General features: G+C 36.9%; 2 protein-coding genes and 1 long non-coding RNA gene across 5 annotated transcripts; 1 reads left to right on the top strand and 2 right to left on the bottom strand.

Annotated features, from left to right (window-relative positions):
• Positions 1 to 18,707: 18,707 nt before the first annotated feature.
• Positions 18,708 to 138,692, bottom strand: LOC129751859 (probable methylthioribulose-1-phosphate dehydratase). Of its 3 annotated transcripts, XM_055747607.1 has the most exons (8): positions 138,558 to 138,679; positions 137,760 to 137,783; positions 137,503 to 137,597; positions 137,332 to 137,445; positions 136,059 to 136,166; positions 73,396 to 73,441; positions 19,145 to 19,347; positions 18,708 to 19,072 (listed from the first exon to the last, which is right to left on the bottom strand). In XM_055747607.1, the coding sequence occupies exons 1-8, from the start codon at positions 138,597 to 138,599 to the stop codon at positions 18,973 to 18,975; spliced, it is 732 nt and encodes a 243-aa protein (XP_055603582.1). In that variant the 5' UTR covers positions 138,600 to 138,679; the 3' UTR covers positions 18,708 to 18,972. The 3 variants fall into 3 exon arrangements, with proteins under 3 accessions (XP_055603582.1, XP_055603591.1, XP_055603597.1); XM_055747616.1 differs by lacking the exon at positions 137,760 to 137,783 and having other exon boundaries at positions 138,558 to 138,692; XM_055747622.1 differs by lacking the exons at positions 18,708 to 19,072; positions 19,145 to 19,347 and adding an exon at positions 53,186 to 53,437 and having other exon boundaries at positions 138,558 to 138,681.
• LOC129751884 (uncharacterized) lies at positions 56,380 to 57,187 on the bottom strand. The gene is made up of 3 exons (XR_008738817.1): positions 56,941 to 57,187; positions 56,599 to 56,821; positions 56,380 to 56,484 (listed from the first exon to the last, which is right to left on the bottom strand). It is a non-coding gene; the product is annotated as an uncharacterized LOC129751884 (long non-coding RNA).
• On the top strand, positions 71,539 to 72,659 carry LOC129751875 (uncharacterized). The gene is made up of 2 exons (XM_055747634.1): positions 71,539 to 72,307; positions 72,369 to 72,659. The coding sequence occupies exons 1-2, from the start codon at positions 71,887 to 71,889 to the stop codon at positions 72,566 to 72,568; spliced, it is 621 nt and encodes a 206-aa protein (XP_055603609.1). The 5' UTR covers positions 71,539 to 71,886; the 3' UTR covers positions 72,569 to 72,659.
• Positions 138,693 to 140,040: the final 1,348 nt, after the last annotated feature.

Below are 140,040 nucleotides of genomic sequence, written 5' to 3'. Positions count from 1 at the left end.
TACAAATATTTTCAACTAAAAATAAATTTCAACTCAAACTTACCATTTAGAAGAATAAAATCACATAAAAGTATTCAGTAAAAGCAGTAACTTTACAAATGGTCGAGTGATTCTGACGACTACGAAATGCATGACTGATGGAATGAATGTGTTCATCATTTTTTCACAATGCCGTTTCTTCTATTGTTCATAAGAACTTCGTATGAGAATTGAAAGAATTTCATAAGACTCTTATGAAAAACAATTTTACACTCTAAATAGCGGTTCATAAGATGCATCTTATGAAAATTGTAATAAGAATTTGCCTGAGTGTGGAAGCCTGGACAAAAAAACTCCCTTTTCCGACTTAGAGTGTCATTTTGACACTCGTCGTTTGAATTGTTATGAACTTCATATAAAACTTATATCAATAGAAGCCTTGTAATGTCAGTAAAATATGTTTAAAACATTATATAAAGCTAAACCCAAGCAACCAAAAGTTCGAATAACATTCCTCTATTAGGTTTGATCAGCTTATTCAAGTATGTTAATACCACTTCTTTTCAGCTCAATTTTTAAGTAGTTAAACGAACTTTAAAGTTCGCATAAATCGGCAAAAAACTTCTAAGCAGCTTCAATTTTCCACTTTATAAGCAGCATAAAAAATCAAAAAAAATACTATTTCGCTCCTTCAATTGCCTTCTCAAGTCTGCTAATTTGATTCATATTATATTAATCATCCATATTTGTTACTAACTCACATTACATTTAAAAACATGTTCTTACCAAACCTCGAACCCGAGCTCACAGCTTGAAAGTCGAGATCCATACTTGCTGCTCTATATGAACATCGTGAGTAGGCAACGATTTTACTCGATATAATGATTTTCTTTAAAACGACTTTGAGGTTCGCAATTTCTACTTAATTCCCACTTTCAAGTTTTTAAAAAGTTCTCCCGGAACTAAATGTGTACTTCACATTGTTGTTTCCCGAGTAACGATGTATTTATTTATGCAATTCACGTGTTAAAGTTCGAAAAAAAGTAGATTTATGTATGTATGTAGATAATCCACCATGGGTGCACGGATTCACCGCAGTTTCGCCAACGTATGCGCTAACTTGCATCCTTTAGATTTTTTGTTCGGCCAATCTTCAATGCAAATCAGCACATACCCGACACCATGGCTTCGTGTGAACTGTCATGAAATGAAAATGTTTCGTGTAGGTGTATGTCTTATTTGTAGAACGAGCAAATAGTTTCGCAACCGTATAAAATTCATAACATATTTATAGTTAAGAATCTACGACAGGTATTCCGCATACGTGTAGATACCTGCCCAGCTGGCAACTGTTTGTACGTTCTTATATATTGTCAATTGCATGAATTTTTAGACTATTGAGAGATCTGATTTGACAGATAACAATTCCGCACTCACTAACACCATCACATTCTTTATATAAACTATCATGTGCTTAAAGTTGAAAAGGAACTATATTAAAAAAGGACCAACATCATAGTTCTGTTACTTCAAATTATTTCTACCAAAATATCAACTTTCATACGCACCGTTGCCATCTTTAACAAACTGCGCAGATTGCACCTATTTAGACTCCCGTGCAAATAATTTGCGCGCAGTAAAATCTGCTCACAGACCTATACATAGACAATGACACATATCGATATTCTTTACATCTTTGGATAAAATTGAATTAAAAACAATTGCGGCTGGTGTGTCAGTAAAACTTGTCAGTGAATCCATATTTTTTTGGCTAATTTTTCAGTCATTCGAAAAACGCCCGAAATGCATGATTTATGTGTTCCACTTACATTCTTGTACCCGAATGTACAGAATGCATTCTGTTTTCTGTTCTTTTCTTTTCATTTGTTGATCGGTCAATTTTCGTTATTAAACTCCTTGCTTCGCATTTCATAATAATTTTCGCCAAAACAATAACGATTATGCCGTTTGGAAATGTGATTCGAAAATCAGAAGCGAGCAACGGCTGATTTGAAAAACTGACACAGGTTGTCTATGTGTGCGTCAGTGCGAAAATATTTCTGCGTGGAAATTATTTGCACAGGAGTCTAAATAGGTGCAATTTCCGCAATAATATATTCTATAAATGCAATAATTGAACATATGGTGAAATAATCGTACCTTCTTACCAATCTTACCTCAAGACACTTCAAGCTTACCTATATCCATACTGATTTCCACCTGATCTAAAATAAATAATTTTTATATTATTACAAATCATCACCGAACCATGCAAAAAAATCTAGAACTACAAAAAATAATGATTTCAATTTTTTTAAGAGATGAAATTGAAACCTTACATTCACATATTTCACACAAATACTTGTTCCTTTACCCTAAACGTGAATAATTAGTTTAAAAAACCCTTTTCCGGTCAATTTTATGTAATTCATAAACTAGTTCAAAGAAGATTCATGTAAAAGAAACAATTTTTTTGATAAAAATTTCACACACATTAAAAATCGGCTTAACAGCTGTTTTTGAAGCATTTGAAAATTAAACTATGTTAATTTATTTATCGTTTTACTACTTTAAAGCTCCATTTTCAAAATTATCTACTATGTTTTTTAACTGTACCGAACCCATCGAATAATATTCATTATGTGCCTCTGTTTTGCTGAAAGATCAGATGTGATTCCCGTACATTGTTTAACAGAAAGATATTAATTTTTTTTTCAACCATTTCAATTCTTGAGTTCAAGTAGGACAACCTAGTTTTGTACAATTATCAATTATCTGGTGTCGCTTAAAACAAGGAATAAATACTACATAAAAAAAACTTTTTTTTTATACAAAATATGTGTTTCAAAAAGTTTCAGTTCAAATTTATGATCATGAATCTCTGGACTTGATTGGATGAGTACTGCGCTTAATTTGGACTACTTTATATCAGACACGAGTAATCATTGCTGCAACATTCTTTAAAATTGACTGAACTGTGCAATAAAAATAATCCAACAAAGTGAAGTACAAACAAAGGTATGATAAATATACTCATGTCTATGACAGCGGTTACGGAATATACTTCTGAAAACCTACATTTGAAGATATGTACATTTTAATACTATCATCATCAAAATCATTCACTTTATTTTACCAATATAAGAAAATAATGGAATTAATCAATTGGAATTTACAATTAAATATCATCATTTCTACTCGTAATACATAGGACAAAAAACTAGCTGACAACACACCCGCACCTCGCACCTCGCACCTGTAGGTTCACGAAAACGCATTTAGTTCGAAAAAAAGTAGATTTAAGCCTTTAAATCTACACAGAAAAAAAATCTGAATCCTTAACAACACTGAAATTGAAAACCTGTATCATTACAAGACGTGGAACGCGATTTATTAATGTAAATTTACAAATTAAAAAAAAGTTGAATCCTTAACAGCACTGAATTCGTATGACACAAATATCACTTGACACGGAACGCAATTATTTGATGTAAATTTACATCACATATGATGTAAATAAAAAGAAGCATCACATACGACGGAATTCTCAGTGCAAATTAAATATTACACGTCTTTAATATTTTACATGTCTTTGAATTTTACACGTCTTTTGAAGTTTACAGAAGAGGAATATTCAACTCGCACTGAAAATCCCATCATATGTGATGCTTCCTTTTTGTTACATCATATGTGATGTAATAGAGATGGAAATTTCTTAAAATTACACGACATGGAATGTGATGAGGACATTGAATTTCAATTTAATAGGATCAGACAAATTTAAACGAAGTGTCAAGTCAAAGTCGTGCACCAAAAAGTATTTTTCAAGCAGTTTTCCCGCGATTAAAGTTTCCAGAGATCTTCGTGAAGCAGGATGGAAGCGGCTCCAAGATATTCAACTTTGGATCCGGTCTTCGAGAAAAAATAAAAGTGTGAATGTGACTCCTAATAAAAAAAAATTGTGAGATTAAAAAATCATTGTCACCAAATGAAATAAATTAAATTAATTACAAAAAGGTTTTATTTTAATTATGACATGAGATAATTCCATTATTGAATCATAAAACCAATAAATAAAACAAAACAGATTCCAATTGGAAAGTTTTCCTTCCAATATTCAGTGGTTTTATAATTTACATCATTTTTATTTTACATGTTACCAAATTTTACATCATTTTTTATTTTACACGTTGCAATATTTCACTGGCGTGTAATTTCCAACTAGCACTGAAAACTCCGTCATATATGATGCTTCTTTTTATTTACATCACATGTGATGTGATTTTACAGATTTTTTTCGTTGTGTGTACTTCAAAGTTTGTATAATGAGAAGTTGCTTTTGAACGCACGTTGGAACTAATTAATAACTTTCAAGTTCACAAAATAGTATAACAGAGATTTTTTACGAACTATTGAGCTGTACAAAAAGACTTGCAACCCTTTGATAGCTACTTGATTTTGAAAAAAATGAGAAGTACGTAACAAGTAGATTGTTTTTCTTCATACAAACTTTAAAGTTCCCAAAAAGTAGAAACAGAAACCAAAACAGTACTTTAAAGCTATTTTTGAGTATCGGCTGAACTTGATAAAGAATAAAGTTCCATGGACCTCGAAAAAGCATTTTGAACAGCAAAAAAGTTCCACTGAACTTTTGTACAGCTATGTATGAACTTATTAGTTCGTTCCTTAAGTGATATTCGAACTTTTGGTTGCTTGGGCAAGTCCTCGTGGAAGTTTAAATGAGTTGAACTTAAAGATGATTTGAAGAGGACAAGCTCCCATAGAAGTTAAATAAGTTAAACTAAAATACGGCTTGCCAAGGACAAGTCCCCATAGAAATTTGAATGAGTTGAACTAAAAGACGGCTTGCTAAAGACAAGTCCCCATGGAAGATAGAATATGTTGAACTAAAAGACGACTTGCTAAGGACAACCCAAGCAACCAAAAGTCACGTTTTTACTTAACTCCGAACTCCGAAGTTCACATTTGGCTGAAAAAATGTTTTACGGGAACTTCAGGTGACTCTTGTCGCGTCAAAGTTACTCAGGAACTTCCATCGCCCTTTGAAAGGTTAATACTATCGATAACGGAACTTCTAAGCGCATTTAATGGAACTTCTTTCAAGAAGGTCGATAACGTTCGCGTAACATTCCAAAACGCACCATTAAGATACTTGAAGGTGTTTTAAAGAACCTATATGGGAAATCTAAGCGACATGTCAAAAATGTTTTTCAAGAAGGTCGATAACGTTCGCGTAACATTCTAAAGCGCACCATTAAGATACTTGAAGGTGTTTTAAAGAACCTATATGGGAATTCTAAGCGACATGTCAAAAATGTTTTTCAAGAAGGTCGATAACGTTCGCGTAACATTCTAAAGCGCACCATTAAGGTACTTGAAGGTGTTTTAAAGAACCTATATGGGAATTCTAAGCGACATGTAAAAATGTCTGTCAATTTCTTGTCATGGTATTTGTTTTGTTTATATCTGTTCTGATATATACAAATGGAATTCAAGATTTTTTCGAATTTTTCTTATAAATGTTAAATAAGATATTCGAATAAATTCTTGATGATGCGAATTTTTGTTATGATTCATATTGTGTACTGAAAGTCCTTTGAACGAAATAAGGTACCTTCTATTGACCAACCCACTCAATCATCTCAAATGACATTAAGTTTGAATACTAATCATTACAGTGGCAATTAGCTATTGCTGGATTGGTCGAGAGGCTGGTGAGTTTCATTGCAACCTAGAAAGCAGCGGTTCAATTCTCTAGGCGTGTAAGCAGCTTTTGTAATCAAAACAATATAATTAAAATCAATGAGATAGACCATGATAGACCGGCAACCTAGCAATCTGACATGTGGTTGTCAGAGCAATCTGTCAATCGGATTTTTTTTTTCGGCGCGTAGAAGTTTCTTGACATTCTCTTAGAAGCTGAATAGCGTTCTCTACAGCTACCTAAACGAACTTGAAAGTAGCTTTAAGAACTTAAATTTTGGGCTGATTAGCATTCTCTTCAGACACAAACGAGAGCTGATTAAGCTTCTATGGAACCTTTTTAAGGGAATTCTGGTTGCTTGGGAAGTCCCCATGGAAGTTTTAATGAGATGAACTAAAAGACGGCTTGCTAAGGACAAGTCCCCATGGAAGTTGGAATATGTTGAACTAAAAGACGGCTTGCTAAGGACAAGTCCCCATGGAAGATAGAATATGTTGAACTAAAAGACGACTTGCTAAGGACAAGTCCCCATGGAAGTTTTAATGAGATGAACTAAAAGACGGCTTGCTAAGGACAAGTCCCCATGGAAGTTGGAATATGTTGAACTAAAAGAAGGCTTGCTAAGGACAAGTCCCCATGGAAGTTTTAATGAGATGAACTAAAAGACGGCTTGCTAAGGACAAGTCCCCATGGAAGTTGGAAAATGTTGAACTAAAAGACGGCTTGCTAAGGACAAGTCCCCATGGAAGTTTAATGAGATGAACTAAAAGACGGCTTGCTAAGGACAAGTCCCCATGGAAGTTTTAATGCGATGAACTAAAAGACGGCTTGCTAAGGACAAGTCCCCATGGAAGTTTTAATGAGATGAACTAAAAGACGGCTTGCTAAGGACAAGTCCCCATGGAAGTTGGAATATGTTGAACTAAAAGACGGCTTGCTAAGGACAAGTCCCCATGGAAGTTTGAATATGTGAACTAAAAGACGGCTTGCTAAGGACAAGTCCCCATGGTTATACTATAAGAAGTTTTGCAGAGGACAAGTCCCGATTATTTAACAGAGAATCAACTTAAAACGGCATGCAAAGGATAAGCCCTCTTGTTTTTTAGGGACAAGTATGCAGTGAAATTTAAATATAAAACAAATTCCATTTTGTAAAGATTGGACTGGAAGGTGAATAACAGAAGACAAGACTCCATAGAAGCTCGAATAATTTAAACGGCTTGCTGAGTACAATTTTGGATAATTTTCCGTAAATGAACTGAAAAATGATAACTTTGGTTTTATTTAATACCTGAAAATTATTTTTATGATCATAAGATATTTCAAAAACACTTTTGTTCACCACAAATATTTCGAAAACCATTTATCCGTAAATTTGTAAAAGGACTACAACCACGTTCTCATAAACTTAAATAAACTACAGCTCGTGTTAAAGTATTGAGATGTTTCACGTTTTAAAACATCGATTACACTAGGCAACAAAATTTACATTATCCGAGGTGCAAAGAACTAAAGAGCGAATTCTGACTTATTTGAAGGCGCTGATCCAAAACATGAAATTAGTTTTTTGTACCAGATCTTGTTTTCGAGATGACTTTGGAAAATAGGTAAATAACCAATAAATCAATTTTGCACACAGATTTATAAACCAAATATTCTAATTGCAGCTTTCCACAAAATTACGCGAATTATTTTAACTTTTGAAAAAAAGTTAAAGAAGTTTTCTTATCGTTGATTTTCACTATTTTGCAAAATACGGCGATTTTAACGAAATTCTTTGAAAAAAAATAAATAAACCCAAATTGAACATTAGATATTTTATTAATCATAAGTAAAATCGTTTGAAATCTTCAATAAAGTTCCTAAATGAATAAAAATGTTTAATATTAAATATTAAAAAAAAACTTTCTTCAGTGATGTTAGAAAATATTGTGATGTTATTTATTCAAATTTCTAAAAAAAAATAGGAATTAATTTTATTTATAGCGTTGTATCTCGAAACAAGAATATTGCAAATGTTTGAATTCAGAAGAACAAAGTCTTCCAAAATAGCTATTAAACATTGGTACCAAGAAAATACTGTTACAAAAAAAATGGTTCACAATCTTCGTATGGAACTGTTTGAGCCATAGAAAATAAAACGTGATTGAGGGGAGAAAAGAAAACAGTTTCATCCAACTTTGTTTTGCTTAGCGATAAAAAAAGGGATTTTCAAATGCTATGATAAAATAAAAATTTTTTTTTCAGTAGTAAAATTTAAAAAAAAAAACCATTAATAATTGTTCAGGAACATGTTTAAAACTAAATGTGTACCCCGAATCTTTAAGAGTAGAGGAAAGAGCGAATGTGGTGGATATGAGTACAAATAAGCAGTAAGATAGAAATTAAATTATAATATTCAATTAACATTTAAATCTGTTAGTAATGAACGTTCTCTGGCAACACGGAATGTTATTTATCATTGGGCCTATGATTCGGTAACGCATTCATTGATCGAATAAGGTGTAGGTGTGAGAAATTGAGCAGAATGAATCCTATTAAGGCGGTCTTGAAAGTGTGTGTGCGAGGAGAAAGGATGATGCAATCGATGAAAAATAAACGGTCATTCTTTTGGCGTCTTTTGGGAAGAAAAGTTTGTGCGCGAGTGGTTAATGAGAAATTCCTTCTTCGGTCACCACAATGACCTTAAGATTCCTTTTCATAATCCATGCGGTCCTAGAACGCGCAAGGTTTTTTTCCACGGTTTTTCGGAATTAACGTGGTTTTTAGGAATTAACGCGGATTAATTTTTTTTGGCTCGATACGTATCCCTCGCTCACAGTTTTGATTCTGCAAATTAATATGTAAAGATTTTTTCACGAGTGATTAATTTTTGCAAAACTCCGAAGGTTTTTTTCAGTGTTGAACCGCTTCGCAATTCGCGTACACTGTGGCCAGCCTTCAAAAACGAACTTGCGAAATTCATCCGGTGAATGAATATTTCGCTTCGCAGTTCGCTTCGCGCTCACTGTGTTTGTACACTGACCAAAATCTGGCTATAAGCTCTATCAGATTTTTTAGTGATTTTGCACTAAAGGAAAATCCAATACTTTTTACGAATGTATTCACAACTTGAAATGTATAGATTTTTGTTCTGATTATATTTATTGGAAATTCCAATGGATGTAATAGCTTGTCAATTTGATTTCATTCACAGTTCAGTGCAGTGAAATAAATGTTTTCGTTTTTTTTCTTCGGATTTCGTATAAATGATATATCGTGATTAAAGTTTAGATTGTTTTTATTGATGAATAATGCATAATTATTATGTAGGTCTGGCTGACGTTTGTAAATATATATGGTTCTTTTTTCAAATGGTGGAACCTGCTGCTAATCCACCGTTACCGATTGAAATTGCCATCTTGATGCACCCTGCCCGGGGAATTGGGTTGGGGATTCTGGGGCCTTCCGAGAGCAGAAATTAATTACCTTAAATAAAAATAAAATAAATATTCCTACTAAATAAAATTGTTGAATATGATTTATAAAGACAAATATTCAGTATTCTTACCTGAGGCTCTACGAAAATCTTGAACATTTAGTTCAGGTGAAGCTCCCTCCGGAAGCACATTTCCTCGTTTCATCAGGTTGGGGCGTTCCCACCATCGAAATACATTTGTTCCTGTTGGAAAGCGATACGAAGCATTTTAATAATTGAAAAAATAATGAGAACTTTTGCTTACATACTTGTTTCACAATCCAAAAATCGTAAATTTTTCGTGCTTTTCCTATTTTCCATGATGATGATATAATCCGATCTCAAAACAAATATTTATAAAACAATTTTAACGAACAGCGGTTTTTCTTTAAAATTTCACAGCCTGACCCGAAAATAATTTGTTCTGAATTCAAACCACACCTTCTAAAAACTATACCGATTCATATTTATGAAATTTATTAGCTTTTCATATACAATCAATTTGGCGTAGTATTGCAGAACGAACGTATAAAAGTTATTGGATTTTTCATTACTTTATACTAGATACATAATAGCCAAAAAATAATGGTACAATCTATAGAATTTTATCATAGCATTCATTAGATTTTCTAGTACTTTTAAATCCACCTTCCTAAAATAAAAGCTATTAAAACAATTTAATGAATTTTATAGCCCGATTTGGTTCAGTGTACCCTAAGGTCGAATTCACAGTGCGCGCGAAGCGAAGTGCGAAGCGAATTTCTAATTCGCGCGAAAAACCGCTTCTCATTGAAACACGTTGAAAAAAACATCGACCGGCCACAGTGCGAGCGAATTTTCTCGCGAAGAGCCGGCTCGATCGCGCGAATTCATCCAGTTCATCCGGACATACACTGAAGATATTCTCTGGGATATTTTTTATCGCAAATGATAATTATAAAAAAATCTTTTTCAAAAGTTTATTTATTTAATTATCATTGCCGTTTCTATGTTGGTTATGAAAAATGCACGGTTTTTTAGCGTGGATTTTCACAAATAACGCGGTGTCAGTCTTTTTCAATTGAAATAAAATCTAACTGGCAATAAACGACCGGAGCCACAATATGTGTATAGGGCGAAGGGGCTGAACGGATAGAAGTTGGAATTCGTTGTCCGACGCCATCTTGAAATCCAATATGTCCCCTTCTATTCAACTTTAAAATGCTGGAAGTGACTGAAAAGCATGAAACTCCCACATCTGGGTATCCGATGAAAGGGCTCAATAAGAAGAATTCGAATTTGGCTGTTCGACGCCATCTTGAAATCAAAGATGGAGGTTTCCGCTTAATTCAAAGGGCAGTAAATAACTGAAAATCGCATGAATCATCCACATTATAGGTAATTAGTAAGAGGGCTCAAAAAGTAGATGAAAAATGATTGACAAAAATTGAACAAAAATTTTGAGAAAACTGCAGAAAAGCACTGAAAGAAATGACAAGTGTTAAAAAAAATAATGACGAAAATATAACAAGCTGTGGTAAAAATATAAATAACTATTACTAAAATTTGACAAAGGACAAAAATTTGAAAGCACTATGACAAAAATATGATAAACAAAATAATGACAAATGATAAAACTTTGAATAAAACACGACTAATGTGCTGAAAAAATTATACCGAAAAATATAACAAATATTACAAAATTAGACAAAAATATGAGAAAAATTTCACATAAAAAGCAAAACTATGACAAATGTGAAAAAAATATGACAAAATTATAATCAGAATTTGACAATAAAATGACCTGACAGAACTAATATATGGATAAATATTTGACAACTAATTTACAAAAATGACAAAGTAATTAAAAAAATTAACAATAAAATAACAAAACTGACACATATATAAAACTATAAAAAATATATTTCAAAGGTGGTAAAAATATGGCAAAAATTTGACATTAAATTGAAAAAAATAAGACAAATGAGCTAGAATATGACAAAGTTCTCAAAAAAATATGACAAAAATTTGACAAAATAATGACAAAAATCTGACAAAATTATAAAGAATGAAATAAAAAGATAACAAAATACTTTTAAATACATGTAAAAAAATTACAAAATGATGACAATCACGACAGTAAAATAACAAAAGTTTATCAAAAAATGACAAAAATCCTAAAATATAATGAATAATGTGTTACAAATATATGGCAAATATGAAGAAAAAATGACAAAATATGACAAAGACAAATCTCTGGGCTTGCGATATGTGTAGCTCAATTGGCGAGTTCAAATACAAGAGTAATCATTGAACACGGTTGTACCGGGTAAGACTTTCAGTATGAAGAGAAGATGTTATTATATTTGTCATATTTATATTTCAATTGTTATATTTTCAATACTGTTGTAAAATATTTGTCAAAGTTTTTATTTCGTGTTTTGTTATTATTGTAATTTTTTTGTTATTTAGTTTAGTCAATTTAATTAATTTTTGACACATTTTTTTAATATTTTGGTCATGGCTTTGCCATTTTAATGTCAAATTTATCCAAGGTTTTGGTATATTTTTCTAATATTTTTATCACCTTTGCCATATTTTTCACAAAGTTTTGTCAGCGTTTCGTAATTTTTGTTGTCATAATATTGTAAAATATCTTTTCATAATTTTGTTATATTTTTGTCATAGTTTTGGTAGATTCGTTTTCATACGATTTGCAGTCATTTGAAATATTTTAAAGTTGAGCGGAAGCCGCCGAATTGGATTTTAAGATGGCGTTTCATAGCGTCAGACTGCAAAATTCGACTTCTACTAGTTGATTCCTTTCACCTAATACCCACATTATGGGTGTTTTATGCGATTTCAGCAGTGTTTTTTGCCGTTTTCGCCATCTTGGTTTTTCGGAATTAACGCGGAATTAACGCGGTTTTTTTTTGCGCGGTACGTATTCCCCGCTCACAGTTTTTATTCTGCAAATAAATTTGCAAAGATTTTTTCACGTGTGAATAATTTTTGCAAAACACAGAAGGTTTTTTTCAGTGTTGACCCGCTTCGCAATTCGCGTGCACTGTGGCCGGCCTTCAAAAACGAACTTGCGAAATTCATCCGGTAAATGAATATTTCGCTTCGCAGTTCGCTTCGCGCTCACTGTGTTCGTACCCTAAGAGTATATAAAAGCGCCAGCACTAAATTTTAGTTCGGAGGTCCGGACTTCCGATTCCGATGTTTGATCTATGCTCGTCCACACACTATACAAACATTTTTCACGCGAACACAAACGATTGCTGGCGAAAACAGCAACAGCAACAGCAACAAAAAAGCCATCTCCACCGCGGCTGGGAGGATGGTTTGTACAAAATATTTCGATCGCGACCGATTTTACTCCAACCGTTTGGGCGCCATTCAAACAGTGCCATACACTATGCAAATCGTGTTTACAGCGACAACATTTCATCGAATTTCATCGCATTTGTACAAATGTTGTGTAGTCTGTGGCCCGCTTAACGGCAAGAATGAGATACACAAACGATTCAAATGAATTTGTGGCAACGTTGATTTTATGTGAATTTGAAAACAGAAATGGTGTGTTCAACAGAACTCAATCGAAATCAATTGAAATGGATTGACAGCTGATCAGCTGTTTTTCCAATTGACTTCGATCGATTTCTATCAGGCTGCTGAACGAACAGTCAGACACTAATACTAACGTACAGGCGCAGTGTTTTCAGATTGTTTGTCAGCTTTGTTCAGAATTCGAAAAGGCGGTTTAATCAAGGCAAATTGGAATGAATCCAACATTTTGGCCATCTCAAAGGCAATTCTTTCCCGTACTAAAACTGTCCGAAAAATTTTTGATTAGGAAGTTGTTGTTCGACTCGAACTAAATTTGAATACTAAAAAGGAATTATGTTTAGAATAATGAGCAATTTTTAGAGACAAGGAAGGCACAAAAGCGGAAAATTGTTGCTCTAGGAAAATAATTATTATTTTTAAAACATGCGATTATGAAAATAAAATATAGTGGATCAATTTTATATTTTATTTAAAAAAATGTATTGTGAAAATGAAGTCCTAATTTACATTTGCATCACAATTCTTGTGCAACTGTAGCCGACTGACACCGACACCAACGCAGCAACACCAAAACAGCATCGACCTATACCACCAGCACCGCACCACCGAAACAACACGAACTCTCCTGACACCACTTTCATTTTCACAACATTTGAGCTTGTTGTGAGCAGCTGCAGCAACTGATCCGACTGACACCCGTCACACCATTATAACTCAGCACCACCGGCACAGCACCACGACGGATTGACTACACTTTCATTTGCACTGCAGTTAGTCAAAAACAAACCCAGTCAGCTGTTTTTGACAGTTGTCAACTGCATGTGTGTTAGTGTAATTGAAACCGACAGAAACGAATCCTGCTCTCGAGCTTGATCGATTTCGATTGGTTTCGATCGACTTGGATTGGTTTCGATCGACTTCGATTGGCTTCATTGAACGTCAATTGGATTAGTTTCGATCACAACATTGGCTGAGTGAACAACAATTTACCAATCGAAATCGATTGAAACCGATTTCAATTGGCTGTTGAACGCGCTTAAAATTTCTTGGCGCACGCTTAAATAAAACGAATCAATATGTTTTGGTCGGAAGTCAGCCATGATGCCAACGACGTTTATAAAATTTTTATCTAAATGCACAATACACACACACATGTACGCTTCCGTCCCAAGTAACCATTAGGCCGTAAAAATTGGCCCTATTTAAGCCTTATAGTCGAATATAGAGCAAGCTTATAAAGCTCAAAAAGCTCTATATTCGACTATAATGCTGTCCAAAAGCCATTTTTGGCGTGTATTTCGGCCGATTTACGGCTTGACCCTACTTTCGAAACACGCCAATGCGAAGCTGTCAAAAATTTTCCAGCAAAAAAAGAAAAAAATTAATGTTTTGTCCCCTTTTTTCTTTGTTCTCTTTCTTTCTCTCTCACACTCGTACTTTTTTAATTGCTGTTGGATAGGAACTGGAATCGAACTTACAATTTCTAGGGATATGTATTAATTGGCGACTTTGCTGGTTGATCCAATTACGTTATTGTGCCAATCAGCGAAAATTTGACCTTCTTAAATTAAAATTTGTGATTTGCAGTTTGAAGGAAAACAAAGTAAAGAATAAAAATTTGAAATTCTTAATAATCATTTTTATTGAGCATAATAAACATAGAAAATTTACACTGTATTTTATAACACTTGATAGTTAAATTCACAATAGTTAAACACTTAATTGTTAGAATTCTGCTCATCTGAGCAAAGCAAACGCACATAATAGTACAGCACGTATTTCCAGAACCCGATATCCGTGCTCCGATGCTTGCAAAACGGTACACCGAGAAACTGTCCACGAAAAAAAAAACAGCGCAAGGGCTCCTCCACAAATTGCTTACTGGGTTCGAATTTTAAGTTGGCGAGATTTCCGCGAAAATGTACTGCTGCATCGGGAACTCCATTTAATCTGCTGCTGGATCCACTCTCCTCCCGTCCTTAAAATTTCTTTTCCGAGATGGAACTTTTTAACTACATTAACACAGCTTGAGCTTGAGCTTGAGCTTAGATAAACCGTACATTTCAGTAGTTGCTACTCCGTGATTGACAAGAACCATCAAAATTGTACATAGATCCAAATAAATGGGGCTTGGGATTAGCTTACCATTTTCTGTGTACACGTTTCGAAGGTTCCTGATCTTATATGGTCAATAACGGCGCCGGCCACGTCCTTACGGTTCATCGGGGGAAAAGGAAGGATTGTTAGTTCGACTTCCGTTGCTACTAGAGACCGAATACACCTCTAAATCTCCACGGTCGTCACAGGAAGGGTGGTTTGTTAGTGGGGAAGGAAAATAAGATCTGGATTCCCTTTGGAAAGGGATGTGATCAAAGCAAAGTTAAATATTTAGTGATCGTCGCGTCGCACACTATCGAGTACATCGCGGTTTTATTTAGAGCAAATACGTCCTAACGTGGTATTGTCATACGCGTACAATGCCACCGATGCAATCACCGAATTTTACCGCGCGCTCAAAACGAGAAAAGCAAAGCGTTCTAACGTGGCACTGTCATACATGTTCAACGCACTTGGCACATGTTCTACTCACGAAATTTTACCGCGCGTTTATAACGAGAAGAGCAAGACGTCCTAACTTGGCATTGTCATACACGTATAATAAAAGAGGGATGAATGACATCCAGGTGTTAAAATCCTAAGGACCAAATAAACTTAAAAAAAAAATACACGTATAATGTACCTTGCAACGTTGCAATTCGCCGAATTTTACCGCGCGATTATAACGAGAAGATCAAAACATCCTAACGTGGCATTGTCATACACGTACAATGCACTTAGCACCGGTGCAACTCACCGAAGATTATCGCGCGATAAAAACTAGAAGAGCAAAAAACGTCGTAACGTGGCATTGTCATACGTACAATGCACTTGACACCGGTGCAACTTACCGAATTTTATCACGCGTTTAAAACGAGAAGAGAAAGGACGACCTAACGAGCAAAAAACGTTCTAACCCATTATGCAGGCGGCGAGAGAAAGAGAAAAAGAGAGAGAAAACTATTCTTCTTTGCAATCCGATAAAAGCTTCAGCAGTAATCTAGTAGCCCAATATGCTGAAATATATATAACACACACACACACACACACTCACACACACACACACACACACACACACACACACACACACACACACACACACACACACACACACACACACACACACACACACACACACACACACACACACACACACACACACACACACACACACACACACACACACACACACACACACACACACACACACACACACACACACACACATACACACCGGGCCCGGTCGGACGCAACCTCATGTGTTCGACCCATCTGGGCTGGTTGTGGGTACACACAAAAAAAAGCATAGTAAAATTACTAGATCCGTGGTTTAAATGAACAACACGCAACCATATTTTTGAGTCAATAATGCTTTGTTCTTGAAATTACTACGCGCATTGTAATTTTACTATGTGTTAATTTTTGCTGCGCATAGTAGTTTCGACTGCATTCGTAGTAAAACTGTCAATGATTGAATGAATTCTTTTTCTTCGTGCATTGTAAAAGTACAATTTTCCATTATAAAAATAACACATTAAAATAAGTATCCTAGCATGGTATACAATACAAAATTACCATGATGCATGATATAAAGGCCTCAAAATAAAATTCATTTGTTACCAATACAAAATTTTATTTCCCCAATTTTTATTTTTCAACTTATTTTATACGACCACGGTCGGGGTCGGAGGAAATTGAGATCACATCGAAGACTACACCTAGAGCCTGAAATGAAAAAAGGAAAACAAGAAAAACATTAATTTTAGGAAATAGGAAAACTGTTCAGGTTGCTTATTCAATAAGCAGTAGATTGACTTATCAAAAAACACAATTTCACTCACCTGAAAGACTACATCCAACGGCCCGGCAGATGTAAGAATCCTTCGTCCCAGTGTTCCCCAACGTTGGCCAATTGACGAAATCTTTACTGGTTACACCATCCAAGGACGTTCCCACGGTTGGGGAACTCGAGAACAGCATTCGCCGACACTTGAACAAATTGAGAAAAAAAATACAGTAAATCTATCTTGCACACATAGGTATGGAAAAATGGGAAAAAATAACACAATCTCACTTACCTGAAAACATACATTTTCCGACCATGTTGTCCGGCTCCGTGTGCGTATCGGTTTAAAGGCTCGTTGAGGCCATGCCCGGCTGCCGTCGATCAATCTGGACTTCACGCGCGAAAGACGATGACCATGCGCATAGTAATTCCAAGAACACGAATAGTGCAATATCTAAATATCATGCGCATGGTAATTTAGACACGAGGAAATTACTATGAGCTGTCAAAGTTCACATAGTAAAAATACTATGTCGTAGTACTTTAGCCCAGATTTCTGGTAGAAAATACTAAATCGTGGTTGAAAATACTAGATCGTGGACATAGTAAAATTATCATGATCCTGTATTTGAAAAACCCATGCAATTTTTTTCCGTGTAGCAATGTGGCTTCTTCGTCACTTACTACAAACAGCCAGCAGATGCCGGGTAAAGAATCACACATTCAGTTACATGCTGTCGATAAGAAACAATGCCCTAAGCTCACAATTTCACCATCTATTCGTTTCTTCTACCCAAAGCGCTCTAGCTTTGACCTTTCCACCTATCAATTTTCATATCTATCATAATTGCTCTCTAATTAGATTTTCAATTTGCCGATATGCCACAAACTTAGATTAGAATATATCCCAGCGGCGATCAAAATAAGATAACATAACCATTTTCTACAACGCACCGGGGGCGAAGCCCAAGCTCCAATCTGCTCAATGGCTTCATAATCGAAAATGCACTCCAAATATTAAAGCAAAATATCACTTTCACAATGCAAAATACACAACAAGCACATAGCACAAATATTAGTTTTAAGCTTAATACCATGTTTCGGAACAGTATTTAAAAAAACATCACTAAAATTCATGGATTTTTAAAAATACGCGGACTAAATCACGGACGGAGCTTCCACTTGGCAGCAGCGTTGCCAGTCCGGTCGGAACTTTTTAACTACATTAACACAAAACAAAATCAAAACTCTCAATATCCTATCGTGAAAAATTAATTTGAGCACTTCTTCTTATTGATTCATATCTATACATTTTGATTATTTTACCTCACAACTCAGGTGTCATTTATAGATGTCAAATTGATCTACAGGGCTTGAAAGCCCTGAAGCACCGCCTTAAAACTGTGGCGACGCAAACCATCTTACCCTCACATCATCATTTCATCACCGACATTACCATTCCATCATCATTCACCGTCATTCATCATCATCAGCTCAACACTAACACTACAAACTAGTTCCCGAACATTCCATCAGTCAGTCCAGTCGAGAACCTTCTCGAAACAAAGACACGCATGCAGTAATAACAACAGCCACGCAATTGATGCCAGCAGACAATAGCCGGCAAACCAACAATAGCAACAACAAACGATAGCACCGGCAAACAACCAATAGCGTTCTTGCGTTCGCTCACTAACACAGACACACAATCCATAGCTATAAATATCCGATCATTGTAAATAGTAGTTAGTAATAAAGTGACCATTATATAGTGAACACGTATCTTTTCTATCCCGTGAAACCGAATCCCTCTTCGGGCGGAAACCCCCACAAAACCAATATACGGCCTAATAAACGTCTTCATTCCAACAGTGCCTATAGGCATTAAAAAATATTATTTACGGCTAATAGGCACTGAGGTGCCGTTGTTTGGCCTTTATACGGCTTATAACAGGGCTTAATGGTTTATTGGGTAATTAGACTAGGGGCAATGGAGTATAAAATGCAATGTCACCTTCTAAGTACGATACTATATACATTTACCGATTGATACCAACTGGCATTTTGCATTTTATACGCATATCACATTTAAAGTAGGTACACTGGTGGAGTATTCATTGATTATATTCTTTTATTTGTCATAAGGTTTTTTCATAAACTAAATCAAAACATAGTTACTCATAGATTTATTACTAATTTTATTGTGCACTTTCAATATACCTTGGTTTTCTAAAAATCTACATATACTTTCTTTGTGATATACTTTAACAGGTTGAGTTAAAACTTTTATCTTTGATTTTTTTGGTATGTTATACTTATAGTTAACTTTGATTTTTCACGATTCAAGTTGTCGTTCAATGTCTTATGATACTCGTATTACTTGTTGTTCCGATAGTATTTAGGAACTTCGTTAGGATCGAAGCCCATTTTTTTCATCTCAACGGCCAAAGAGAATAGATAATCGTAGCATTCCGCCCTACAAAACGAAGTATATTTAATAAAAAAAAAAATTATAATTATTAGCTTCCAATAATGAGAAAATTCTTACATTGCTTTGGCTTTTTGCCAAGTATGTCCCCAGACATACACACCGTGCCTTCGAACCAGAATGGCTGAAGTACCAGGATATTCTTTCATTGTTAAGCACATCCGTTCTTCCAGATCTTTCTCGAAAGGAGTATTTTCGATTATGGGTACCACTAGCTCTTCGTCAAAGCGCAGGTTGCGTTCCAACTCATAGTCGTATATGCCCTGTAAAATTTAAAATGGAGTTTTAAGTGAAATTCAAGTTGAAATGTATTTTTCAGTTATGTTGTGTATTTGTCGTGACCTAACTAATGAAATACCTACTTTTAAAAGTCTAAAAGATTCATTGTTCAACAATCTTGTATAGGTCTCGTGTAAGTTCAGAGTATTTTAATTATAGGGTACCGTAATCATGCGTGAACGTACCCCACGCCGGGCATGATGACGTAGTTGTTATGAGATTCTTCATGCATTCCAAATGAAAAAAAAATAACTCTACGTTTTTCGTCATTTGCATAAAAAAAAGTTCAGTAGCTAGTGTTAAGGAACTAAAGTTAGTGTTGAAACAATTGATTTCAGTATGAAATATATTGAATAAAGAGCTTGGAATCATTCCAAAACTCGAACAAGAAAATAGTTACGAGAAAAGATGATTTTAGAGCAAAGTAAAAGGCGACTGCTCAGTGGGAACTTTTAGCAACTAGTAAAATTTTATTTGTACTACAAATCATGGCTTACTTAAATATCTAACATCCCCTCTTAAGCCATTATTATTGATTCCCCAGAACTGTTCTTGCTTCACAGAATTTTGTTCCAGGAACTGCCCTAGTGAGGATGTCCGCTGCTTGTTGATCTGTTGGTACATAGTTAAGCTTGGTTGATTTAAGCTCTACTTGTTCGCGGACGAAGTGGTGTCTAATGTCGATGTGCTTACTGCGTGGCGAGTAACCCATCTCCTTCTCAGCAAGACTAATAGCACATTTGTTGTCGCAGTTTACAGCTATTGGTCCCGCAACACTCATCATCTCTGCTAGGAATCCTTTTCACCAAATCGCCTCCTGGGTGGTCGCTGATAAAGCCAGCTTCGGTCGTCGACAGAGCAACAGTAGGCTGCTTCCGTGAACTCCACGCTATTGCTCCACCTGCCATCAGAAACACATAGCCGCGCGTAGATCGCCTCATTTCTGGATTGTTGCCCCAATCAGCATCAGTGTAGGCCTCAAATGGCCCAGCACATTCCTTCGAGAACACCAGCTTGAATTTCTCGGTACCTTTTAAATACCGCAGTATCCGTTTGGCTGCTATCCAATGCGCTTCTCCAAAATCAGCACAGAAACTACTGACTACGCTGACTGCATGGCAAATGGCCTCGTACCTTGAGCCAGAAATTGAAGGCTTCCTGCCAACTCTCGAAACGGTATGGACTTCATACGTTCCTGCTCGGCCACCGTTTTGGGACACATGTCTTGAGTCAATTTCTGATTTACATCCAAGGGAGTTGAAACAGGATTGCCTCCGGACATCTTGAACCGCTCTAGGAGTGTGTTGATGTAACGCTCTTGATTAATCGCTACAGTTCCTTTTCTTCGGGTAATCCGCATTCCTTAAACCTGATGAACTCGACCCATGTCTTTCATCATGAATCGGCTCGTCAGTTCTCGTTTCACCGCCTTGGCCATACCATCATCGTTTGTGAATATAAGGAAATCGTCCACATTGATTGTGACGATTACCAGCCTCGGAACGTCGCTCCTAAAGTACACGCAAGAATCGTACTTCGAACGCCGCAATCCCATCCGCCGTAATTCGGAATCGAGCTTGAGATTCCATACTCGGCTAGCCTGTTTCAGACCGTATAGGGCTTTCTTCAATTTGCAAACCCTATCGGTACCATCCTCGAACCCTGTCGCATAAATATTTCTTCCTCTTTCAGGTCGCCTTGAAGGAAAGCCGTCACCGCGTCAAGCTGATAGATATCCAGATCCATCTCCGCTGCCTTGGCCATCAAATACCGAATCGTAGCGTAGCGTACAACTGGCGAGTACGTTTCGGTATAGTCCACACCTTCGAATTGAGAACAACCTTTAATCACCTACGTGCCTTGAAACGCTCAATCGACCCATCGGATTTGATCTTCAGTTTGTAGACCCACTTGTTTCGCAAGGCCTTACGCCCGGCCGGAAGTTTCTCTAACGACCAAGTCTTGTTTTCCATCAGCGCTTGATGCTCGTCGCGCATGGCTGCCTTCCAGCGTTCACGATCGTCACTTTCAATCGCCTGCTGGTACGTTTGAGGTTCTTGAGCATGCTGTGGAATGGACAAATGCGGAACTTCGTTGCTCGAAACGTTAATAAAGGAACACTTGCCTCTGACTGGGCGCTCCCAGTCACAAGGGCCTGAATCAAGTTTTACATCAACCAATTCTTCTTGTGTGCGTGACGGGAGCGCATTGACTGGACCCGGACATATCAAACCAACCTGTGGGGATGCAAGTTTCTGAAGAACGATACTGTACGTCACTAAGTCAGAATACTTGACTGGTATCCGGCGCTCCCTCGCGCTGCGCCGCGTCATTCCCGCATTGGGTGAACGTTCAGAAGATTGCGGAGGGAGCGCAGTATGATTACTCCTCGAATCGACCAGTGTTGAATTGAGTTCTTCCAAGCTTGATTCGTATCCATCGCTCCAATCTGTGCCGTCTGGATTTGGTTCTGACACAGTAGCTAGATCGTCATTTGACACCTCCCGGATCGGAGCGCGTCTGACAATCGGACCGATTACTGTCATAAGATAGCTTGTCAGTTAAAAAACGTCCGATTTTTGTCCGATTTTCCGGACCATTTTCCTGCTGCTAAAAGCAGCGTCGAAGACAAGACCTGACACTTCAAATCGGTCCAGATTTGGTTTGAATTCGGTCAGTTTTTCATGACCAAATTGGCGCGACGCGTCGTCTGGTTTCGAAACGTCACCGCGGTATCAATCATAGCAATCATGTTTTTCTATGTCATTTTTTTTACTGGTACCATTCTCGACGGAAAGCGAATCAAATTTCTTCCAGGTAAGTTTTTTGAAATCATTTGTTTTAAGCATAGTTAAGAACAAAAACCATTTTCCAGGTAATCATCCCCAGCGAAGACACTTCGCAAGGGCAGCAGAACATGGGTCTGGTCGAAAGCATCGGTAAACCAATTCAGATTTTCCGAGGTAACGCGAGGGTGTTAGTCTGCCGAAGAATGGTTTTTTTTTTGTTGTTATAAATGTTATGTATTATTTAGATGTTAAATAAAATACATTTTTTACGAACTATTGAACTATTTGAAAAAATCAAATAATTTACAAATTTACGATGGCAGCCATCATGCTTCCGAAAATCAATCATTTTCACTGAGCCATGCTTGACTACATTCAGAGCCAAAAAATCAAAGCAGTCAAATTTTCCTTCTTCAACCAAATCATACAAACAATCATGCATGACAACGACGCTTCTGTATTTGAAACACTTTTGCGATACATGATGAGGTAAAAAAGGACGCAGACTATCAGCAACGAACGTCTCGATGCTGATTTCCTTCCCCTAACGACATTGCAACCTTTAGGATCATAACTGATATGTATCAGTTCTGAGCGATCTATGTAGGCTATCAGATGATTTTTTATTTTTCGTTTTGCCTAGAAGGACAAAATCATGACTAGGTAACCGCAATGAACTGTCCAGCATGTGCTACAGCTTTTTTGAACATGTGGTCCTGGTATTTATTCAGATTTTTCCTTTTGAAACATTAATGATCGTCTATCAATAACGAGCATTATCAACAATGATGCGGGGATAGACGTTCGGGAATGATTGAGGGAGCGACGTTCAAAATGTATCACCAAGTATGTCGATCACCGTCGATTAGCCACGTGACGAATAGCAACGGTAGCCTCCGGTGGGGCATGGTATATCTTCTTGTATCAAGTTAGTGTTGATTTTCGACATATATTCAATGGGTACTTTTACCACGTGCGTATCACAGCACTCGGAGGTAGCATCATTCTAGCTAGAAACCATTCCTGATTGCTTTTCTTGAGCGATTTTCCGACCACTGGCAGCCATATTAAATTTTGATTTAGAAAACGAACCTCTGCGATCTGACCGAATTTGGTCTGAAAATACGGACCGAAATCGGTCTAGAATCCGGACAGAAATCGATCTGGAAATCCGGACGGAATTCGGACCAATTGTTTTGACAGTTTGTTTTTTGGCAACGCGTCGCGTTGTCAGGAAACTTGTGTCACCAGAGCACTGAATTCGTCCGAATTCGGTTGGATTTCTTGTTGGATTTCCGACCGATTCACGGGTTGAACGGACCGAAATCCAACCGATTTTGGCTCGATTTTCCGATCCGGGCTGCACCACCTCCTTCCGCCTTTCTTCCGCTTCTTACGAAACCATCGGTTGAACCACGCTGATTATTTCAATCATGTCCACGCCTCCGGAAATAGGTTCTCCTTCTGTTTGTTTGTGGTTGATTTCATTGAGGAACACAACACTTCTGCTGATGGAAATCTCCCTGGTTTTCGGATTATATAATCGAAACCCTTTTGAATGAGCTGCGAATGAGCGTAGCCGACAAACCAACAAGCCTCCGATTCCTTATCCCACTTATGCCTTTTGATTTGCGGAATATCACACCCGCCGACTCTACGTTCTCCGACAGCGGGCCTTCCATGGCCCTGAAATCGAGTGCTCTCAGCACTTCCATAAGTTCATCGTCTTTCTCGCCATCCGAACCCCCTTCAAGGGTCTCTGCTCCTGAACGCATCAGAGTCTGCACATCGAAGACCTCCGAGCATGCCGCTCCATTAAGGTTTCCATCACCGGGACGCAACAAATCTGGCCTTTTGGGGACCTCGGAGCCCTTCGTCTCAGTCGCGCCGTTCCCAGCCAGCGTCTGCAGTCGTCAGTGGTGATGAGGCTCCCCAATTTGCCCCCACAGGCAAGTATTCTTCAAATCTGAGAGCTGTTCCTGCGCATGATGTTTTCCTGCCTTTTAATAGATCCATCGAATTTCAACCACATCTGAGAAGTACTGCTTTACCGACAAGGTACCTTCACCGGGACGCAAGGAACTAGGCACTACGGAGACCTCGGAGCCCCTCGACTCAGTCGCGCAGCTTCCTGCCAGCGTCAGCAGTCGTCCCAGCCCTGAGTTCGATCGTGGCGATGAGGTTCTCCAGCCTGCATGCTCAGGCAAGTACTCTGTTTCATCTAGAACATTATTTTTGCGTGATAAATTTCTGTCCAACAGAACATCACTCGATTGTAATCTCCAAGCTGCGTTCGTCAATACTTCAGTTTGTTCTTCTTCGCAACCTGAGAACTTCACGACTTCCACTGGGACTTCATCACCGGGACGCAACGCTTTGGGCCTTACGGAGACCCCTGTGCCCTTCGACTCAGTCGCGCTGATTCCTGCCAACGTCATCAGTCGTCCCGGCCCTGAGTTCGTATGTGGCGTAGGGGTTCTCCAGCCTGTCTTACCAGGCAAGTATCCATCTTCTATTGGCTTTCCTCTTCGTGATGGATTTTCCCGTTCCAGAGTACAACGACCCGGTTTGCATCGCGGTAAACGCGATTGTATCAATCTCTACTACCAGAACGTCGGCGGCATCAATGCCTGTGTTAATGAATATTTGCTTGCATCCTCAAGTTCCTGTTACGATATCGTTGTCTTCACCGAAACTTGGCTTAAGGACAGGACCCTTACCAGTCAGGTTTTCTGCTCGGACTACAGAGTGTTCCGTTGTGATCGAGGCCCTCACAACAGCACGAAATCTACTGGAGGTGGTGTTTTGATTGCCATTAAGTCATGCCTATCAGCTGTGCCCATCGATGATGAGGCATGGATTGACTTGGAAATGGTCTGGACGCGTATCGACTTAGGCGAACGAATGCTTTACATTGGTGCTGTTACCCCGATCGTGCTAAAAATGCGACTTTTGCTGAATCCTTTTCTCGTAGCCTTTCCAAAGTTTGCTCAATCACTAATCCTGAAGACGACATCATTATCATCGAAGATTTCAATCTGCCTGGTTTAAAGTGGTGCTCCTCCCAAAGCAGCTTCTTGTTTGCTGACCCGGAAAGATCCTCGTTGCCCTCCAACATCATCCTCGACGCTCTAAGTACGGCCACTCTCCGGCAAATCAACAACATCGTTAACGAAAATGGCCGTTCTCTCGATCTCTGTTTCGTTAGTGACGGGTCTCTTTCACCAACAATCGAAGAAGCTCCTGAGCCTCTGGTCAAGTCCGTCCCTCACCACCCCGCTCTGCTGCTTTCGCTCGATATTTCTGGCATTGTCGCCGTTACCGAAAAACCGGCTTCCTTCTTCCACGACTTTAAAAGTGCCGATTTTTCTGCGATTTTTCAAACTCTGGACACCATCAACTGGGAATCTGAACTGGACCCTTCTGATCCAAACGCTGCTGCTGTTAAGTTCACCCACATTGTCAACTACATTATCGATCGCCATGTGTCGAAACGCTCTGCAGTCTCAAATCTACGAGCACCTTTGGTCACGAAAGAGTTGCGGCAAATGAAAACGCTGAAGAATAAAGCCCTCCGTTATTACACCAGGCACAAGACTCTCCAAGCCAAAAATCAGTATCGCAAACTTAACTCAGCCTATAAAATACTAAGCACGCGTTGCTATCAGAGCTACCTAATGCGGATCCAGCGTGGTTTTAAAACCAAACCTAAATCCTTCTGGCAGTACATCAAGGATCAACGGAAGGAATCCGGCTTACTCTCATACATGTTCTTGGATGATACGTCGGCGACATCGGACCGTGATATCTGTAATCTCTTCGCACAGAAATTCCGTAGTATTTTCGACTCTGGCTCAATATCCTCGGAGCAGTTAAATAGTGCTACAAGCAACGTTCCTCATTTGAGCACTTCATTCGATAATTTCGCAGTCGACGAAGATACCATCTTGAAGGCTTCCGTGAAGCTGAAACACAGTTATTCTGCCGGACCTGACGGTATACCAGCCACTTTTTTGAAGCGCTGCATATCATATATGCTAACACCTATAAAACGAATCTTCCAAGCATCGCTCAACACGTCTACGTTCCCCTCTATATGGAAAGAAGCCTACATGTTTCCGGTCTACAAGAAAGGCGACAGGAGGAATGTCAACAACTATCGCGGTATTACTGCCTTATGCGCTATTGCCAAGTTATTTGAGCTGGTTGTTTTAGACCCTATCTTCTCGTACAGCAAACCCTATTTTTCTTATGATCAACATGGCTTTATGCCTAAGCGCTCTACGACCACTAACCTGCTGGCGTTCACGTCTAAGGTGCAAGACAGTTTTGCTTCAGGATTCCAAACAGACGCCATCTACACCGACCTGTCAGCCGCTTTCGACAAAGTGAACCATGAAATTGCTATCGCCAAACTCGATCGCATTGGTTTTTGTGGGTCTCTACTGGAATGGTTTCGCAGCTACCTGGTAGATCGTAAACTTATTGTCCGGACGGCAGAATCCTTCTCTAACCAGTTTTCTGCCACCTCTGGAGTGCCTCAAGGGAGCCATTTAGGACCAATACTATTTTTGATTTATTTCAACGACGTGCTGCTGCTCCTCGATGGACCAAAACTAGCTTACGCAGACGACCTGAAGTTGTTTTATCCCATCTCCGGCCCTGACGATGCCAAGTTCCTGCAGGACCAGTTCAACCTCTTCGCCTCCTGGTGCGATGTCAATTGTCTGCCCTTAAATCGTAGTAAATGCGCAGCAATTTCTTTTTCCCGTAAGCGGCTTCCATCAAATGCAGTGTATTTTCTCGGCGACGAGGCTATTGCTCGAGTTGAGCACGTGAAAGATCTTGGTGTCATTCTTGACAAACGGATGGATTCCAAGATTCACACCAATTACATCGTCGATAAAGCTTCTAGAAGCCTAGATCTACTGTTCCGCATGGCGAAAGACTTCAAAGATATTTACTGTTTGAAGAGTCTTTATTGCAGTTTGGTTCGTTCGATCCTTGAATAAGCCTCTGCTATCTGGTGCTCTTATTACCAAAACGGCTCCGAGCGTATTGAGGCTATCCAACGGCGTTTTATGAGATTCGCTCTTCGACACTTGAGCTGGCAAGACCCGTTCCGACTTCCCAGCTACGAGAGCCGCTGTCGCTTAATCGACATTGACACGCTGCAAGCCCGCAGGACCGCCGCACGAGCCTCTGTCGTAGCTGATTTACTTTCATCCAGAACTGATTATCCCGCACTTTTGGAAGGTATTCAACTCAACATACGACCACGTGGTTTGAGAAATCGTGAGTTCCAGTTCTACGTCCCTCTTCGTTTGAATAATTATGAGGCTAACACAGCACTTATTGGTGTAATCAAGACATTCAACCGCTACTCCGAACATTTTGAGTTTGACGTTTCGAGGAATGCATTCCGAAGAAAAATCCTTAAAGCTTTAAGTTTTGTGTAGACAATTGTATTTGTAGTGTCATGAGTTTTAATTTTTAATTATTTTTTTTTTCATTAGGATCAATATGTGATCCGTTGATGTACAATAAATAATAATAAATATGAGCCATTGCTTGTGCCCCAAAAACTCGAAGATGGCTCAAATCAGGACGCTTCCCAGTAAACCTTTCTACTGGAGTAACTTCAAGACCTTTGGTTGGCGAACGATTTATTAAATACACTGCTGTGCCTACTGCCTCAGCCCAGAACCGCTCACTTAGGTTAGCATCAAACAACAATGCCCGAGCTCGTTCCACGATGGTGCGGTTCATCCGCTCTGCCAAACCATTCTGTTCCGGATTGTAGGGGACAGTAGTTTCATGAACTACTCCGTTGACACGAAGAAAATTGTCGAACCTTTTGTTTACGTATTCCGTACCCTTGTCGCTTCTGAGACGCTTTATTTTCTTGCCCGTCTGCGTCTCGACCATGGCCTTAAAATCCTTGAACGCTTCTAACAACTGATTCTTCGATTTCAGGTAGAATACGAATGTCATCCGGCTTGCGTCATCGATAAACGTTACCATGTACCCACTGCCATCAATCGACGTCGTCTCCCATCGGACCACAGAGATCTGAGTGAATGAGGTCCAAGACTTCATTTGACCTCTGCCCGCTCGACTGGAATGGTAAACGTTGCTGTTTCGCTTCTACACACGGCACACAAGGATACAGCTTTCCGTTCTCGTACCCCAAACCAGTGGAAATGGCTCGCAAAATCCACATGTTGCGCTCGTTCATGTGACCTAGTCTTCGATGCCACAACTGAAAACTGGCCTCTGTTCGAATCGTTAACGCCTGTTGATTGCTGACCAAATTCAAACGATAGAGACCGTCCGTCTCTGTACCAACGCATACTACATTGCCCGTGTCGGAATGAATCACTTTGAAGGCCTCTTTCGTGAAAATCACCCGGTAGCCCATTTTACAAATCCGGCTGACAGACAACAGATTCATGGCTAGATCTGGAACACATAACGCATTAGACAACGTGATTTCACTTGACGTACCTTGGACATCTGCTTCCAGCTTCACAGTTCCAATCGCGACGACTGCCACTTCAGCGCTATCGGCAACGTTGACCGTTTGAGTTGTCTTTTCCAATTTTATAAACGGTTCCTAGGAGCGACACATATGGCTTGACTCCCCAGAATCGAATATCCAGTACGCCGCCCAAGCAACCAAAAGTCGCGTTCTCACTCAAAGATGGAAGCCCGAAGTTCACATTTGGCTGAGAAAATGTTTTACGGGAATTTCAGGTGACTTATGTCACGTAGAAGTTATTCAGGAACTTCTATCGCCTTTTGAAAGGTTGAAATATCGATAACGGAACTTTTAAGCGCTTTTAATGGAACTTCTTTGAAGAAGGTCGGTAGCGTTCGCTAAGCACTTTCTAAGATAACTCCAGGTGTTGCAAGGAACTTATTTGGGAATTCTAAGATACTTCTAGGTGTTTTTAGGAACTTATTTGGGAATTCTAAGCGATATGTCAAATATGTCTGTCAATTTTATGTCATGGTTTTTGTTTTGTTTATATCAGTACTCATATTTAGAATGGAGTTCAAATGTCTAAGGTTGAAACAAATATTTAAAGAATTTTCCGGATTTTTAACATTGAAGTTTTTATATTTTCAGAGCCTTACATCATCCACCGCTGCGATTGAGGAGAGTAACATCGCTTGCTGCCGATGATTAGGACCCCACTGCATGCATATTTCAAAATCCTGTAGTTTCGGAAACATCGGATTTCTGCTGGAGGACTAGGCCGCTGCCGTAACATAAATTTTTACTAAAAATTTATCTCACTGATTCAGAGAGAGTTGTTTATAATTTCCCCATTTTTTTTTTGCTTTTTCAAAATACGGGGTAATTACGAACACTTGTTTTTAGGCATTGTTTGATTATCTTAACTTATTTTTAATGTTTTACCACTGACCATACTGACTGGACACTCGATTTCGTTTTCTGGATAATTTTTCCAGAAAAAAAAACAAAAAAAAAAATCATTTTTCCAACAGTACGCAATGTCGATTCCAGAGTGCGCATCGATCGATTTGAAGAAATGCTATCCCAGTTAGGAAATGCCACCCAACTTTAAAAATAAAACACGCAATTTCTACGATAAAATCGGGCTAAACAGGACCATTTTTCCTACAGGGCATTTTTTGTCAAATTTTTCAGGTTCGCCACCTGCCGTCGGTATTGCGAACCTGCAAAAGCTGACAACAAAAAATTAGACAGAAAATGGTTGAATTTTTGTTCTAAGAGTCAAGTCAGTGTGGTCAGTGGTTTTACTATGTACCAATAATCATCAAGATCTTTAAAATAAACCGATATACCTACACGGAAAAAAATTGAGTGGTTATCCTAAAGACACTGTCATGATAATTTTACCATTTTAGCGCTATAGTATTTTCAACCACGAAAAGTATAACATCGATTTTGTAAAAGTGTGCATGAAACAATATTGAAATTACTATGTCCCTGGTAATTTTCGATAGCTCTCAATGTTTGTAGTCGAAAATACTATGGTCATGATAATTTCATCATAATTTCTATTAAAACTGGCGTCCACATAGTAATTTAGACATTGTGGAACCAATTCATATCAACAAAATACTATGCACATGGTACTTTTGAGAACAAAGCATATTTGACTCAAAAACATCAGTGCGTATGATAATTTTACTATGGTAAACATTCTTGTTGTTTACACTAATTCGAGATCATTAATCATCAAACCCGTGAGTAAAAAAATATAATTTTGAGCTGCTTTCAAGTTTCACAACTTTGAAAATCTTTCCAGAGCATCGGGAGAACACACTAACATTGACCGACGTGTGTCGGAAGTGTGAATTTTAATGTTTCAAATAATGTCATAATGCATGCATGGAAATAAACAAACAAACATACATAGTAATTTTACTATTTAAATCAAGCTCCTCGCTCCTCCTAATCTTTATCATAACACATACTAGTTTCATCATGAAACATATCAATTTTACTAGGCACGAAGTAAAACAATGCATCATTTCATTGACAATTTTACTAAAACGCAGTCGAATTTACTATGCGCAGCCAAATTGAGCACATAGTAAAATAGCTATGCGTAAGGTATTATAAACAACAAAACATATTTGACTCAAAAATATGGTTGCGTGTTGTTCATTTAAACCACGGATCTAGTAGTTTTACTATGCTTTTTTTTTGTGTGTAACTTTATCACACAGCAAAAAAATTCTAAAAGTATACGGAATCTAAAACGCAAGTGATCTATTTTTTCACAAGTGTAATTAAAAAATGATGTAGTTTTCCACTCCTTTCGATGTAATTTTAGTCTTTTTTCAAAAAGCGAATAAAGATAAATTGTTTCGGTATAATTTTACATTCCGTGATGTAAAAATAAAGCATCCAATGAAATTTATATCACAAGCAGTGTAAAATTATATCTGTTTGATTTAAAATTGACAGAAACTGTTTGTTCGTGCCATTTGCCAGTCGAGTCATTTTTCGGAAACCGAGTGTCGTTCCACGACGAAGCTCCATCATCTCTATGATAAAAGTGGTAGGTTTTTTAATTAATAAACAAACAAATGATGTTATTGAAATTAATTATTTGTTTCTCGGTTACAGCGACGGCAAGGCATTGGCAGGGATCCGGAATTTGATTGCCAGGAGAGGAATTTGCCTGAACAATCCGAGGCATTTTGAGCAAAATCCATCCGACAGTGACGTATGAATCAGGACCATGACAGTCCGGAACGGATTCCCTTTGGTCCCCCAGTGACGCTGACCGGATAGAATATCAGCAGAATGCCACAGCATGGCGGTGCTCGTGATGGTGGATGTACTTTGTTTTTTTTTCACTATTCATGTTTTTTTTTTAAATAAATGTTTAATAGTAGTAAACTAGTGTAATTTTTCTTTTCAAAAGGCTCATCATATCTCATTATTCCATAAAAGTGCAAGTATTGTGAATTTAAATAAAAATTTTAGAAACGTCGCTGGTGAACTAGCAACAAAACACAGACTTCCGACAATCTAGTACTTCACTTTTCTTTGTCGGAAGTCTTTCGGAAGTCGGAAGTCCGGACTTCCTAAGTAAAATTTAGTGCTGGCGCTATTATATTCCGAAACAAAATCTACATCGCTGTGTATTTTTACACGACAATAAGCTGTTTTCTTTCCGTGCATCGTTTTTGGTCTAAATTTACACGCCTCAATGTAATGATGATGTAATTTTAGATTATAGACGATGTTCCGTTTTCGTGCATCGTTTTCAATCTAAAATTACACGAATTTTTCTTGCTGTTTCTAAAAATATGTAAATATGAGATTGTAGGACATGATTCCCTGTTTTTTGTGAACCTAAAAACTATCCATGACACATGAAGAGTAAATTTTTAGAAACCATTACCTAATCCTATCTAGACGCAATGTTAAGATTTATCCAGAAATATTGTCAACACTAACAATTGTTACGTAACAAGAACTTAACAGCGTTCATTATGAAATTATTTTATCGGCTATATCGGTGAAATTTATATTCTTTGAGGAAGAATATTTAAGAATTGAAAGAATATAGACGGATAGAAGATTAGAATAAGGTGAAAGATGTTGAAAATGAGCCAAAGGGTAATTTTAATTTTCCGCTCATTTTCAACATCTTTCACTTTATCCTAATCTTCTATCCGTCTATATTCTTTCAATTCTTAAATATTCTTCCTCAAAGAATATAAATTTCACCGATATAGCCGATAAAATAATTTCATAAAACAAATTTACGGTGATTAACTCTTCATTTCAAAAATCAATACTTGGCTAAAAAGAAATAAAAAAACACATTTCATTACATCGGTAGATAGCCTAGTATCGGACCATCGACCGTAGCGCGAATAGTCGAAAAAACTGACTAGACCGCACGTAATGATACAATACCGAGAACCGCATCTATCGATAAATGTGTCTCGGTCGTATTTGAAGCTTTTCTGAGCGATCACATTTCATCTTTTTGTTCGTTCGTACTGCAAGTTTCCACTTGTGGGACGAACCACGCTAGGCCTACTATTGTGTGGTGGTTGCTACAGCTCTATCGGTATCAACCACTGCAAGGTAGTAGGCCCGTGAGGAACAAATTGATGAAATGTGATGAAAAGTTTTTCAAATTAAAATTACCCTTCCGCTCATTTTCAACATCTTTCACCTTATTCTAATCTTCTATCCGTCTATATTCTTTCAATTCTTAAATATTCTTCCTCAAAGAATATAAATTTCACCGATATAGCCGATAAAATAATTTCATAAAACAAATTTACGGTGATTAACTCTTCATTTCAGCGTTCATTATATTCATCGAATCATCTGGGTAATCTTTGTTCATAATAACCTCAGTTGACCCCAACCGTTTTCCGAAAAAACTTGTCTTCTGCTTTCAGCCAAGTTTTAAAAATATTTTCTTAAGTCTTCCGTAAAGTTTTTTTATATTGGAAAGGCCAATAACTGAAAAAAAAAACAAAATAAATTTTTGAACCGTTGTTATAATTGTTTTTTATATAATTGAGTTTTAGCACAGTAAACAAAATGCACAAAGAATTCAAAATAATGATATCTTAATTTATAATCGTTAATCAAAAAGAATTAGAAACATTTATTTTTTATTTCCATAGCGTAGTAAAATTGTAATTTATAATATCGCTTGATTGATGAAAACTAGCTACACTATTAAAAAAACGAACTTTAGAACCCAGAGAAGTTTTAAATCTAAGATAAAATTTTGATTTAAAATTTAAAATTGCTAATTTCAAAAGAAATTCACGAAGGTGCAATGTTATTTTGTTGCAGCCATAAATGTTGCAATATAGCCATATATGCCTACTGGATATATTTATAATTAAAAAAAGTGATTTTTTACATTATTTACACAGACCTATTTGTTTGCAAAATATAATATTTTTGCATAGAAAAAAAATTCTCAACTTTTTTAAAGTTCACTCAGTTGATGGTTAACTTTGTTATGCAAAAAATGTGGATTTGATTACAGTGAAAAATGTCACAGTTAATTGTTCAACATATATTTTTATTTTGAGTCAGTTTCTTGGACTTTAATTAAAGTCTGCTTCATTTAATATTGGAACAAATTCTTTTGCTCATTGTGGCGCTCCTAGTGGACGGATTTGGAAACTTTTTTCACCCACGTGTCGGGAAATTCATTACCTTTCACCATGTATTTATGTCATAACACCAAACGATAGCATTTTGTAAACAACCGCCATGGAAGCCGAACGGAGAAATCAAATTGTGCACAGTTCTCTTGAAAATCCATTGTTGTCGGCATCGAAGCTAGCTAACCAGCTTAAAATGCCCAGAAATACCGTATGGCGTGTTATCAAGCAGTACAAGGAAACATTGACGACGGCTCGGAAGCCGCATTCGAAGCGTCGGAGTGGAACTGTCGACCGGAAACTGCGTGGGAAAATCATCAAGGCCGTCAAGAGGAATCCAAATTTTTCAGACCGCGATTTGGCCAATAAGTTCCAGGCCGCTCACAGTACGGTGCGACGAATTCGTCTCCGGGAAGGAATAAGGTCATTCCGAGCCAGCAAACAGCCAAATCAGACGCTGAAGCAGAACAATGTGGCCAGAATCCGTGCTCGAAAGCTGTACGACCAAGTGCTGATCAAGTTCGACGGATGTAAAGTCTGCTTCATTTAATATTGGAGCACAAACAATTGCGTGTAGTTCAGTCATTTATTAACGAATTCATAATTTGTTTTTCATACAAATGTAGCATTTTCTTTACTCTTTCATAAAAAAAAATTAAAAAAATTATTCATTGCTGTTTCGAAGAAATTCTCGTACTCGTACTCGTAAGAAAACTGTGCACAATTTGATCTCTCCGTTCGGCTTCCATGGCGGTTGTTTACAAAATGCTTTCGTTTGGTGTTATGACATAAATACATGGTGAAAGGTAATGAATTTCCCGACACGTGGGTGAAAAAAGTTTCCAAATCCGTCCACTAGGAGCGCCACAATGAGCAAAAGAATTTGTTCCAATATTAAATGAAGCAGACTTTATGAACAAAAAACTGTTCCGATTAATAATTAAGTTATAACATATTTTGTATAGTTCAATTGGAAACAGACTCTATATCAGGGAGAAAACACCTGCAAAAAGGATTTATGCAAAAACTAATTTGAAAAGTGTAAGAGTAAGGTTTTTAAAATCAAAGAGACTTAACAGTACATACACAGTAAATTTTTGATTCGATTTCCAGCAATTGCTGGAAACGTTCAGCAATTGCTGGAAACGTTCAGCAATCCAAATTTTTGTTGGAATCCAGCAATCAGTTTTCGAATTGCTGGATTTTTCAGCAATCGGCTGTGTTCTTGTCATTTTTGCTGAAAAATCAGCAATCGGTTTTCAAATTGCTGGACTTTCCAGCAATTGATCAGTTTGCTGGAAAATCAGCAATCGAGTTGTCACATTGGAGTTAGTTTGTTTTCGTACGCTGAAGCAAGGTGAGACTCTATTTTACGAATTTTGGTTAGATTAATATAGTTATTTTTATTATCCTCTATATTCTAGCAACCAGGCATCAAGTGAAGAGTAAGTTTTTATTGTACAGGTAGATATCCCATAGAAAATACTAATCAAAACTATTTATACAGGTGGCGGACGATCAACACTTTGGCACATAGCGGCCACCCCGGGACCGGTGTTAGAAACTTGTGAAAAAAAAAGGTTTTTTTTAAATAAATAAATCTTTTATTGAAAATGGGAGAAAATAATTGTTTTTATTGCTAATTATATGCACAGCCAATGTTAAACTTTAATTTTGATTTGAAATATAAATTTCATACTAAAAACTGCCGAAATAGCTGGTTTCCAGCAATCTGGATTGCTGATTTTCCAGCAATTTGAATTGCTGGAAACCAGCATTAACGTTTGCTGTTTTTTTCCAGCAATGGAAATATTGCTGGAAAGTCAGCGGGACAAAAAACAGCAATATTTTGCTGGTTTCCAGCAAAAAAAAAATTGCGGTGTAGTTTTTAACTATAAGCTTAGTTATAAAATGCCAAACCATTGTTCTAAAAATTGATTTTGCCGTCTTGAATGAGCATTTGGTAACAAAGATTCAAATTTCATTATCAACTTTGTTGGAGACTGCGAATTTTTCGACTTATGCTTTGGAAAAAAAAATATTTGATTTATTTTGATTTGGAAAAATACAAAATATCTTTCAATTCTCATATTTTACCATACTGTGATGAATAAACTTGAAGGATGCCTCATTTTTCTCAGAAGTTTAAACTATAGTATAGTATACTCGCGGTCTTCGAAACAGTTGAACATTGATTCGAAACCTTCGATTTAAGTATTTTAGAAAAGTTCTAAAATATTGATAAAAAATTTCAAAAGGGTTAATCCCTTGAATTTCGAAAACTAGAGCCAGTAGAAAAAAAAACCAAACTGCATATTTGGATATGTCGCCCTCAAATCAGTCGAAATCTCTCAAACACTCTTCAAATGGAAAAACGTAAATTTAGTTGCCTTGTACCATCGAAAAGAAAAAAGTAAAAATAATCAATTTTATCGCAATATTCTGTTATTTTATTTGAATGCTTTACTCAAAACACAAATATGTATCATTTAACTTTTTTAAAGAATTTACCATCAAGTCACCATCTTCCACCCAGTTAAGCGGTTTTTCAACTTCAAACATGTGTAATAAAAAAACGATGGCAGATTTTTATTCGCTTTCTATTCCAATACATCTCAAAACTGCTCTACTTTCAATAAAATAATTAGTGGAATGCGAAAAACGTACGCTTTTCAAAATAATTAACTAAACTTGGGGGTGTTCAACTGGCCCTATAATCGCCCACTCGACTTTTTCCGTTACCGATAATCTTTTCTTAAGGGAAAACTATCCAACAACACGGAAACGGTTATTTTTAATATTTTTCATGTAAGGAGCTGTCAAAACCAAATTTTGGATCTTGAGAGAATACATTTTGTGAAATTTTTCCCGTAAATTTTGTACAAATTTTTACAAAGTGCGTTGACTGACAATATCATGGTTCCCGTCACTTCCATCTGTACCGTTGAGCCGTCAACACGTACGCCGGAGCATCGTATCGTTGCTGTGTACCTGCAGGAACATTTTACATTATTTATTTTTTCCTTACCTGTATTTCAATCAGCACTTTTCAGTGCTAAAATTATTTTCATTTTCTTTTATTCATATTTTCTTTTTTCTTTCCAGCATGGGGAAGTCTTCGGCCGGCTCAAGGGCCGGAAGAAAACGGATTGCTGAACCTAATCCAGGGCCATCTGCCAAAAAAGTTGAAATTTCCAATTCATTCGATGTCTTTCATAACATCGGTGATGAGGAAATATTCATATTTAATTCTGATAAGAGTACTAGGAAACCTTCTTATTCTTCTTATACTCTTAAAAACGAAAAGATTCCACCAACAACGGTCACGATTTCTGACTTCAATGCCTTTCGAAAAGAAATCGTCACTTCCGTCAAGGATGTGAAGATTTCTTTTCAGATCGGTCGAAGGGGAACTGCTCGTATATTGGCGGAATCTTTTAATGATTTTAAAAAAATTTTAAATTATTTGAATAATAAAAAACACCAATTTTTTACGTACGACACTAGAGGTGATCGTCCTTTTAAAGTTGTACTTCGTGGTCTCACCGGCGATCAGACACCGGATGAGATCACAAATGAATTAAATTCTGTGTTAGGTTTTTCTCCAATTCAAGTAATTCAAATGAGGAAAAGAACCAACACGAATAATACCAGTAGTGTTGGTTTTGCTCCTGAACTTTATTTGATCCATTTTAAAAAGGATCAGGTTAATAATTTGAAAATTTTGGAAAAGGCTCGTCTTATGTTTCATTGTCGAGTAAAATTTGAACCTTTTCGTAAATCCCATACCAATTTTTTACAAAATATTACGCAATGTCGTCGTTGTCAAGCTTTTTGTCATGGCACTAAAAATTGTAGAATGAATGCCAGATGCATGTTTTGCGGCTCATTCGATCATGAAAAATCTAAATGCCTTTTTGGTGGTGATAAGCCAAAAACAGAATTTTTTAAGTGTGCGAATTGCGCAGGTAATCATTCCTCGAATTCTCTAGATTGTCCCGTTAGGGCAAAAATTGTTGCTTCTAGGAAAAACCCCAAAGTTTCCAGAAAAGTTTCTTCTCCTCCTTCCTCTTTTTCGTCTACACACGTCAGACCGGCAAACAACCTGCCTGTTCGCAGTCAGCCTCGGCCTACATTGGAATCACGGCTGGGTAATACCCGAAGTGATTTTAATGTTACCTGGGCTGATTCTGCGCCACAGACTCGTTGTTTATCGTTCTCAGAGGTGGTTGAAAATGGGTTGCCCTCTTCAGGTTTAACTAATAAAAATGGGAACAAACCAAGTCTCAACGTTCATGCGAAGGCTTGGGAAAATCCCCGAAATTCAAATACTTTTTCTTCTCCTTCCTCTTCTGATTCTAACAATTTTGTTGATTTGGGTGAGATTACTGAGGAAAAATTAAAATTTTTGCATCAAAATTTAATGGAAATGATGCAACTTATGTTGAAAGCAAATTCAATGTTTGAAGCTTTCCAAACTTCTTTTAATTATGCTAACAAAATTATTATGACTTTACGATTTCCTCATGGATCCAAATAGATGTTTAAATATTATAAATTGGAACGCTAGATCTTTGCTGGCTAACCAAGACGAGTTCTTTTTATTTTTGAAAACTCAAAACATACATATTGCTGCCATCACTGAAACTTTTTTAAAGCCAGACAATAACTTGAAAAGCAATGCTTTCTTTAAAATTTTACGAAATGATCGACTTGATCGACAAGGTGGGGGTGTAGCTATTGTCATCAATAGTCGTCTCAAATTTAGACTTCTTCTTTCTTTCAATACAAAAGTCTTAGAAACAATTGGAATTGAATTAGAAACTTCTATGGGGAAAATTATAATTGTTGCCGCATATTTGCCTTTTCAATGTAGCGGTGAACAGAAAAATTTTTTGAAGGGAGATTTACAAAAACTCACCAGAAATAAATCTAATTTTTTTTTATTATTGGTGACTTTAATGCAAAACACCGATCTTGGAATAATATTTCATCAAATTCAAATGGGAATATTTTGTTTAATGACTGCTCTGCAGGTTATTATACTGTTGAATATCCTAATGGGCATACTTGTTTTTCTTCAATTAGAAATCCCTCCACAATTGATTTGGTTCTAACGGATTTAGGCGAGCATTGTAGTCAATTAGTTACTCATGCGGACCTCGATTCAGACCACCTTCCAGTAACATTTTCTTTATCCCAAAGTCCCATTGAAAACCCTTTAAAATCAACTTTTAATTTTCAAAAGGCTAACTGGGAGCGATATATGAATTTTATTGAACGTAATTTAGATGTAAACGTTCCATTGAATTCAATAGAAGATATTGATTTGGCTGTAGAAAATTTGACAACTTCAATAGTCAATGCTAGAGCCGCTTCAATACCTAAAGTTAAACATAAATTTAATCAACCTTTAATTGATGATGATCTTCAGTTTTTGATACGACTGAAAAACATTCGTCGACGCCAATATCAACGTACTAGGGATCCTTAGTATTTGAAATTAATTTATTGCGACCTTCAAAAAGAGATCAAACGTCGTTTAAATTTCATTCGTAATGAAAATTTTGCTAAAGCAGTAGAGGACATAAAACCCTACTCAAAGCCATTTTGGAAATTAACTAAAATTCTAAAAAAGCCCCAGAAGCCAATTCCTACTTTGAAAGATGGGGATAAACTTCTTTTAACTAATTCAGAAAAAGCTCAAAAATTAGCCCAACAATTTGAGTCTGCTCATGATTTTAATTTAAACGTTGTAAGTCCAATTGATGCTCAAATTTCCCTAGAATTTGATGATATTCCTTCTAAGCAAATTGTGTTTGAAAGTTCTTGTGAGACAAATATTGATGAACTTAAATTGATTTTCAAAAAATTTAAAAATATGAAAGCCCCGGGGGAAGATGGGATTTTCTATGTTCTTATTAAAAAGTTGCCTGAAAGCACTTTAAATTTTTTAGTTAAAATCTTCAATAAATGTTTTCACTTGGCTTATTTTCCCAATAAATGGAAAAATGCCAAAGTAACTTCAATTTTGAAACCTGGAAAAAGTGCTTCAGAGCCTTCAAGTTATCGATCAATTAGTTTGCTTCCTTCTTTAAGTAAACTATTTGAGAGAGTTATTTTGAATAGAATGATGATTCACATTAATCAGAATTCTATTTTCCCTGATGAACAATTTGGTTTTCGTCATGGACATTCTACTACACATCAACTTTTGAGTGTAACTAATATGATTAACGCTAGCAAATCTGGGGGTTATTCAACTGGTGTTGCTCTTCTTGATATTGAAAAAGCTTTTGACAGTGTTTGGCACAAAGGTTTAGTAGCTAAATTAGCTCGATTTGATTTTCCTGTATATCTCACCAAAATTATTCAAAATTATTTGACTAGCCGAACTTTGCAAGTAAGCTATCAAAATTCATGCTCTGAAAGGATACCCATTAGAGTTGGTGTCCCTCAGGGTAGTATACTTGGGCCTATTTTATACAATATTTTTACTTCTGATCTTCCTGATGTCCCAGAAGGAAAAGGTAGAAGATTATTTGCTGACGATACTTTGCTTTCAGCCAAAGGTCGAAATTTACGGGTGGTACGCAGTAGATTGCAACAAAATTTAAATTCCTTTTTGAATTACTTGAAAATGTGGAAAATTTCTCCTAACGCTTCCAAAACTCAACTTATTTTATTTCCCCATAAGCCAAGAGCGAATTTTTAAAAACCTAATGAAAATCATTCCATAACTTTTAATGGGGTTTCTTTAGAATGGTCTGATCACGTGAAGTACTTGGGACTCACACTTGATCGGAATCTTTCTTTTAAGAATCACATTGAAGATATTCAATCTAAATGTAATAAATACACTAAATCTCTTTATTCTCTCATCAACAGGAAATCCCGACTTTGCCTGAAGAATAAGATGCTTATTTACAAGCAAGTCTTCCGACCAGCGATAATGTATGCAGTTCCGATTTGGTCTAGCTGCTGCTTGACGAGGAAGAAAGCCATCCAGAGGATTCAGAACAAGGTTCTGAAAATGATTTTGCGGCTTCCACCTTGGCACAGCACCGAAGATCTTCATCGGATTGCAGGCATTGAATCTATCGAAGAGATGGCCAACAAAATCATCTCCAACTTCAGAGGCAAATCGATGCAGTCTTCCATCGCAGAGATTAGCTCTCTCTACAATTAGTTAATTTTAGGATAGCTTTAGTTTTTAGTTTAAAATATTTTTTTTTTCACTACAGGATGTTCTCCTTTATAAAAATGCTTGATTGTGCTCAGCAAATTTAAGACGAATAAATAAATTTTAGTGATTATTAAACTATAGGGCTCTGAAAGTTCATTATTGAACTGAACACCTAATTTAATGTATTAATGTAATATAAATGTAATGATGAATTGGTACTAATAAAGATATATTTAAAAAAAAAAATCATGGTTCCCGGCAAACAGCCTCAAGTAACCGGTTACTTTCAGCGATAAAACATCATTTTCTAACATAATCCAACTAAATGCTATTTAAAATTTACACACATTTGACACAATACATGCGTTAAAAACAAAGAAATTGTGAGTGACCGGTCATTAGGAACAAACACTTTTGTTTATATACCAATTACTGCCCAACACTAAACGCTCCAAAAAACAACAACTATTGAAAAAATCGAAAATTTTCCAATGCAAATCTATTCTACGAAAATAAAACTATCATTTCAAGTCGATTTTAGATCAAATATGTTCTTTTTAGTAAACAAAAACCCTTTATGCACCAGGAGCACATTAATGCTCAGTTAGCTAACAGGCGTCGAATTTAATAACTTGACCGGAAACGAAAAACTAAATATTTTATTTCTGGCAATCGTTAACATAATTAAGTGATGTTTTTTTCTGTGAATTGGTCAAAAAATGATGCCAACACAGAATAGAGATCTTATATTTGGGAAAAACATCTCTCTTTTTTTCGAAATACACATAAAAGGGTAATTTTGGGCGGTGAATAACTACTTTATGGTACTTATAGTGTCTTCGACCGACATAAACACACCCTCATAAAAAAGCTCGTAAACATTCTGAACAGTGTTACTTAAATTTCATATGACTATTTTATTTCAATTTTTTTCACGATTTTCGCAAATTTTCAAAGGAATCTCAACCTTAATCCAAGCTTTAAAAAGTGTAATTCGAAATTTTCTGGATAAATTATGACCAGTTATGGAAAAATGTTAATATTGAAAGTACAATTTAAAAAAAAAATGCTGGTATTTTTTTCAAAGAGTGAGTTTGGTAGGAAATAATTCAGCAATGTCAAATTAATTATTATTAAGCTACAAAAATCACCGTACCGCGTGTAAAGATGATTGTCTTGTGTTTAACTCTCGAATTGAACATTTATCATGATATGCGATACGTGAAAAAAAATTAGGAGACGTTTTGAATTTCCCATCTCGTTCTTCGAGGCAGTTTAAAACTGCACGTTTCGGTAAAATTTGTGATTTTTTTTTTTCAATTTAGAGGGGCAATTGAAGAGAGATCAGAGTAGTTAATAAATTTGAAAACTTATGATATTCTCCTTACACATTTTTTAACTGTTCAATTCTGTCTTGGAAATTCAAATTATAATTCTGAATTTTGAGTTTAGGGTTGAATCCTTGATCTTGGAACCAAAATTAAATTTCGGTTTCCTGTTGTCAATTTTCCCGGTTTTGAGTCTAAATTCCCGGTTTTCCCGGTTCGATTTTCAATACAGGGCTGGTAGCGGTTTGACAATGAAATAGTAGGGACTTTAGTGACCAAAATTTGAAAAAAAGTTACCAAATAGTGACTTTGAGGACCGAAAAAAGTGACCAAATAGTGACTATGTAGAACGAAAAAATAACTTTGAAGTACAAAAAATGTGACCAGTCAGGCCCGTGCGATGGACCCTTCCGGGGGGGTTTTCAAAATTCAAATTTAGATAAAATTAATAACAATACCAAAAATAAACAATTGAAAAGGAAAGGGTTTTCTTAAACCATATGTCACTCATGTTCAACACAAAAACTAAAAAAATGACTGATAAACAAAATTTGGAAATTTAAAATTAAAAAATATCTGAATTCTAAAATAAATGTCAAATCTTGTACAAAACTTAGCATGAATAGATGTTAGGAAAATCATAATAATTGTTAATTTTTATTCATCTAAATTTGGAATTCTTTTCCTCATTTTTAACTGGAAGTTTAGTGAGAAATTTCGCTGTAGTTTTTAATTTGAACAAAAAATATTTAATTACGATTTAAAATGTAAATTACCGATTACTGAATAAGAAATGAATTTTGAACAGAATTTATTCAATGTTTGATGTTTTAATTTAATTTGATAAAAAGAAGAATATATTTATAATTATTTTAAAAGTGCCAGTTATAGAAGCCAGACATAAAACCTTTAATAAAGTAAAATCCTCCATGTTCAACTACACTGACAAAGAAATGTTAGAAAATGAGTAATTATGTGAATGATAAAAACTGATAAAAAATAAAAAATAATGATTTCAAAACTTTTGTTATTAATATTCAAAGCACAAATCAAATACAAAGTTAGTTAACACTGCGTATTAAAATTTATTTTTAAAGTTGCTACTGAGAACAATTTTTCAAACTTTTTAGATAATTTTAAAAATCATGATCGATCCAAAAAACATGATTTCATATACAAAATATTAATATGAAGTGTTTAAATTTTTAATCGCAGGTTTTTGAGCTTTTAATTACAAGCTCTGAGTATTTTGTTTTTTTTTTTTGATTAAAATATTGGGTCCTGAAAGAACAGAAGGTTGAAATTATGTTTTATTATTAAAAATTTGGAGTTAAAGGCTTATGGTTGAAGAACACGAAAATTCAGAATTTAAAAACAAGGAAACAATTGTTAAAAATATGTCTTAAAAATTTAAAAAGTTTGATTGAAAAAAATCCGGCAAGTTGATTAGAAAATTAAAAAAAAAACGTACAATAAAATTCGGTGAATTCATTTGAAAATTGAAAAAACAATATGAAAATAAAAAATATCAGTTTTTAAAAACATTCCAGGAAGAGTTTTTTCAATAAACATGTTTCACCATAACCATTTTGGTGCTTATTTTTTTAATTATTGATTTGGTAAATAGTGTCCTCAACTATAAATTTCGTCAAATTCGGCCGAACACATTTAGTTTTGGTGATAAAGAGTTTATTACTAGTAAAATTGATAGATAACTGATTATGGAAAAATGTCATTACAAGTATTTTTGACATCACAGCAGAAAGTGTAAAAAAAACTTGATTCTATTTAAAGCTCATTAATTCATATAAAACTTTTATTTCTAAATAATATGTTTTTAATTTGAGTTTTTGTAAAAAGAAAGTGCAGAAACTTCTCTAAAGATTTTAAATTATTTTCAAAGTCATTTCAATAACAAACCCACCGTACGAGGAAAGGTGTGCTCTGATATGTCCAACCTCACTCGAAAAGCGGCGCGTCGAACTGCAGCAAGGTTTTATATTCGACACCCTGACCAACCGTATTGACTGTGCTTACGTTCTACAACGTGTTAACATTTATGTACCAACGAGAACACTCCGACAACGTCAGTTTCTTTCAATTCCTCACCACCGTACTGCCTATGGCCAAAACCACCCTATTGACAAGTGTTGTGAACTTTTTAATTAAGTGTTTAATTTGTTTAATTTTAATATGTGCAAACGTCGTTTTAAAATAGGCTTAAGAAGAATTTCCTAGTTTTTAAGTCATCAGTCTGTACGGTAATTAAACCAAAGACGAAATAAATAATTTTAAATATAAAAACTGATAGAAATATTGCATACATATTTAGATTCGGGGAACTCAAATTAGTTGAAATTACCGTTTAAATTCATTGCACCTAAAAAAAATGTAATTTTTGTGGCCTTGTGTAAATTTTTACAACCCTTTTTTTAAGCATTTAGAAGAACAAAAAACACGAAATAAAATTGAGTCTGAAATTGTTTTTTAAAGAATATTTCATATCATCATAACATTTGTTATGACATAAGAGATTTTTTTTTCATAAAAAAAATGGTTCGTTTCAATCTCAATCTTAGTTACACTTCTTAATAAAAACCCATTCTAACTAAAGGCGAGATAGGGTTTTTGTATATCAAGTTTTGAGTTCCAATACAAAAGGTTGATTGAACTAAAAACTAGAATCTACAATCAAAGTTAGTTTCAATTCACGAACGTCAAATAATGTCGTAGATCGAAATGTCTCAAGCCAAGGGTGATTCATGCCGAAATTCCGCCGGAGGCGAAAAAAATTGCTGACTGTCTGATCAAGTAATTTACCGTTACTACCGTCAACATTAACACGCGCAATTTAAATTACTTTTTTATTGGTTTATTATCGGTGAAAAAAGTGACTTTTGGTGATAAAAGTGACCATTTTTCGGAAAATAGTGACTTTAGTGACCAAATGATGAAAAAAGTGACTTTTTAGTGACTGACCCAAAAAAAGTGACCAAGTCACTAAAAAGTGACTCGCTACCAGCCCTGTCAATACCCGGTTTTTCCCGGTTTTCCCGGTTCTGTGGCCACCCTGCAGGGGTGTCAGGTGTCCTGATTTTTCAGGATTTGTCCTGATTTTTGAGAGGCCCTCCTGATTTTTCAAAAACGCTAGAATTGTCCTGATTTTTGTAAAATGACCTTTAAAATGTCCTGATTTTTTAAAAATATCTAAACTTTAAATAAATTTATTGTTAAATCGTGAGAAAATCAAACAAATCTTCTATAAAATAGTTGTTAAACTTATTTAACCGATGATAATCTTTGGTTCACATGATATTTAAATAGTGTTTTTCGTTGTTAACTTCAGGACATAGAAAGTTCTTCTCGCTGTAGTTGCATAACTTTAGGCGTCTTTAGCACCTGAATTTTGCCTTTAGGTATGCAATCTAAGCAGAGCTGCATGTTATTTTCATCAATTTAGTGGTGTCCTGATAAATCCTGATTTTTATCATTGCGGTGTCCTGGTTTTTATAAAAAACCACTTGGCACCCCTGCCACCCTGTAACATATTTGTAATTTCATATTCATTTGGTGCACTGAAAGTCCTTGAAAAACGAAACGTATAAACTCTCAACCAACCCATTCGATCATCGCTCATACGCGAGTCCAAATAAAATTAGTTTAAATACTAATTATTACAGTGGCAATGAACCTGGATTGGTCGAGGGGCAGGTGAGTTTCATTGCAACCTACACACAAAACTTTCGGGGCTCCACTTAGCAAAATTTCGCTGTTACTTTCCGTTAGCAAAAATATTTTTTTACCGTCGAGTTAGCAAAAAGCTAAATTTACTTGATTTTAGTATTGCTGATCCACTCTTTTTTTCTATTTCTGCGATAGCTGATTTAAGCTCCCGTAGGGTACCACTGTAAAAAAAAATTACAGTATTCAAGAAAAAAATGAGCATTGTTCTACATAAGGATTATTTATCGACTGAAATTAAATCGGATGAACAAGCGGGAAACATTAAAAGATGCTTTAATAAAAAGTTTTCAAACAAACATGTATACCAAATATTATTATCGGATTATCTATTGTTTATAAAACAAAAAATTGTGTTTGCCTAGAGCTTGGTCAATCAGAGGTCAAAATCACGGAAAAATGAATAATAAAAAAAATCTGTTTGTGATGGGGTCAACCAGCGGACAAATTCACGAAAAAAAAAATGAAAACCTGTAGTTGTTTAAATAAGTTTAGAGTTCGACGACACGGTAGCGATCATTCATTGAATGTTGGATTTCGTGCTATGTTTTGCAGTCGGAGTTATCCGTATAAAGTTTAACTGAAAAGCGGTTAGTGTGTAGAAAACCGTCAGATTTTATACTGATTTGACAGATCGCACAAATTTCGCAATTATGAGTGCGCAGTCCTATTTTTTGCGATGCGAATGGTATTATTTCCTATAATAGACTATTCACCGTACACAACTCCTTTTTTTAACTTCACTGAACCTCGAAAATACCCAAACTTGAGAACTTTCCCCGCCAACTCGAATGAAACTCCCTCCCTACAGGTTTGGCTATTGGTGGCATAGCACAAAGTTAAGCTCTTAAAGGAGAACTCATCCCCCAAAATCTGATACCACAATAAAATGGAAATCAAAATAAAAAAAAAAATATCGCCAGGTACAGGAATCACACCTATACCTGCAATGGCTTTGCGATTACCATCTCAGGATGCTAACCGCTCGACCACCGGAGAGTTGTTGAGAGAGGCAGTTACATCATCGTATATGTGAGACTTTCTGCGAATGAAGCGGGAATAAAAGTTATCCCCCAAAAAAAACAGTTCTTCGCTTTGAACTTACCCCCCAAACCTAAATCTGCCACGATGGAGGTAACAGAATCAGATGCGCTTACAACAAAAACCCCCCAAAAAAACAGTTCTTCGCTTGAAGGACAAGTTTGGCTTATTGGCAAGCTGTGATTTTTTCACAAACTTAAGTTGTCAATCTTGAACTTAGGTTTGGCGGGTGGCAGTTCTCAAGTTTGGGTATTTTCGATTTTCTGTGTTCTCATATACGATTTGTTACACTTTAACGCAGACACCATATACCCAGACTGACCACTGAAGGCTGATTTTGGCGCGTTTTCCGCAGCGCTATCTACGGGTTATCGTGAAACTAACGGCCACTTACACAAAAGGATTTTTTTTACACAAACATAACTATTATTGTGTATTTATTGAAACGCTATTAATATATCACGCACACATTTGCATTGTGCTATTTGTTTTTTTTTAATCTAGAGATGAACACGGTTGTTTTTGATTACCTACTTTTGATTAAAAAAAAAACACGGTATGGTTAAAAAACCACTAAAAACCATTTTCGAATTAGAGCGCATTAACCGAATGTGGTTAAAATTCAACCATAAAGCTTATAAAAAATATATCGACTTCAACAGCATTTGTAATTTGACATTTATTTACTTTAGCGCAGCCTTTAGGTTTCAATTAACTATTAGTTCAGGTTACGGAAATCTAGAATTGTTTACGATCTTAACAAAACGTTACAATTACTTTCATAAATATTGTTACATTGGTGGTATGTTTGACATTAGGAAACTCACTCAGAACGATGTGTGAAGAAACTCATATCTCAAACACACCACAGTACATATCCTGCAACACTGTGTTCCTGCTGTTTTCAGTCCCTGGTTGACTTACTAGTCGATGATTTAATCAAACCAATTTTATTTTTGAGCGAATGAAAACTTGAGATTTTTCGCTCCACTTCCTTATTAAGTTGTGGTTGAAAAACAACCATTTTCTGACAACTCCAGTGTGGTCATGGTTGAAAACCACACACTGTAAATTCACAAGAAGAATCCATGAGATCAAAAAATGAATTAAGCCTTATTACGTTGTGGTTGAAAAACAACCATTTTCTGACAACTCCATTGTGGTCCAGGTTGAAAACCACACACTGTAAATTCACAAGAAGAATCCATGAGATCAAAAAATGAATTAAGCCTTATTGCGTTGTGGTTGAAAAACAACCATTTTCTGACAACTCCAGTGTGGTCATGGTTGAAAACCACACACTGTGAATTCACAAGAAGAATCCATGAGATCAAAAAATGAATTAAGCCTTATTGCGTTGTGGTTGAAAAACAACCATTTTCTGACAACTCCATTGTGGTCCAGGTTGAAAACCACACACTGTGAATTCACAAGAAGAATCCATGAGATCAAAAATGAATGAATGAAAAAATATCAACCAACATCGAGAATTGTAACACCAGGAGAAAAAATAGTATCCTATTTCCAGCAAGTTTGTAGCATTTTCGATAGACACTTTGAATGTCTACTAAGGCTTGATACCGTTGGGGTGAAAGAAGAGTTGATGGATATCATCCAAATTGATTTTGGCTTCTCGTCAATGCAGGTTGATGAATATAACCCAGATAATGTCGAAACATTGATTCTAGACGTTATTTGTGAGGAATGCGCGCTACTTATAACAAATAAGTATCTTAACATGCTTATGTCCTGTATGTTGGGGCAACTCAATGCCGGTTTCAAACATCAGAGTGATGTTAGAAAAGCCTCGAAGAAGAAACAGAAGGAGAAAAGGCTAAATATAATAGCTTTTTCTAGAAAGCTTTGAAGTCCGTAAGAAGAAATTGAATTTCTAAAGAAAGTCCGAAGTCAACAACCTGGAACGACGGTACGAGTTCTTAATCTGTTATATTCATCAGTGCATTCAATACTCATACAAATGATCTTTTATTGCAGGCAGAAGAGCTACAAGTCACCCAAAACATTAAAAACTGTTCACTTTTAACCGTATCCCATTTTCAATTCAAATCTGGATATTGCTTAAACTGAATAAAAATACCTTTGCAGTAACAGTATTCTTATTTGAAAGTTGGAAACCTACCACCATAAACGACGTAACTGTTTCTTTCCTGAACACTTTCTTCAATTATTACATTAACCCATTTCATGTCCACAAAAGTTTCGCGAAAACGGTGGCTGGCTCATGAGAAAGACCTTTTTTCGTCGTATCAATATAAATGACCGTCTCTTTAACTTAACCCATTTCATTCCAATGTACAATAACGTTAATATCACAAAAAAGTGAATAGGTGATATGGTCGGTTTCTTAAATAAAATTTGACACATACAATCGATTGCCCGACCCTCAAAACTCCTGTGTGCAAATTATCATTTCAATCCAATGTACCATATCGTCAATATTACTACATTACATTACATTACAACATCGAGAGAATATCGGCACGAGTCCTTACACAAGATTTACAACAGCTATCGGTTAGGGCTGAGGATACCTACGACGTACTCCGTTTTCGGAGTAAGTTCCCGAGCCTGAGCCTATCCAGCTTGGCGATGCAGGCTATACTCTTCGGCCCGAGCAGACCACCTACCCAGTGCTTGCGGATCTCCTCGTAGAGATCGTTGAAATTGGTATAGATGGTTTAAACCAGCTTGGACAGATTGGCACGGTCGGAGTTGTCCACTTGGGTCAGAGCAACACAGGTGCAGATCTTGATGGAACACCAACGTTCCCAGTCGGAACTTGTCCTTGATGATGCAGAACTGAATACCCATCTTTCGGCACAGAGCCGGTCAGCATCGTGAACGATCATCACCAGCTGAGCCTTCTTCTGCTCGACTAGTTTGACGACGGTGTTGGCGCCCTGCCGCAGGCGGTTGGTTTTTTTTTTGCCGGAGGTTCCTCCTTGCCAGCGGTCTTGGCCTCAGCCTTATCCTTCAATCGTTGGATCTTAGCGATCGAGTTTTCCGGCCGGTATACTTCTCGAAGATAAACAACACTGACAAAGTGTTTTACCCGTTTTCATTATTTTTGTTGGACAAATTTCGAACCATTTATTGAATATCGCACGTGTAATCGATGCTATCAATGGGTATAAAAAAACAAACGTGAGTTCGTCACATCAAAATCTATCAAAATCAAAACATAAAACGAATTCACTCACACAGACATACGCTATTTGACATTTCATGCAACGACAAGAAAATAAAAATCATCTTCGTTTGCATCAAGAGAGTAATGTTCTTTTACCATTCAAAATTCGTTTCGGCTGTGTGGAAAAGTATTGAATTCGATAAATAATACAGTGAAATTATTGCTTATTCACATGAAATAAACTTCATTCAAAATTATAATTTTTTGAAGAATGGATTCATTTTGTATACTAATTACTTAAAGACTATGATTTAAACATAACTTTGAATTAAAACATTTGGTTAAATTTCAACCGTGAAAGTTTTTTAGAAACAAGGAGAAATGGATTTGAAACAGACATTTTTAAATGTCTCAAATTCAGTGGATATTTGACCTTGTTTTCCAAAAATTTCTTAGAGAAAAAGTTGAACGGAAAAAGATGGAAAAATTGTCTAAAAAATTAGGCTTTTTAGGCTAATTTTCCCCTAGTCCAGAATAAGGCTAAAAAAGTTTCTGAGGTTATATTTCTAAATCGAAATATAAATTTTATTGAAACAACCAGCATTATATCACGAACACTACCAGCAGTAAATATGGTTGAGGCTTGTGATATAGCTCAGTTGGCAAGTCTGTTGCCTCCTGAGCCGATGTCCGCGAGTTCGAGCCCAAGAGTAAACATCGAACACAGTTGTACCGGATAGTTTTTCAATAACAATCCGCCAACTGCAACGTTGATAAAGTCGCGAATGCTATAAAGATTGTAAAGCGACTATAATTGAAACAAAAAAAAAGTAAATATGATTAAAGCGCTGGCCAATACATTCGTCATATTTATTATTCTATTTAATTTTTTTTTTGCAAATTGTCTAAACAAGTTCTAATCATTCCAACGATAATGTATTTCACTCCTCAAACCAATCTAGATATTAGCCAAAACAGCTAAGATTGATTGGAATTCAAGTTTTTCAAGGATATAAAAATCATATTATGAAGTTTGTTTTTTTTGTCGTAGTAAACTATAAATAAACAGAATAAGACGAACAATTCAGAACTCAATGAATTATTCAATGCGGACATTATAAATTTCAAACTGTCACTCAGCCGGATAAATTTAGAAATCAAAGCTGAATACCAAAATAATTGGCTCTAAACTAAGGACCGATACAACGTAAGTTTTGTATTTTTTCATCTAAATCGATCAACGGGCATGGTGTGTACAACATTCATTTCTTATCATGATACAGTAAATTAGAGTAAACAGTTCAACAGTGAAGACAAAAACCAAATTGAAAATATTCTAAAAAGAATTTCAAATACTCATAGGTGATTCAATCAAACAAATTTTCATTTGGCTTGTTAATTATCAAGTGCATTTTTTTTTCTTGATGAAGCACAATGGTTTCACGATGCCCCGATAGATGGCGTATGGTTCTGGGCGATTTGTAGTTGTATGGGCTCAACCGCCACTGATCAGTCTGGGTATATGGTGTCTGCGACTTTAACGACAACATAATTGAATTCGACAAGCATATAAAGTATCAAAGACGCATTTATCGCATCAAAAATCTTCGTCGTGCCAAATAAGTTAATTCTCAGGCTGTGGAAAAATGTGTTTTCAATAATGTAGATTGTTTTTTGTTTTGTCTGGGATTTTAATGCTCGTAATAAATTCAATCTCAATGAATACTAAGAATAATAATATTTCATTCCGATGACTTCATGTTTTGTCCTCCCTTGCAAAATAATGATTTGAAGATTGATTCAAGAATTTATTTCTTAACTTTTCAATGAAATAAGTGAGTAAGAGTGAATTTTTTAACTGTGTTTACTGCTCCGGCTAGCCTACCGCACGGAAGGCTACCGTCGCGCGATTAGAAATTTTCTCAGTAACCGCAATAATTTTAAAGTTTATCTTGCTCGATTTTAGTAAAACGAAAGTTTTTTAGCCGCTTTGTGTACAGACAGCAGCCGCCGCATGTTGGGAGGAAAAAAACAAACTGACACGATTGAGCGCGGTTCCGAAAGTTTGATTCTGGTGCTCCTAAAGGTGGCTAAGTCAACTACGATATACTAGCCTAATCGACGCCGGAAGCGTACAGGTAGGGTCAATTATAAATTATAAAGATTTTCCAACTTTTTAATTGTTTATTATTTTTCTACCAGGTTACAACCTCAAAAAAAAAATCCTCAACAGTCTGGAAATGGAAAGGGCCGAGACTGAAAATTCAACGAGCTCCATCCGACACACAACTTAGTGCATTCGTTGGTAAGAATGGCATTGCAATCCGCTCGCCGGAAGGTGCGTCCCCAGGATCGGAACTTCTGTTCTACAAAATGTCAAAATTTTTAAGAAAAATGTGAAAAATAAATTAAAAGTGAATGAAATTTGAGTATTGTATTTAAGAATCAAACATTCCCCCTAAATCTCCACAGAAAAACCATAAATTTTATCGATCTTTTTCTCCGGTTTTTGCTAAAAAAAAGTGAGCAAAAATAGCGGCGGCTAAATTTTTCTCTCGTTTGCTAAAATTTTAGTTCGAAAAAATTGCTAAATTGATTGCTAAGATTTTAGCTGGTCAAATTTGAGCAAAATTTTGCTAATTTCCGGCCTCGAAAGTTTTGTGTGTACACACAAAATTTTCGAGGCCGGAATTTAGCAAAATTTTGCTCAAATTTGACCAGCTAGAAATTTAGCAATCAATTTAGCAATATTTTTTCACTAAAATTTTAGCAAACCAGAGAAAAAGTTAGCCGCCGCAATTTTTACTCAAATTTCTAGCAAAATCCGAAGAAAAAAAACCGCCTAGAATTTTTATTTACAAAATTTATAATTTTTCCTTTAGAAACGTAGGGAGTTTATCAAATTTAAAATAAAAAAAACACTGATGCTTTCAACTTTTATTTTAATTTATTTTCTGGATTTACACTTGTCCACCAGCGTTGTGAAAACTTTTTCGAACTTTACCAATAATTACTTTTTTCTGGCGCCTGGATCGGGTTGTTCCGGATGTGGGTAGGTTGACCGTTCGTTTCCGGATGTTTCCATCGTCGACCAACATTAAGCATGTTCCTTTTTCGAAGACTTGGCAACCTCTTAGGTGAATCCCCGGCTTTGGTGTTGTATTCGCTGGGAGCGCCATCCTGGTAAAAATGGAAAATTTACATATGAAAAACTTAAAAAGTTTGTTTGCGTCTAGATTGGTCTTTACCTGTTTGCTTTCCAGTATAGATCCGCTTGGTCGTCGTCCGCTTGGTCATCAAAATCACCGCTGGCACCGAATTTCTGTAACCGAACTTATGTTTTCTTTTAGACGGTAAAGGCGACTGTTATTCAAAAGAAAAGCGGCCAGAAAAATTAGTTTTTACTCAAATCAAGCAAATTTAGCTTTTTGCTAACTCTAAAGTAAAAAAATAGTTTTGCTAACGGGAAGTAACAGCGAATTTTTGCTAAGTGGAGCCCCGAAAGTTTTGTGTGTACACTGTAAATTTTTGCCTCGATTTCCAGCAAAAAAAAATTGCTGGAAACGTTCAGCAATCAAAAATTTTGCTGGAAACCAGCAATCGGTTTTCGAATTGCTGGATTTTTTAGCATTCGTTTGTACTCTTGTCATTTTTGCTGAAAAATCAGCAATCGGTTTTTAAATTGCTGGACTTTCCAGCAATTGATCTAGTTTGCTGGAAAATTAGCAATCGACTTGTCATTTTCGAGTTTGTTTTTGCTTCGTACGCTGAAGCAAGGTGAGATTTTATTTTACGAATTTTGGTAAAACTTACACACAAAACTTTCGGGGCTCCACTTAGCAAAAAATCGCTGTTACTTTCCGTTAGCAAAAATATTTTTTTACTGTTGAGTTAGCAAAAAGCTTAATTTACTTGATTTAAGCAATAAGAAAGTTCATTTTGCTTGATTTTAGTAAAATGAAGGTTTTCTAGCCGCTTTGTGCACAGGCAGCAGCCGCCGCGTTGATTGAAGGAAAAATAACAAACTGACACGATTGCGCGCGGTTCCGAAAATTCGATGCTAGCGGTTCTAGTGGTGGCAAATTCAACAACAAAATACTAGCCAAATCTACACCGGATGCGTACAGGTAAGGGCGGATTATGAATTGTACAGATTTTTCGATTTTTAAATCAAAAATTGTGTGTTTGTTTTTCTTTCTACCAGGTTACAACTGCAACAAGAAACCTGCTAGCCAGCACACTCCGGTGCATTCGTTGATGAAGATGGCTTGGCATTTCGCTCGCCGGAAGGTGCGTTTCCATGCAGGATAGAAACTTCCGCTAACGAAAAGTGTGAAATGAAATTAAAAAAATGTGTAAAATAAATTGAAAGTAAAGTAAATTTGTGTATTCTATTTCATAATCATTCATTCTCCATGATTCTCTAGGGAAAAAACAATAAATTTTGAAATTTCAGATCCGGGCAATCTTTTCCTCCGGTTTTTGCTAAAAATTTGAGTAAAAATTGAGGCGGCTAACTTTTTTCTTGTTTGCTAAAAATATAGTAAAAAAATATTGCTAAATTGATTGCTAAGTTTCTAGCTGGTCAAATTTGAGCAAAATTTTGCTAAATTCCGGCCTCGAAAGTTTTGTGTGTATATAATTATTTTATTTGCCTCTATTTTCTAGCAATCAGATAACAAGTCAAGGGTGAGTTTTTCATGGACAGATAGATATTCTCTAAAATATTCTACACACAAAACTTTCGAGGCCGGAAATTAGCAAAATTTTGCTCAAATTTGACCAGCTAAAATCTTAGCAATCAATTTAGCAATTTTTTCGAACTAAAATTTTAGCAAACGAGAGAAAATTTAGCCGCCGCAGTTTTTGCTCACTTTTCTAGCAAAAACCGGAGGAAAAGATAGCCCGGATCTGAAATTTCAAAATTTATTGTTTTTTCGCTGGAGAATCAGGGAGAACGTTTGAATATGAAATAGAATTCACAAATTTACTTCACTTTCAATATAATTTTTAAATTTTTTATTAAATTTAATTTCACACTTTTCGTTTAACGGAAATTCCGGTTCCAGCGGGCGAAATTCCAAGCCATCTTCATCGACGAATGTACCAGAGTGTGTGCCGGATGCAGCTCATTGAAATTCCAGCTGTGGTCCCCCTTTATTTCCGGTCTGATGGGGGTTTCGTGTTGCAGTTGTAACCTGAAAGAAAAACAAACAATTTTGGATTTAAAAATCGAAAAATTTGTACAAATTATAATCGGCCCTTACCTGTACGCATCCGGTATCGATTTGGCTAGTATTTTGTTGTTGACTTAGCCACCACTAGAACCACTAGCATCGAACTTTCGGAACCGCGCACAATCATGTCTGTTTGTTTTTTTTTCTTCCAACCCGCGGCGGCTGTTGTCTGTGCACAAAGCGGCTAGAAAACCTTCGTTTTGCTAAAGTCAAGCAAAATAAACTTTGTAATTGCTAAAATCAATTAAATTTAGCTTTTTACTAACTCAACAGTAAAAAAATATTTTTGCTAACGGAAAGTAACAGCGAAATTTTGCTAAGTGGAGCCCCGAAAGTTTTGTGTGTAATCAAAGCTATTTTTACAGGTGGCGGATGATCAACACTCTGGCACAAAGCTGCCAGCCTGGTGTTATAGTATATTGAAAAAAAAAATCGGTTTCTAGAAATAAATATATCCCTCTATTGAAAAAAGGGAGGAAATAACTGTTTTATTGCTTATTATATGCACAGCCAAATCAAAATTTAATTTCGAATTAAAATATAAATCTGATACTTAAAACAGCCGGTTGTGTTGAAAGAAATAGCTGCTCACAAAATTTCAGAGGCCGAAAATGAGCAAAATTTTGCTCAAATTTGACCAGCTAAAAACATAGCAATCAATTTAGCAATTTTTTTTTTTAGTTAAATTTTAGCAAAATAGCAAAATCTGTCCTGACTGAATGTTTACTAATTTTCAAGCAAACAAAAACTTTTGTTTGCTAAAATTTTAGCAAAATTTATTTTTCTAAAGTTTTCTAGAACTTGAGTAAAATCCAAAATCAAATTATTTTTAATGAAGGGTTTTCAAGTATTCAAATATTAAAAACTGAGGTTTGATTTTTTTATCTTATTTTTTATTTTTGTTCGCATCACACTGCGGGTTTCTAAAAGTGTATTCCATCATCGCGTTCTTGGAGCTTTTACTATTAGGTACATCTTCACCAATGAAATCTGAAAAACAGAAATAATTAAGTTAAGTGCATTTTATATTTTGAAGAATAGAAATAAAACTATAATAAGTAGACAGTCTATTTTTTTTTGTTAGCTGATAGTAAAAACACTGACCACCAAATAGGTAAACCAAAAACACCACCCGGCGGAACCACTACTGTTGCTTCCGGGTTCGGTCTGCGCTTCACACTTTTCCCCTCCTTTATCGGTATCGCGTACCGGTATGTGCAGCGTTAGGATGCAGCAATTTTTCCTCTGATTACCGAACAGGTAACCGTTCCGCTGGAGGAAGAATGCCTACTTCTGCAGCATTCCCTCCAACGAGCTGCTGTTAATCCTGGAAAAGTTCGGAAACCTGATTAGTCGATTTGAGGATCGGCATGAATTGAAGGTATCGGAAGCTAAATTTTCTCTGTTTTTTTCGTTTTATCTACCACTATTGTATGTACTACTTACCAAATTCAAACCAAACGACGAAAAACCGAGGAGCGGAACGAAAATCTTTTTACCTGAACGCGGTGCAAAATAAAAACAAAAATAATCTGACAGGTTTCCACCTGTGTCGCCTTTCTAAAATTTTAGCACATAAAGAAAGCGGTTTGGGCACAGGCTAAAAGTTTGAGTCCATGCTACTATATATGCTAAAGTTAGTAGCAAAGTGATTATTTTTACTCAAATCGAGCAAAAGTCATGACAATTTGGGTAAGTGCTAACTCAACAGTAAAAAAATTTTTGCTAACGGAAGTAACAGCTCATTTTTGCTAAGTGGAGCCTCGAATCGAAAGTTTTGTGTGTGCACATAAAACTTTCGGGGCTCCACTTAGCAAAATTTCACTGTTACTTTCCGTTAGCAAAAAATTTTTTTTTTACCGTCGAGTTAGCAAAAAGCTAAATTTACTTGATTTTAGTAATTTTCAAGTTTATCTTGCTTGATTTTAGTAAAACGAAGGTTTTTTAGCCGCTTTGTGTACAGACAGCAGCCGCCGCGTGTTGGGAGGAAAAAGAAAACTGACACGATTGAGCGCGGTTCCGAAAGTTCGATTCTGGTGGTTCTAAAGGTGGCTAGGTCAACTACGATATACTAGCCTAATCGACGCCGGAAGCGTACAGGTATGGTCAATTATAAACTATACAGATTTTCCAACTTTTTAATTTCAAAATTGTTTATTATTTTTCTACCAGGTTACAACTTCAAAAAGAAATCCTCAACAGTCTGGAAATGGAAAGGGCCGAGACTGAAAATTCAAAGAGCTCCATCCGACACACAACTTAGTGCATTCGTTGGTAAGAATGGCATTGCATTCCGCTCGCCGGAAGGTGCGTCCCCAGGATCGAAACTTCTGTTCTACAAAATGTCAAAATTTTTAAGAAAAATGTGAAAAATAAATTAAAAGTGAATGAAAATTGAGTATTGTATTTAATAATCAAACATTCCCTCTAAATCTCCAATGAAAAATCCATAAATTTTGAAATTTCAGGTCCGGGCGATCTTTTTCTCTGGTTTTTGCTAGAAAAATGAGCAAAAATTGCGGCGGCTAAATTTTTCTCTCGTTTGCTAAAATTTTAGTTCGAAAAAATTGCTAAATTGATTGCTAAGATTTTAGCTGGTCAAATTTGAGCAAAATTTTGCTAAAATCCGGCCTCGAAAATTTTGTGTGTGGTTTCCAGCAATCTGGATTGCTGATTTTTCAGCAATTTGAATTGCTGGAAACCAGCATTAACGTTTGCTGTTTTTTCGAGCAATTTAAATTGCTGGAAATTTTGCTGGAAAGTCAGCGGGACAAAAACCAGCAAAAAATTGCTGGTTTCCAGCAAAAAAAATTGCTGTGTACACACAAAATTTCTGAGCCTCCACTTAGCAAAAATAGTCGATTACTTTCGATTAGCATTTGGGCTCGTTTTACTAACACGGTAGCAAAAAGCGAATTTTGCTTGATTTCAGTAAAAACTAAGTTTGTTGGCCGCTTTCTTTTTTTTGGCAGCAGCCGTTTTTGCCGCCGCTAAGAAAAAAGTCAGTGTTGTTTGGAAGTTTGGTACCGGCGGTACCTTTGGTGGCTAGTGAACAACGAAATGATGGCCGAATCGACAACGCAATCATACAGGTTAAAGAAAGTAGTAAACAAAGAAGCGCAATCTGATCCCTTTTGAAATAATGAGCTTGCAACCCTGCTGTAGGGCTACCTTTAAGACTGCTTGGTTTTGCTCGATTGGAATGACACTGACAGAAAATCAAAAATTCCAATCGTGACATTTCGTCTCTTTGTTTACTATAGGCTCGTTAATACAGGTAAGAACATAACATTCGGAAAATAGAAGATTTTCCGGTTGTAATATGTCTATTTTTTCGACCAGGTTGCTGCTGCCAGTGACGGTACTTCATCAACACGAATGTACGGAAAGGTTGTCAAGTCCTGACCGAATGTAACTTCGATGGTTCCTGTAGGCCGTAGATGTAACCATCCGAAAATCGGCGATAAATAACCGTTCCCCGCTGGAAAGTTATCGAAATGTAAGTGATAAAAAAGTGTTAAGTGCAAATTCCGAAAAATAAACAATAAAATAAATGGCACATAATTTTTGTATTTGATTGAAAATATGATACTTTCCATGTGTTTCCAAAAGAAAAATAATAAATCTTGCAGGCTCAAATCCTGCACCATCTTTATCACCGATTTTTGCTAAAATTTCAGTAAAAAATTTTGGCGGCTAACTTTTTCCCACATTTGCTAACATTTTAGTAAAAAAATTTTGCTAAATTGATTGCTAAATTTCTAGCTGGTCAAATTTGAGCAAAATTTTGATTTTCGGCCTCGAAAATTTTGTGTATACACACAAAACTTTCGGGGCTCCACTTAGCAAAATTTCACTGTTACTTTCCGTTAGCAAAAATATGTTTTTACCGTCGAGTTAGCAAAAAGCTAAATTTACTTGATTTTAGTAGTTTTAAAGTTTATCTTGCTTGATTTTAGTAAAACGAAGGTTTTTCAGCCGCTTTGTGTACAGACAGCAGCCGCCGCGTGTTAAGAGGGAAAAAAACAAACTGAACGATTGAGCGCGGTTCCGAAAGTTTGATTCTGGTGGTTCTAAAGGTAGCTAAATCAACTAAGATATACTAGCATAATCGACGCCGGAAACGTACAGGTAGGGTCAATTATAAATTATAAAGATTTTCCAACTTTTAATTTCAGCATTGTTTATTATTTTTCTACCAGGTTACAATTTCAAAAAGAAATCCTCAACAGTCTGGAAATGGAAAGGGCCGAGACTGAAAATTCAACGTGCTCCATCGTGCTCCATCCGACACACAACTTAGTGCATTCGTTGGTAAGAATGGCATTGCATTCCACTCGCCGGAAGGTGCGTCCCCAGGATCGGAACTTCTGTTCTACAAAGTGTCAAAATTTTTAAGAAAAATGTGAAAAATAAATTAAAAGTGAATGAAATTTTAGTATTGTATTTAATAATCAAACATTCCCCCTAAATCTTCAGAGAAAAACCATAAATTTTGAAATTTCAGGTCCGAGCGATCTTTTTCTCCGGTTTTTGCTAGAAAAGTGAGAAAAAATTGCGGCGGCTAAATTTTTCTGTCGTTTCGAAAATTTTAGTTCGAAAAAATTGCTAAATTGATTGCTAAGATTTTAGCTGGTCAAATTTGAGCAAAATTTTGCTAATTTCCGACCTCGAAAGTTTTGTGTGTACACACAAAACTTTCGGGGCTCCACTTAGCAAAATTTCGCTGTTACTTTCCGTTAACAAAAATATTTTTTTACTGATTTTTTTTTTTATTTTAGCAATAAAATAGTGCATTTTGCTTGATTTTAGTAAAATGAAGGTTTTATAGCTGCTTTGTGCACAGTCAGCAGCCGTCGCGCCGGTTGGAGGAAAAATAACTAACTGACACGATTGCGCGCGCTTCCGAAAGTTCGATGCTAGTCGTTCTAGAGTGGTGGCCAGCGATGGAAAAAAATCGCTTCTAGCGATAATTGAATACATACAAACCGCGTCTACGATGCATTGACATCGTTGCCTGTCGACGACACTCACATACTCCTCTCACAATTGCAAACAGACCTCTGTGAGATACGAGTTACGAGTATCTCAAAAGAGCACCATCTAAATACTATCCGTGTTGGTTCAGACTTTACGCTCTCCTGCTTACTATATTTCTCTTGTAGTGTGCGCTGACAACAAGATGTGGGTCTCAAAGTGCACAAGTGGGAATAAAGAGTTTATCGGAAAATGTACATCTGACGAACAGAAGCAATCCTATCATAATCATTTCGTCAAAGATCATGATTTTCTTTCTTATAAGCAGGGATGCATAGAGCGACATTCATCAGTACGAAAACGACTGTCAAAATGATCAGATTTTAACTTGCGACACATCAATAGAAAGCTCTTGCCCTGTACATGATGGGAATTGATGGGAAAAGTGGTTCGGAGCCATCTGGTCCTGGCCACGGCCAATCTGGCCAGTTCTGGAATCCGAAAAATCAAATTGATCAGATTTTCACTTGCGACACATGATTAGAAAGCTTTTGACCTGTACATAATGGGAATTGATAGGAAAAGTGGTACGGGGCCATCTGGTCCTGGCCACGGCCAATCTGGCCAGTTCCGGAATCCGATAAATCAAAACGATCAGATTTTAACTTGCGACACATCAATTGAAAGCTTTTGCCCTGCAAATGATGGGAATTGATAGGAAAAGTTGTTCGGAGCCATCTGGTCCTAGCCACGGCCAATCTGGCCGGTTCCGGAATCCGAAAAATCAAAGAAAAAGTGGTTCGGGGCCATCTGGTCCTGGCCTCGGCCAATCTGGCCGGTTGCGGAATCCGAAAAATCAAAATGATCTGATTTTAACTTGCGACACATCAATTGAAAGCTTTTGCCCTGCAAATGATGGGAATTGATAGGAAAAGTGGTTCGGAGCCATCTGGTCCTGGCTACGGCCAATCTGGCCGGTTCCGGAATCCAAAAAATCAAAATGATCAGATTTTCACTTGCGAGACATCAATAGAAAGCTCTTAACCTGTACATGATGGGAATTGATAGGAAAAGTGGTTCGGGGCCATCTGGTCCTGGCCACGGCCAATCTGGCCAGTTCCGGAATCCAAAAAATGAAAATGATCAGATTTTAACTTGCGACACATGAATAGAAGCTCTAGAGTTTTGCATGGTTATTATATATATGATAATATATGGTAAACCTGAGTGCGAAGTCTGATGAAACTACAGCTTAGCGTTTTTACACTCGTATGCACTTTCGGAAGACTATAAATGTTTCAATGTATTTTATTAACTTCCCACAAATTTAACTAAAATCAATCAAAATTGAGGCAGAATGCCTGCCAGACCACGTGTTTTTCGCTCAAATTTAGAATGCTGTTACCCTTTGAGAAAAGTTTCTGGTTCCCAAATTACAATAAGAATACATAATTATATTGAATTTCGTCCTTCTCCAAGTTTAAAAGGTGCACCAATAATTGATTCGAAAAATTCAAGAAATTGAATTTCGTTGCCTACAAGAAGGCGTTTTACCTAAAAGGATATAAAAAAGTGTATTTTGAAAAGCGAAATTTTCGATAAGTTTTGCAATAGTAAATGTTTTTTTTTCCAAAATATATTTAGTTTATTGAAACACAATGAACATGTAATAAAACATTTGATGTTTCAATTTTAACTTTCCATATAATCATTGTTCCATTTCTATTCATGTTTCGCAAGTGAAAATCTGATCATTTTGATTTTTCGGATTCCGGAACCGGCCAGATTGGCCCCGAACCATTTTTTCTATCAATTGTCATCATGGGTCAAGAGCTTTTAATTGATGTGTCGCAAGTTAAAATCTGATTATTTTGATTTTTCGGATTCCGGAACCGGCCAGATTGGCCGTGGCCAGGACCAGATGGCCCCGAACCACTTTTTCTATCAATTCCCATCATGTACAGGTCAAGAGCTTTCAATTGATGTGTCGCAAGTTAAAATCTGATTATTTTTATTTTTCGGATTCCAGAACTGGCCAGATTGGCCGTGGCCAGGACCAGATGGCCCCGATCCACTTTTCCTATCAATTCCCATCATGTACAGGTCAAGAGCTTTCTATTCGTGTGTCGCATCATGACATTTTTTTAAATTTTTCCATGACAGTCATGGAATCAAAAATTCAAAAATGTCATTCCGACAGTCAGAGGACCAACAGAATCTTCGACTGTCACAACCCGAATAGAATTGTACTGTGAAAAAACCATGAAGTTCACTTTCACTTTACCATGAATTGTATGGTTTACACAATGATTTTTATGGTCTACAATACCGTGAATACCCATTAAACTTCATAGTTTACGACCATACATTTCATCGTTTTGGCGAAAATAACCATGAAAAAGGGGTATTGTTATGCAGCGTGACCATGAAAAAAATGGCGATTTTCCATACATCGGAAAGCCCAATAATATAAAGTTCATGGTTAAAACAGCTTCCAGTTTTTCACAATAAAACCATGAAAATACGTTTATTCCGATCGTTTTAGCGAAGCTGGAAATCAAGGTTAATTGATGGTAAAAAAATATAATTTTTGTCGTACAATTTTATGGTTTATACAGAATAAAATTCACATTCTCAAGGATTGCAATAATTTTTTTTATTTTTTCAACAAAAAATCTTAATTTTAATATTTTATCACTTATTTTTACATTTTGAACACAAGCACCAAGCACTTTACGGCATCACCGCCGGCCGTTTCTATAATGTGGAACTTCCGATAGGGGGCTGGCTATTTCCCGTTGGCCACTAGCCACTATTCTGGTCCTGGCTCTCTGATTCCGGCTAGGTCTTTCCGATATTTTCCCATTTTGAAGGACACAGCTCATTTTCCACGGCTGCCAATAGTTTTCTCGCACCGTCTTCGCCGATCGGGGGGAATTAACCGGGAGCTTTGTTAGAGCCCGCCCTCCGGAGCTGTGCAGCATCTAGAAAAATGAATTAAATAAAAAAAAATACAGTTCTCGAAACCATTATTAGTTTAAAAAGCAACTTACCGCATCCAAAATATTTCGATGCGCACAACCAAACAAATTGACCGCGAAAACTTGTTTGCCAAAATGGCGCGCATTGAAAAATATATACACGATCAATTAAAAGTGTGTAAAATAACCAAAAGTTTACCATTGTTCGTTTCGGTTCGGATTTACATTTTACCATGAAGTACACCGTAACAATAATAATCACAATTAAATTATTGTTATACCGTGTATCTGTCATTTTCGTCAACTATGAAATATTTTGAATTAACTATATACTTCACGGTGACTTTAAAATTTATGGTGTTTTCAAAATAAAATGCGGTTGATAGATATTTAGATACTACGATGAAGTTTACAGTTAAATTGAAAATCATTGTTCGGTTATTTTAAAACCATGGTCCTTGCTATTCGGGAAGTCAAAAATGTTATCGACACTCATTCTCCGTGCAGCATTTCAGCTTGCGATTTGAGTATACATCGAGCAAAGAAAGTTACTCACTTGTCAGAGCTATATGTTGTCTAACAATGTATTCGTTAGCTCCGAGTGACAACCGTACCAACATTTTGTTATGGATTGAGAGGAACCAAGTTTGTTCGCTTGCTACCAGGTTACAACTGAAACAAGAAACCCGCAACAGACCGGAAATGAAGGGAACCACAACTGAAATTTGAACGAGCTGCTAGCCGGCACACTTTGGCGCATTCGTTGATGAAGATGGCTTGGCATTTCGCTCGCCGGAAGATGCGTTCTCAGGATCAAACCTTCCGTTGTACGAAAAGTGTGAAATGAAATTCAAAAAAATGTGTGAAATAAATTGAAAGTAAAGTAAAGGAAAATTTGTGTATTCTATTTCATGAGCAATCATTCTCACTGATTCTTCAGAGAAAAAAAACTATAAATTTTGAAATTTCAGATCCGGGCAATCTTTTCCTCCGGTTTTTGCTAAAAATTTTAGTAAAAATTGCGGCGAAATTGGCAGTTAAAACTTACAGTGACAAATAGTGTTTTCAATTATGTTAAAATTCAGAAAAAATAAAAATGAAAGTGTAAAATTTGTGTGTTTAATTTGAAATCTGATACCTTCCTTGTGTTTCCAGAGAAAAATTAAAAATTTTGTAGGTTGAAATTCTGCTCGGTCTTTTCCGCCGGTTTTGCTAGAATTTTAGTAAAACATTCCGGCGGCTAACTTTTTCTCTCGTTTGCTAAAAATTTAGTAAAAAATAATTGCTAAATTGGTTGCTAAATTTCTAGCTGGTCAAATTTGAGCAAAATTTTGCTAAAATCCGGCCTCGAAAATTTCGTGTGTAACTTTTTTTCTCGTTTGCTAAAAATATAGTTAAAAAATATTGCTAAATTGATTGCTAAGTTTCTAGCTGGTCAAATTTGAGCAAAATTTTGCTAAATTCCGGCCTCGAAAGTTTTGTGTGTAGAGAGCAGTGGTTCAATTCTCTAAGCGTAAGTAGCTCTCGTAATCAAAACTATGTAAATAAAATTGCAATCAATGAGATAGACCATGATAGACCGGCAACCTAGCAATCTGTCATCTGGTTGTCAGCGCAATCTGTCAACCGGATTTTTTTTTTCGGCGCGTAGAAGTTTTTTGGCATTCTCTTAGAGGCTGCTTAGCATTCTCTACAGCCACTTGAACGAACTTGATAGTAGCTTTAAGAACTTAAATTTTGGGCTGATTAGCATTCTCTTCAGACAGAAACGAGAGCTGATTAAGCTTCTATGGAACCTTTTTAAGGGAATTCTGGTTGCATGGGCGGTTCTTTAGACGCTGCCAGCCCAACACTGAAAGCTGCATTGGACTTCCTCCGGCTGCCTGATGTGCTGCTACTAGCAGATTCTGCCCGTTTGCATTCCGATGCGAAATGCACTGCGCCTTGACACTTGAAACATTTTAGCTTCGAACGATCCTTCTTCGTTGACTTCTTCTGATTACTAGCAAACGCTTTATTCGATCCAGACGATTTGTGACTGCCAACTACTGTCACATCTTGCAATATTTTGGCCTTCACGGAATCCGCTGTGATTTCTTTTCCAGATGCTTCTAATCCCATTATCATGGGCTCATAGGTATCAGGTAAACCCATAAGCAGAATACTTGCCAGCCTAACGTCGTCTACCTTGAAACCAACCTCCGTTAGCTTGTGATTGGTTGACATTAGTTGGTTGACATAATCCTCTACCGAGCTGCATTCCACCAAACGAACGCTGGTCAACTTCCGCAGCAAACCTATCCTTCGGTTCATTCCGCTGTCCTGGAAGGCTCTCTTCAGGTTCGCCCAGGCTTCCTCTGCTGTTTTGGCATCATGAACCAAACTATAATTAATTGGTTCAATGCCTAAGCATATGGTGGCAAGGGCACTAAGGAATAATTCGGGATCTACATCGGCGTTTTCCGGTACTTCAACGGCATTCCAGGTCCCTTCCCGGATCACGTTCACGTGCTGTAGTTTTCTCGACCTCGGAGTTTTTCCGCTACCGGCACGGACATGCTGCTAACGTGCATCCTGGTGCTTCCGACAGTCGCTTCTCCCCCGTTGCATGTTATGTGGTTTCCTCGGCTCGTACTCATGGTTCTTGACGATCAAATTTAGTTTTTTTCAACTGTGAAAATTTGTCTCTACTTGTTACTTTCCCTGAATACCGTTGCTATGGGGGCTATGGGCCTGTGGTAGCGTACTACTACTAATATAATATTGTTTCAGTCATACCTATGTATACATTGATAGTCCTTGGTCAGAAAAATATAGAACTGGAGATTAACCCACATGTGTGTTTTAGTTGTGCCTTTAGTTATCACAAATTGGCGACGAGCCGGGATTTTTCGTTCCTGGTGAACGATTCATATAGTTGCGGAAAGTAGGAATTGTAAGAAGAACCTCGCAAGTGAGCGGAAAAAGCATCGGTAAGTTGGAAATTGGTCATCGAAAAAAACTAGAAAAACACGTGATATTTTTCTTTCATCAATAGCAAAAGCTATATAAAAACATCGCAAAGTACGCAAAAGTAAACATCGCAAGAAGTTGGTTGCGTTTTGGTGCGGACTAGCACAGACTGCGATAAATGTAAACAAACCAGATACTGCGCCAGGCTATGCAGTGGTTTGATACCGCGTCAGGTTAGCGGATAGTAAATAAAGTGAGAAAAACAAGACTGCACCAGGATTTGCAGTAGTAAGAACCGCGGCAGGTTAGCGGTCAAGTTTATAAAGGATAACCACACCAGGATCGTGGCCTTTTAAACGGTGTCAGCTGGGATATCAAGGATAACCGCACCAGGATCGCGGCCTTGGTAAAGTAAAATCTCAGTTGATAGTCAAGGATAACCGCACCAGGATCGCGGCCTTGAAAGAAAGTCTGGTAGATTAAGGATAACCGCACCAGGATCGCGGCCTTAATCAGGAAATCCTAACGGGTTGAAGGAATTCGGAAACGATTGAGAAATCTCGGAATTTTTTTGCTAAGAATGGACAGCAAACTGTTGGCTGGATTGCCACCGTTTACGTGTGCTGATATACCGATAAATGACCGTCGGAATAAATGGCTTACTTGGAAGCGAGGTTTTCAAATTTGTCTTCGGGCTTCGAAGATAAATGAACCATCCGAAGCAAAGGATATGCTTCTTGCTCACGGTGGTTTTGAGCTTCAAGAAATATTTTTCAACATTCCGGGAGCAGATGTCGAAGAAGACAAGGAAAAAGATGTCGATCCGTATCTGGTGGCTATCCAGAAATTGGATGATTATTTTGCCCCTCAACGACACGAGGCACATGAACGGTTTGAGTACTGGAGTATTTCGCAGGAAACTGATGAACCCTTGGGGAAGTTTCTTATGCGCATTCAAGCTTATGCATCAAAGTGCAATTTCGGCAAAGATGCAGCTGAAAGTTCGGAAATTGCAGTAATTGATAAAATTTTGCGAGTGGTACCCGCGCCGTTGAGGGAACGCTTGTTACAAGAGAAAAGTCTATCAATGGAAGAGGTCACTAAGCACATAAATGCGTACGAATCCACTAGAGCAGCCAGCAGTCAGATTGTAAGTCAAGGAATTTCAAAGCCAGCTAACTTCCAAGAAGCAGTGAACGTTCAAATGATTAAGGTGTTATGCGAGAACTGTGGTAGGGAACATCAGGACCCTCGATATTGTCCAGCGTTTGGTAAAACGTGTTCCTTATGTAATAAGTTGGGACATTTTCATAGACGTTGCCCGGAACGATTTAATCAGAGCTTCAAACGAGTTGGAAGGCCATTTGCACAATCTAATCGCGGAGCACCTAAGAGGTCTTTCGGTCCAACTTCGTCGGAAAACCGAAATCGAGGAATTTATCAACAACCATATAAGCGTGGGCTTTACTCACGACCGAAACCCTTTCAATCTCAGCGGCTTCATGCAATCGATGATGAAGATGACTGTCAAGTGGAATTGGTCGAAATGGTAACATCGAATAGTGATCTCGATGAACTGGTTTGGGTACAAGTTGGCGGCACTTTGATCGAAATGCAAATAGATTCTGGAGTACAATCGAACATCATCGACGATAAGACATGGGACATCATGAATAGACATGGAGTTAAATTGATCGGGCAATTACGGCCACCCGATCGGAAATTCAGAGCGTATGCGCAAAAAGATTGTCTTGTTGTGAACGGTATGTTTGACGCGGAAGTGATCATTCGTGACGGCGAGAATGAATTGAAATCTGTCGCTAGATTTTACATTGTACATGATGGGCCCCAACCGCTACTGGGAAAGGAAACAGCGAAATTACTTGGTGTGTTACATGTAGGTTTGCCTAGTCAAAATGCACCGGTACATCATGTTGAATGCTGTAAATCATTCCCTTCGATACGAGGTTTCAAAATTCACATACCTGTTGATAAATCAGTCCAACCGGTTGCTCAAAGGTTGAGACGACTTCCATTTGCGATTCTAACTCGGGTTGAAGACAAATTAAACGATCTTCTCTCCAAAGATATTATTGAGAGAGTTTCCGAACCTAGTTCATGGGTGTCCCCCTTGGTAGTGGTGATAAAGGACTGTGGCGATATCCGTCTTTGCATAGACATGAGACAACTCAACAAAGCAATTTTGCGCGAGACACACCCTCTTCCTACCATCGAAGATATCCGTTGGAAGTTGAATGGGGCGGTATTCTTTTCCCGGCTGGATGTAAAGGACGCTTTTCATCAACTGGCGCTGGACGATGAAAGCAAACCATTGACTACGTTTATCACGCACAAAGGTAAGCTTAATATATTAAATTTATAAATAAATAAATGATGGTGCGAATGATTATATAAATAAATTTGTTGGAAAACAGGTCTTTTTAGATACAAGCGTTTAAATTTTGGAATCTCTTGCGCTCCTGAGATGTTCCAGAAAATACTGGAACAAATTCTATCAGATTGTAACAATACGGTTAACTTTATTGATGATGTTATTGTTACCGGGAAATCTGCGGATGAACATGATTCTTCATTACATTTTGTACTGGAAAAGTTTCGGAAATATGACGTTCTTTTGAACCACACGAAGTGCGCTTTTAAGCTTCCTCAGATAGAATTTCTTGGACACATTTTCGATCGAAATGGAATGTCACCATCTCTATCCAAGGTGGAAGCAATAAAAAGTTTTCGGGCACCATCAACTTGTGAAGAAACTCGTAGTTTCTTAGGACTGATCAACTATGTTGGAGCTTTTATCCCAGATCTAGCCACGACCTCATCCCCACTACGTGAACTAACGAGAAATAAGGCAGTATTTAAATGGGAAATTGAACATCAACGAGCATTTGATAAATTGATTGGTTGCATTAGTAAAGTAGAACAGCTTGCTCATTTTGACCCGAAACTTCAAACAAGAATCGTAGCAGACGCTTCGCCAGTAGGTTTGGGGGCGGTATTGCTGCAATTTTTCGAGGGTCAACCAAGGGTTATATCGTATGCTAGCAAGAGTCTCACGGATACTGAATGCAGATATGCGCAGACAGAAAAAGAAGCGCTGGCTCTTGTATGGGCGGTAGAGAGATTTCAGATCTATGTACTTGGGATTCATTTTGAATTAGAAACAGATCATCGGCCATTGGAAACGATCTTTTCGGCAACTTCACCCCCATGCCTACGGATTGAGCGATGGGTTCTTCGGCTGCAGGCATTCAGTTACACAGTTGTTTATAGAAAGGGGAAAGCGAACATAGCCGATCCACTTTCTCGGCTCTCACAACCTTCAAATGTTGAGATGTTTGACCCAGATTCGACCGTTTATATCAACAGTGTGTTTGAATTAGCTGCTATCGACATCGGTGAACTCGAAACTGCGTCTGAGCATGATCCCGAGTTGATGGAACTCCGAGATTGTCTAGATCGAGGAATATGGAACTACTCATCGGAGGTTTTGAAGCCATATTATGCTTTTCGTAATGAGCTAGGGAAAGAAGGAAATCTTGTGGTTCGAGGATCTAAGCTTATCATACCAGTTTGTCTCCGACGGAGAATGTTGCAACTAAAGTCTGCTTCATTTAATATTGGAACAAATTCTTTTGCTCATTGTGGCGCTCCTAGTGGACGGATTTGGAAACTTTTTTCACCCACGTGTCGGGAAATTCATTACCTTTCACCATGTATTTATGGCATAACACCAAACGATAGCATTTTGTAAACAACCGCCATGGAAGCCGAACGGAGAGATCAAATTGTGCACAGTTTTCTTGAAAATCCTTTGTTGTCGGCATCGAAGCTAGCTAAACAGCTTAAAATGCCCAGAAATACCGTATGGCGTGTTATCAAGCAGTACAAGGAAACATTGACGACGGCTCGGAAGCCGCATTCGAAGCGTCGGAGTGGAACTGCGACCGGAAACTGCGTGGGAAAGTCATCAAGGCCGTCAAGAGGAATCCCAATCTTATAGACCGCGATTTGGCCAATAAGTTCCAGGCCGCTCACAGTACGGTGCGACGAATTCGTCTCCGGGAAGGAATAAGGTCATTCCGAGCCAGCAAACAGCCAAATCGGACGCTGAAGCAGAACAATGTGGCCAGAATCCGTGCTCGAAAGCTGTACGACCAAGTGCTGACCAAGTTCGACGGACGTATTCTGATGGACGATGAGACCTACGTGAAGGCGGACTTTGGGCAAATCCCAGGTCAAAAATTTTATTTGGCGACGGCTCGGGGGATGTACCTGCAAAATTTAAGTTCGTGTTTGCGGATAAATTCGCCCGCAAGTACATGATTTGGCAGGGGATATGCAGTTGTGGACAGAAAACCAAAGTCTTTCTCACTGACAAGACAATGTCATCAGAAGTCTACAAAAAAGAGTGCCTACAGAAACGGATTCTGCCGTTTATTCGTGCCCACGACCGTCCAGTAATGTTTTGGCCGGACCTCGCAAGCTGCCATTACAGCAAAACGGTTATGGAATGGTACGCAACGAACGGGGTCAGCGTAATACCGAAGGACCTCAACCCCCCAAAATGCCCCCAGTTCCGGCCGATAGAGAAATACTGGGCAATCACGAAGCGGAGGCTTAAGGCAAAGGGAAAACTTGTTAGGAACATGACTCAAATGAAGAACTGGTGGAATCAAATCGCCAAAACGGTGGACGAAAAGGGTGTGCGCCGCCTAATGTGCCGTATTACGGGAAAAGAACGAGAATTTCTTCGAAACAGCAATGAATTTTTTTTTAAATATTTTTTTATGAAAGAGTAAAGAAAATGCTACATTTGTATGAAAAACAAATTATGAATTCGTTAATAAATGACTGAACTACACGCAATTGTTTGTGTTCCAATATTAAATGAAGCAGACTTTAGGCCATGAAGGACATCCCGGTCGTACAAAGATGCAGCAGCGTTTAAGATACACTTGTTGGTGGCCAGGCATGGATGATGCCATAGGAAAAATTGTAGATTCATGTGAAGGTTGTCGTTTAGTCAGTCGTCCTGATCGTCCAGAGCCTATGCAACGGCGCAGTTTGCCTACTGCTCCGTGGGTGGATTTGGCTATAGATTTTTTTGGGCCCTTTACCTTCTGGCGATTATCTACTAGTTGTGATTGACTACTTCAGTAGATACAAGGAGGTCGAAATATTGCGGAAAATAACAGCTGGTGAGACGGTAGAGAGACTGGAACGGATTTTTGTTAGGTTGGGCTATCCTCACACTATTACGTTGGATAACGGGCGCCAATTTATAAGTACGGAATTTGAAAAGTATTGTACGAATCGAGGAATCTTTTTGAACAGAACAACGCCGTACTGGCCTCAGGAAAATGGCCTCGTCGAACGTCAAAATCGCTCGCTTCTCAAGAGGTTGAAAATTAGTCAGGCGTTAAATAGAGATTGGAAGACAGATCTATCGATTTACTTGAACATGTATTATTCTACGCCTCATAGTACTACCGGAAAAACTCCAAGCGAACTTTTGTACGGTCGAAACATTAGAACGAAACTTCCATGTCTTGATGACATAGGATCTACTCCACAATATACCGATTATAGAGATAAAGACCAGCAAATGAAATTGAAAGGAAAAGAAAACGAAGATAGTCGACGTCATGCAGTACCTTCTCAGATTAAAATTGGAGATCAAGTATTGATGAAAAATATGCTTTCGGGCAATAAATTAAGTTCAACTTTTAATCCAGAGAGGATGATTGTAACCGGTAAACAAGGTTCAAGATTAACTGTTCAGAATGCCAAGACTGGTAAGATGTATGATCGGAACACCTGTCATGTTAAGAAAACTTTCCCAGCTGATTTTCCGACTGAAAATCAATTGAATCCAAATAACGGTATACCATTTCTTCTAGTCAACTATTATTCATCTTAATCAATTTAGTCTTTCTATTTTAGATCTAGCAGAGGCAACACAACCGGTTCCCGATATCGCTGACGATGTAGCTCATCAAGATAGCGCTGAGTTGTCAGATGGTCATCGTTCTGGACATCTCAGTGGAAACCAAACCGAGGTTGCTTATGAATCTTTGAACTCGAGACCTCGTCGTGTTATTAAGGCTCCTGCCAGATTCGCAGGTTATGACATGAGTGATTAATTTGTATTTGTATTGGAAGGGAGATGTGGTAGCGTACTACTACTAATATAATATTGTTTCAGTCATACCTATGTATACATTGATAGTCCTTGGTCAGAAAAATATAGAACTGGAGATTAACCCACATGTGTGTTTTAGTTGTGCCTTTAGTTATCACAGGGCCCATAACCTTTTAGAGCATAATAAAAGGCGACTGCTCAGTGGGAACTCTTAGCAACTAGTAACATTTTATTTGTACTACAAATCTTGGCTTACTTAAATATCTAACAGATGATTTATCAATTAAATATTTAACTGTTAATAAACTCGAAATTTGCGTGTTAAATAATTTATTAGGACCATTAGATGTGTCTTCTTGCAATATTTTCCATTTTTAAGCTTACAATATGCTTGGAAATAGTTTCCAGTAATTTCAATTTCCACCAAAATTTAGATATTTCCGAGGTTAATTCGCATTTTATGCAGAACCACAAACCAAATCGTATTTTTTGAAGAAGCTCATAAATCTGGGAAGTCTAGTTTATGCATTCGAGGATAGTGGCGTACTAGTTACTGGTATCAAAAATATTTTTTATGGAGAAACTGATGAATTCAATACAATGCTCGCTATTTTTCATAACAACTACGTCATCATTCTGGAAATCTGCCAACCAATATGGCGGATGAGGTAATCTGTTATTTCGAAGAACTTTGGTGTAAGTTATCCTATTTGTGATCGTTGAAAATACTTTTAACAAAATGGAACAATACATCTCAAGAACCTTGCGTTCAGAACATTGTTGAAACTTATAGGTTTTAATTTAAAGCGATCGTTGTGGGCTGCTTACCTTTATCATCTCTAAATGGCTACACCTAAATTCTCTTCCTGGCCATCTGAAAATATAAAATAAATGATTTTCGTAACTATGTTGATTATTAATTGATAAGAAAATCATAACATACTATTTAAGGTAAATAAAGCAGTTGCTAGAAAGGTAGTTTTTTTGGTTTGGTATTAATACAGATATCGAAAATTACTTTAAAAACTGTGTTTTGTTGTAATTGAACACACACAGCAAAAATTATTTCCTATAAAATTGTGCAAAGGTCCTGTAACAAAAAGGAGCAGGACATTTACCGTAGCTTTACAGGTCGAAAAACAAATTACGTGACATTTAATTTTATGTGTACAACTTTTTTACAGGACATTTGCTGTAATAATAAATAAATCTTCGTTAACTTTTAAGGAAAACAATTTAAAATTACAAGTTTTGTTAATTACAGATTGATTTATTTTAAAGGTTGCAGTTTCAGTGACAAGTAATAGTCAAAACAAAATTTCTTTGAATGTGTTGTGCCTAAAAACACAGTATTTTCACCTTGTATACCCACTCGAGTAGCCGCGTTCACGCGGATTTATTCCATTTAGGAGAAATGGTATTTTTGTTGACTGTGGATACCATAGCTTTTCAAAATGGATTGAGTTGGAATACATAACATTTGGGACAGATTGCAAAAAGTATTGAAAAAGTTTATAAATGTTTTCGCTCGTTTTGGTTGGCCCGATGTTCTTGTAATACATTGTAATTTATACAAAAGCAAGGTATTTTGGTTCTTATAAGTCCTCCGTATCACCCCGAAAGTAATGGGCAGACAGAAAGGACTGTACGAACTGCGAAAGAAGTTTGAATAAAGCTTACCCGAGCAGACATTGATGCCCAAACTGATAACAAACTGAAACCAAGATAAGCAAAGTCAACAGCAAAGTGAAAGCATATTTTGGTAGTAGCTTTTGAACGACAGCATAACTAGGCATAACTAAGGTATCAAAAATTTACATTTGAGAGCCATCTGAGAGCATAATTTGATATCAACAGCAAAATCAAAGTAAATCTTGGTGTAGAATTTAAGTGATATGTTTTCAGATTTTTATCGCCGTCATAACTATGTTATAATATTTAAATGACATTTCGGCGAGATGAACTCTAGTAGAATGAAATTGAAAGATAGGAAATGATAGGTGGATAGTTAAAGCTAGGGCGCTTTTGGAGAAGAAACATTGAAAGGTGGTTTTGAAAATGTAAGTCTAGGGCATGTGGGAGAAAGCTCAAACTAATCGGTTGAATCTTTGCTCGGCAACGGTTAATTCTTTATGGGAGGCGAAGCAATCGCAGCTCCCATACAGAATCAACCCGATGGATTAGATGTGTACCTACACACCTAATCGAGCAAAAATTCAACCGACCAGCGACTTACTGAACAATCTCGAAGGCGCATACAGATCTAGCGATGTGTGCTGTTTTTCGGGTCTCGCTAGGTAGTTTTGCTACTCTTTTGTTTCACATATTGAACTACCCGACGCACCTTACTTTTTGCAAAGTACCGCGAAGAACAGTGTTGTAAACCCATTTCCCCCCCTTTTTTGCCAATGAAATCTATGTTTTCAGATTTTTATCGCCGTCATAACTATGTTATAATATTTGAATGGCATTTCGGCGAGATGAACTCTAGTAGAATGAAATTGAAAGATAGGAAATGATAGGTGGATAGTTAAAGCTAGGGCGCTTTTGGAGAAGAAACATTGAAAGGTGGTTTTGAAAATGAAGATTCAACCGATTAGTTTGAGCTTTCTCCCACATGCCCTAGACTTACATTTTCAAAACCACCTTTCAATGTTTCTTCTCTAAAAGCGCCCTAGCTTTAACTATCCACCTATCATTTCCTATCTTTCAATTTCATTCTACTAGAGTTCATCTCGCCGAAATGCCATTAAAATATTATAACATAGTTATGACGGCGATAAAAATCTGAAAACATAGATTTCATTGGCAAAAAAGGGGGGGAAATGGGTTTACAACACTGTTCTTCGCGGTACTTTGCAAAAAGTAAGGTGCGTCGGGTAGTTCAATATGTGAAACAAAAGAGTAGCAAAACTACCTAGCGAGACCCGAAAAACAGCACACATCGCTAGATCTGTATGCGCCTTCGAGATTGTTCAGTAAGTCGCTGGTCGGTTGAATTTTTGCTCGATTAGGTGTGTAGGTACACATCTAATCCATCGGGTTGATTCTGTATGGGAGCTGCGATTGCTTCGCCTCCCATAAAGAATTAACCGTTGCCGAGCAAAGATTCAACCGATTAGTTTGAGCTTTCTCCCACATGCCCTAGACTTACATTTTCAAAACCACCTTTCAATGTTTCTTCTCCAAAAGCGCCCTAGCTTTAACTATCCACCTATCATTTCCTATCTTTCAATTTCATTCTACTAGAGTTCATCTCGCCGAAATGCCATTAAAATATTATAACAATTTAAGTGATAGCAAATCTAGGCATCATTAAAGTATTTATAATTTTTACCAGATGCGAACCAGTGATCAAAATTACATGGATTTGTTTATCTAACAAGGCAAATAAAATTTATCAACTTCTTCGCAATCAGACCATTTAAAAACAAAACACTAATCCCATCACTTAACGATTCGAAATAGAAGCACCAGTTCATCTTACTTCCACTGTCAGAATGTCTTTTTCTCCGCAACAGTTGACAGTTTATTCCGATTCACTAGTTCAGTTTTTTGGTCCGAAAGGTTCTGGATATATTACGTTCTTTTATCAATTTATGTTACAAATTCATGTAAGTGATTTTCAATAAACATGAACTCAATGACTGGCAAACACAGACTAGAATTTAGTGGTACTAGCTTAAACTCGGCTTATACCGCAGACACCAGATACCCAGACTGACCACTGAAGGCTGATTTTGGCGCTTGTTCCGCAGCGCTATCTACGGGTTATCGTGAAACTAACGGCAACATACACAAAAGGAAAAATCTCGATATATCACACACACATTTGCATTGTGCTATTTGTTTTTTTTACATCTAGCGAAGAACACGGTCGTTTTTGATTACCTACTTTTGATAGAAAAAAAATAACACGATATATTTCGAAAACCACTAAAGAACCTTTTTTGAATTGGATCGCATTAACCAAATGTGGTTAGAATTCAACCATAAAGCTTATAAAAAATACATCGACTTCGACAGAAATGAAAATTGACTGAAAACTTGAGATATTCTGCTCCACTTCCTTATAGCGTTGTGGTTGAAAAATAACCATTTTATGACATCTTTGGCTTCATTTGTAAAGATCACTTTCAACTGCAAGACTTCGTTAACCCCAAATCCTCTGTCAAGGGTAAGTTCAAGTTTCCCGAGTAGAAAAATATTGTGACAAACCCAATTATTTGTAAATAGTTATAAAACGATCTAGGACTTGTTGAGAAAACGACATATGACATCGTATAAACTTTCCACTGATTGTATACTGCAAAACTACAGTATATTGAATGTGGTTTTAAATTATATAACTGTTTAGAACTGTTAAATCAGTTGAATGGACGAGATTCTTACAAAATTTTGTTGAACAATCTGTTTCAGTTAGAGTTTCTCAAAACCCTTCACCTAGCCGAATTGCCGCATTTTTAGAGGTTTACAAAAACTGAATAAAACAAAAGTAGACGTGATATTTACAAAATTTGTAAAGCAATGTTTTGTTAACAAAATTTGTGAAGCAATGTTTTGTTAACAGAAGAAGCTTAACGAAAATCGCAACAACGATATAAACCATTAAGTCACCATCTACAACAAAAAACCGGTGTCAGATTTTTATTTACTTTTTCCTCCAATAAATCCTGAAACTTCCTTTTCTATGAAAAATTTAGTCACATTCGAAAAATGTCTTCTTTTCAAAATATCTAACTAAACTTGGATATCAAACTAGCCCTTTTACTGCCCACTGGAAGAGGCAGTTGTGGAAAAAATATTTTTGGCTTCGAGATTATGCATTTTCCATCAAAATTAGTACAATTTCTAGCCAAGTGCGTTGGTTGACATAATGATGATTCTTGATAAACAATCTCAATTATCCGAGTCTGTTTATTCTTAGCTATTCTTAGCTTAAGCTTATTAGCTTTTCCTGTTCTGTTGTTAAGTTATTTTTTTCATTATTTTTTTTTTTGTTAAATTTCGAACCATTTTTTGAATATCGCACGTGTAATTGATTTTATCCATGGGTAAAATAAAACAAACGTGAACTCGTCACATCAAAATCAAAACATTAAATGAATTCACTCACACAGACATTCCATAAAACGACAAGAAAATAAAAATGACTTACGTTTGCATCAAGATAGTACTGTTCTTTTACCATTCAAAATTCGTTTTGGTGTTTTTTTTTTTTTTCTTATTTTCTAAAAGGCACACTCGGTCATAAACCATAAAAGCGCCGCGTATCACTTAAATCTACAACAAAAAAAGACATTTCAAACTTTTGGCAACAAGTTAACCAAGAGCGGCCGGGTTTCGATAAGCTTAGCGAGGATTGCACACCAAACGGGTTTCAATTGCAGCAGCATTTCTGTCCATTGTTCGTCTAAACTGAATACTAGGGTAACTAGAATTATGAGGTCCGTAATCATCTTTTCGTGGTTATTGAGCGGCGACATCGACGGCTTCGGTTTGGGCGTAGGCTTTGGAACTGGTACACTGGTAGGTAATGTGCTGCTTGACGTTTGTGCTTGAGCAAAGTTTTTCTGGCTGGCTGTAGATTCGACGATCGTCGGCCAACTCTTGCTCTCCCTAGTCCGCTTCGTAGCAATACTTACAGGAAGAGAAGATGATTTTGGTCGCTTTCGATGTGTGTTCGGCTGTGGGGCGTCATTCCTATTAGGTGTTTCTTCGTCGTCATTGGCATCGCTCAGGACAGCAAATCGGTTGGGTCCCTGGAGATCTGGCAAAGATGAGCGAATAATTTCTGCGTAGCTGATGTTCGATCGTCGGATGAGATTTGCTTTCGATGCTTGTGCCCGTTTTTTATATTCCGGACATTCTCGAATAGATGAGTGCGTACCTTTACAATGTAGGCAAGCATCTATTTGGGAAGGGCAGCTGGAAGCCTCGTGTGGTAAACCGCATTTTTGACACTTAGCTTTGTTACCACAAAAGCGAATTGTGTGTCCATATTTTTGGCATTTTTTGCAAACCATGGGCTTAGGAGTGTACATGCGCACAGGGATAAGCACTTTTCCTACCTCTAGGAAGTCTGGCAAGATAGTACCAGCAAAGGTAACTCGCGTTGAGAACGACGGCACGTAAACTTTTCGCCCATCGTTGTACCGTGACTCGACTAGCTGGTGGCATTCGAGAACATCTACATGGGCAATTCTTGGATCTTTAAAAACTCCCTTGCCTTGAAGCACCACTGTTTCGAGATCAAGGTCAGCCTGCTTTATAACGCCAGAGATTTCCACATTCAAACTGGGTATATAAACACGATATAAATTGTTCAATTTTTCGTTGTGCACCACACTATTAGCATCATTTCGATTTCCAAAAAGTAACCGAAGTTTGCTAAAATTAACTTGTTTTGTTTCAAGAAGCGTATCGTAGGTTTCATGAAGCTCCCTGGCTACAAGAAGCACGTTTATAGGCTTATCAATTTGGCGGACAAACACTGCGAATGGCCCCTTAGCTGAGCTTGGGTAGCTTCGGATTCGGTTTACAATTTCTTCGGGTACTTCCTCTTGTCGGTCTTCTTCCGGATGTTGATTTCCTTCATCCGTTTGCATTCGTGGATCACTTGACGCCGAGGATTGGCTTTCGCCAGCCATGGCGCAACGGGTGCTTGAAAATCAAAGCTAAAAATCGGTTTTATTTTTCCCGCGGTTCAAGAGCAACGATGAACACGACCGTCCTCATGAAGAGACACGAGCGAACTCTCGTTTTGGTGGTGTGGAAAAGCATAGAAATCGATATGTAAGTTTAGTTACAGCGAAATTATTTCTTATTTACTGGGCATCGGTTAAGGAACATTAAAATGACCCTTATTTAAAATTATAGTTTTTTGAAGAATGGATTCATTTAGCAAACTAATTACTTTGAAACATGGTTTTAACAAAACTTTGAATCGAAGAATTTGGTTGAATGTCAAAGGTGAAAAAATTTCGGAAGCAAAGAGAAATGGATTTGAAACCTACATTTTGAAATATTCCAAATTCAGTGCAGTTTTTCAACAATTTTTTTTTTCGAATAAAAGATATTTAAGTTGACATTCTCACGCGCACTTGCTCTCGTGTACGGATTAAGATGGGGAGAAAAGTCTAAGAACATGGTCGCTTTTATTTCCAGTCCAGTCCAGAATTATGCCAAAAACAGATGTTTTTTGACATTTCTCACGCACATTTGAGCAGGGAAAAATACCCGGTCGACAAACACGGTCGTTTCTGAGGTTATTTTTCCAAAAATTTATAAGTTTTAGTGAAACTACCATCATTATATCACGAACACTTCCAGCAGCAAATAGGATTTAATATCTTATCAATACATTCATCACATTTAAATATTATTCAATATATGTCAATAACTTATTTCACTCCTCAAACCTATCTAGGCACGAGCCAAGAAACAGTTAAGATAAATTAGAATTCAAGTTTTTCAAGGATTTATATATAGCTTGTCTTTTTGGTCGCAGTCAACCTTTCAGATTAAGACAAACAATTCCGAACTCAATGAATTAGACATTATAATTTTCATACTGTTATTCAGCCGGATAAATTAATTTTGAAATCAAAACTGAATCTCAAAATTAATTGGCTCTGAGCTAAGGACCACTATAACGTTGCGATTGATTTTTTTTTCATCTCAATCGATCAACAGTCATTACAACAGTATAACATTCATCTCTTATTATGATACAGTAAATTAAAGTAAACAATTAACTGAAGACAAAAACGATAATGAAAATATTTGAGATAGAATTTTAAATACTAATAGGTGATTCAATCAAGACGGTTTTCATTTGGCTTGTTAATTATCAATTGTAATTTTTTTTCTTGATGTAGCACAGTAGTTTCACGATGCCCCGACAGATGGCGTATGATTCTGGGCGACTTGTAGTTGTATGGATTCAAGCGCCACTGATCAGTCTGGGTATCTGGTGTCTGCGGCTTATACACTTCACGAGAAAATTAAAATGCAATTTTTCAACTTCAGTAGTGATTTTTGAATACGGCGAATGCGCTAAATTTAAACAATTGGAGGTATCAGCTGGGTAATAAAGTACGTTCGGTGACCTACATTTTAAGTGTACATCGTTAATTGGTTCCCGAGTAATAAAAAAAACAAAATAATTTTTTGCTGGAATCTTATGGAGCTGTCAAATTTTAAACGCGTGTTTCTCGAAACAGTGGTATTGGCGTATTCACCGTATTCAAAATTCGATACCGATTTATCTATTATTCTTGTGAAATGGTGGAATTGATGTCGAAACATCAAAAAATGAACTTCGGATCAGACTCAAAAAATGTTTTTATTTTGATTCCCCTGATATGATACAATTTGAACTGTGAAAATCAGGCAGTCGAAATATTTTTTTAATGGGTTTTAAACATTAATTGTTTCGAAATTCATTGTTATTAAATCTTGAATAAATTTATAAACAACTACAAACATCATCATACAAATGCATGACCGGACGCACGGTACGCTCGCATAAATATATGCGACACTACATGGATATATACGCAGTCACCGATTCACTTCTGAGTGAATGTTGTCTTAAGAAAACAGCTGTGTTGTTGCAGTTCTAGTACAACAAGCGCCGGGGATGAAAATTCTGTAGAGGTTCCGCACAAGTGCTACACGCTGGGATATGTTAAACCATTAATGCCTGAAAAATAACCATAATCGAAGTTTTCCTGGGTTAACTCGTTTTATGAGTTTTCAGCATAAACTCATAAAATGAGATTTCAAGGAGAACTTGCATTATGGTTATTTTTCATCCGTTTTCGAAAAGTGAGATAATGCTTGAAAAATAACCGTTTTTAGAAAAAGGAAACTCTTATAATCATTTGTTTATGAATAAGGAGGCAGATTTCCGCAATTAGTTTGATATTTTTCAAAACATTACGAACAAAATATCTGATATTTATTATTTTTCATTTAATACAAAAAAAAAGTTGAGCAAAATGTATATTCATTTTTCGATGATTTCCTCTGGGCCTCTCGATGGATTCCACTGACTGGGCCATTCCGTGCTGTAATGGGCCTCGAAAGGCAGGGCAGATGGCTTCAAGGAACCTGAACTAATTTCCGGAGCGCTACCGGAACAAGGGAATCGAAAAACCCTCTACCAGATCCGACAACAGGTTGCGTCATTTTAAACTCTTGTTCTGCAATTTTCTCGTCCGGCTTTTTACTCGTCCCGGATTTCCTCCGGACTTGGGTAAACAAAGTTTTTCACTTTGCACTGTCTGAAAAAGGAATTATAAGGTGGTGAGTGGACGAATTTCATTGATATTGTATATTGACTGTTTCCATTTAACTGCGATTCAACTTCTACTTACGATTAGAATAATCCGTCAATTGCAGGAAGATGCAATCCTAACTAAACAGATTATAAAGCGGAGTCGAAAAAAACAGATACTTGAGCTGCGATTTCAAACATGGCGACTTTATTTTTCAGTCATTTTATTATTGATTTTTAACCATTATCATCATTTTCATCATGAACTCCTAAAACGGTTGAAATTGAACAATTCATTATGATTCAAAAATAACAATTATGGGAGTTCTTTCAGAAATACCATAAAATGGTTCAATAAAAGGCATAAATGGTTAAATAAAAATGAGCGTGTAAGTCAACGTTGTTTTGATGTCGACACGGAAGGCCGATTTTTAATTGTTGACGAAAAATATTTAGAAAATTTTAACAGTTTTGTCGTTTGTACCGTCGCTAAATGGTGTTATTTTAACGTGTTTAGTGTAGAGTGCAGAAATAGTCAACATTGTGAAGTGAACCAGTGGAAGAAGAACGATGAGCTTCGCAGATGCTGCTCCTGATGGAGCAGCATCTAAAATGACGAGGCCCCCTAACCTTCAAACTGGGAATGAATCAGCATTACGAGATGATTCTATGGAATGTACCGAGTTGCAACAATCAGCAAACAGGAACCAGGACGACAATTATTTGAACACAAATAGGACTACAGAAAGGCATGGACAGGAAAGATCAACAAAAACCTTTAAAAACTACGAGTACAAACCAAGTGATGGACGACCATACAGAGTACAAATAGAAAACACAGAAATTGAGAAAACTAGTGAACCTGTATATAAGAGAAGTGACATCTGAAACACAAAATTCCAATCGAGCAAAAGAACTGTCAAAATCGATTCCAATCGATCCAAGCATTTTGTCGCAGAGCTTTTACCTTTCTTATTGAAAACTCAACCAAGGAAGGTATTGCGATTGTTGTTATAGTTCAAACAGATAAGTTTTTAGCTGGTCATATGAATTTATGATTAGGTGCAATTTTTTTTAATGCTTTGGTGAATCATGTTTCTAGTTAGAAAGCTAACTGATTTTTAACGAAATTCAAGTCATTCATACCGTTTATCGCGATCCTTCGGTCATCGAGTTCAATGTTATTTTGTTGGATTGAAGGAGCGTTCACTTTAGAGCTTGAACATTGAGCCAGAAAACAGTGCTGGGAATTTTTTTGTCCAAGATTTCGGCGATGTTGCCACATATTTCATTTTAAGAGGGATCAGATGTCGCTTCTCTTATATGAAGGTTCACTAGAGAAAACGAAGACACTCAATCGCTTGAAAATTGGAGAAATCCTACATCAGAATGGTTTCGACCAGTGTTCGGCACTATAGCGCTGAACCGCTAATCGCTAATTAGTCCGCTAACTTTTTGTTAGCGGATTAATTCTGCCGCTAAATTTTTGATAAGCTAGCGAATTAAAAAGTTCCGCTATTTTATGGTTCCGCTAATTGAAGACCGCTTATCCTATGTTTTTTTTAAACTCGTGGATCACTGCTGATAGAAGTAGGTATTTAAACTTTTAGTCATTTATCAGGCTAATCAGGCACTTCGAATGGTCTCAATGGAAGAGTGCGTACAAGTGTCAAATGATAGGAATATTTTGGGTCACCTCACACCACAGTCACGCAGATTAACCAAGATGGGTAAACAGCAGTTGATTCGATCTGTCGACATTCAGTCATGTTGATTGCTTCGTTGCGTTTGTTAACCTTTAATTCATAGAACAGCTGAGACCTAAGCTTGCCTTTACATTTTAGAACACTGATAGTTTGTAAGCAAGGATAACAAGCATCACCACACTCCACCGTGTTCTCCTCGCCTACATACTGTAAAAGTCAGAAAACCTAGTATTTTAATGACCTTGAGATTAACTTCAAAATTCGTTTAGTACTTCTTTGGCAATAGTCAAAGAAGAAGAATCTAATGAAAGTTGCTCAAAAATATCGAACTTTTTTACATACTTTAATTGATTTATTGTTTTCAAGTAGTTGAAATATTAACATTTCAAAAGTTAGTTCTTTATTTTTATTTCACAAAAAAACTACACTATGATTGCTACACTATTTCCAATTTCGGTGTAACATTTGTACTGTACATTCAAAAAACACGAAATTTTTTTTTTTTTGGTTTACGTTTTTTGTTGGGTAACAGTTAGCAGTTAGCGATTAGCGCTTTAAGCTTTAAGCTATAACTTTTTCAGCACATTTAGCGGTTTTAATTAGCGATCGCTAACATTGACGAAATTAGCGATTCAATTAGCGGCGCTAATTTTTCAGTTAGCGATGCCGAACACTGGGTTTCGATAAATCAATCGAGGACATCCGAAAGACTGGCAGGAATAAGGTGACGGTATACGTAAGAAACTGGAGAGATGCAAACCGACTAGCTGCATGCAAAAATATTCAACTGAAGAACTACAAGGCATACATTCCGAAACAATTCGTGACAATGACTGGTGTGCAGTGTTCGGCATCGCTAACTGTAAAGTTAGCGCCGCTAATTACATCGCTAACTCATACAAAGTTAGCGATCACTAATTAAATACGCTAAGGCCGATGACATAGTGAGTGCGATGCGATGCGAATTGGCGGAAAATTTACGGACGCAGCCTACGCGAACTCGAGCGGCGGAACAAATTGACATCTGCTTCGCCGCGTTGAGTATGTCAGGTTTAAGCGATTCACATACATTTTCATCAAATGTGGTTCACCGCATTGAACCGCATTCACCGCATCGCATCGCATCGCACTCACTATGTCATCGGCCTAAATGTGCCGAAAAAGTTATCGCTTTAAGCTTAAAGCAGGGTGGCCACAGAACCGGGAAAACCGGGAATTGAAAATTGAACCGGGAAAACCGGGAAAAACCCGGGAATTTAGACCCGAAACCGGGAAAATTTTCAAAAGGAAGCCGAACTTCAGTGTTGGTTAAAAGATCAGAGATTCAACTAAAAATTTAAAACTCAGAATTATAATTTAAATATCCTCTACAGGATTGAAAAGTTAAAAAATGTGTGAGGAATATCATAAGTTTTTTAATTTATTATCTTCTCTGATCTCTTTTCAATTACCCCTCTGAATTAAAATAAATCACAAGTTTTACCGAAACCCAGAATTTAAAACTGCCTCGAAGAACGAGATGAGAAATTCAAAAAGTCTCCTAAATTTTTTTCAATTATCGCACATCATGATTCTTTAAAAAAAAACTATCAATCATGCAAACACAAACGAATAAAAGTTTAATTATAGTTTCAAATTTGAAAATTTTAAAAAGATGCCAATATTCTAATTTTCGAGTGATAATGTTCAATTCGAGAGTTAAACACAAGACGCACGTCACGGTATTTTTGTAGCTTAATAGTAATTGTGGTAATACATTTGACATCGCTGAGTTAAAAAGGAAACCATCTCCTATCAAACGCACTGTTTGAAAAAAAAAAAATACCATCACGGGGAACAAATCAATTTTTTTAAGTTGTGCATTAGAAATTAACATTTTTCGATAACTGGTCATAATTTAACCATATACATATAAAGCTTGGATATGTTGAGATTCCTTTGAAAATTTGCGAAAATCGTGTCAAAAATTGAAATAATGTAGTCATATGAAATTTTAATAATACTGTTCAGAATTTTCACGAGGGTGTTTTTATGTCAGTAGAAGACACTAAGTAAATTCTTTAAAAATGTTAAAATGATTCAACATTGCATGGTAGTTCATTCAAATTATACATAATTGTGTTTCGAATGAGATATTTAAACAAAATAACAAAATATTGCGATAAAACTAATTATTTTTGAAGAGGGCTCAAGAGCTGATTTTGACTGATTGGAGGGCGACGTATCCAAATATGCGGTTTGGTTTTTTTTCTGCTAGCTTTAAGCACAGAGAACAGACATACAAGCTAGCCCACGAAACTTGTGTAAAATTTCCAACGATAGTTTTGAACAATTTTTCTGTTTCTTTTGGCTGGGTCTTTTCGAAAACTGGCCACCTGAAAATTTGATCTGTAACTTTTGAACGGCACAATAGATTGCACTATTTCAAGTCAATTTCTAACGTTTTTTTTGAATGTCAGCATTTGAAATTTTACACACTTTTTGGAAGATTTTTTGTTCGAGCTTGTACGTCTGTTCTCTGTGCTTTAAGTAGTTTTAGAAATTCAAGGATTATTTTTAGAAATTTTTTATCATCATTTTAGAACTTTTCTAAGATACTCAAATCGAAGGTTTCGAATCAATGATCAACTTTTTCAAAGACCGCGAGTAGTTTAAACTTCTGAAAAACTGTGGCGTTCTTTAAGTTTATTCATCACAGTATAGTAAAATATGGGAATCAAAAGATATTTTGGATTTTATTATCAAAATAAATCAAATATATTTTCCAAAGCATAAGTAAAAAAATTCGCAGTCTCCAACAAAGTTGTTATTTAAATTTGGATCTTTGATACCAAATGTTCATAAATGTCATTCAATGACATACAAAAATTGCTTTTTATATATATAGATTAATTACAACAAGTGGCAAAAATTGATTTCTTTAGCACGAGTTGTAAATTTATCCAACTGGGCTTGCCGAGTTGGACAATCAAGGTATCGATATAATTATCGCTTTTCGATACAGTTTTCAGTCTCTGAAACATAACTGGGCTAAAACTCAATTGTATGAAAAACAATTATAACAACGATTCAAAAACTTAATTTGTTTTTTTTTTTCAATTATTAGCCTTTTCAATATAAACAATCTTTACTGAATACTAAAGCAAATCTTTTTGAAACTTGGCTGAAAACAGAAGACATGTAAAACGGTAGGGTCAACTGAGGTTATTATGAACAAAGATTATTCTTTTTTGGTCTTATCTGTTCGTAATTACCCAGATGAATTTGGGGTAATAATGAACGCTGTTAAGTGTTCGTCTAAGTGTTCAGTGTTCAATGATTTGAGTGTTATGAAACAACCAAATCAATTAAATATGTTGAAAATTTTGCTATATTCCGACGTAAATGGACAATAAATGTCTGAAAAACCTTGAATTTTTGACCGAGAAAACCGGGAAAAAACCGGGAATTTCAAAATGAAAATGTTGTGGCCACCCTGTTAAAGCGCTAATCGCTAACTGTCGACCAACATTAAGGCCAGAACAAATATCAAATTCTTCTTTAGTCACGCCCTTTACATTTTTACAACTTCGCAAGGGGAAATAAATAAAGTTTCAAATATTTTATTAAAAATTAGATAAATTTATCGAATTTTCATAAAATTATATTAGCAAAACCAAAACTGTCAAAGATAGGAATGTTAAACAAATCTCTGTGTTCTACTAATAAAAACAACCAAATTTTCGAACAATTATAAGAGCAAACGAACAGAATGTGGAAGATGGGAGCTATTTTTTTTTTAATTTAAATTTTGGATAAAAATTTACTCGATTTATCGGTTTTCTGCAAAGTAGATAGTATGCAATTTCGCAGCAAACAATCTGTTGTGTAATTCATTCTATTTTGTTGTTTTTGGCGTTATTTTATACTATCCTCATTTAAAATCTTCAACCTTTCCCCTTTTTCAAACTTGCAGGAACATTGTCAAACCTGAACATTTATACAATTTCTATTTGAATTTTAACCGAAGTCTACAATGGTGATTTTATCTTATTTTTATATGAACTGATCTATAAATCTCTATAAAAATGAATTTTGAAAAGTAAATATCTCAGCCACTTGAAAACAAATGCTGATGAGGAGATGTTAAAATAGTTTTACTTATACTGTTTAACACCGTTTATTGTTATCTTCTTCTGTAAATGATGCGAAAAGAAAGTGCTAAAAGAGAGAAAAATGACACTAAATACATCTTTTCTCGAGTACGCGTTCCTCCAATCAATCCAATTTAGCAATCGGAATGCTGTCCAATGTCACCTTAACTTGATTAATGAAAAAAAGTTTATTCTATCACTAATAATTTGAGAGATTGATACAAATATATGGGAGTTAGCGATCTTCAATTAGCGGAACCAAATAATAGCGAAACTTTTTAATTCGCTAAAACAATCAAAATTTAGCGGCAAAATCAAACCGCTAACGAAAAGTTAGCGGACTAACTAGCGAATAACGGATTAGCGCTTTTTTGCCGAACACTGCTGGTGTGATTTCGGGGATTCCCATAGACATGGAAGAAGGAATAAAAGATAACATCCAAAGCCACATAGAAATCGAATCAGTGTTCAGGATGAGTCGTTTCAAGGACGGAAAAAAGAGCCAACGCACAAAATGGGGGTGGTATTCAGGAGCAATATTCTTCCCACTTACATAAGTATTTTTCCTGCTATTTTCAGAATACAACCATACATCAGGAAGCCCGTAATCTGCTACAAGTGCCTAAGATACAACCACCTATCGAAAAACTGCAAAGCAAATGTTGAAAAATGCCCTAGTTGTTCAAAGGAACATCCGGTAGACAAAAATTGCAAAAAAAATAAAATGTTTTTACTGTGAGAGCAACGAACACAAAACGACGGATAAATCATGTCCAAGATGGAAGAAAGAAAGCGATATCCAAGCAACCATGGCAAAGAAAAGCATGACGTATCAAGAAGCAAGACAATCGTATCAACTACCAACAGAAAACCAGTTCGATGTTTTAAGAAACGCTGAGGTGTATCCAACACCGGCAGAATCGTATGCCAACATTACAACAAGGACAACGAAATCTTATCAACAAGTACCTAAAACACGGAACAACCGATAAACAGCCGACAAAATAAAGGAAAAGAAGGAGCAGATTTTTCAACAGGAGCATCGAGTCTGACGCAGAAGGAGTTTGTAAAGAAACGCAGAATGGAAGAAGAAAAGGAAGAAAATTTAGGAAACGGTTTGAGCAATGAGTACAGAACAGGAGAAATGGAAAAACTGAAGAAACATTTAGAAGAGACAATCAAGAAGCAAACACAAATACAATGGAATAGAGTTATGGAAGAAATTAGTAGAAATTTTAAAACCTCACGGTACACCAGGAGAGGAACTATCCGCTCAAATCATGGGTGAGTTGAGAAAAGCAGGTGAGTGGACTGGACTGCCGTGATATGACGAAGTGACGAATAGACCATTTTGTGTTCAATAAAAGCGATTTTCTCTTTGAGCTTAATATTCATTACTCCAAGACTTTTAACAAAATATAATCTGTTCAATCTGTTCTAAAATGTATCTAAAATATAGCCTTTCGGATTACAAATCCTTATTTTGCCAACATAAGTTTTTAAAACACATTAGTCACTTCAGCGTAAAAACGTAAGTTTAGTTTTAACGATTATACGCCGAAGTGACTAATGTCCTACTAACTATGGTAGTTAGTAGGCTTATGCAAACTTCCGAATCAAAGAAATTGAACAATTTTTAGCTATTTCATTAAAATAGCCAGCGCATTGGAACTCATTCAAGCATATTCGACCGAGGAGGTGGGTATTTTTTAAGATATCGGAGAGTTTGAAGAGATATAGGGAACAAAATAAAACAGGCTGCAAAAGCGCGAAAAAAATATGCCAAGGCAATGAGTCCTCCACTTAACTACAAAGAATTTTGAGAGATGCTCGACGAAAGAATGTATTTCGAAGAATTTTAACTGATTAAGATTGGTCAAAAAAATGAACAAATTTATCGTAATTAATGCACTCAATTTTATTTTAATTTAAAACTGACAATGTTTTCAATATGAGATCATTGCGCACTAACGAATAATTTTAACCCTTCATTTCATTATATTTTATATTTTCCATAAAAAAAAACTCATTAAGAAAATAAAATTTAAAACATGTATTGAGTTTTGCAAATTTGCTTCTTTTATTCCATCATCAAATAATTTCACACTCAAAGTATTTCTGCGTGAAATTGATTTGATGAAAAATGTAAAAACCTATTTCTGAAAATATATAAATTTGTATAAATTTATATATTTATATATAAATGATCGCCTTAAAAAAAATTAAAAAAAATATATGGGACCCCCCCCCCCCCCTATTTATTAAGGTAGGAGGGGTGTCTTTTCTTTTAAAATGTCATCACGTCAAGATAGGTATATGTCCTAAATTTTATGAAAATCGCTTCAAATTTATTAGAACTTCTAGAGTTTTCCGTATCTCTCCCATGGATTAATGGATATTAGTCACATCTGCGTCAAAATGGCACATTCGCCACTTCTTTTTTCTGAATTTACTCGAAAACTATATGGAATATCGAAAAACTTTTCAGAGCATTTGAAAGCTTTTAGAAAACTGTATAAAATGACGTTAAAAAGTAAAAACCGACAAAAATGGATGTTCGTCACTTTGTCATATCACGGCAGTGGAAACACTTTTATATAGGAAACATATTCAACATATTACATGCAAATATTCAGAGCTTAAAAACAAACGAAAATGAACTTACACATGAAATTTTTTCTGGAAAATATGACGCAGCACTATTATCGGAGATTTGGGTAAAACCAGATCAAATGTTAACTGAACGGTGGAATATCCAAGGATATCACCGTGTACTAGCACCGAGATCCGATGGTTTTGGAAGAGTAGGCATTTATTTGCGTTCGGATTTATCTTTCAAAAAGATCACACTCAATTCAACCATGAATTTTGAAACTCTAGGGATAAAAATACATCCAATCGACCTTATTCTTGTAACAATTTACATAAATCCAAGAATCACTATACAAGAAACATGTATACCAATACTATTAAATGAAATATCTAATTACCCAAAAGTGTTTATAGGAGGAGATTTTAATAGTAATAATGAGTTGTGGGGATGCTCAGAAACAAACAACAAAGGTAATTTGGTTTATGATCTAATTACAAATTCCAATTTACTGTCTATGAACACTGGAGATTTAACATATATGCCGTCTAACGTTAATCAAAGACCTAGTGCTATTGATCTGTCAATGTGCACTTCAAATTTATTTGATAATGCAAAATGGGAAGTACTGGGAAAGAGTTTCGGTGGAAGTGGACACCTTATGTTAAAAATACAACAACAACTAAGCTACAAACCAAAAAAAAGTTCTATTTTGACCGTATAAAAATTGCTGAAGAAATTTCTCAAATAAAACATTGGGAAATTGAAGAATTTCAGGATTTTGTCACATTATCCAATGAAATTCGTAAAAAGCATAGAAAGCTCAGTGTACATACCCCGAAGTATTATTGGAACGATGAACTCTCCTTACTGTATGAGGCTAAACAGGAAGCGCTGAGGAATTATAATAGAACTAGTAGCACAGGAAATCTGATAGAATGGAAAAAAGCAACAGCAAAATTTAAAAAAATGAAAATAAAACACATTAAAGATAAAATGTTTGAACTGTCTAGTTCAATTGATCCACGGAACATTAAGGAAAATTGGAACTTAGTAAAACGGTTAAGACTTAGTCCTATTGAAAATCCCAGAAATAATCCCATTCTCCATAAGAAAGACACGGCAAAAAAATTTCTTGTTAAAAACTTTGGATTACCAGAATTTAAACAACCATTACCACCTGAATTGAACACAAGAACAAACATAATAGATCTTGAATCTTGGAATGATTTTACAAAAAACAAGCCTTCTCGTTCATCTCCGGGAACAGACAATATTAACTATTATACATTGAAAAACCTGGATTTGGTTACTGTTACTAAATTATTAGAAATATTGAATCAAATGTGGCGAAAGGCAACATTAGATGAACAATTGAAGGAGATTAGAATTATACCCATTTTAAAACCAAACAAACCCCCAGAAGATATAGGATCCAGTAGACCTATAGCTCTACTTCCCACCATTGTAAAAACACTGAATGCATCAGTATTGAAAGATATCCAACTCACTTGCTCAAACAACAACATACTACCTGACCAATCATTCGGATTCCGGAAAGGAATGTCAACTGAACATTGTGTGACTTTTGCGACAAATTACATAATGACCGCCAAAAGAGAAGGTTTTGCAACCATAGGAGTTTTCTTCGATTTTTCCAATGCATTCAACTGTGTAAACATCGACAAACTTAAGATTATTATGCTTGATTATGGATTCAAACGAGATACCGTCACATGGATTTACAACTTTCTGGCAAACAGAAAAATGATAATCCATACTGACCAAGGAACAGTTCCGAAGAATCGATTTACCGATATTCGTTTATTTTTTACCGAAAAAATTACCGAACAGTTTAACGATTTACACATGTTAGGATTTCGGTAAAAAAATTACCGAACTCGGTAAGTTTCGTTTACTGTGTAGTTTACCGTATATGTACATCCTTGGATATAGAGGCTGAACTTGTGGGGTAAGTTGAAAGTAAATCCGCTAATAAAATTTTCACCCACAAGGTACAACACCACCGCTGCCGCCAGGGAGCCATAGAGAACCACAACCCAACATTACGAACCGAAAACCCGCAAACAAAATCAAGGAAACCGGAAAAAGAAAGTTTGGTACATATAGATGTTTTCTAAGGCTTTACCGGGCACGTTTAACTCAACGCTAATGTGGAAGGTTCTAGCGGTCAGTAGTAGGTAATCTGAAATTGAGTCCAGAAATAATGTTAATGATATTTTTTTATTCCAGCAACATATTTTTCCTTCGATATTTAGAACTGATTTCAAAAGCAACGCCAACTGTGTCGATTGGTTCTGGTACTTTATTGCAGTACATTATTACCACTAGTGACAGTATCACTCGCTCAGCAATACCAGCCGTGCGGAAGTCTCCTGGTGAGGAGATCTTAAGATTTTATCTTAAATTACTGGAAGTTTATAGGCTGCCCTATATTAACAACAGTCGACACAAGGATATCCGGCTCTTAAATTTGATTCATGCGCCGGACGAACCGTGGAACTCAATCTGCATTGTTCCGGATGTTACCCAGGAAACGTTGAGCAATCATCAAACAACAAGCACCGGAAGTAATGTTACGAGTATTTCAGCAAATTACTAGGACGTTAAGAAATTGATTGTTGCAGTTTCTCACTTGACAACGGAGCCAAACATCAGATGCAGTTTTTACAGGTTCGTTAGTTCATTTTGTTATTTTGAATCTTAACCTTCCGATTTAAAATCGTTAACTTATTCTTGTTCTTGAGAGGTTTTAAAAACCAATGCACTTTTGTAAGCACAACAAAGCATTAAATAAGTCATAGCTCATTGTGTCTTTATATTGCATGTAAAAGTCATGTTTCAAAAATCAAACATCAAACTCTTAAACGCCCAAACTTATTCTCTCAAGTTATGAACCGATATTGTTTTTTTTTTGTTTCGATTATAGTCGTTTTACCATCTTAATGGCATTCGCGACTTTTACCGATATTGTGAACAAGGTCATGTAGTATGAATATTGCCATCACTTATGATTGCATAAGCCAAGCTCCGTCTAGGCAATATTCTTAGATGGTAGGTACATTACTATGTATAGTGATTATCGCCTTAACGTATGAAATTTTAATTTAAGGTAGTACATAGCGATGTTATGAAAGTAAGCAATATTGATTGAAAATTATTTTCATAGTATATTATTGCGAACATATGAACATTGCAATGTAATATGAAAATCACCTTCAATCAAAATCGCTTATGTGGAGTGGAAGCGGTATTCACAATACACAATAATGCACCTACCATGTACACATGCAATCATGAGTGATGACAATATTCATGTTACATGACCATGTTCATAATATCAGTAAAGAAGGCATATTCATGATACATCATGTACAGAACATAATAAATGCATAAGCTAAGGCGCTAAAGGGTTCGATAAATGAAATATGACTTTTCAATGCAATATAATATATTCATTGTAATGTGTAGTGTGTGAAGTTGCTAAAGAACAATAATTTTCATAATATATTTCTATTAAAAACTTAATACCATCATGTCACTATCTACCGTCAAGCTAAGCGGTTTTTCAACTTCAAACAATAACAATTTTTATTGACTTTATTTGACATATGCCAATGTGTCATGACATATTTCTAAAATGTTTTGATCCTTTCAAGTACTTATACTTCATTTAGAAATTCTTCCTGCCACATTGTATTAAATTCTAATCGCTTTAATTATTAATTAAGAATTTTTTTACAATTAACAATGATTCAGTTAAATCAAGTGGTTAGCCAGAGAATTTTGGGATGATTCCTTTTAGCAGCCTCAGCTGATAACTATTACGATCTGTTCGGCGTTGCTTTTTGGAGTCCTTTAAAACATCTGTATAACACAATTTGAAAACAGTTTTATGGTATTAAGTTTAAGGAATATGTTTTAAACGCCTAAATATATGCAAAAAAGCAACGGCTAACAAAAGCGTATCAATACTTATAAAAGGCAAGGCATGATCAAATTTCAATTCTTAATTTAGTTCGAATTAAAAAGTTTAATGGCACTATGTAACTTATTGAAGATACTATTTCTTAATCATTGACCATCTTTAGGGCTGTCCCAACGGTAGATGCAAAACACGGTTTTCGACCACGCTAAAACATTTCGGCTGGCACCGGTGTTGTAAATTGCTGTTTTAGCACAGTTATCGATTTCAAAATTCCCAACAGTTATACGCCTTTGTTCCAAATTCATGCAAATTTGGAACAGGATTTTAAAATATACGACAGACCGATTTAGTTCACGGTGAGAAAATTTTGGCCAACAATGATTTCTTTCACACATGTTTGGGTAACATTGGGTGTGATAATAATTTCTTTTTGAGATATTATTTGAATTTTTTTTTCGCTTCAACCACCCTATACGTAACATAAATTGAGAATAGATGTTAATAAAAACCATATCAAGTAGAAATAATAGATGACACATTATTCTCGATTTAATATCATTAAATAAAAAGCTTTTCATTTGGGCTCGACGAATTAGTGAATCCAGCCAGCGTTCTAAAATTTGAAAAAAAATAAACGAAAAGAAAATTTTAATACTTTTTCGATGAGGTAAAATAAATGTTTATTGTTTGTTCTATAATTTTTGTATTATTTGAGATATTGAGAGATTTTTAGTTTCGTATGGATTGCTCGGAGTTTTCGTCAATATTTTTGTTCATTTATTTTTCTGTATCCATACATAAATTTACAAATAGTGAAGCAAGTTTTTGTCAAACAAAAATGTCGACAAATCAAAGGAAAATTTCCTTTGACTTTGGGATAAACATTTCTCGTTTCCTTTATCAATGTCAGCAATAACTTGAAAAAAAAAATAGCTTTTTCATTTCATTTTAACAAAACCTTATTCCATTGATTCAAAGCAATTTGATTGAATTAATTGAAGAATTGTTTCAATTGACCTTATTTCCTCGTTGTGTAGTCATATTTGCTTTTAAATTAGTGAAATCCTGGTAGAATAGTTGAAATCATTGTTCTGCCAAAAAGAATATTCGTAGAAATAATTTTAAGACAATCAACCGTGAAACTCAAAACATATGCAATTTTTCCAATAAAATGGGTTTTTTTTCTCAATTATTGAGTGTCTGCAATGGAAGTGTTTCCGTTTTAAATTTGCTCTTACACCGGTGGGGAGTGGGTGTTTTAGCCGATTCTAAAATTTTAAATTGTGATAAAACTGGTATACTTAAAACCAATATTTAAGCCTGAACCGTTGCAGGTGCTCTTACTATTTTATTTTTCAGAAACGTCAAACTTTAGTTCTTTGTATGACCAACACGCTCGGCCATGTTGAACCATTAATGTTTGAAAAATAACCATAATGGCAGTTTTGTGGATCAAGTCGTTTTATGAGTTTTCAGCGAAAACTCATAAAATGAGATTCCACAGAGAACTGAAATAATGGTTATTTTTAAAGCATGGTCAAAAAAGTGAAAATGGGCCGAAATGAATAGAAAAAAAAAGATTTTTATCATGAATCATTTCAAATCTCATTCTATATGATAAATATTATACCTATTTAGAAATGGCCATCAATTCAAAAAACAAGAACAAACAAGAACTTCGAGTTTATCCATTTTCTTTGAAAATAAAAACCCCATATTTTGAAACTGCACTCTATAGTGTGAACAATGAAAAAATTCGGATTTGGGTGTATGCTATACACCCAAATCCGCATTTTCTCAATGTCACTTAAACAGTTGAAAAAGTCTAAAATTATATTGAAAAAAGTTAACCATTCGAAATAAATTAACAGAAACCAAATATTTTAATCAAAATTTTTATATGGGAGAAATCTACAAAATCAAATGAAAAACCAGCACATGTTCAACGAAAAGTTCTAGAAATATACTTAAAATTGAGTCAAGATTTACATTTACAGAAATTTCATTTCATGAAGGGTCATAAAATTAAAAATAAGTAGGTCCTTGTGAAAAAGTGACAAAATAATGTTAAAAGATTGAAAATAGATAAACGACAAAATGTTGACAGAAAATTGACAATGATTAAAAAAAGCTTAGCGAAAAATTGACTTAAGATTCAAGATAATAACACAAAAAAGCTCAAAAAATTTACACGACTAATCTTCAAGGTAGAACAAAAATTTTCGAATTTCAAACTTATTCAAAGAGAATTTACCTTCAAAAATGAAACATTTCCAAAGAGATCCACTGCAGACTTTATTGCACGATTCATATATCAATCAATAGAAATATTTACTAAAAAAAATGAGGTTCAAAAAGGAAGAAATTTTTGAAAAAATATTCACAAATGATTTAACACGACAATTCTTGAACAAAATAACAGATCCAAGAAACACCTCAGAAATTTCTTGGAATATTTTAGAAAATATATCAGTCAACCTCTAAAAAGGTACAGAAATTACTGAAAGTTATCGAAAACTTCAAATAAGTTTCCTGCCATGTGATGAAGTGCACTGTACAGATTTTGATTGATATTTTAAAATTAATTTTAGAATCATATTTAACAAACTCAAGCTTTAAAAATCATAATACTTCAAATTTTGGTTGTACATGTTGTAAGAGTGTCTCTTTAGGAAATATTTTAGGTAATAAATCTATTAATAACACTTTTTTTCTTGACACGAATGCCAAAACGTTGATAAAATGTCACAAATTAACAAAAAAAATACATATTTTTTAAGGCAAAAAACGATTTTTGTTTAAATTAAAATTTTTTTATTAAAATAATGTTCAAGAGTTATACATCAAAGCAAAACAAAACAATAATCTTCCTTTACTGAACCGGAGCCATTCTCCCAATTTAGGTCGTGTAAATTTCCACAGGACTCGAAAGGAAAGAAAGGAGAAATATCTAAAAAAATAGACTAAAGAAATTATTTAAAAAAATAGTGACTTTAGTGACCAAATTTCGAAAAAAAGTAACTTGTGAGTGACCAGCCTGAAAAAAGTGACAAAGTTACTAAAAAGTGACCAACTTCTAGCACTGTATCCCAACAATTTTTTTCATAATTTTAAATTTACGCGTTTTTGAGATATTCATGATGCAAAAGAAAAAGGAAAAAATAATTTTGCACAGTTTCCTTAAAAATCCATCGTTATCATATTCATAGCTGACACAACCGTTGATCATTCAAAGAATTACTGTGTGTGAGTGGTGAAAAAGTATGCAAACACTGTCAAAAGTGTCCACAAAGTTCAAATCAAGTATTGGAGTGAAGCACATGATCGACAACTTCGGTTAAGGGTCATCAGGGAAGTCAAGTCTCATACCGGCATTTTTAATGATGAATTTGCGAAAAACTAAGCGTAGATCGCTGTAATTTCCAAAAAAAATCTCCTGTAAACTGACAGTGTTGCCTGATGATGAGTCATTCAAACCTCGGGGGCATCAAAGCACTGCAAGAATAAACGGTCGGTTCTGGTAGCTCTCCAGCAACAATCCATCCTAGGTGAGAAGTCTGGAGGATTGGACCGACCTCATCAATTCTCATCTGATGCGGCAACAACACTTCGTAGAATGTGGAAACTCCTAATACTAGATCAATGGGGCCGGATCTGTTAAAATCGGGATCTGCCAGGCTGATAGAAGGCGGTAGTTTCCAAGTCCTAGTATCGATGCTTCTTTGAGACAAATCCAATGTGATTTGGGGAAGCACAAAAAAATTCCTCTCGCCAGTAGTAAACGCAGATGTACACGATTTGATACGAGCAAATACAGCTTCCTTCGAGATGCTTGAAGACCCTCCAACACCATTCACAGGACGGTTCTCACGAATGCGCTGAAACTTGAGCTTTTGCGACAAATTCTCAGTCATCATACTAATCTGAGATCCATTGTCCAACAGGGCACGAGCAAGAACTGTGTTGCCACTGCTATCAGCTAGCATGACAACGGCTGTCGACAGCATAGCAGTGTGAGTGTTCCGTTGGGTACTGAGTAGTGTAGTGTGGTGACTTACAGTGGGCGTGTTTGTGGGAGGTGGCTGTAGTGTAGTTTGCGAATTGTTCTCTGTAGATTGGAAACTGTTTGTCTGGGCATGATTCTGTTGTGTTTCAGGTTCACTTCTCGATTGACTGATTGCGCGTTGAGGTCTTCTTGGGGAACGAGAATAGAACTGCAAGTTTGACTGGCTGTCTTGGTTTGGAGAATAAGGATGCAGTAATACGTGATGGCGTTTGACCCTTTTTTTCCTTCGGCGAGGGATCAAAGCTGAGTTCGACCTTATGAACTAAAAATTGAACTCTCTTTGTTGGACTGAAAACACTTATACCGTATTTTTTTCACCTGGAGGCAAACTAGAGGCAACCTAGGTTCGCTCTAACTGCTGTCATCGTGCTCATTTATTGCTCGAGAGGCAACCTAGGTTCGCTCGAAAAAGGGACGGAGTCGCCCTGAGAAAAAAGTCAGTTTTGCGAGAAGTTCACCAATACTCTCAACGTTGTTGTCAAAACATTAAACAGCTGTTTTTGGCTGAAAACAAAACAGTTGAAATAATGAACGGGCAAATGATTATTGCCGCGATTTTGAACCTCTCAGCCAAGCAAAATCGTACTATCTGCAGTCCAGTGCAATCCGGACACGAAAAACGGCAATCCGGACACGAAAAACGGCAATCCGGATGTGAAGAACCGAATGAAGGAATCCAGAAGGGAGAACAAAATGACAGCTGCATGTAAACATTGCGCTCGTTCTCACGCACACCTACGTATGGAATAACTCGAAACCCGAAACTTGCTTTTTTATGCTGACGGTTCCAGAGCCAAATCCGGAATCAAAAAAAATACGCCATTAGCGAGTTCAGTCCGAACCGGAACAGCAACCAACGAACACGTCGCAAAATTTTGTCGCTCCGGAACAATTACCGGAAGACTATGAAGGAACTTCATAATGAAATGCATGTTCACCGCGTCAGCGTAAAGTTCTATCCGTCATTGTCATCATATGGTGAGCGGCTTGGAATGTCCGGAAACTTCCGGATGTTGTTTACTTCCCGTGGGAAGTAACATCCGGAAGTTTTCTTTGACCGGAAGTGTCAAAACTTTTCACCGCTCTGTACCGGAACAGCAACATCCGGGTACAACAAATTTTAATCATCCTTTAATTCCCTGAAAATAAGCTACCCTCGAAAAAAAAGGATAAATTCGAGTTTAGCTGCCGAACTTAGTATTGAGTATACCTATCAGAACTTAGTTTTGCTGTTGCCCAGTTAAACTCAAAGTTGAGGGATGCCACCGAAGTGCTGTTTTGAACCAAAACTACTTAATTTTGAGTTTAAAAAAAAGAGCGTGTACGTGAAAATCAATTGGATAAAAATTATGTAGTTTTTCACGTATTTGCGAAGTGCAAATTATTTTGGGTGTACCCATAAAGTAAAGTCGCTGGTAAAGTTGAAGTCAGGATTTGAACCGGGTAAGAGTTATATTGTCGACATTCATTAGATGGACCAACATAGTTTAAGTTGTATTTGCCAGAATACAAATAAACACGCGATTATAATTTGTTGAATTAAATTCGAGTTTTAAGTATAATATCGCGATCCTGATACGGATGTAACATTGGCAACGAGGGCCAAAAGAACTCGGGAAGTTATTCGTAATCGATTGGATTAAATTCGAATGTAAAAGTTGTCGGGAAAACCGCGTTAGTGCAACCAAAAAAAGTGTGGTTATAATCTACGAAAAATTGATCCATTGCATCAAAGTCTTCCTCCGTTTGATACCGGAGACACAGCTACCGTCTCTGCTAGATGGAAAAAGTGGAAACGTTTCTTGGAAATCTTTTTGGATGTCAACAACGTAGCTTTGCCCAGCCGGAAAAGGTCTTATCTGCTGCATTATGGCGGATCGCAAGTACAGGACATTTTTATACAACTTGCGCGGTGATGCTGAACCTGAAATTCCTGAAGGATCGGATCACTACACAGTGGCATTACAGTTACTCGATAATTATTTCCTGCCGATGAAATGCCTGCCACTAGAGCGCCATAAGTTCCGCAATATCGAACAGCTGTCGGACGAATCAATTGAAAAATTTGTCCTTCGTCTGCGCGAACAAGGTAACCTTTGCGAGTATGGTGACCACCTGGAGGACGAAATAAAGGAGTAAATCTTCGAGAAAGGCATATCCGACGATCTGCGGTCCAAAATCTTGACGAAACAGAAAATGACCCTGGCTGAAACTGTTGAATTGGGTCGTTCTTTGGAAACGATCGAAAAGCATCGCAAGAACCTGAACCCAGTAACCAGCTGCTCCGATGTCAACAAAATAGGCAGCCAGCCAAATGTTTCCGCTGCGGAAACACTGGTCATTTCGCAAAAGTTCCTCATTGTCCGGCTCGGCACAAGAAATGCAGAAAGTGTGGAAGAAAAGGCCACACAAGTGAACGCTGTAAAACCAAGATATCGGAGTCCGGAAGATTTTCCAGTGACCACTACGTACGTCAGGTGGAAAATCGGTTTACCGAGCAGGAATCCGATGATTCGGATGCAGCATCTGGAAGCGACGAATCTGATGGAGAAGTCCAGTACCTGTTTGCGACGGAACCTTACCTGGGAGAAAAAGTGATTTGTTCCTTTGGCGGAATAAAAGTAAATTTTATTGTGGATTCAGGCGCAGGATTGAATGTGATAAATCGTGACACGTGGGAACATTCGAAAAAGTGCAGTGTTCGTGTGAGCTACCAAACAATTAAGCCGAAGAAAACTCTTAAAGCGCAGATACCAGATACCCAGACTGACCACTGAAGGCTGATTCAGAGTGCCTCCAGTAGGGTGGGTGCATACTGAGGAAAAGTAGGCAAGGGGTACTAAAAGTTTCTCATTGGTGGGGGGTGGAGACGGTGCGCTTTTTGACAGCGAATTGTTCGCCTACCATGCCTACGATTACGATTGCCTGTCACAAGGGTCACAAGATGGACGATTCCGTGCATTGGTATAAGAACACACCTAGCTTTACCCGCCTTGGGCTGATTTTGGCGCTTGTTCCGCAGTGCTATCTACGGGTTATCGTGAAACTAACGGCCACATACACAAACGGAAAAATCTTACACAAACATAACATATTTTGTGTGCATATTAAAACGCCCTTGATAAATCACACACACATTTGCATTGTGCTATTTGTTTTTTTTTTTACATCTAGCGATGAACACGGTCGTTTTTGGTTACCTACTTTTGAAAGAAAAAATAACACAATATATTTCGAAAACCACTAAAGAACCATTTTTGAATTAGAGTGCATTACCAAATGTGGTTAGAATTCAAACATAAAGCTTAAAAAAAATACATCGACTTCAACAGGATCGTTTGCGATCTTAACGAAACGTTTGAATTTCTTTCGTAATTTATACTGAATTGGTGGTTTGGCATTACACACTCATTTGGCGCAACACCTTGAACTTGTAAAATTGACCCATTATTGCGAACAGCCGAGATCTGTTAAAAAAAAGTGTCGTTTCCTCGAGTCAATTTTATACATTACTAGCTGACCCGGTGTGCATTGCTACACCTTGCAAAAATAAATGTAATTTGTAAAAATTTATTCAAATTTAGGTTTTTGTAAGAATTTTTTTTAAATCAAACCTCATCATGGTTTAGAACCAACAATTTTGAAATGAGAGCTGCAGCTGGAGTTCCGTATTGCAACTCAAAGATGGTATATATTATTTACTGAAGCTTGATCTCTAAACTTGTTTTTCAAGATCTGAAATTTGTACTCTGTTCTTAAAGCTTCATAATGACTCAAATAATGTCAATATTTATGAATTTTTCACCTTTTTTCCCAAAGTGGGAAGTTACGAACTTCCATAAAAACATTTGTTATATTGTTGCATTGAAGTTTAAATTAGATTATAGTTCTTAAAATAATATTATACGATACGAGCGATTGGCAAAATGAACACATTGAAACCCATCCCCACGTCGAATATAATCAGCGTGTATGGAAAATTAAACCAATACTAGACAAAAAATGCCAAGCGTGCAGGTTTGGGTTCAAGGCACCCAATTCGAGGAAAAAGCAAACGGGGCGTGCAACAAAGGTGGTCAAAAAACTGCCACGCGGAAAAGGAAAAAAAAAAGGGGTCTTCGGCAAGAAAGCGTGCGGTTCGGTCGTTTCATGGCTTGGAAAAATTAGAAAAATCACGTTTCGTGTTCCCCGGAGATGCATCCAATTTGCTTTTCCTGAGCCTAGTGAATCCTAGTGGAGATTTGTGTCTGCCTTCCTAGAGTGCGATTCTATAAGTTACCGGAGAAGCGAGATTTCCAGTGCTACTCGCCTCATTTTGGAGTGCTATACCATGCGCTAGGAAAGGCGCACTCGTTTAAATGTGCGAATCATAGGCCGATATTGTGAAATTTGACAACTACAGCAGCCCGCCATCAAAGACACGCACCACCAGCGCGCCATCCGAGACGGAACCGGCACTCTGGGTGCAGGTGCAGGAGAACCACCAGCGCGCCATCCGAGACGGAACCGGCACTCTGGGTGCAGGTGCAGGAGAACCACCAGCAACAGAAGAGTGGGACACCGCCGAACGTGAAAGCCTCTCGCCAACAACAACGACAGCAGCAGCCCCCTGGTAGACCCCAGGAGGCGCGACAGAAGCAGGGCGGAGGCGCAGTCAACAGCAGCAGCCCCCTGGTAGACCCCAGGAGGCGCCACAGAAGTAGGGCGGCCGAGCAGCGGCGGCCAAAAATGGTGAGTACACGCTGATTCGGGGAAAAGGGGGTACGAAAGTGTTGCCAAAATAGAAAATTTAGCTAAACTCTTGAATCATTTATTTATGTGGCACCGACCACAATCAGCCTCCATAATAAATGGCGCCCAACAAAAACGAACCGCTTAAGTTTTGTTCGGGAAAAATAAAATATCATTTGTATTTGTAATGATATTAGTATGTTTTTGATTGTAACAGTAATTTAGTTAAACCTACTGTTATGTTACTTATTATTATCGCTTAAATTATCGTATCGTATCAAGTTTTTGTAATCTGTAAGTCCACATTATTAAAAATATCTGGTTTTTTGGATCCAAATAAATAATCATGAACAAACTAATTGAATTGTATCATCTTAAGGATGAGGAGATGGAATATGAATTGGCCTTGCGCCATGTTACAAATCTAGCCCCATGCTCTAGAAGAGCTAGGGTGGTCAAGTTAAAAGCCCTTGTCCAAGAGGACACCCTTAGAGACACCATTTATGTTAATTCGGAGCACGTAATGTCGCCGGAGTTGAACATCGAGGTCTGCCAGAGGGCAGTTGTTGAATTGAGGAATCAGGTCGATTTAGCTACCCAGAATAGAAACGCCGATCAAATGGCTTGCGCGAAATCGAGATTGCCTCATTATCGGCAAAGATTATCACTGATTCCAGTGGTCGCGAGTTTAGAGGAAACGCGTAGGGTCGTGTGCGAGCTTGTAGAGACGCTGCTAGCTCAGATAGAGTGCGTGAACAGTGCAGTCAATATGGTGCTAAGTGAAACAGAAAACACTAGCCTTTCAACTAGTGTCCCAACCATCCAGGCAGAGAACAGTAGCAGTAGGGATGCCTGCGATGCGTTGACGATTCCACCGAGGCCACAAGCAGCCGGAAATGATGAAGGAGCACGAGCACGGATGCAAGAAGCGGATGTCGAGCCGCCTTCTCTTCCATTCCAAGGAGGCAGACAAGGACAGAGGGACTCGGAGGAAGTAATCATCCGGAGGTCGGGTAGTTTGGCTGGTCTGGCTGCTGTGAACGTTCTGGACGAACTGCGGTTCGACATTCAACAACGACAAAGGAGGCAGCAGCAGTTGAACGACAGCTTTACAAACCGAAGTGGTAGCAACTACGACAGGCGGATGCAGAAGGCGATTCACAATTGGCCTTTCAAGTTCCGAGGCGAAAAGGATAACACGTCCCTCAACATTTTCCTAGACCGAGTGGAGACGTTTGCCAGATCAGAGGGAATCGACGATCAGACACTTCTGGCTTCCATAAAGCACCTGTTGCTTCAAGACGCCCTCGACTGGTACTCCAGAGCACTTGCCCAACGTCGTCTGTATTCCTGGCAAGCATTCAAGCAAGAAATTCGACGGGAGTTTCTGCCAAGCGGGTATGCGCAGATCCTGAGGCTGGAAGCCAGCTTTCGTTTTCAAGGTGCCAACGAAACGTTCGATAAGTTCTTCCGTGACATCTCTACACTATTCCGCTTCATCGATCCACCACTTACGGAAGAGGAGAAGTTGTTCATAGTCAAGAAAAATATGAACATGGACTATGCAACAATAGTAACAGCAGCTCAGCCAAAGACACTGATGGACCTGGTCAACGTCTGCAGTAACTTCGACGAAACAAGGCTCTTACTGAACCAGCAGCGCAGAATTCCAATTCCGCACAACCACTTACTAGAACCAAACTTCGCAACACCAGCAACAACAAGTCGACCTCAGCAACACCAGCAGCAGCGTTTCGGGAGATTGCAAGCAGTGGAGGCGGACGAGCAGTTGTACGGAGCCACATCATACTCAGCACCATCGCATCGGCTTCCAATACAACAGCCACGCTTCAACAGAGTACATGCGGTGGAGAACGAGGCCCAGCAAGGTGCGGCTTCAATGTCAGCTATCCAAACTGAAGCAGAGCTAGTAGATCCAGAAGATGCAAACGGTTTGCAAGGGGACTTCAACCAGCTATACGAGCAAGTTTGTGCCATGAAGCTTCAACTGGAGCGTAGATCGAATCGTTTCAATACAGGACTACATCAGCAACACTCTCAACAACGACCGGAACAGCGTCAGCAACCGCCTACAACTTCGGCAGGTCAGAACAATTTGGTGAATCGGCAAGGCAGTCAAGCGGAGAACTATCGAACACAACATCCGTTGCAACAGCAAGCTAAATGGGCGCCGCGACAGCAGCCTCAACGGCAATCCCAACAGCACTATCAACCACAGCTCCAGAACCAGCAGCTTCAGCAAGCAGGCAGCAACATGTACGATCTAGATCCTGTTCAGCATACAGCGTACCGCCCAGCGCTTTGCTGGAACTGCGATGAGGAGGGGCATAGGTTTCCGGATTGCACAAAGGCACAAGCAATTCTCTTTTGCTACAGATGCGGTCGAAAAGGTTACACGTTACGCAGCTGTCTTGTTTGTAACAGTGAAGCGGAAAACGCCGCAGCGAGGAGGTGGTAGATGGAGGGCCAGATTCTTCGCAACACAGCTATCAACCTTCAATACCTCCCGATTTACAAGACATCAACTCTATCATCATCAATCCCGGACATGACAATCGTCCACACGCCGTTTTGGACGTTCTTGGAAAGAAAGTTACAGCTTTGTTGGACAGTGGTGCAAACTGTTCGCTGTTAGGTGGCAATAAAGCACAGATTGTAGAAGAGCTGGGACTGCGAAAAGAAGCACTGAACGGTGGGATCAAAACAGCGGATGGAACACCACACAAAATAAACCACTTCACTCGTCTACCAATATCTTATAATAATCGAAGTGAAATACTACCTGTCCTACTGGTGCCTAGCCTGCCAGATTGCGCCATCATGGGCATGAACTTCTGGCAAACGTTTGGCGTCAAGGCAGTATGCTGCTCAATGTTGACGGATGAGGAAGATTCAGAGACGGAACCAATGAAGGAACTGACGCGGGAACAACGCCAAATATTAGATGAAACAATCAAGCTATTCCCGAAAGCCGAGGAGGGGAAGTTGGGAAGAACTCAACTGTATGAACACCGCATAGACGTGGGCAACACTGCTCCACGAAAGCAGCGGTATTATCCAATGTCCCAATATGTTTTGGAGGAGGTGAACCGTGAAGTAGACAGGATGATCTCACTGGATGTGATCGAGGAGGCAGTATTTTCGCCATGGAACAACCCTCTAGTGGCGGTCAAAAAGAAGAACGGGAGTTACCGCGTCTGTCTGGATGCAAGGCACCTGAATTCTATTATGGTCAACGAAGGTTACCCGATCCCACAAATCTCTTCAATCATAAACAATTTAGGAGGTTGTTCATACATATCTTCAATCGATTTGAAGGATGCATTTTGGCAAATGCCACTTCACGTGAAATCAAGGCCACTGACGGCATTCACTGTACCTTCCCGAGGACACTTTCAATTCAAGGTGGTTCCTTTTGGACTCTGCACGGCGAGCCAAGGACTTGCAAGGGTTATGACCCACTTATTTGCCGATATGGAGCCGTACGTCTTCCACTACTTGGACGATATCGTCATATGTTCGAAGACATTTGAAGAGCACGTAGAAGTTCTCAAAGAAGTTGCGGCGAGATTACATCGTGCCAAGCTAACCATATCAGCCGAAAAATCCAAGTTTTGTCGTCAGCAGATCAAGTATCTCGGTTACATTCTCAGCGAAGGAGGCTGGAAGGTCGATGACGAGAAAGTGGAGTGCATCGTCAAATTCCCCATACCAACAACCAGGAAAGAAGTCCAACGGTTCCTTGGAATGTGTGGGTGGTACCGGCGTTTCATCTTCGATTTTTCCCGCACTGCCGCTCCCATCACCGAACTTACTAAAACCAAAACGAAGTTTCGTTGGACAGCAGAAACCGAGGAAGCTTTTCTCAAACTGAAGTCGGCCTTGGTAACAGCTCCAGTTTTAGCCATGCCGGACTACACGAAGCCATTTTCGATCTCTTGCGATGCCAGCGATATCGCAATTGGAGCCGTGTTGACGCAGGAACTCGAAGGAGAAGAACACCCTATCTGTTACTTCTCACAGAAACTTTCATCGTCGGAACGGAAGTACACCGTGACGGAGAAGGAATGCTTAGCGGTGATACGAGCCATAGAGAAGTTTCGTGGCTATGTAGAAGGAGTACGTTTCGTCGTTTACTGTGACCATTCCGCACTCAGCTACCTGAAAACTTTGAAAAACCCCACAGCTTTGATAAGCAGATGGCTCTTGAGACTCAACGCGTTCGACTTCGAAATCAGGTACCGGAAGGGCAGCTGCAACACCGTACCAGATGCGCTATCCAGAGTAGTCTGTTCGCTAGTGTTTTCGATATCCGAGGAGAATGATCCATGGTACAAGAACATCGTCAAGCAGGTAGAAAGGAAAGGCGACAAATATCCCGACTTCCGTATCGCAAACAACGAGCACTACAAAAATTGTCATTGTAAGGATGAGGCTGGTTTGATCATGCATCGATGGAAGAAAGTAGTTCCGGAAAACCACCGAGCAGAACTCATTCGTCGATATCACGACGCACCATCAGCAGCGCATCTAGGCTTCCAGAAGACGTTGCACAAACTACAGCAGCACTATTACTGGCCGAAGATGCAGGACAACGTCGCCCGTTACGTCAGAGCATGCACTACGTGCAAGGCTAGTAAAGCGCCCAATATAAGGATGATGCCGCAGATGGGGAAGCTCAAGCCAGCAAAGGTACCGTGGGAATTAATATCCATTGACTTCGTCGGGCCGCTCACCAGATCTAAGAAGGGCAACACAGTTCTTCTGGTCATCGTCGATTGGATCACCAAATACGTCATTGCTCACCCAATGCGAGCAGCCGATTCAACCAAGATGGTCGAGTTTCTCGAGGAAAAGGTATTCCTGAAATTCTCCAGGTCGAGGATTATTTTATCAGATAACGGCAAGCAGTTCGAGTCGCAGGTGTTTCGGGCGCTGCTAAGCCGTCACAACATCATCCACATGAAGACCGCTTTTTACGCACCGCAGGTCAACAACGCCGAGCGAGTGAACAGAGTTCTCATCACTTGTGTTCGATCGTTGTTGGAGGAAGATCATCGAGAGTGGGACAAGAACCTGGCCGCCATCACCGCAGCCATCAACAGTGCGAAGCACGAATCAACCGGAGTCAGCCCGCATTTCGCCAACTTCGGAAGGGAACTTCTGTTGCATACCGACCTCTACACTCTGCAGGACTTAAACGTGTCAGACGATCCAAAGGTCGCGCAGGAGATGCGGTTGTCCACGATCAACAGGATTCACAAATTCATCCAACAGCGGATCAAGAAGACTCACGAGAAGACAAAGCAGCGTTACGATCTACAGAAGCGGACTGTGTCCTTTCAACCGGGCGAGCTAGTATGGCGCCGCTCGTTTGTTCTTTCTTCGAAGGCGGACCATATCAACAAGAAACTGGACCCCAAATTTATTCCGGCTATCGTTAAAGAAAAGCTGGGAGCCAATCTCTACACTCTGGAGGATGTCATCACCGGAAAGCGAGGTCGCTACCACGTGAAGGACATCAAACCTGATTAGGTATTCAAGCTATGTAAGCAACAACGCTGACCACAAGCTCACTCGGAGCACAAAACACGAAATGGAGAAGGCTGTAGGACCAACAACATCATCTTTGAAACCTCGCCCCCAACAACTCGGAGTAAATTATGCAGAACTCTTCCATTCGAACAACTCAACGGAGCACAGCTGATGCTAATTCGTCGCTACGACACCGACGAACACGACGAAGTAGGCATATGAAGGAGACAACGGCCTTGCGCGGGACCAGCGTCGGCTGAATGGACTCTGAGAACTCTGCCAGGAAGTTCGTCAGAATTTGGAGAGGGCTGGCAACCTTGCGTGGGATTGCCGCCACTCATTGTCCACAATGCAATCCTGTCATCTTGAAGCAGCGTAGCAGCGCTGGGGATAGTAGCACTGGTGAGCCACCGTAGCCAGGCGCTACACACCATCGCAGAGAACCCATCCAGGTTCGGGATATTGGAATGTTCGGAAAGTCAAGTACAGCAGCTCCAAATACCACGTCGCTGCAATTGAAAGGATTGTCAGGACATCAAGAAGAGGATTCAGCACCATAAAATACAGTTATGCGAAGAAGTTGTGAGGAGTAGACATCATGACGGCCGCTACTACCATATCGACTTTATCTCGCTAACTATCGAAAGCCACACGGCTATTGATCCAGCTATGACCGCTACCCAAGGTAGTCAACAAGAGCCTAACGAGGTCAAAACACGCCAGTCGTTACTACCACAAACAGGAGATCATCCACCAACCCTATCAATCTCCGAATCAATACAAAGCACCTTCAGCTATGACCACAGCCAAAGCCTGTCAACCAAGCGCAACAGCGCAGGAAATACCGTTAGGCCGATCGGGAAAAATCGGGCATCTGGAAAACGCAGCGAGCAACATCTCTCATCTACCTCCTCGTGAGTACAGTACAAGTCCAGCTATGTCCGCTACCCAAGGTTGCCAACAAAAGCATCGCCGATGCGAAAAAACACGTTCATCGTCAGCACCACAACCATCTGCTTTGCTCGACGACTCCGGAAGAAGGGCCCGTCTGAGGGAGCTCATTCGCAGCAGCAGCAATATCCGATTTTGTCCCACAAACACGAACCCTGCTTATTCAGCACAGTATCAACAGGACGAATCAGGACAACGCCCAGGGTAGCTTGAAAGAGGTTGCAAGATTCCTGCTGACTTTCTCCTAGTCCGGAGGACCATAGCTGACCAGGCTTCCCAGAAATAAGAAACCGAACAAGTACATCTACAAGGAACTCCCGATTAAGACCTCCCGATTAAGACTACCCGATCAAGACTACCCGATCAAGACTACCAGATCAAGACCATCTTCAATCAACCATGACAACTCCCGATTAAGACTTCCCGATCAAGACTATCTTCAACCAACCATGTCAACTCCCGATTACGACTTCCCGATCAAGACTATCTTTAACCAACCATGTCAACTCCCGATTACGACTTCCCGATCTAGACGAAATTCTCAAAAGTTATCTACCAACTTTGTCAACACCACAAGCTATGAGAACACCATCTACCACGGTCCACACCCCAAAATACGCGCAGCGGAACCACAAATTACCCTCGCCTGAAATGGTGTCGACAGTTCAACTGTCCGATTCAGACTTGACCACAAATCACCAACCTCACAAAATGATACATAATGGATCATGCACAGTTGTCAAGGGGGTTGCCAAGGAAATATCAAAAGGAACGCGATCTGGAGGCGCGGTATAACCTCTATTCCGGGCCCTTGGTAATTAAGAGGATTAAATCCCTCTTTTCCTTAGACTTCTGTTGCTTTTAGTATAAACCAGTTAAGTTCCCACCTAAATTTCGTTTGTTAAGTTCTATTTGTAAGATCTAGGTTATTATCTCTATCAATAACCATTTGATTTTGGATTTTCGTATGCTGCTGAGGTGGATGTTATTAAGTGGATTGTTTTAAGGATTCGAAAGAGTTTCTTTCTGCCAGATATACTGGTAATGATCGACACATTTGCCATAACTTGATGGCTTAAATTTTGTTGGATTCTGCCAAGATTCGTTGGCGTAGAGATATAGTTTATTGTCTTTAGTTTTGAAGAAACTCACCACTGCAGGGTGAATACAAGTGCGAGGTTTTCTCGACACAGCCGTCGATTTTCATATCTCCTTCGAACTCCTAGTGGCGTGATTATGAATTTTTCATGGATCCTTGTCACGATCCATGAAAAATTCTACCAAAGCAGCAATGTTGTGTTGCATTGAAGTTTAAATTAGATTATAGTTCTTAAAATAATATTATACGATACGAGCGATTGGCAAAATGAACACATTGAAACCCATCCCCACGTCGAATATAATCAGCGTGTATGGAAAATTAAACCAATACTAGACAAAAAATGCCAAGCGTGCAGGTTTGGGTTCAAGGCACCCAATTCGAGGAAAAAGCAAACGGGGCGTGCAACAAAGGTGGTCAAAAAACTGCCACGCGGAAAAGGAAAAAAAAGAAAAGGGGTCTTCGGCAAGAAAGCGTGCGGTTCGGTCGTTTCGTGGCTTGGAAAAATTAGAAAAATCACGTTTCGTGTTCCCCGGAGATGCATCCAATTTGCTTTTCCTGAGCCTAGTGAATCCTAGTGGAGATTTGTGTCTGCCTTCCTAGAGTGCGATTCTATAAGTTACCGGAGAAGCGAGATTTCCAGTGCTACTCGCCTCATTTTGGAGTGCTATACCATTCGCTAGGAAAGGCGCACTCGTTTAAATGTGCGAATCATAGGCCGATATTGTGAAATTTGACAACTACAGCAGCCCGCCATCAAAGACACGCACCACCAGCGCGCCATCCGAGACGGAACCGGCACTCTGGGTGCAGGTGCAGGAGAACCACCAGCGCGCCATCCGAGACGGAACCGGCACTCTGGGTGCAGGTGCAGGAGAACCACCAGCAACAGAAGAGTGGGACACCGCCGAACGTGAAAGCCTCTCGCCAACAACAACGACAGCAGCAGCCCCCTGGTAGACCCCAGGAGGCGCGACAGAAGCAGGGCGGAGGCGCAGTCAACAGCAGCAGCCCCCTGGTAGACCCCAGGAGGCGCCACAGAAGTAGGGCGGCCGAGCAGCGGCGGCCAAAAATGGTGAGTACACGCTGATTCGGGGAAAAGGGGGTACGAAAGTGTAGAAAATTTAGCTAAACTCTTGAATCATTTATTTATGTGGCACCGACCACAATCAGCCTCCATAATAATATCTATTTTTGAGTTAACAACACTTATCATGGTATGAAAATTATTGATTTTATACAGTGCAAATATCTTTTTTTAAATAAATTTATTAAAGAAAAAAATATCAGTTGCAGCACTTAACAATTTCTCCGCGTTTTTTATTTTCTCTTTGAAAGTCAAATATTTAAAAATGTTGGCAAAAACAAATTTCTAAGTTAACATTCGTCCCGTATATTGGGGTAAGTGTAAATGCAAAGCTTATTTTTAGAGGCGTCAGAGTAATGGCTTCAAAATGGATTTAATACGTATATCTGTTTGTTTGTTTTATCAAGTTTCATTGATATATTTTCATTATTCCAGCAGTATAAATTCATGTTTGTTATTCCACTTTTAACGAATGCTATTCAAAGCAAATGACCTTCATTTACAAAGACATTTAGAATTTTAAATATCCGCTTCAGTTTCAACATTCGGAATACCCTTCTGGTCTTTCCAACATATTGAATCATTTTGAAGCTGAATTTCTTCAAAGTTCGACGTTTGCCCTTGCCCCACCATGTAAGTTGACAGTAGAGAATATTGTTTTAAAAACTTAAAAAGTATACTAAAAATGTCTCATAAAAATTTGGCTTCCAGTTAAATATCAGTTCTTAAGTCTCACTTTTCAAAAAAGAAGCGGATCAAAAGTCTCTTTCATGCAGCCATGTAACACAAAAACACTTTTCATGTGAAGTACGTACTTGAATTGGTATGTAATCAAAAAGTACGATATTTTTTTCAGAATTATTTAAAATAAAAAGCTCCCATTTTCATTGCTTAATTCGTTTCAGTTGTGTATTTGGGCCAAAGTAACAGTTTTTAGAAGAAAACATATTTTTTCATTTTTTTGTATTAGAGAAAAGTTGAACGTTTGAACATGCTCTAGTGTTCCTTGAGTGAAAATTCTTTTGGAAAATGAATTCCCTCACTTTTGGTCAATAAAAATCAGTTCATTTCACTGAAACCTTTCACTAATGAACACGTCAGTCCTATCTTAACTAATTTAAGAAAAGGCTCTTGATCATTTCATGGGTCGGATCGCATTTTTTTAACTTCTTTTTCAGTTAAGTACATTTTTACATGTTCAACATTCCGATCTACCTCTGTAGAAAATATCTTATTCATATTTCTGTTAACAATAAGATTCAAGAATAACCTTGTAAGCAAAATGGGTTAAAAAATTGTATGTAAATTCTTTACTTTAAGTTTTTTTTTTCAATTGTCTTCAAAGTGTCATACTATTATTTCATTAGCATCAGAACTTAATTTATATTTTTTAGACAACAAATGCTGTCTGGACAACAAATATGGAAGTGTATTTGCAACTCTTTCAATTGCTTTTGATTCGATTAATAAAATACCAATCCGTGTCAAAAAACTCATCTAGGTTGCATATCGCCCCCACGTGGATAAGAAATATAGGTACTTGGTTGAGAAACTGGCGCCTAATTGTGAAATTTTTCCAGAGATCAATGAACAGTATGCTTTGGTTACTATCCACTTACGACGACGTTTTCTTGACCATAGAGACGAAAAGCAAACCCCTCAAAGAAAAGAAAATCTCTAAAAATGGATGCCATGACTTATCAATTTCAGATTTTGGCAAAAATAATGTATATGTTTTATTCGATCGGCAAAATGTCAATCTGGATCACATCTAGGCTTCATTTATAACCATGTGCTGTACAAATGAGCTACACTCAGAAAAATACTATTATACATGCCATAAGATTCTCTTATGAAGTGGCGCCATAAGAAAAATCATTGAAATTCATAAGATTCTCTTATGACGCGAATGAATTCTGAAATGAACACTAACTTCAATGAGCGGTTTTTGCTTTTCATAAGAGGATCTTATGGAAACATGAAATGTCACGTATAATGATAAAAATTCAAGTTATTTGTTGTTTACTATTTATTTTTCGTCAAATTCGTTTGAAATAACATCATGGATGCACTATGCTCACCATCAGCAGTAAATCGACACCCGGTTCTAATAAAGTTTTTTTCCGCATCCGGTTCTTTGCGCTTTGTGCCGGTCAGTATACTGTATATGCTGAAAAGTAAACCAAAAATGTATTTTGAGTTTGCAAATATATTCAACGTTAGCAAAAATTGAAACTTAAACTAAAACTTACCATTTAAAATCACATTCAACTATGCACTTAGGAAGACATATAATTTAACAAGAGTTCTTTGGTTTTTGATGAAAAAAACTGAAGGAATTAATGAATGTGTTCATTTTATTTTCACAATGCCGTATCTTCTATTTTTCATAAGATGTTCCTATGAAACTTGTTAGAATTTCATAAGACTCTTATGAAAACCAATTTTGCACTCTAAAAAGTGGTTCATAAGACGCATCTTATGAACATTATAATAAGAATTTGCCTGAGTGTAGGAATCAAGTAGAAAAAAAATCACACCACGGCTTCATATCGCCACCCCTTGCATTGCAAATATGCTTGGTTGAGAAATACGCGCCAAAATATTCCCACTGATCAGTATGCTATGCCATGGTTACTATCCTCTCGCGACGTTGGCTCGCGACGCCTCGACCATGGAGACGAAAAACAAACCGCCCAAAGGAAAAAAAATCTCGAGAAAATGGATGTCATGACTTTAATTTGGTTCGAAAAACTACAAACTTTGTATGGGAGCTTCCCCTCCCTTAAGGCGGATGGGGTTTTAACTATTATAGAAACCATCTCTGACCCCAAAAACCCTCAGATGCCAATTTTGACGATGTTCGGTTCAGTAGTTTCCGAGTCTATAGGGAACAGACAGACAGAAAAACATTCATTTTTATATATATAGATTTAGAGAAGCTGGCTTACTAAATAAAGGGTAGTTTTTTAACTTGTAATTCAGAATATAGAACTCTTTCTGCCGTAACCGATCTCGTTCGACGATTCAATGAATCGGTTAATGCTGAAAGATCAGTTCAATTGATTGAGTTGATTGAATATTTTCCTATTCTATAACAGGAGCATGAAAATTATACCTTGCCGGATACAGAAATTCAAAACTAACTGATTTGTTTTTATTATTTTCTTTCCATCCTTCTGACATTTTAAGGGCTAACATCAAAGGGCTGACATCGCAAAGCGGGATTCCAAAATAATGTGTAGATTTTACATGCGTACATTACTAATTTACACCTCCGCTTTGACGTACATGCTGTGTACACTATAAGGGGTACAAGGACTTTACATGAAAAAGGAGTTAACCCAGTCTTTTCCGATAACGGGTCAAAACTACACTATAAGGGGTTGCGCCAGATGAGTGTGTAGGAAACTCACTTGAAACCATGGTTGCCACATGTACAGATTTATCTAGACAGGTACAGATTTTTGAGCTCATTTTTGGTACAGAATCTGTACGTACAGATGGAAGATTTTCAAAATTTGGTACAGATTTGTACAGATTTTTGACTTTTCAAAATTGAAAAAAGTATCTACACTTTGCTTTCATCCATTTTATTGAAATCTTTATAAAAAAAAGTCAAAAGTTTGCTTTTATTATTCTGACGATAGGAGTTCCTTACTGGGAAGTACACGCTCATATAAAGGATGTTAAAAATCAAACTGTAACGCTGACAGACATAATTAAATATCTGATTATAATTCCCCACTCGTCAGCAGTGGTTGAGCGCATTTTCTCATAAGTAAATGCCAATTAAACCAAAATTCGTAGGCGTCTGAGTGTTAACACGCTATCTTTAGAACGAAAAGTTAGTATTTAAGATTAAACGGTGGATCTAAAAATGTCATATTAAATATGACGCTCAAAAATCGTTTTAATAAAACTATGTATTAAAATTATGAACATCAGGAAGTGTTTATTATGAAAAATATTTTTCAATGTCAGTTTTTCAAAGAGAGAAAATAAAAATGATTAAATGAGATTCACAAACATTGTTTAACTAAAAAACTGTAGTATGTGCAATAAAGTATCTACCTTTTTTTTTTAATTAAAAAAAGGAAACAAAATCTTCACATATCAACAAACTGAATGGAGAACTTTGTTTTCTTCAGTACAGATTTTGGTACAGATTTTTGAGTTTTCGGTACAGATGAAAAAGATTTTTTCGATGAGCGGTACAGATTTGGATGTGGCAACATTGCTTGAAACGATATGTGCAGAAATTCATAACTCAATTTTGATCAATCAAAATAAATTCAAATAACACTTGCAATATTGCACGACGCTTTGTTTGATGTTAGAGCTCATCAGTAAACTTTTATGAGTTGCCATCATTTACGACTAAAGCGATGATTTCTCAACGATTTCAGTTGGATGAGTATTGGTGATTGTCCGCTACACTTCCTTATTGCGTTGTGATTGAAAAATAATCGTTTTCTGAAATCTCCGATGTGGTTGAAAATCACACATTCTCAATTCACAAGAAGAATTGCCGAAATAAATAGCTGCCTAACAATTGCTTCATTTGTGAAGATAACTTTCAACTGCAAGATTTCGTTAACCCCCAGAACCTCCGTCAAGGATAATTCAAGTATCCCGAAAAATATTGTAACGACACAATTGTTTTTAAGTAGTTATAAAACGATCTAGGAATTGTTGAGAATACGACAAATGACATCGAAAAAACATTCCACTGATTGTATATTGCAAATAAATAAAAGTAAAGGTGATATTTACAAAATTTGAAAAGCAATGTGTAGTTTACAGAAGAAACTAATGGAAAACGCAACTACGAAATCTAGAGTTTGTTTTGATTAGGTCGTATAAACCAATATAAACAAAATTAAGTTATTGGCTTTAAACGATTGATAAACATCTATTCTATGTTAGGTAAAAATTTGGTTTTATTCGAACAATGAGTAACTTTTATAAGTTGATTTGAATTTAAGACGTAAAATGACTTTCTAGTTTTCGAGTGCAATTTGGTTTTAACGACGTTTTGCGTTGCACTGCATTGCCGTGTAAACCAAAGGTCGCAAAATAGCTGTTCGCTAAAGCCCGGTTTACAGTTCTTGTGAACTCGAACTCGAACGTGAACGTGAACTCACCACAGTGAAAAAATATTCCGCAGTGAAATGTCAAATCGGTCAAATCTTCAAAATTAGTAAGAGGTTTGTTCAACTGCGGGTAGAAATTGGTTTCGATCGGAAAATGACAGATCATTCAACCAATGTTTTGATCGATACTTGTCGAACCAATGCTCAAATTTAAATTCAAATTTCTCAAAAAAACATATTGTTCTTCTTCAAAACGTATTAAGCTTTGAAAATGATTGATTTAATCGAATAATCCCAAAGTTCTTATCTTTGAATACAATGAATTTAAATTAAATTTTATGAATTTAAAGTACTCCCAAAAAGTATTTATCGATCAAGGAGTAACGAGCTTTAGCGATTCGTTTCTTTTGAAAAACTTATTGAAAGGACGTTATGAATATAACTTCTACAAGATAGCCATTTTTTGTTCTTGATTAAAAATTGACAAACAAAAATTTCAAAATTACTTTTAATTAGTGAAACAATTGAAAAGGTTTTTATTTAATTAAAATGCATCAGTACTCTTTTGTTTGTAAATTTTTCTGCTTTTCAATTCTCCTTAAAACACATTATTTTTGAATGATTTCATAAATTTTTATAATTATTTCCATACCTTTTCTGAAACACACATGTGAACAAAGCGGAATCTATTTTTTTTTTATTTCAATGCAATCTGGCCATTCGATGATCTTCATTTACATTTATTCGTTGAGAAGCTCTTCCAACAGGTACATTTATTTGTCGAGAAACTCTTCAACAGGTGCAATTAAATGATGCCCAAGCGGGTTTTAAAGGAGGCAAAAATTTTTCCGTCATCGGTGAAATTTTTTTCAGAATGCACATTGCCATTCGGACGTGAAAATGAATGCGGAATTTATATTCACCACTCTTGTTCGTTTTCCGTTTTCACGTTCGCTCAGTGCGTTTACACTTCGAGCGGAATGTCAGTGAACGCGGAAAAAATATTCCGCAGTGAAAATCGGGGGAATTGAAATAAATTTAATATTAAAGGGCTTTAAACAAGGAAATCAATTCAAAAATAATCGTTCAACCATTCCACATCTATTCCACCTAGTTTCGCAGCCATGAAATGCAGCATAGTCGAGTTTTTGAAGAATATAAGTTTTTTCATTTTCACGTTCGAAAGAACTGTAAATGCACCTTAAGGTGGTTTTTGCAACCTTATGCATTTTCGCAGAAAGCGCATCACCGAGTGTCGAAAAATTTAGAAATTTGAACGTAAATGGTTATTTAGAGTGTTTTAAGCTAAATTAATTCGTTGCTGTTACTAGGTAAGATCAAAAAACGTTTCTTTTAAGGCTGGAAAACTTTTCTGCTTGAATTTTTTTTCATTACAGTGGCAGTGGTGAAGTTACCGTAGTTTTTGGAATCACAAATAGAATAACCAGCTGGCCGGTCAGATTGATAAATTCCTGATGCAAGCAATCCCTCGCAGCACCGATTCCAGGCTGCTACAGCGGTGAAGAGGAGATTTTTTACTGGCAGAGCTATTTGAACGAAGCCGATTTAGAGACTTCAGCAAGACCCGGTCCATATCAATTGTTCAATTCGGAGAATTCGGTTATTCTGTAGAGCGCGTATCACCCGTGGGGATCCAAACAGCACTCCAGGTGTTTAAAAGTAAGTTTTCTTTCTCCTTTCTCCTTATTTTAAAGGTTCTTGAAAATTGCAACTTCAAAAATTCCTTCAAATCGCATCCCAGTTATTGTATACAGATCTGCATAAGAATATTAATCGCAGTTCTTTAGTACTAGAAGCAAGTTAGTCGGAATCAACGAAGTTAAAGACAAATAAAACCATGTTTCAAGTAAAAAAATTATCAACTTGCAAAACGACGTTTCAACCACATAGGCAATGTAAAAGGTTGTATGTACATGTTCACTTGAACAACTTAATCATTGCCTATATTTAATGCACAAGAGTATTTTTGTGTATTCCTCTGTGCATCGCATACGAAATTTTCAGATAATTTGGAACGATATTTTAAATATAAGAATTAAAAACGTGTCACAAAACTTCAACAGCGATTTTCTCAAAACACGTCAAGTGGCTCATACGACCTAATCAAAACAAACTCAAGAAATATTCTATCAAGTCACCATCTACAATAAAAAATCGGTGTCAGAATTTTATTCAATTTTTTCTCGAATAAATCCTGAATCTTTCCTTTCGATGAAAAACTTAGTCACATTCGAGAAATGTCTGCTTTTCAAAACATCGAACTAATTTTGGATATTAAACGAGCCCTTTTACCGCCTACCGGACGAGGCAGTTCTCGAAACAATATTTTGGACTCCGAGATGACGCATCTTGTAAACATTTTCCCGCAAATTTAGTAAAATTTTTAACAAAGTGCGTTAATTGAAATATGAAGAATATTGACAAACAATCTCACCCATCCGAGTCTGTTTAATGAGAATAGCTTAGCTTTTCCTGATCTGTTGTTTATGTTTTATGAATATCGCATGTGTAATTGATTTTATCATGGGTATAAAAAAACGAACGTGAATTCGTCCCCATCGAAATCAAAACATTAAATAAATTCACGCACACAGACATGCGATATTTGACATTCCATAAAACGACAAGAAAAAGCCCGTTCAACAGCCAATTGAAATCGGTTTCAATCGATTTCGATTGGTAAATGGTTGTTCACTCAGCCAATGTTTTGATCGAATCTAATCCAATTGACGTTCAATGAAGCCAATCGAAATCGATCGAAACCAATCGAAAACGATCAAGCTCGGAGGCAGGATTCGTTTCGATCGATTTCTATTACACCAACACACATGCAGTTGATAACTGTCAAAAACAGCTGTTTGGGTTTGTTTTTGACTAACTGCAGTGCAAATGAAAGTGTAGTCAACCGGTGGAGCGTCGGTTGTGCTGTGCCAGTGGTGCTGTGCCGGTGGCGCTGAGTTATAGTGGTGTGATGGGTGTCAATCGGATCAGTTGCTGCAGCTGCTCATGAATAAGCGCAAATGTTATGAAAATGAAAGTGGTGTCATTAGAGTTAATGTTGTTTCGGTGGTGCGGTGCTGGTGGTATAGGTCGATGCTGTTTTGGTGTTGCTGCGTTGGTGTCGGTGTCAGTCGGTGCACTAGCTTCAGTTGCACAAGAATTGTGATGACCCACCGAAGGAAATGGGAAAATTAAATTAAATTAAAATGTCAAATAAAATATAAAACTGATCCACTGTATTTTATTTCATAATATCATGATTACCTACATGTTTTTACAATAATAATTATTTTCCTATAGCAAAAATTTTTCGCTTTTGTGCCTTCCTTGTCCCTTAAAATTGCTCTTAATTTTAAACACAATTTCTTTCTAGTATTCTAATTTAGTTCGAGTCGAACAACAAACTTCCTAAACTAAAATTTTTCAGACAACTTGAGGACGGGAAAGAATTGCCATTGAAATGGCCAAAATGATGGATTTATTACAATTTGCCTTGAGTAAACCGCCTTACGAATTCTGAACGAAGCTGGCAAACAAAATTACATCTGAAAACACTGCGCCTGTGCGTTAGTCAAAGCGGGTAAAGCTAGGTGTGTTCTTATACCAATGCACGGAATCGTCCATCTTGTGACTCTTGTGACAGGCAATCGTAATCGTAGGCATGGTAGGCGAACAATTCGCTGTCAAAAAGCGCACCGTCTCCACCCCCCACCAATGAGAAACTTTTAGTACCCCTTGCCTACTTTTCCTCAGTATGCACCCACCCTACTTGAGGCACTCTGGCGTTAGTATTAGTGAATGACTGTTCAATCAACAGCCAAATAGAAATCGATCGAAGTCAATTGGAAAAACAGCTGATCAACTGTCAATCCATTTCAATTGATTTCGATTGGGTTTCGTTGAACACACCTAAAATAAAAATGGCCTTCGTTTGCATCAAGATAGTAATGTTCTTTTACCATTCAAAATTAGTTTTGGGGATGTGGAAAAGCATTGAGCTCGATATATAAGTTTAGTTACAGCGAAATAATTGCTTGATTACTGGACAGCAATTAAGGAACATTGAAATGAACATTATTCAAAATTATAATTTTTTGAAGAATGGATTAGTTTTGTTAACTAATTGCTTTCTGACTATTGTTTAAAAAAAAAATTAAATCAAAGAAGTTTGTTTTTAGAAGCAAAGGGAAATGGATTTTAAACAGACTATTTGAAATGTTCCAAATTCAGTGCATATTTGCCTTGTTTTCCAACCATTTTTTTAAAGAAATTATTTCTTAGTTGACATTTATCACACACACTTGCTCTCGTGTACGGATTAAGACAGGAAAAATAGTCTTAAAAAATGGTCGCTTTTAAGGTTAATTTTCCCCAAATCCAGAATTATGGAGTTCTATGTAGTTTTTTTTGTCGAAGTAAACAATAAATCAATCATTCGGATAAGGACGAACAATTCCGAATTATTTATAATTTACAGACATTTAAATTTTCAACTGTCACTCAGCCTGATAAATTTCGAAATCAAAACTGAATCCCGAAATTATGATACAGTAAATTAAAGTAAACGATTTAACATTGAAGACATTAAATTTTTTTAAGATATCATTTCAAATACTAATAGGTGATTCAATCAAGACAGTTTTAATTTGGCTTGTTAATTATCAAGTGTATTTTTTTTTTCTTGATGAAGCACAATGGTTTCACGATGCCCCGTCAGATGGCGTATGATTCTGGGCGATTTGTAGTTGTATGGGCTCAACCGCCACTGATCAGTCTGGGTATCTGGTGTCTGCGCTTGAAGTCTATGGGAATCATCCTATCCATGTAGTTGGAATGTTTTCTTCTGCCATTGCTACGAAGAATCGGTCGGTTGAAGCTGATGTTTATGTAGTAGAAGGCAACGGTGTTTCTCTGGTGGGAAGAAAAACTGCAAAAGAGTTGAGATTTGAACATTAATACGTGTGTTTGGTCTCTTGAAGATCAAGAGAAAATTGGGAAAATATTTGAGGTAGAAGCAAAGCTTACCATAGACACAAGTGTAAAACCCGTCCAGCAAACTCAATGTCACATTCCCATTCCCTTGCGAGAGAAAACTGAGCACGAAATCCAAAGGCTGCTAGAGCAGGACATTTTAGAACCAGCTCCGCGGGATTCTCTATGGATCTCTGTCTAGTTGTCAGACCGAAATTAGGAAACCTATCAGAAGTTAGATTGTGTGTTGATATGAGGGATGCGAATAAAGCTGTAATCCCACAGCACCATCCTCTCCCGACATTTGACAGTATTATTCCGTGTTTGAACAATTGTCAGTGGTTTTCGAAGTTGAACCTTAATAAGGCGTCCCATCAAATAGCTTTGGCAGAAGATTCGCGCGAGATAACAACTTTTGCAACGCATGTTGGTTATTATATTTGGGCTTAATTGGGCTTAGGCGGCATCCATAAATTACGTAACGCAAAAAATGCACTTTTTTAACCCCCTCCCCCCCGTATGTCACAAATCGTAACGCTTCGACGTACCCCCCTATGAATATTACGTAACGCTGATAATTATCCCCCCCCCCCCCCATCTTCTCACGTTTTTAAATACTGATTTTCGAAGTTAAAAAAAATTTATCGTAAAAGCGGAATTAATATCTATCCAAATCGCTTCTTAGTACTCATTGATGATAACTCTCTCAAAAAATAAATTGATTGTCTTATTACGAGTTGCTCTATGTTTGTTAACTGCTGATCCACCTTGTTTACTTTATTTTGTGACAAGAGCATAGCTTGTTATGCAAGATATACTCCACTTAGTAATATTCGTCAGAATAAGCAAAATTGCATTTTTTAAATCAATTGATAAAAAATAGTAAAATTTCCGTCTTAAGGTTGAATTGAGTTCTTGCGGGTAGATGTACCTCATATTCGGTTTTGCAACGGTCATTTCAGAGGATATTCAAAACACATTTTAAGAAATCTACCTATGAATCTTAAAAGAGGAAAGGATACAAATCAGTTCCAATCATGTTGAAGCTTACAAATTTTAAACTTATTTTGGATTGCATATCATCCTGCAAAAATTGCATGACATAAAAAAGCTGCGATGAAACTGAATTTTTTAAAGAAAAAATCGTTACGTAACGATGAGCATACCTCCCCCCCTCCCCTATGTCACAATTCGTAACACTCGAGCTTACCCCCTCCCCCCCTAGGAGCGTTACGTAATTTATGGATGCCCCCTTAATTGTGCCAGTGAAATATTCCAAAATGTTATCGAGCGTATCCTGACTGGGATTCCCGGAGTGAAGGCTTTTATTGACTATGTGCTTATTTATGCTCACACCCAACGTGAACACGATCAAACCCTGCGTCTTGTGATGGACAGATTCCGATCAAGTGGTGTAACAGTGAACCTAAAAAAGTGTGTAATGGGAAAAAAAGAAGTGGTCTTCATTGGACACCGTCTATCTGGAAAAGGCAATAGCCCATCGGAAGATAAAGTGGAAGCAGTTAAAGCGTTTAGGCGCCCTTGTTCTACGGAGGAGCTATGCAGTTTTTTGGGGTTAATAAATAACCTACCTGGGAAAATTTATCCCGGATTTAGAGACTCGAACGTCCCCTCTACGTAGTCTGCTGAAGAAGAACACCCCTTTTCGTTGGAGAAAGGAGCATGATAGTGCATTTAAGAAGATAAAAGCGGTTATGGCGAACCCGAATAATCTAGGCTACTACTCACCACTAGACAAAACAATATTGATTGCCGACGCAAGTCTCACTGGACTTGGTGCCGTTCTAATCCAAGAAAAGGATGACTGTAAGCGGGTCATTTGCTACATCAGCAAAGGCCTTTCGGAAACAGAAAAGTCGTATGTATGTATGTATGTAAGGGTCCCCCATCGGTAGCAAGGTCCTGCCTATGTCTGTGTGGCCTGGCCTTCGAATTGCTTCTAGGGCTTCCACGGTCCGATGGTTCGTCGAAGGAAGGCATCCAACCATCAGAAACCTACAATGGCCGGCTACCCGTGCCGCTTGCAAAACTTCTTTAGGTTATCCCCAGATGCATTCCTTCTAAAAAAATATACAATGGTTATAAAATATCTGCTGGAAAGGAAAATTACTCAAAATATTGAATGAATATACAGTTTATTAAAGAGAACAATTTTTGTCAAAAAAGGATACGCACCTGAAAAAAAATTGATGTTATGTCTATATAAATTTGTATAAAGTTTTATATTCATTTATGAAGTGGTGATCAAATACTATACAACAACAAAAAATTGAACAATTTACGAATGTTCAACACTGTATATCCAACTATTGCTTGGATGAAAAAATAATTTCATTTTGATCATATGAAACCTCTAATCTGCTACAATCAAAGGACTCTAAAAGTTAGATTTAAAATGCCAAAATGAATAATGGGTTGTGATAATGGAAAATTTATCTATAGAGAATAAAATAGAATCAGTTATCTGTTGATGACACTCAATTTTGATTATTTAAAATTGTTACCTATTCCAAGAAATATATCGAATACAGGCTGTATTCAAAATCTATAGAAACGATTTTAACAACTGGCTTAGTGAAAATGGCGATTAAAAATCCGAATATAAAAAATACAACTTTTTTTTGTATTGTGAAATATATTCATTTTTCGACTATCATCAGATATGATTTGAATAAAACAGAAATTTGGCTGGATAATAATTTAAAATAAAGTTTTTTTTAAATGACGAACCCGCTATAAGTTACATTGTTTATTAAATATTCTAATTATTTACACTCGAGATACTTTGAATTTTTGAGAACCATACTCTGACCTTTCATGTTAAAATTAATAAAAAATATAAAACAATATAATAAATATAAGTTATTTAAAAAGGATTCGAATCTGAAATGAATAATATATGAGCATATATATGCTGAGAAAAACCATCATGAAATCAGACGTGGATAACAGGAAATCAACTAGTTTATAAATAAATCAGAACAACAGAATTGAAAAATAACAAAAATTTAAAAATTCAATCAAATGACCTCGCTGTACTCAATATTTGTAGGAATATTGAAACCATCCCCCACCCACTAGCAATTTAAAAAAGTAGTAGATTCAAACTCCTCCAACAATTAACATGTTTGCAAAACTACAGTTATTCGTGAAAACATTGAACCGATCTAATCCAGAATTCCAATATTTTCACACAGACACAATAAAAAAAAAAACTCACTGTATGCGCCGCTAACCCCGCCGAATTGCCCTCTAGCTAACCCATACGCGCAAGCAGATGTTCCCACCCGCGCTCCTAAGCTGAGCAATTGCACATGCAATTTGAAGAGAGAGAAACAGTCCTAGAGCGGAACCTGTGACTTCTGCCAATAATTTTTTCTCTTGTCTTATTGCGGAAATTGCTCCTATTTAGACTGGTAACTCGGTGATCATTAAAAAAATAGCTACTATAATTTGTTAATGTTTTTTGTACTAAAGAAAAACAACGAGCAACGAGTGTGTGCAAACAAACAAACAAACAAACAAACACACACACACACACACACACACACACACACACACACACACACACACACACACACACACACACACACACACGCAGCACTTATCATCTTGAATTAACTTTGTTAGTAAATTAATTACTGCAGGTACTTAGCTTTTCAATCCACGGTGTCCTAAACATATTTCCATCTTAAAAAAATCATTTCAGAACCTGCCACCAGGGGAATCACATTTCGTATGCAATATTTCAATGAATAATAATAACCAACTTCGTAGAGCTTTTCACACGTATGACGCAAGCTTTTAAAACACTAGCTCACTATCTTCAAATCAGATCTTCCTAGCGTCGCCATTATTGCAACAACAATTTCTTCAAGCTTAACATCACAAAATCATTCAAAAACAGACTAAACCACTAAATTTCTATTGCAATTTTACTTGATACGACGAAAACTAACCACCGCGCTACTGAAAAACCAGCCAAAAAACATTAATTCGATAGATTACACCAGAAAAAAGTAAAATTACGACACCGCGTCTCGAAACAACCCTTATCTAAAACTTACATGATTCAACACAAAAAAACGCCTAAAGGTAGATTTGAATAATAGCACCCCAAGTAGAAGAATCCGAGCTTTTCTTGTTGGTAAACTTGTACGCAAGATTTAATAGTATCAAGTTCAATGACGAAATATTTCGTTCCTAGATGGGAATTTGAATGTAGTGAAATATTTCGTTCCTATATGCAAATGCTGTCAAAAAAAAATTCTCAAATCACTTATCAAAAATTAATACTTTTTAATCACCAATGTGAATAATTAATAGTGAAATAGAATGAGAAACTTATCTTGGAAAACGGATTGCTGTTGTGAAGTTCTCCATTGGCTTATTTGATGATCGGCATTCTTGATGTTGTTCGGAGGGCGTAGCACCACACCCCCGCGCGGGTGCATTTTGAAATGAGAAAACGCAAAAAACACAAACTTTCCACATTTTTTCATCGATACTACGTTTTCTTGAGATAGAACATGTTGAGACACTTCACTTAGTATATCCAATAGTAACGCACAATATATTTTTTAGGATAAATATTATAAATTCTTCGACCACAAAATTATCAAGCAACTTCACTCAGACAGTGTTGTCAGCGCGAATGCTTTCGGAAACAGAAAAGTCGTATGCACAAAATGAGAAGGAGGCTTTGGCACTAGTGTGGGCCGTTGAGAGGCTGAAAATGTATTTACGAGGTTTGGAATTCATGCTTTTAACCGATCATCAGCCTCTGAAAGTTATTTTCGGTTCCAAACAACGACCGTGTCCTAGGATTGAGCGGTGGGCTCTCCGACTCCAATCATACCGGTTCAAAATCATCCATATACCCGGCAAAGAAAACATCGCTGATCCACTCTCTCGACTGGTGGAATTTAAAGAGTGTAAGACATACGACCAGAACGGCGAATCAGCTCTACTAGCAGTAGTGGAATGTGCCAAGCCAGAGGCGATTTCGATCGAAGAAGTTATAAAGGGGACACTAGCCGACAATGAGCTGTCATCACTAAAGCAATCGTTGCTGACCGGTTAATGGCCTGACATGCATAAACAATTCATGCCCTTCAAAGACGAGCTGATGATGGTTAATGAGGTGCTGCTCCGAGGTGATAGGCTGGTTATTCCGTCAAACTTACGGAAACGAGTGCTTGCACTGGGTCACATTGGACACTCGGGAATAGAACGAACCAAGCAAAGATTAAGTTCTGAGGTTTGGTGGCCTAATATGGACCGGGAGGCTGAGAAAGTGGTACGAACATGTCTGGAATGCCAAATCGTTGGACAACCTGGTCCGCCAGAACCGATGGCTATACGAGAGCTTCCTCAACAACCTTGGAATCATATCAGGATGGATATACTTGGTCCTTTGCCATCGGGAGATTCTTTGCTGGTTTTAATCGATTTGTACAGCCGATTAGTGGAAGTGTTGCGCCAAACAACAAGCTTAAGTATTATTGATCGAATTCGCCCTATTTTCATGCGCTTGGGTTTGCCGGAAAAGCTCACCACAGACAATGGTTCAAATTTTTCCAGTGTTGAAATGCAAAACTTTTGCAAGCAATATGGCATTCAATTACACCACACCACTCCCTACTGGCCTCAGGCCAACGGCATTTTGCGTGATTCAAAAAAATCAAGGTTTTTCGCACGACCCCCGACCAGAAAACATCGAAAAAAATGATTTTTTTCCGAAAAAAATTTCAAGGTTTTTCGCACGCCCCCCGACCAGAAAAAATCGAAAAAAATGATTTTTTCCCGAAAAATTTTCAAGTTGAAAATTTTGCGTGATTCAAAAAATTCAAGGTTTTTCGCACGACCCCCGACCAGAAAAAATCGAAAAAAATGGTTCACCCCTGGAACAGCCGACCATTCTGAAGCAAACCTAGAGCCGGAAACAACAGACAAGCAAGCAAACTCTGGAAGACCTAGGCGCCAAATCCGACGGCCATTGAGGTATGAAGATTAATATGTTAACAAGAGATACAACCAGTTCAACCTGAGAAAAAGAAGAGTGTTATATTGTCGACATTCATTAGATGGACCAACATGGTTTAAGTTGTATTTGCCAGAGTACATATAAACACGCGATTATAATTTGTTGAATTAAATTCGAGTTTTAAGTATAATATCGCGATCCTAATACGGATGTAACAGTAAGTGAGTACAAGTGTAGCTCCTTAGGAAATGCGCATGTTTTAATCTATATATATAAAAATGAATGTTTGTCTGTCTGTCTGTTCCCTATAGACTCGGAAACTACTGAACCGAACATCGTCAAAATTGGCATCTGAGGGTTTTTGGGGTCAGAGATGGTTTCTATAATAGTTAAAACCCCATCCGACTTAAGGGAGGGGAAGCTCCCATACAAAGTTTGTAGTTTTTCGAACCAAATTAAAGTCATGACATCCATTTTCTCGAGATTTTTTTTCCTTTGGGCGGTTTGTTTTTCGTCTCCATGGTCGAGGCGTCGCGAGCCAACGTCGCGAGAGGATAGTAACCATGGCATAGCATACTGATCAGTGGGAATATTTTGGCGCGTATTTCTCAACCAAGCATATTTGCAATGCAAGGGGTGGCGATATGAAGCCGTGGTGTGATTTTTTTTCTACTTGATTCCTAGCTCATTTGTACATGCACATGGTTATAAATGAAGCCTAGATGTGATCCAGATTGACATTTTGCCGATCGAATAAAACATATACATTATTTTTGCCAAAATCTGAAATTGATAAGTCATGGCATCCATTTTTAGAGATTTTCTTTTCTTTGAGGGGTTTGCTTTTCGTCTCTATGGTCAAGAAAACGTCGTCGTAAGTGGATAGTAACCAAAGCATACTGTTCATTGATCTCTGGAAAAATTTCACAATTAGGCGCCAGTTTCTCAACCAAGTACCTATATTCCTTATCCACGTGGGGGCGATATGCAACCTAGATGAGTTTTTTGACACGGATTGGTATTTTATTAATCGAATCAAAAGCAATTGAAAAAGTTGCAAAAACACTTCCATATTTGTTGTCCAGACAGCATTTGTTGTCTAAAAAATATAAATTAAGTTCTGATGCTAATGAAATAATGGTATGACACTTTGAAGACAATTGAAAAAAAAAACTTAAAGTAAAGAATTTACATACAATTTTTTAACCCATTTTGCTTACAAGGTTATTCTTGAATCTTATTGTTAACAGAAATATGAATAAGATGTTTTCTACAGAGGTAGATCGGAATGTTGAACATGTAAAAATGTACTTAACTGAAAAAGAAGTTAAAAAAATGCGATCCGACCCATGAAATGATCAAGAGCCTATTCTTAAATTAGTTAAGATAGGACTGACGTGTTCATTAGTGAAAGGTTTCAGTGAAATGAACTAATTTTTATTGACCAAAAGTGAGGGAATTCATTTTCCAAAAGAATTTTCACTCAAGGAACACTAGAGCATGTTCAAACGTTCAACTTTTCTCTAATACAAAAAAATGAAAAAATATGTTTTCTTCTAAAAACTGTTACTTTGGCCCAAATACACAACTGAAACGAATTAAGCAATGAAAATGGGAGCTTTTTATTTTAAATAATTCTGAAAAAAAATATCGTACTTTTTGATTACATACCAATTCAAGTACGTACTTCACATGAAAAGTGTTTTTGTGTTACATGGCTGCATAAAAGAGACTTTTGATCCGCTTCTTTTTTGAAAGTGAGACTTAAGAACTGATATTTAACTGGAAGCCAAATTTTTATGAGACATTTTTAGTATACTTTTTAAGTTTTTAAAACAATATTCTCTACTGTCAACTTACATGGTGGGGCAAGGGCAAACGTCGAACTTTGAAGAAATTCAGCTTCAAAATGATTCAATATGTTGGAAAGACCAGAAGGGTATTCAGAATGTTGAAACTGAAGCGGATATTTAAAATTCTAAATGTCTTTGTAAATGAAGGTCATTTGCTTTGAACAGCATTCGTTAAAAGTGGAATAACAAACATGAATTTATACTGCTGGAATAATGAAAATATATCAATGAAACTTGATAAAACAAACAAACAGATATACGTATTAAATCCATTTTGAAGCCATTACTCTGACGCCTCTAAAAATAAGCTTTGCATTTACACTTACCCCAATATACGGGACGAATGTTAACTTAGAAATTTGTTTTTGCCAACATTTTTAAATATTTGACTTTCAAAGAGAAAATAAAAAACGCGGAGAAATTGTTAAGTGCTGCAACTGATATTTTTTTCTTTAATAAATTTATTTAAAAAAAGATATTTGCACTGTATAAAATCAATAATTTTCATACCATGATAAGTGTTGTTAACTCAAAAATAGATATAACAAATGTTTTTATGGAAGTTCGTAACTTCACGCAGCGAAAAGTAGTACCATTGATATAAAAAAAATACATCTTTGATTCAAAAACCTTGTGTACATTGAAACAAAATCCTATTTCCTTGATTTAAGTAAATTTTATATTGAACCGAACTATTTTTCCTTTAATCAAATGTTCCAAGTTTTTAAATCAAAGTATTGAATTTAAATTTAAAGAATTTATTTTTTGACGCAGAATCAATGTAAAAATTCATTGATTTAGATGAATGTTTTTTTTTTTGAATCAAAGTATTTTTTCGTCAAATAGTTGACACATCTTCATTAGCTCCTGTTTGGTGAACGGGTCGGAGAAAAGCTTTTTCGATAACCAGTCAGACTTATTTATATCAGCGGAATCTTCCTGCCGTGCAACCCCAGACAGCATCGGATTCAAGAGATCCGGCGTCGGAAAATTCCGACAGCTATGAGAGGGCAAACGATAGTGGACTCCAAGGTAGGTCTTTTAAAATCAATTCAATTTTAAATAAACTGTCAACATGTCAAAATTTTTTAGGGCAACCATTCATCCAACCAATTTGAAGAGGTAACTGTACTGACTGTTCCAATCCTCCGGCTATAAGCGGTTGCTATCGGTTCCGATCCGGTCCAGGGAGACAACGGCTGACGCCAAAACCCTTTTGGCAACTGGCTACCAACAAATATCGTTCAGTAAGTACAAGTTCAGTATGTAAAAAAAAATATTTCCTTCATTGTTAGAATTATTTTGCTTAATGTCGTAATTGTAATAAATTTGTATTATGTGCACTATGTAAAAAATTCATGTGTACATTTTGTTCTACTCTTTATTTACAGATGAACCGCGGTTTAAAAATTCAATATAAGGGAAAATCGATGATGTGAAGTGGTAAAAGATAGAACATCTACTTACAGAGAAATAAAATGTTTCAAACCATAATTGATTTCTTTTTATTTCCAATAGGACGAAAATTAATATGTAGTACTAGAATTTTTAGGAATAAAACATAAAATTGAAGAACAAATGCTTTAAAATTGAAATCCAAATACCGTTGAATTAAAGGAATATTATATAAAATCAAACGAAAAGGTTTTTGAATCAAAAGCATTTTGTTTTTTGAAACAAAGAAAAAGTTTTGATTCAAAGGAAAGCATTTCTTTGAAACAAAAGAAAATGCAGTTGAATCAAAGGAATTTTTATTTGTCCCAAAATCAAAGGAAAAAATCCTTTGTTTTTGCGGCACTTTCCTTTGAAACTAAATTTCATTTTTCTGCGTGTTCCCACTTTGGGAAAAAAGGTGGAAAATCCATAAATATTGACATTATTTGAGTCATTATGAAGCTTTAAGAACAGAGTACAAATTTCAGATCTTGAAAAACAAGTTTAGAGATCAAGCTTCAGTAAATAATATATACCATCTTTGAGTTGCAATACGGAACTCCAGCTGCAGCTCTCATTTCAAAATTGTTGGTTCTAAACCATGATGAGGTTTGATTTAAAAAAAATTCTTACAAAAACCTAAATTTGAATAAATTTTTACAAATTACATTTATTTTTGCAAGGTGTAGCAATGCACACCGGGTCAGCTAGTAAGTTATATTAAATAATATATCTGAATTGTAAAAAGCTAAGTGGGCGTCAATAAATTGAATTGAATACTTATTTTAAAATGTTTATCCCTATAATTGAATGTTAAAGGGTGGAAGGCTGTCGTGTCAGTATTCGATTCCCTCACACGAACAGATATTATAAGAAGCAACAAAGAGAAGACGATAAGAAGTAAAGGAGATGAACAGTTCGGTTAAGACTGTCACGTGAATAAGATCGGTATTTCAATTAAAGTGATACTAATGAAGAAATATCCGGCTAAAATACATAGAAGAGTTTAGAGCATTTGGAAGCTTTTGAGAACAGTCATATAATGAAAGCTTTCACACATAGAATACGACACTTGAATAAATCTATAAATAAAATCTTAATAATTTTAAATCTTCTTCCAATACAATAAACCAAACCATAAACAAATATATTCAACATTTATTTTGAATGTGTTTGTCAAAATATCACTTTTTCATTCAAAAACTATCAAAATTCTTAGGTGTGTTTTCGATGGCAAAAAAAACACTAGTTTTTGAAACTCAGTTTACTGCTTAGTAATTCCCAATATTTTTTTCAAAAAATATTTAAAATACTAGAAAAAGACCTAAAAATTGGTTCAAATTACTTTTTAAGACATCTCTGAAGGAAAAAGCCATACACAGAAAAAAATAATGACTATTACGTGTCATTGAAAACGGTTGCATTTAAATATATACAACCTGCAATTAAAAAAAAAAAAACAATTGTTTTCAATGGATTGATGTAAAATTAAATGGAAAAATTATATAAGATTACAGCAAATGTCCTGTAACGGAAAAGAGTTCACAGGTCAAATAAAATTACGTGGCGCGTAATTTAACGACACATAAGATTTTTTCGACCTGTAAAACTACGGTACATGTCATGTTCCTTTTTGTTACAGGACATTTCCTGTAATATTAAATGATTCTTATTTCTTTAAATTACGTGCTGTCCAATGATTATCAATTCCACAAGAAAAAAGCAAAAGCGACTGGAATCTGAGTGGAAGAAACGTCAACAGGATTGCGCGCGACGTTTTATTTTGTTCCGTTTCTTTATTTTGTGCCGGACCAGTTCTTGCAGTTGCTCATTGGAAAAAACGGTAATCAACGTCGTATGCGGCCGTGCAAATCGGGGGGTCACAGCAACAGATTCAACGATGCTAAGCCGGTAAAGGTTTTCGAAACTGTTTCTAATTTTCATCATCTCAGGAGCACCAGCAACAATTCCTGACAATCGGCGAACGGGCGAATCTGATACCCGCACCCGAACTAAGGTTAGTTTTTTAAACATTTTTATTTCCAAAAAAATACTCTTCCCTTCCCATCCAGCGGAAACAACCGGATCTCGGATCTGTCCAGCCAGAAAAAGTGAAATACGTGCAGTGTTGTTAGAAAAGAGGTTGCAATTTTTTTTCGTTAAATAAAGTCATTGTTTGTTATATGTGTTACATTTATTTTCACCGGAAAAATGTCATAATATTTGTCATAAATGTCACGTAATTTTATTCCAACCTGTAAAATTGCAGTAAATGTCCTGCTCCTTTTTGTTACAGGATATTTGCCGTAATTTTACAGGAAATAATTTTTGCTGTGTAGTTAAACGGCACCTTTTTTTACATTTCTTCTAATTACAAAACGTTAAAGATTCATCTGCAGGCATCCCGAATAGAAAAGCAAATTTCGAGAGCACGGCCGAGAGAGTCATGAATTTTTTTCGATTTAAGCTCTCCCGGGGGGTTGTGGGGTGCGTGAAGCTGCTGACTTGCTTCCGACATTTTTTAGTAAATTCGGAAAACGTTGATACAAAAATCCGCCTGGAATGGTTCTTAGCTGACTTGTTTTCCGTAGTGTAGTTTGTCAGTATAATTTATTTAAGATTAATAGATCGATTATTATTTTACACATTTTGGAATTCTATTTTTATATTCTTTGAGTAAAGAATAGGAAAACAAAGAAATACTGAGAACCGTTGCTGCCGGTGTCAAGCCCGGAAAAAGGATGAGACAATTTTTTTTTGTTTTTATTTTCCTTTTTTTTTTAATTTTTTTTTTATTTATCTATTTTTATTTTTTTTTTATTTTTTTTTTCATTTTTATTTATTTATATATTTTTGTTGTTGTTTTCTTTCTCTTTCAATTTAGTTTTTTTGTCATTAGTTTTTTTTTCATTATTTTTTCTTTTTCAAAATTAGATTATTATTTTTTTAATTTTTATCATTCATTTACTATGTTATAAGTGTTTTTCTTTGTTTGTTTTGTTTATTTATTCATTTTTGAATTTATCTTTATTGTTATTTAGTAAGTTTCGTGTCTTATAAATTTGTTCTGTGTTTGTTCTTTTTTATTTCTTTTTATTCTGATCATTCGGAGGTTGGGTTCTTTTTTTTCAGATATATTCAAACAGTTGGAAAGGAGTGGGTTAACATATTTAAATACCATTCTCCTCCCCAATGCTCCAGTGGATGTGTATTTGCGGTTTATGAATTACGAGGGATTATTCTTAAATCTAGCTTTTTTCAATCACTGGGGGCTAATTGGGTGGAAATGATATTTCGTGTTTTATGTTTGTGAAACATATCTATCTCCTGTGTTGTTTTTCTAGTGTTTTAGTTCAAGTAACAAACAAACAGTCTTAATCATTTTAAAATCTTATTCAAACGTAGACAACTGTGTGAGGCGGGTAGGGTAGGGCTATGCTCAAACGATAAAATAGGCTCTTGTATCCATATTTTGAATTTTGATGAATTTGCATGATTCTGTGATGTGTGATTCTGTGATAGGAATAATGTAGATTACTTCTCCTATTCATTCGAGCTATTAGTTTGAACTGGGCTTCTTTTTATATATTAAAAGATCATATGAACTAAAATCCTTTTTTTTTTCTTTTTTTTTCTCTTTTCTTTTGTTTTTCATGTATGCATGCATTACCGCCACTACCGCCAAATCAATTGGTTATACGATGACCCGGGACGTCGAGTCTGAAATAACTCGAGTAAACTTCAAGCCATCACCTAACATCAAAGGACCCCTAAGATGGTTTCGCAACATATGGCTCTCATCCCAAGGATTTTATCAACAGCTGAACATAGAGTTCTATAACATGGTGAGAGCGTTCCATTTTATTTTATTGTTTTAAATTATATATAAATACTGTAGTTAGATTCGTTGGGATTAATTAAGCGACCTGTCTCAAACCGCCAACGTATTTCCTCCAACTGGTATCATGAGGGGTTAGTTCACTATCTTGTTCTGCTTTCAGTTCATATTCATCTGAAGTGGACTTAAGGAAGTGCAGGATGGTATAACCAACGTCTCAAGATCGCTTACTATTCTAAGCTGTCTACTCTAAACTTTTATTTCCCTGACCCCTTTACCCACATTTCACTTTCAGCGTCAGCTTCCCACAGCTATTTAAACGCCACAAAAAAAAAAAAAAAAAAAAATCGGAAAACGTTGATACAAATTGATACAGCATATCAATCGATTGAAGAGATTTTTATCTATCATTGTGTATATAAAAAGTGGACATGTTTAGTGAAAATTTTTAAGAAATCACGATAACAAAATGTGAAATGCCCGCATCATTATAGCCGGGTACGAAAACTACGACTTTTTTTGTTTTCATTCTCATATTACGAATAACAGTAATATTTGTGTATTCAGTAAAAATGATGATTATGTTATCAAAATAAAACTTTTGAATATTGAAATTTGGTCCAATTAAAAATGAGATACAGCAAGATAGCGGTCAAAATTTCCGTGTGACCCTAAAATTGGCAGATATGATTGAGCAGATTTATTTTTCACAATTTCAAAACTAATCAAATAATATTTATACGCCAGAGTACTCAGCGGATACGGGAATTTTAAAATGATGTCCTTTTTCGGAGGTTTACTGTTTAAAGCTTTCTATAAGAAATCTGCTAAGTCAAATTGATTTAAATTTTATATGTTCAAAATCTTGAATAAATTACGTAACAATGAATCTAAAATCATAAATATCGGTAGAGATATGTATTCAAGGGAACGAAATCCATTTGCTAGTCAAAACGATCGAAAAGTTTTTTTAAAATTTTGCGAACGGCTTGGCGAGGGCAGGCATCGGATACAAAAATTGTTATAAATACGGAAATTTCACTTCTTCTGTCTGTCGTTCGCTCGCGCAACAGAACATATACTTAATTAAAAATTGTTATTTATATACAAATATACTTACAAAAGCGTTGCAAGCACCGCGGCTTGACTGTGGGTGTGTATTACAGCGCCGGCATTTTTATCGCGATACGCCAACATAAAGAGCGGTGTACATTGGCTTTTTGTAAGTCTACAAGGGGAAAAAAATAATGATAGTTTTATCACTGATCAAATCAACTGCATTTCGATTATTGGTATAACAAGCTTAAAAAATTGGAACAACTGTCGTCTCTTTTCTTCGTGCATTTCTTAACTGGGATAGCATTTCTTCAAATCGATCGATGCGCACTCTGGAATCGACATTGCGTACTGTTGGAAAAATTATCCAGAAAATGAAATCGAGTGTCCAGTCAGTATGGTCAGTGGTTTTATCATGCGGTGGTTGATGGTAAACAACAGGATTCTCAGAGTGCATTTTTTCGTTTATTTGCCTTTGGCTTATCGATATCACAATAGGCGGTATGAATACAGAAAACTAACAAATCAGCACCAACATGAGAAAAGGGTATAAAAGACAAAGTAAACAAAACCCGTTTTCAGTGGATTCAAATAGCCCAATATAAGCTCTACTTAACACAAAAACCGTTTTTAGTTTTTCAGTTTTCGTAAGATTTATAATGCAGTTTGAGCAAAGGATCTAAAAAATTTAGAGCCATAAAATGACATTATCCTCACACAGATTGTTTTATACACCCTTTACTTCACAACAAAGCAAACGGTCTAGATTCAAAACATTAAGGGGACGAATGCGGAAAGCTACTCACTCACTCGTATCGCGAGAATCATAAGCCTTTGACAAAAAATAGGGGAATCACCATCTCGCTCACACATATGAGACATACAGTACAAAGCAAAGGGTGTATAAAACATTTAGACGAATTTCATATTCCAGCTAGGGTATATAAACAATTGCGAGCTATTTTTTCATGATAACACTTTCGTATCGATAAAAACATATTCAGAATGATCCTACGCACCGTTTTGACCATAAAGACTTTCAAAATTCCTCGTGAACTTTAATTAGCGATTTAAAAACAATTGCAAAATTTTCAAACACGTTTTTCTCGAAACGTCATAAATGAACATAGACCCTTTTCACGTGTTGGTGCTGAGATGCTTCGGTGGCCTTCACTTACCTTGAATTTAAGAATGGCAAAATTTTGAAGCACTTACCATTAAATAAATGAACACTTACTTATTACACCTAAATATTAAAGCCAATCGAATTATTTGACTCACGACTCACCACTAGCGCTTTATTCATATCGCTCATGTTTTCTCTTGCATGTACTCACTTTTTATATTCCGCTGGAAGCTGTAAATCATCTCCATCTATGTTTTGTATAAATAAATCATCAGGCTGAATTCTTTCCTTTTGCACACCGGAAGGAGCAATATAAATTTCATCGCTGAAAAATTTAAAAATGTTTTATACAGTTTTTGCAGTTATATTCAACCATTCTTACTCTAGTTTGATACTTATTCCACCGCCTGTTCCGGTTACCCAGCCTAGGTTGTAAAATTGTTTACATAATTCCGGGATGAGTTTTCTGGGATGTTCCTAGAACATATCGTTAGTTTTATAAAGATGGGGGTTTAAATTAAAAGAAGAATGAAAAAAATCCGTTTTGCATACGTCAATTCAGATAATGTCCAACAAAATCAATAGTATTGGAAACCAAAGAAAAAAGTTTGTATTTCATCTGTGAGGGTCTAAAATTACCTTATTTATAACGTTATCATAAATCTATTTGGAAACACGCACACACGGGTGTTTTTGAGTTTATATGTGGATGATTAACGTTTATATTGTTCGTGGGGCAATTTTTAAGGGAATAAAGGTAAAAGAAAGAGAAAACACAATTAAAGTTAATTCAGTTTAAGTGCCATATTTATATTTAGTAGTAACCCGTACAACAAAAACTAGTGAATAAGAACTTTCACAGAGAGTACAGCGATAAATCACAAAACGACAAATCGATACTGATTTCACACACAAGTGAGCTTAAAGGTTTTTTATATAAGACAGAGAATAATATAGCACCGAACATTCATCCATCTACCATTTTTTTTTGCAGTCTGGAAACACAAAGCATATAATCCAAGCATGTCTACAATACAAACTGATGCAGAGGATTCCAATCGCGTAGTAAATAACAAAAAATACATACAAAAAGCTCTCTTGGTTGGACATTTGATTAATTGGTCATATTGATTCCTATATTTCTATGATACATTAGAAGAAATCGATTCCTTGCGAGCTCTTAAAATTTGAACGTGGTAGAAATAACCGTGTTTCTCCAGAGACTAGCGCAATGAATTGAATAGTTTTGTTTTAAAGAGAGCGACCTACTATTTGATATATTTGTATTAATCTTTACAAGCATCCGTGTATTTGATAGTTTTACTATTTTTGCATGAAATTTATGAAAACATAACTTGACGTGCCAATGTGGAAAACATACCGGGAAGGCCTAATTTGCGAACAGGAATGTTATGAAGTAATTTCTTATAGTCTTACCTCGGACAAATCTTGATAGATTGAGGATCTCGCAGAGGCCATGTTAAGCGACAGAAAGATGATAGTGAACTGAAGGGGAAACGTAAAGTGGGCAAGGCGTATAAACTAAAGCCCTAAAATACTGTAGGGCTTTAGTATAAACCCACCCTGAAAGTGGGCTCACATGCAGCGTTGCCAACCATCCAGATTTTCTCTGGATCTTCCAGACTTTTTGGAACACTGACAAAATACTTCACACAATAGTGTGTGAAATTTCACACATTTTGGTAATAAGTAGACCAACACATTAAATGTGTGAAGGCTGCACATTTTTGTGAAACACCGCTTAAGAAACGAAATGTGAGCGTTTCACACATTGTGCACAAAGCGTTTAAAACAGGAAAATGTGTGAAATAATGAGGCGCTTAGAGAAGAAAATGTGTAAAATCAAGAAATATGGAAGAGGGCCGCCTTTTTTTGAATGATAAAGTAATGCTGGTGGGTTTTAAAGTGCTTTTAATTATTAAAATGAGGATTCTAAATAATTTTTCAAACAATCCCTTGCCAAATGGCACCGACAGCACTGCTTGCTGAGTCCGAAATCTACACGCAGAAAAATTTATTGTAATATTAGCTCAATTTGGAATGAAAATAATAAAAATTTTGGTTGAGAAAAAGCAGAAATATATATTTGTTGTTTATATCGATAAAAAAGACTACTTGGAATTGAAGTTATCGTTTGTTTTAGAGTAATATCCCAACAAACATTTTTGCTGATTAAAAACGCCAATTCTCTGATCGTATGCTGTTTTGAGGTGCTGATTGCTGTTTCAGCTTTCTTGCTGAAGAAAGAAATATTTCAGCGCTGTTTCAGCGTATAAGGAAGTTTTATTTCAGCCAATAGAAAGTAGGGGAAAATTGGCTGAAGAATAACTCGTTCAGCCTTTGTCCAACCATTTTTGACACCTTCAAATTTGACAACCGTCAGCTGTACAAGGGTAGCTTCGAAAGCGTCTTTCAGCAATATCAAACTTTTTGTTATTCATGACGAATCAACATAATTATCTTGTGAATCGTCTAATGATTCGAAATTTCTCATTTTGCATGATAAAATGGCATTGCCGGAAAATTTACATTTTAATTCTCGTAGCCATTTCATTCAATTTCTTCATATGAAATTGACTTTGGTTGAGAAATATTTTGGTCGCTTAAGAGCGACACTTTTCTGTTCCTTCGCAGAATGCATGGTTGGTTCTGCCTTCTGCGGCATGAGACCAACAAGTCGTAGGTTAAAAGTTCGAGACAAGTTCAAATGAAGAAAAAATAACACGAGAGGGGAAAATTAGCTGGCAAACATTGGACATACATCGGTCAGCATTCTTTTTGTTTTTTTTTTTTTTTTGTTGCTCCGTCAATTGACGTTTCATGTGGTTTCATGTCATCTTCGCTGATTAATTTCTCCAGATCTCGATGTTTAAGGGCTGAACAGCAGCTTCTCTCTGAA

This window comes from Uranotaenia lowii, chromosome 1 (genome assembly GCF_029784155.1).
Source record: "Uranotaenia lowii strain MFRU-FL chromosome 1, ASM2978415v1, whole genome shotgun sequence".
In the NCBI taxonomy this organism is placed as follows: domain Eukaryota; kingdom Metazoa; phylum Arthropoda; class Insecta; order Diptera; family Culicidae; genus Uranotaenia; species Uranotaenia lowii.
The sequence above is the reverse complement of the archived record's forward strand: the minus strand, read 5'-3'. Positions and strand labels throughout refer to the sequence as shown.

Excerpts from the sequence above, each read along its gene's own strand:
- LOC129751875 (XM_055747634.1), top strand. The coding sequence starts at position 71,887 with ATGTATTATTCTACGCCTCATAGTACTACCGGAAAAACTCCAAGCGAA. Across the intron at positions 72,308-72,368 it reads TCAATTGAATCCAAATAACG|ATCTAGCAGAGGCAACACAA; the intron begins GTATACCATTTC and ends TTTCTATTTTAG.
- LOC129751859 (XM_055747607.1), bottom strand. The coding sequence starts at position 138,599 with ATGGCCTCTGCGAGATCCTCAATCTATCAAGATTTGTCCGAG. Across the intron at positions 137,784-138,557 it reads TCTATCAAGATTTGTCCGAG|ATTTATGATAACGTTATAAA; the intron begins GTAAGACTATAA and ends GTTTCCAAATAG. Across the intron at positions 19,348-73,395 it reads GCCATTTAGAGATGATAAAG|GGCATATACGACTATGAGTT; the intron begins GTAAGCAGCCCA and ends TAAATTTTACAG.